This window comes from Heterodontus francisci, chromosome 10 (genome assembly GCF_036365525.1).
Source record: "Heterodontus francisci isolate sHetFra1 chromosome 10, sHetFra1.hap1, whole genome shotgun sequence".
NCBI lineage: Eukaryota > Metazoa > Chordata > Chondrichthyes > Heterodontiformes > Heterodontidae > Heterodontus > Heterodontus francisci.
The window spans coordinates 39910983-40023264 of NC_090380.1; the positions used below are offsets into that span (position 1 = coordinate 39910983).

General features: G+C 42.4%; 1 protein-coding gene across 4 annotated transcripts; it reads right to left on the minus strand.

Moving 5' to 3' along the window:
- Positions 1 to 27964: 27964 nt before the first annotated feature.
- Positions 27965 to 88468, minus strand: LOC137374410 (MSL complex subunit 3-like). Of its 4 annotated transcripts, none has more exons than XM_068040475.1 (13): positions 88261 to 88468; positions 78856 to 78938; positions 70530 to 70625; positions 69357 to 69454; positions 66314 to 66441; positions 62669 to 62788; positions 59073 to 59233; positions 57935 to 58090; positions 45893 to 46158; positions 43907 to 44007; positions 36768 to 36867; positions 35587 to 35671; positions 27965 to 28574 (listed from the first exon to the last, which is right to left on the minus strand). In XM_068040475.1, exons 1-13 carry the CDS (start codon positions 88357 to 88359, stop codon positions 28475 to 28477), a joined length of 1593 nt encoding a protein of 530 aa, XP_067896576.1. In that variant the 5' UTR covers positions 88360 to 88468; the 3' UTR covers positions 27965 to 28474. The 4 variants fall into 4 exon arrangements, with proteins under 4 accessions (XP_067896576.1, XP_067896575.1, XP_067896578.1 ...); XM_068040474.1 differs by having other exon boundaries at positions 62669 to 62791; XM_068040476.1 differs by lacking the exons at positions 27965 to 28574; positions 36768 to 36867 and adding an exon at positions 36631 to 36739 and having other exon boundaries at positions 35585 to 35671; positions 62669 to 62791.
- Positions 88469 to 112282: the final 23814 nt, after the last annotated feature.

Genomic DNA, 112282 nt, shown 5'->3' on the forward strand with positions numbered 1-112282 from the left:
TAAGGTTCTTCTTCTTTTGGGCCTCCTTATCTCGAGAGACAATGGATACGCGCCTGGAGGTGGTCAGTGGTTTGTGAAGCAGCGCCTGGAGTGGCTATAAAGGCCAATTCTGGAGTGACAGGCTCTTCCACAGGTGCTGCAGAGAAATTTGTTTGTTGGGGCTGTTGCACAGTTGGCTCTCCCCTTGCGCCTCTGTCTTTTTTCCTGCCAACTACTAAGTCTCTTCGACTCGCCACAATTTAGCCCTGTCTTTATGGCTGCCCGCCAGCTCTGGCGAATGCTGGCAACTGACTCCCACGACTTGTGATCAATGTCACACGATTTCATGTCGCGTTTGCAGACGTCTTTATAACGGAGACATGGACGGCCGGTGGGTCTGATACCAGTGGCGAGCTCGCTGTACAATGTGTCTTTGGGGATCCTGCCATCTTCCATGCGGCTCACATGGCCAAGCCATCTCAAGCGCCGCTGACTCAGTAGTGTGTATAAGCTGGGGGTGTTGGCCGCTTCAAGGACTTCTGTGTTGGAGATATAGTCCTGCCACCTGATGCCAAGTATTCTCCGAAGGCAGCGAAGATGGAATGAATTGAGACGTCACTCTTGGCTGGCATACGTTGTCCAGGCCTCGCTGCCGTAGAGCAAGGTACTGAGGACACAGGCCTGATACACTCGGACTTTTGTGTTCCGTGTCAGTGCGCCATTTTCCCACACTCTCTTGGCCAGTCTGGACATAGCAGTGGAAGCCTTACCCATGCGCTTGTTGATTTCTGCATCTAGAGACAGGTTACTGGTGATAGTTGAGCCTAGGTAGGTGAACTCTTGAACCACTTCCAGAGCGTGGTCGCCAATATTGATGGATGGAGCAATTCTGACATCCTGCCCCATGATGTTCGTTTTCTTGAGGCTGATGGTTAGGCCAAATTCATTGCAGGCAGACGCAAACCTGTCGATGAGACTCTGCAGGCATTCTTCAGTGTGAGATGTTAAAGCAGCATCGTCAGCAAAGAGGAGTTCTCTGATGAGGACTTTCCGTACTTTGGACTTCGCTCTTAGACGGGCAAGGTTGAACAACCTGCCCCCTGATCTTGTGTGGAGGAAAATTCCTTTTTCAGAGGATTTGAACGCATGTGAAAGCAGCAGGGAGAAGAAAATCCCAAAAAGTGTGGGTGCGAGAACACAGCCCTGTTTCACACCATTCAGGATAGGAAAGGGCTCTGATGAGGAGCCACCATGTTGAATTGTGCCTTTCATATTGTCATGGAATGAGGTGATGATACTTAGTAGCTTTGGTGGACATCCGATCTTTTCTAGTAGTCTGAAGAGACCACGTCTGCTGACGAGGTCAAAGGCTTTGGTGAGATCAATGAAAGCAATGTAGAGGGGCATCTGTTGTTCACGGCATTTCTCCTGTATCTGACGAATACTTCATAAGGTACTATATGAAGAACAGGAGAAATTTTATTTCTATTCATCAAAGACATCATGAAGTTAGATTGGAGAAGTTGGGACTTTTCTGTTATATGTTTGGTTAATCTAACTAGGAGAGATTACTGAGTTTTTGGTAAGTTTTAACAATAACTAGTTCATTACATATTAAAGAACTATATACAGCTTTAAAGAAGTATGTCTAACTCCACTGATGTGCTGCTGCTGCTCCTTCAAGTCTCTCTCTCGTGATCTCTCATGTCATCATAGTAGAAGGTATTACTTGCACTATCCCAAACATTAACCCTTTCAAACCCTTATACTACATCTCAACCCAAGTCTTTCTCCATATTTTTTTACATCATTTTGACTTTTACATACTACCCATCTCCCCTCAAGTCTCTGACATCACAGATTCAATTTGTCAGGAGGCTTCACAACTCTCTCTGATCGTGTTGTTGTCAGACTCGGAAGATCAGTAGTCTTTCTGGATGAACCAGATGTGGAAGCTGAAATTCAGAAAGCACCGGATACAACAAACCTCAATGAGGACCATCCAGTCAAGAAACAAGAGTTCAGAGAAAGACTACTGATCTTCCGAGTCTGACAACAACACGATCAGAGAGAGTTGTGAAGCCTCCTGACAAATTGAATCTGTGATGTCAGAGACTTGAGGGGAGATGGGTAGTATGTAAAAGTCAAAATGATGTAAAAAAATATGGAGAAAGACTTGGGTTGAGATGTAGTATAAGGGTTTGAAAGGGTTAATGTTTGGGATAGTGCAAGTAATACCTTCTACTATGATGACATGAGAGATCACGAGAGAGAGACTTGAAGGAGCAGCAGCAGCACATCAGTGGAGTTAGACATACTTCTTTAAAGCTGTATATAGTTCTTTAATATGTAATAAACTAGTTATTGTTAAAACTTACCAAAAATTCAGTAATCTCTCCTAGTTAGATTCACCAAACATATAACAGAAAAGTCCCAACTTCTCCAATCTAACTTCATAACTGAAGTTCCTCATCGCTGGAACCATTCTTGTGAATCTTTTCTGCACTCTTTCCAATGCCTTCACATCTTTCCTAAAATGTGACACCCAGAAGTGGATGCAATGCTCCAGCTGAGACCGAACTAGTGTCTTATACAAGTTCAACATAACCTCCTTGCTCTTGTACTCTCCGCCCCTATTAATAAGCCCAGGATACTGTATGTTTTATTAACTGCTCTCTCAACCCGTCCTGCCAATAGGGGCCGGCAACGTGTCTGCAGTATATATTTTGCAGTCCATGACTGGTAATTTCAGTGATGAGAAATTTCCCATTGGCTTCTTCTTTCAACCAGTCAGTTTTTTAAAAAACTCTCAGCTCTCATTCTCACAGCTGATATGGGACCAGCACTTCCAGTTCGGACACATTTGGGGTTTTCTGGTGGGTTCTGATTTTTTAAAAAAGTTTTATCAACTTTATGTATAGATGGCCTAACTAACATCTCCTCCTTTTCAACTTTAAATCTTTCTAGTGTATTAATTGCCTCCTCTTTCACTGTTGCTTGGTACCATGCTCATCCTTGGTAAAGACAGATGCAAAGTATTCATTTAGTATCAGCTATTCCCCCTGCCTCTATGCATAAATCCCATTTTTTGTCCCCAATTGGCCCTATTCCACCTTTTATCACACTTTTACTATTTATATGCCCATAGAGGACTCTGGGATTCCCTTTTATGGTAGCTGCCGGTCTCTTTTCATACTCTCTCTTTGGGATAGAGAAATGTAGGACTGTAATTTATTTCTACTTGATTCAAGTGCTAAACATGTTGAGCCACTGAAGATATGAGAATTATTATTTTTGTGAACAGTTGCACTAGCACTATTGCACACTAAATATGCCTGGGAATGGTGCCTGGAGGGGAGCACGAGAATGCATTGTACATGCTAAGATTGAACTGGGACAATCTCTAGCGGTGGAGTTACACAGTGAGTTAGACAATGAACCAGGTTTCAAATTCAGCTCAAAGTGTTGAAAGTCAAGACCCATCTCTATCTGTTGTCTGTTATGGCTTCACAAAATAAATTGGATATTTTCAATCCAGTTCCAGGCGGGCATCGATTCCCGCACAAAATTTATCCTAATTTGGCAAGCTCACTTAGTTTCTGAGGGAAATGCGGGAAAAAATACACTGGTGCAACAGGCTTGTCTGAGGTTCGGTCTGAAGTACATGGTTTGGATAGAGCTGACAGCTGTAGAGGCGTACATACAAACATACGAATTCGGAGCAGGAGTAGGCCACTCGGCCCCTTGAGCTACTCTGTCATTCAATAAGTTCATGGCTGAACTGATTACTCCATATTCCAGCCTACCCCCAATAACCTTTCACTCCCTTGCTCATCAAGAATCTATCAACCTCTGCCTTAAAAATATTCAAAGTCTCTGCTTCCACTGCCTTTTGAGGAAGAGAATTCCAAAGACTCACGACCCTCTGAGAACAAATTTCTCCTCATCTCTGTCTTAAATGGGCGACCCCTTATTTTTAAATAGTGACCCCTGGTTCTAGATTCTCCCACACGGGGAAACATCCTTTCCACATCCACCCTGTCAAGACCCCTCAGGATCTTATATGTTTCAATCAAGTCGCCTCTTACTCTTCTAAATTCCAACGGATACAAGCCTAGCCTGTCCAATCTTTCCTCATAAGATAGCCTGCCCATTCCAAGTATTAGTCTAGTAAATCTTTTCTGAACTGCTTCCAATGCATTTACATCCTTCCTTCAATAAGGAGACCAATACTGTACACAGTACTCCAGATGTAGTCTGACCATTGCCCTATATAACTGAAGCATAACCTCCCTACTTTTGTATTCAATTCCCCTCGCAATAAACAATAACATTCTATTAGCTTTCATAATTAGTTGCTAAACCTGCATACTAACCTTTTGCAATTCATACACTAAAACACCCAGATCCCTCTGCATCTCAGAGCTCTGCAATCTCTCACCATTTAGATACTAGGCTTTTTTATTCTTCCTGCCAAAATGGACAATTCACATTTTCCCACATTATACTCCATTTGCCAGATCTGTGCCCAGATCTTGTCTTTTCTATAACAGTACTAATATCCCTCACTTTGAAGAGTTAGAATTTTCCAAAAATAGTAAAGAAAAGAAAATGTTGAGTTCTGATGTGGTATGAACTATGACAGTGCTGCAAATGGAATCAGTGGTTACATCACACACCATTATAACCCTGCTGTCCTTCCTAGAAATTCATGTGCTTGAAAGTCCATATCATGATGCATACACTGTAGTGTAATTTCAAATATTACCCCAACCATTTGTATTTAATTCAAACACTGGTAAAATATGGCAAAGTAAGCAGTTTCAGTTTAACTGATTGCCCATAAAGAATGTGCTGTATTTTCATATTTGAACTTTCAAGATAATAATGGCACAGGAAGCAATTTTAGGAAATATCAGGGAGACATTCCTACCCATGCATATTTACATTCTGTCAGCAATAGTGACAATATTTTGTCATTTCCTCATATGCGTAGAACTATTGTCCTGAATATTTATTTTCAACATTCTGTGATATTATCTATAGTAATACCCTTTTATATTATAATTTTCTCATTTGTAGGGAATTCCAAAGCACTAAACCATTTCCTCTAACTTTAATTAATTGCATTCAATTTTATGTCACACTAGAACATTTTAGTCACAGATATAAAAATTAACTGTTCACCATTAAGTAAAGAAATTTTCTTTTTGGAAAATCCTATTTAAAAAAAACAGTAACACTTAAAGGAGAACAGCAGTTAGAAAACCAGCAATTCATATACCTAAACAATGGTGATTGTAGTCACAAGTATTATGAAAAACACGGGAGTGTGCAGCAATTTTTGCCAGCCCCATTTTATACAGTTTCAAAAGTGCAGTCCTGATGCAGAACCCTTTCTTCCAGCACATCTTTGAAACTAGTTAGAACATCTCTACATTGAAAACTGAAGTTTATGTGGCAAAGTTCACCAGTGTTTGCATTAAATACAACCCGTTGGAGTGATATTTCAAATTACACTGCAGTGTATGCATTATGATGTGGACTTGCAAGCACATGAATTTCTTGGAAGGACAGAGGGGTAATAATAGGGTGTGATGTAACTACTGGTTCCATTTGTAACACTGTCATAGCTCATAGCCCATCAGAACTTAATATTTTCTTTTCTTTACTATTTTTGAAGTGAGAGATATTAGTCCTGTTATAGAAAACACAGTATCAGCCTCTAGAGCAGTCAGCTGTACCCAAACCATGGATAAGCAGGCCAGGATCAGAGCAGTGTGAAGCATGCCAGGAGCAGAACAGACTGTGATCTGTGAGTCTGAACTGAACGGGAGGAAAAAATAAAATCGTGATGTCACAGAACAAGGAGTCACGTGGCATGAGTATACTGGTAAGGTTTTAAGTTAATCTAAACTAATCAACTATAATGTAAGACTTGAATGATTAATTAGCATTAAAAACTTAAACCAAATTTATAATTTAGCATATTTTCAATTAGTGCTCAATTAATTAATCAGATCTACAGGATAAAGTTAAAATTAAATAACAAGGGATAGTAAAACTAAAGAGTTCTGAGTTTTGCAGTAAATTAAAATCTAAGGTATATAGAAGGTAGGAGTTAAGTAAAAACATTTCAGTTAACCTCCCTACGAAATAAAGTTATGTCAGCACAAGAGAAGTAGCTGATTGGTGAGTAACTGGTGAGTCTTTATTTATTTAAGCCGTAAGCTCAATAGTCTAATAAATAGAGGCATGGAAGGGCACCTCAGTCCCATGGAGTGCACATCCTGTTCCATGTGGGAACTCCAGGACACTTCTGATGTCCTGGACAACCACATATGCAGGAAGTGTCTTCAGCTGCAGCAGCTTGAGCTCTGGGTTGTGGAGCAGGCATCACTGCAGTATATTCACAAGGCTGAGAGTTTCATGGATAACGTCTTTATAGATGTGGTCGCCCCACAGCTTACGGGCATGCAGGCAGAAAGGAAATGGGTGACCGCCAGGCAGTCAATGAGGACCAGGCAGGTAGTGCAGGAGTCTCCCAAGTCCATCTCACTCTCCAACCAGTATTCCATTCTGAATACTGATGACAGTAGTGGCGCATCTGGGGAATGCAGCCAGAGCCAAGTGCATGGCACCAAAGCTGGCTCAGCTGTACAGGGAGGAAGCAGGATGACTGGGAAAGCAATACTGATAGGGGTTTCAATAGTTAGGGGAATACACAGGCATCTCTGTGGCCACAGATTTGAATTCAGGATGGTATGTTGCCTCCATTGTGCTCGGGCCAAGAATGTCACTCAATAGTTGTAGAACACTCGAAGGGGGGAGGGTGAACAATCAGCAGTCGTGGTCCATATCAGTACCAACATCAGTAGAAAGAGGGATGAGGTGTAAAAGCAGATTTTAGAGAGCTAGTAAACAAGCTAGCAAGCAAGACCTCAAAGGTAGTAATCTCCAGATTACTCCTGGTACCATATGCTAGCGAGTATAGAAATAGGATAAAGCAGATGAATGTGTGGCTGGAGAGATGGTGCAGAAAAGAGGGCTTTAGATTCCTGGGACATTGGAACTGGTTCTGGGGGAGATGGCACTGTACAGGCCAGACGGGTTGCACCTTCACACAATGGGACCAATGTCCTTGCGCGGCAATTTGCTAGTCCTATTAGGGAGGGTTTAAACTAACTTGACAAGGGTGTGGTGGACTGAAGGTAATATTAGAGAGGAAAAACAAGGTGCACAAAGAATTGGGATAGACAGGTAGCACTAGAGTAAGAAATAGTAAGGTATTAGGTGGGATCAGAGTGAGAGGGAATGTAATAAGGTTTAGGTTTTACTGTGCATGTATGTGAACTCACGGAGTGTGGCAAATAAGGTTGGGGAGCTACAGGCGCAAATAGTCACGTGGGAGGGAACATGATGTTGGTGGCGATATTGGAAACCAGGCTCAAAAAAGGGCAGGACTGGGTACTAAATATTCCTGGATACAAGGTGTTCAGGAAAGATAGGGAAGAAAAGAAAGGAGGAGGGATAGCAGAATTGATTAAGGAGAACATTACAGTGCTGAAGACAGAGGATGTCCTAGAGGGGTCATGGAAAACATCTATTTTGTTGGAGCTAACAAAAAATAGAGGGACCATTATACTAATAGGTCTATTCTATAGATCACCAACTAGTGGGAAAGATATAGAGGAACAAATTTGCTAGGAAATTACAGAGAGTTGAAAGAATTATAGAGTAATGATAAAGGGGGACTTTAATTATCCTAATATAGACTGGGATAGTAAAAGTGCAGAGGGAGGGAAGAGTTTATGAAGAGTGTTCAGGAGTATTTTCTAGATCAGTATGTTTTTGTCTCAATGAGAAAGGAGGCATTGCTGGATCTGGTTCTGGGGAATTAGATGGAACAATTGGATCAAGTGGAAACATTTAGGTGGCAATGATCATAGTTTCATAAGGTTTAGGTTGGCTACGGAAAAGGACAAGGAGCAATCCAGAGTAAAAACAATTAATTGCGGGAGGGCCAACTTCAATGGAGTTAGAACGAATCTGGGCCAGGTGAACTGGAATCAAAGATTGGCAGGCAAAACTTAATGGAACAAAGGGCTGCTTTTAAAGAGGAGATAGTTTAGGTACAATTGAGGTATATTCCCACAAGGGGGAAAGGTAGGACAAACAAAACCTGAGCTCTCTGGCTGACAAGAGAGATAGAGAGCAAGATGAAAAAGAAAAAGAGTGCATATGACAAATGTTAGCTAGATAAAACAACTGTGAACCGAAAAGATAGTAGGCGAAGAGACTGGCAGCTAACATAAAAGGGAATCCAAAGGTCTTCTATAGTGTTATGAAAGTGCTTCCTTTTTTTAATATTTTATTTTTTGAGGATGTGTTAAAACTGTAAAGATTTCTTAGATGTGCTTTTTTTAAACCAAGTTTACCAAAGGGACACTTCAGATGTTGTTTGAAAAACCACCTTGCTGGAAGTCATGTGTTTTGGGCTCAGTAAACAATAGAACCCTTGGTGACCTGGGGGAAAATGGCTACGGAGAAGCCACATGTCAAGGTTTACGGAGGTCAGGAGGTCGATGCTCTGTTTGGGCTTTGGACATTGTTTTCAGTTTAGTTGGGTGTGAACTGCTTGAAGACAGTTGGTGTTTTCCTGCCAAGGAAAAAAGAAACAACTCGGCTCACCTCCTTCTCTACCTCTATGAAGAAATCCTGCAAAGATCCAGTGTGGGAGAGCTAAAATCCCTGGTGCTGCATTGCTCCTGAAAAGCTGGAAAAAAAAATCCTGCGATTCAAGTGTGTGCTGGCAGCAAACCCTGATGCCACATTTCTCCTAGAAAGGCAGACCAAAAAAGGGACAACTGACTTCTTTCCATATCTTCTCTTTTTTTTCATCAAGAATTAGCAAGTATCTGGCCAGTCTTTTTTGGTCTTTTTTTGTAACAGACCTCTGCAGAGGGAATTGCTGTATTTTTTCCAGTGTGTTTATGAGTGGAATTGGGGAATTTGAAAAAGGGAACTTTCATATTTCAATCTATGTGTTAATGCTTTGCTTCGTTACTGGTTAAGTCTTGTTTCATCATAAACCGATAATTTTGTTGCTTATTAAAGAAACCTGGTTGGTGTATTTTATTCTGATTGGCTGTACTGGTAACTGGATAAACATTTAAATATATGTTGTGACCTGTGGAGAAGTGGAACTAGAAAAGATGGTGCATTCCTCCCACCTCGATTGCGACAATAGGATGGTAAAAGGAGTGGGGCCAATTAGGGACAAAAAGGGGATTTAAGCATGGAGGCAGAGGGCATGGTTGAGGTACTAAATTAGTACTTGGTATCAGTCTTTACCAAGGAAGAAGATGCTGCCAAAGTCATTGTGAAAGAGGAGGTAGTTGAGACACTGGATGGACTAAAAATTGATGAAGAGGAGGTATTAGATAGGCTGGCTGTGCTTAAGGTTGATAACTCACCAGGACCGGATGTGATGCAACTGAGAACACTGAGGGAAGTAAGGGTGGAAATTGCGGAAGCACTGGCCATGAGCTTCCAATTCTCCTTAGATACAAGGTTTGTGCCAGAGGACTGGAGAATTGGAAATGTTACACCTTTGTTCAAAAAAGAATGTCAGGATAAACCCAGCAATTACAGACAAGTCAGTTTAACCTCGGTGGTGGGAAAACTTTTAGAAACAACAATTCAGAACAAAATTAACAGGCACTTGGAAAATGTGGATTAAGTAAGGAAAGCCTGCACAGATTTGTTAAAGGCAAATCATAATGGAGTTTGTTGGTGAGCAAACAGAAAGGGTTGATGAGGGTAATGCAGTTGATATGGTATACATGGACTTCCAAAAGGTGTTTGATAAAATGCCACTCAACAGGCTTGCCAGCAAAATTAAAGCCCATGGAATAAAAGGGACAGTGGCAGCATGGATATGAAGTTGGCTGAGTGATAGAAAACAGGCAATAGTGGTGAATGGTAGTTTTTCAGACTGGATGAAGGTACATAGTGGGGTTCCCCAGGAGTCAGAGTTAGGATCACTGCTTTTCTTGATCCATATTGATGACCTAGATGTGGTTGTGCAGGGCACATTTCAAAATTTGTGGATAACATAAAACTTGGAAGTATTGTGAACTGTGAGGTGCATAGTGAGAAACTTCAGGAGGACATAGTCTGGTGGAGTGGCGGACACATGGCAGATGAAATTTAATGCAGAGAAGTGTTAAATTATTCATTTTGGTAAGGAAGAACGAGAAGCATTATAAAATAAAGGCCTCAAATCTAAAGAGGGTGTAGGAGTAGAGGGACCTGGGGGAATATGTGCACAAATCATTGCAGGTTCAGAAAGTAGTTAATAGAGCATAGGGGGATCCTGGGCTTTATAAATAGAGGCATAGAGTACAAAAGCAAGGAAGTTATGATGAACCTTTATAAAACACTGGTTCAGTCTCAACTTGAGTATTGTGTCCAATTCAGGGAATCACACTTTCGGAAGGATGTGAAAGCATTCGAGGGGGCATAGAAAATATTTACGAGTAAGTTTCCAGGGATGAGGAACTTCAGTTACATGGATAGATTGGAGAAGCTGAGGCTGTTCTCCTTGGAAAAGATTACAAGATTTGATAGAAGTGTTCAAAATCGTGAGAGGTTTGGACAGAGTAGATAGGGATAAACTGTTTGCATTGGTAGAGGGATTGAGAACCAGAGGACACCGGATTAAGGTGACTGGCAAAAGAATCAAGGACAACATAAGGAAAAACATTTTTACGCGAGTGGTTGGGATCTGGAATGCACTGCCTGAAAGTGTGGTAGAGGCAGATTCAATCATGGTTATGAAAAGAGTATTCTATAAATTATCTGAAGAGAAAAAAATTGCCAGGCTACGTGGAAAAGGCAGGGTAGTGGGACTAGGTGAATTGCAGAGGGCTGGTATGGACACAATGGGCTGAACGGCCTCCTCTGTGCTGTAACCATTCTATGATTCTATACTTAATGCAGCTTTACTACAATATTGTCATTATTTTACTTTACTCACTATTGCAAGCTGGGTGTTCATGGGCATCCTAGGCTTGAGGAGATGTTGAATCTGGTTACCTGAAATGTGTTTATTCTAGCATTGTCTGTTAGGAAGAGGCTCAACATTTTTTCAGACAATATCTCGCTGTGTTTTCTATTGTTGAAAGCAGTGTGTTCATATTAAACAAATGGTAGTATTCCTGATAGTTGTTTCCAATGTCTTCATTTGGTCCACTATTTATATAATTTATGGAGGTTGTTGCTGCCATTGAGTTTTCATAAGAGTGAGTGAGTACTTTGCTGAATCTTGTGTTTGGATAGATGCGTTTGTCTTTCAATAGAGTAACACTTTATTTTCCATTGTCTATGATTTTCCTCCACACAAGATCAGGGGGCAGGTTGTTCAACTTGCCTGTCTAAGGGCGAAGTCCAAAGTACGGAAAGTCCTCATCAGGGAACTCCTCTTTGCTGACGATGCTGCTTTAACATCTCACACTGAAGAGTGCCTGCAGAGTCTCATCGACAGGTTTGCGGCTGCCTGCAATGAATTTGGCCTAACCATCAGCCTCAAGAAAACGAACATCATGGGGCAGGACGTCAGAAATGCTCCATCCATCAATATTAGCGACCACGCTCTGGAAGTGGTTCAAGGGTTCAACTACCTCGGCTCAATTATCACCAGTAACCTGTCTCTAGATGCAGAAATCAACAAGCGCATGGGAAAGGCTTCCACTGCTATGTCCAGACTGGCCAAGAGAGTGTGGGAAAATGGCGCACTGACATGGAACACAAAAGTCCGAGTTTCAAGCCTGTGTCCTCAGTACCTTGCTCTATGGCAGCGAGGCCTGGACAACATATGTCAGCCAAGAGCGACGTCTCAATTCATTCCATCTTCGCTGCCTCCGGAGAATACTTGGCATCAGGTGGCAGGACCGTATCTCCAACACAGAAGTCCTCGAGGCGGCCAACATCCCCAGCTTATACACACTACTGAGTCAGCGGCGCTCGAGATGGCTTGGCCATGTGAGCCGCATGGAAGATGGCAGGATCCCCAAGGACACATTGTACAGCGAGCTCGCCACTGGTATGAGACCCATCGGCCGTCCATGTCTCCGCTTTAAAGACGTCTGCAAACGCGACATGAAATCCTGTGACATTGATCACAAGTCGTGGGAGTCAGTTGCCAGCGTTCGCCAGAGCTGGCGGACAGCCATAAAGGCGGGGCTAAAGTGTGGCGAGTCGAAGAGACTTAGCAGTTGGCAGGAAAAAAGACAGAGGCACAAGGGAAGAGCCAACTGTGTAACAGCCCCGACAATCAAATTTTTCTGCAGCACCTGTGGAAGAGCCTGTCACTCTAGTATTGGCCTTTATAGCCACTCCAGGCGCTGCTCCACACACCACTAACCACCTCCAGGCGATTACCCATTGTCTCTCGAGCTAAGGAGGCCAAAGAAAAATGATTTGTGTCACTGCATTAATGTCCACTACAGCATTTATGCACACTGGTGGATCACTCCTGGTATTGTTCAATGGTAAGTTTGACACTGTTTTATAACTGTAGATTGTTATACCATGTAATGCACAATACATAATCAGAGCTACTGATTCAGGGTGATAAAATAAACTTGCATGTTTATTGCATGGGACTCGGATATTTTTAACCCGTATTTTGGAGAATTTAATTCCACATTTCTGTCCAACATCCTGGGACAATCACAAACGAGTGATCCTTCTTAATGTAATATCTATTTACCTTCATAATTAATTTTTATCCCTTTTTTAAGTTTTGGTTAGAAAGCAAAATGGTATGCAAGATATTCTGGTTGGACATAGGTACCTAGTATTTAGCAATACTGGGGAGATGGGCGAAGTTTAACAACACTGGCATGTGGAGGAGACATTTTACCTTTTTGATGTGCCAGAAGCAGGGAGGCCCAGGAGCACATGGGAAACCCAGACTGCGTGCTGTGCAGTTTTATCACCACAGTGTGTGTCATACATTACTGACAGGTCCCTTTTCCAGAGGTCTGACTGATTGACAGGCTTGGCTTCCAATGGGGTGGGGTCTTATCCCTGACCATAGTGGGGGTTGTAGGGTGGGGTATTTGTATGGGAGGTGTCTGGTGATGGGACAGCTTGGGGGGATTGGGTGGAAGCTCCTTCTGGCCCACAAGGAGGCTTCCCTCACCTCGCTGCAGTTACCCAGTTTCCTGAGGGCTAGGAAACCTGGCTGGCTACGGTTAAACCTGCAAAGCAGTTTAAATCCGAGGCTTCCAGCCTCATAAACATATTTAAAATGCCAACCCACCTCCTGGGAACGTGTTGGCTGCCCACCCCCATCCCACCTGACTAAAAGCCGACAGTCAGTTGTTTGGAGCCATGACCCTGACATGCTTCCATTTAAAAAAAAAATCAATTAATCCCCTCCCCACACCTACTCATGTTAAAACTGCACCGCACTCATCCACCTCCTCCCCCCGCCCCCCCCCCCCCCCCCCCACATCAGGGTTCTGACATAATAGCTCTTAGTTATCAGGACATACTTAGGGAACTGTTTTTCTAAACTCTGGAGAATCATAATATGATGAATGTCTTGTAAACAATGGAGGGATTAGGTTCTGTTTAAATGGACAGATTATTTGATCCAGACATGCTGATCTGGCATGAATACAAATTATAAAAGCATTGAGGCAAGTTAGTATTAGGAACTACTTTTTTTTTGAAGATAGGGCTCTCAACTTTTAGATTAGCTTCCCACTATCTGTGGTGTGTGGATTCACTGCAGGTCATCAAAAGACAGCTAGATGAGATCCTATGGGTGGAAAACATTTTATAAGATAGGTGAACTGGGATTAATACCAGCGACTCCAATCTCCTGGAGCTTGCTTGATTGCCTTTATGGTTGGAGAGCAATTTCCCCAGTTTCCAAAATTAAAAGTGTTATTTCCTTAGTCTTTGCTACTCCCAGAACATTGTGTGACTGGTGATGGGGTTGATCATAAGAAATAGGAGTAGCAGTAGACCATTCAGCCCCTCGATCTTGCTCCACCATTCAATAAGATCATGGCTGGTCTGATTGTGACCTTAACTCCACTTACCTGCCTGCCCCTGATAACCCGAGACTCCCTTATAGATCAAAAATCTGTCTAACTCAGCCTTTAATATATTCAATTACCCAACCTACACTGCTCTATGGGGAACAGAATTCCAAAGATTGATAACCCTATGAAAGAAGAAATTCCTCCTCATCTCCCTCTTAAATGGGAGAACCCTTATTTTGTGCCCCTAGTTCTACATTCCCATGAGGGAAAACATCCTCTCAGCATCTACTCTGTCAAGTCCCCTATTGTTATTGTCTTATTGTTTCAATAAGATCACCTGCCATTCTTCTAACGAGTATAGGCCCAACCTGTTCAACCTTTCCTCATAAGACAACCCCTTCATCCTCAGGAATCAAGCTAGTGAACCTTCTCTGAATGGCTTCCAATGCAAGTAGATCCCTCGTTAAATAAGGAGACCAAAAATGTGTGCAGTACTCTAGGTCTCACCAATGCCCTGTACAGTTGTAGCAAGACTTCCCTACTTTTATATTGCATCCCCCTTGCAATAAATGCCAACTTTCCATTTGCCTTCCTAATTACTTGCTGTACCAGCATGTTAACTTTTTGTGATTCATGTACAAGGACACCCATATCCCTCTGTGCCACAGCCTTCTGCAGTCTCTCTCAATTTAAATAATATGCAGCTTTTCTATTCCTCCTACCAAAGTGGACAACCTCAAATTTTCCCACATTATACTCCATCTGCCAAATTTTTGCCTACTCACTTAACCAATCTATATCCCTTTGCAGACTCTGTGTCCTCCTCACGACTTGCTTTCCCACCCATCTGTGTATTGTCCACAGATTTGGCTACAATACACTTCGGTCCTTTCATCCAAGTAATTAATATAGATTGTAAATAATTGAGGCCCCAACACGGATCTCTGTGGAACTCCACTAGTTACAGTTTGCCAACCTGCAAATGCCCCATTCATCCCAGCTTTGCTTCCTGTCAGTTAGCTATGCTAATAATATTACCCCAACACCATGAGCTCTTATCTTGTGTAGTAATCTTTTATGTAACACCTTATCTTTTGGAAATCCAAATACACTACATCTACTGGTTCCCCTTTATCCACTCTGCTTGTTACATCCTCAAAGAACTCTTAATACATTTGTCAAACATGATTTCCCTTTCATTAAACCATGTTGGCTCTGCCTGATTGCATTATGACTTTCTAAAGACCTGCTACTAGTTCCTTAATAATGGATTCTAGCATTTTCCCAATGACAGACGTTAAGCTAACTGGTCTATAGTTTCCTACTTTCTGCCTGCCTCCTTTCTTGAATGGAGGTGTTATATTTGCAGTTCTCCGATCCGCTGGGACCTTTCCAGAATCTAGGGAACTTTGGAAGATTACAACCAATGCATCCACTATCGTTGCAGCCACTTCTTTTAAAACCCTAGGATGCAGGCTATCAGGTCCAGGGGACTTGACAGCTTTTAGTCCCATTAATTTTCGTAGTACTTTCCCTCCCGTGACAGTGATTGTTTTAAATTCCCCCCTGCCTTTGCCTCTTAATTTTCTACGATTCTTGGAATGTTTTTTGTTTCTTCTACTGTGAAGACAGATATAAAATACTTGGTCAACGTCGCTGCCATTTCCTTTTTTTCCCAACTATTAATTCCCCAGTCTCGTCCTCTAAGGGATCAACACTTACTTTAGCTACTCTCTTCCTTTTTATATATTTGTAGATGCTTTTACTTATATTTCTTGCTGGTTTATGCTCATACTCTAATTTCTCCCTTTTTTTTTTTAAGTCATCTTCTGCTGGTTTCTATAATTTTCCCATTCGTCTGGCCAAATCTTTGCAACATTGTATGCCTTTTCTTTCAATTTGATACCATCCTTAACTTCCTTAGTTAGCCACAGATATGCATCCTTCTTATTGAGTCTTTCTTTCTCAAATCGAATGTCTTTGTTGAGAATTATGAAATATCTCCTTAAACGTCTATGACTGCTTCTCTACTGTTTTAACTTTTAACTTATTTTCCCAGTCCACTTGAACTAAAGCTGTCTTTGTACCGTTGTAATTGCCTTTATTTAAGTTTAAGAGACTAATTTCAAACCCAAATTTCTCACCCCCAAACTGAATGTGAAATTACATCATGCTATGATCACTCTTGCCTAGAGGATCCTTTATTATGAGGTCATTTACTAATCCTGTCTCATTACCGATTACCCAGTCTAAAACAGCCTGCTTCCAGATGGTTCCGGAATGTATTCATAGAGAGATACAGCACTGAAACAGGCCCTTCAGCCCACCAAGTCTGTGCTGACCAAACACGCATATACTAATCCTACATTAACCCCATATTCCCTACCACATACCCACCATTCTCCTACCACCTACCTACATTAGCAGCAATTTACAATGGCCAATTTACCTATCAACCTGCAAGTCTTTGGTGGTGGGAGGAAACCCACGCGGTCACAGGGAGAACTTGCAAACTCCACACAGGCAGTACCCAGAACCGAACCCTGGATGCTAGAGCTGTGAGGCTGCAGTGCTAACCACTGCGCCACTGTGCCACCCATATTGTTCTAAGAAACTGTTCTTAATACACACTATGAACTTATCCTCCTGGCTACCTTTGCTAATTTGATTAGTTCAATCTATATGATGATTAAAATCACCCATTATTATTGCCATACCTTTCCTACAAGGCCCCATTATTTCTTGATTTATACTCTGGCCTACAGTGAAGGTACTGTTAGGGGGCCAATAAACTACTCCTACCAGTGACTTCTTTCCTTTGCTATTTCTCATCTCCACCCAAACTGATTCTACATCTTAATCTTTTGACCCAAGATCATTTCTCACTACAGTACTGATCTCATCCTTTATTAACAGAGCTACCCCACCTCCTTTTCTTTTCTTCCTATCCTTCTGAAATGTCAAATACTCTTGAATATTATCACATACACCGTATGTGTGATGATACAACAATCATGGACTAACTATGAACGGTTATGAAAAACAAACTTTGTCTTTAAAAAGTGACCAATGGTCCAAAATGGCCACTGAAAAAAATGGATTGGCCTTTTGTGTATTCAAACTGTCTGACAAAGACAAAGGATGAATATTCAAAGCTAAGAGGTGTCAATTATCCTACACCTATGGTAAATCATTCAAAAATTGAATGTCTTTCTCTGAAACAAAGGTGTGAAGTAGCCACGTCCTGGGCAATTGTGCAATCATCATGGGGAAAAGATCACAGTGGCTCCTAACAGGAGGTGAGAGATAGCAGCTTTACCTAAAAAAAAGCCAGCGAGAGAGAGAAAGCAACATCCTAACAGGTTGTGTTCCAGCCAAGTCAGAAAACACACCATTATTAATTCCCCAGCATTACTGCAGAATCTGACATCTACATTATACAGCAATGACAGCTAGAAGTAACCCACCGTCTTCGATTGACCTTTCAATCAAGAGAGAAATCTACACTCATCTTAGGCCTGCATCCATCGAGAACTTGATTTCCAAGATAATTCAACAGGTTTGTCATAATTTTCTCCCCCACTAAAAGTCATCTTCCTTTTTCCCTTCTCTCTCTGTCTCTTCTTGTGTGTGTGCGCGCGTGCGAACGAATGCGTGAGTGGATGTGGTTGCGACCATTATGTGAAAGGGTGTATTGATCAATAAACAATAGACTTTGTTTTTTTCAATACCTACAAGAAAACCTGTCACTGTTTTATTTAAAAACGAAAACACCAAGGGGCTAAACTCTAAAACAAATACACATATGGTCAGGTGGAGCGTTGAACAGCGGGAACCACCCACGTCACACCACGTGGTCGTAACAATATTTAGATCCCAGCCTTGGCCACTTTGAAACCATGTCTCTGTAATGACTATCATATCATACTCACTTATTTCTATTTGTGCCATCAATTCATCCATCTTGTTATGAATGCTGCATGCATTCAGATAAAGAGCCTTTAATTCTGCCTTTTTACTATTTTTCCCTACTCTGACCTTATTTGCTGGTGCACTCTTATGTTTGTATGCTCTGTCCATTCCTGTCACACTCTGGTTATCATGACCCGTATTGCTATCTACACTATTGCCTTTCCTTTTGCGTTAATTTTCTAAATTACTCCTCACCTGAACCCCACCCCGCCAACTATTATGTTTAAAGCCCTCACTATAGCCCGAAGCATATATTTCGCCAGGATACTGGTCTCAGCACCGTTCGGGGAAGGACGTCCCAATGGTACAGCTCCCTTTTTCCCCTGTTCTGGTGCCAGTGCCCCATGAATTGAAACCCATTTCTCCCACACCAATCTTTGAACTATGCATTCAATTCTCTAATCTTATTTATCCTGTGCTAATTTGTTTGTAGCTTAGATCGTCAAATCCAGAGATAGGAACATAGGAGCAAGAGTAGGCCATTCAGCCCATCGAGCCTGCTCCGCCATTCAATATGATCATGGCTGATCATCCATTTGAATGCCTTTTTCCCACACTATTCTCATATCCCTTTATGTCATTTGTATTTAGAAATCTGTCAATCACTGCTTTAAACATTCTCAATGACTGAGCTTCCACAGCCCTCTGGGGTAGAGAATTCCAAAGATTCACAACCCTCTGAGTAAAGAAATATCTCATCTCTGTCCTAAGTGGCTTCCCCCTTATTTTGAAATTGTATCCCCTGGTTCTAGACTCCCCACCAGCGGAAACATCTTACATGCATCTACCCGGTCTATCCCTGTAAGTATTTTATAGGTTTTCAATGAGATCACCTCTCATTCTTTGAAACTCAGAGAATACAGGCCCAGTTTCCCCAATCTATCTTCCTCGGACAGTCCTGTCATCCCAGGAACAAGTCTGGTGAACCTGTATTGCACTCCCTCTATGGCAGTGATATCCTTCCAAAGGTAAGGGGACCAAAACTGCACACAGTACTCCAGGTGCGGTCTAACCAAGGTTCTATACAATTGAAGCAAGACTTCATTATTCCTGTATTCAAATCATCTAGCGATAAATGCTAACATACCATTAGCCTTCTTAATTGCTTGCTGCACCTGCATATTAGCTTTCAGTGACTTATTGATAAGGACACCCAAGTCCCTTTGTACATCTACACTTTTTAATCTCTTACCATTTCAGAAATACTCTGCACATCTATTCCTCCTACCAAGGAGGATAACCTCACATTTTTCCACATTATATTCCATCTGCCACGTTTTTGCCCACTCCCTAAGTCTTTCCAAATCTTCTTGGAGCCATTTTGCATCTTCCTCACAACATACATTCCCACCTGGTTTTGTATCATCCGTGAACTTGGATATACTACATTTGGTCCCCACATCCAAATAATTGATATATATTGTGAACAGCTGGGGCCCAAGCACTGATCCCTGCCAGACCCCACTAATCACAGCCTGCCAACGCTAGAATGGCCCATTTATTCCAACTCTCTGTTTTCTGCCTGTTAACCAATCCTTAATCCACAACCAACTTCCTGTGGGTGACTTTATTACCTTTGTGGTTCTACTTTTTATTTACTCCCTAGCTGCTCATACTCCCTTTGCAGAACCTCCTTCTTAGTCCTACCTATCTCGTTGTACCCACATGGACCATGATAACTGGATCCTTCCCCTCTCATTCCACTTTCCTCTCAAGTCCTTAATCCTGGCACAGCTTTCAGGACTCTCACTCTCAGCTGCAGGGAACAGTATCTATCCTGCTGACCATACTGTTCCCTACTACTACTACATTCCTCTTTACTCCTTCCACTTGAATGGCCCCCTGCACCACAGTGCTGTGGTCAGTTTGCTCATCCTCCCTGCAGTTCCTCTTATCCACACAAGCTACAAGAACATTGAACCATTTGCACAAGTGCAAGAGCTGAGGCTCCTGCATTGCTATCCTCTGGATCCCCACACCTGCCTCACTCGTAGTCACACCCTCTGTCCCTGAGAACAGACTAAATATGAAGTATCTTGTCTAAGGGGTGAGACTGCCTCCTGGAACAATGTGTCCAGGTAACTTTCCCTCTCCCTGATGCATCGCAGTGTCCAAATCTTGGACTCCAGCTCATCAACTCGATGTTCCTCGTGCATCAGACACTTACTGCAGATGTTGTTGCTGTGAATCGCACTAGTGTCCACCAGCTCCTACATGCTACAGCTGCAACACATCACCTGTTCTACCATCTTTATTGTGTTTTATTTAACTAATTAGGTTTCAAGTTTAGAAATATCACTGAATGATAATCTGTAGTTATATTAAGTAGTCATAGAGTCATAGAGAGATACAGCACTGAAACAGGCCCTTCAGCCCACCAAGTCTGTGCCAACCATCAACCACCCATTTATACTAATCCTACATTAATCCCATATTCCCGACCATATCCCCACCTTCCCTCATTTCTCCTACCACCTACCTACACTAGGGGCAATTTACAATGGCCAATTTACCTATCAACCTGCAAGTCTTTGGCTGTGGGAGGAAACCAGAGCACCCGGCGGAAACCCACGCGGTCATAGGGAGAACTTGCAAACTGCACACAGACAGTATCCAGAACAAAACCCAGGTCACTGGAGCTGAGAGGTTGTGGTGCTAACCACTGTGCCGCCCTAACTAGTTAAGCTACAAATTTAATACAATACTTGTATCTCTCCAACACCTGTTTAAACTACTGCCCCAGTTTAGAAAGGAAACAAAAACCTTAAAACTCTTCAACTAATCACCTACCTGCTCACCTAATTAATGCCTTTGGGCTTCAGCTCTCACTGTCTCCAGCTCCCTCTCAGATCACTCCTTGCTTTGTAAAAGACCAGAATAGCACCTGTTCCCTCACTGCACTGAATTCCCACACTTACCAAATTCCCAGGTTAAGCACAGTCTCGCAGGCCTCAGTTGAGCTGAACTTTGTGGAGGGTGGGCGGCGTTGAAAGAGGGTGTTGAGGTAGTAGTGAACGAATGATATGTGCTGGTTGTCTCTTGTAGAAATGGGACATGATGGATGAATCAAATGTTCTATTAGTGCCTTTTTTGTACGATTCATATTTATCTTTATCTCAACTCCAATTAGGTTAAAAGACACCAACAGGCTTTCTAACCTTGTCCTGCCACTTTTCCTACAGATCTGGCATGTAGAGTCAAAAATGTGTTCAGAGACATGCTTCCCTGAGTTTCCATGCCCCTCCCTCATTTTACAGAGGGAATGGCTTGTGACCTGAAACTCATCAGCACTAACATGCTTTCTGAAATTTAATGGGCAATAGTCACCAATCTGGACAAAAATATCAAGTCCAAGCTCAGGCTGTTGAATGAGGCTGAGGTCTTCAAGTAAAAATTATTAAATCTTAGAAGAAACAAAAATTCTATATACATTTAATTGGTATTTTGAATTTTTTTTCTGCGGTGAATTATTAATTTATTGGAAATTATACCATGGTTGCGAGGGGATCAGTCTTCTAATCTAACCCGAAAATATATTACACCAAAAATAATTTAATGGAACTCTAGCTGACCTACTCACAGCTGTGTACACTACCTGCACAGTGCAATAAGGAGCCAGGAGAGACAATGTGCTGTGGAGAGAGAAGCAGAATTAATGGTGATGAATGGTCACAGACCTGAAACATTAACTCTGCTTCACTCTCCACAGATGCTGCCTGACCTGCTGAGTATTTCCAGCACTTTGTTTGTATTTCGGATTTCCAGTATCTTCAGAATTTTGCTTTTATTTTACTATTTGCTGTGTTAACTATGATGATCTGTGCATATGTGCAGAGCTCCATTCACTGGCCAGTTAGTGGAGATGGACTACCTGGACACTTTTTAAGCTTGGCTTTGCACCAGGCCAGAACAAAGCTACAAGCCAGCACAAAGCCCATTGGGTGACAGGCTATTGATAGAGATGGTCATGCCTCTTGTGGCTCAAATGCCTCGAGTATCAAATTTGCCTTCCAACTTATACTGCTGTGTTTATGCAAGAAGTTAAACATAATGACACATAACAGCAAATTTTCTGAATGGCATTGTAGCTCACTTATATTGGTTTATTTACTCTTTCTTGACTATATGAGCAACCGAACAAATCTGTAAACACAACGTACAAACTAGTCACTTAGAAGGAAAATCAAATCACAGATCTTTTAACTAATACAATGACAGTTCCCATCTGTAAGCAAAGATGCAGAACATATAAACTCAGTCTGAGCTTTCTAAGCATGCCTAAACACAATTTACCAAAGTACAAAAGTTACACCAGTTAGAATCACTACAATATGTCTCTTTTCCAAATAATACTGTGGAAGAAGAAAGTCACTTATTTGCAATTGTTTTTACAGTATATACAAAGAACACTACAATATGAGCAGAAAAGATCATGCAATAAACAAATCAATTATCTTTTAGTGGATCTCTGATAATTATGCTCTGATAACAGGTAGTCCAGGGCCTGAAGTGGGATTCCTGATGCTCACCATGACAGCTCACCCATTGCTGAAACAATGCATCACATTGTCATCATAAAGTAAACTATTTCACATCTCAATGCGAAGCGATACACATGTATTTGTAGCACTATTTATGATCGCTTCACAAAACACTGTTTAAACATGCGACCAACTTTGTTGTCCCCAACACCTCATACTCTCAGACCTATAACAATTTTTTTGGTCTGGTTGATTTAGAGTTTTTTTCCTTTAATTGGAAGTCTATTTTACTCTCCCTTCTTTGCGTCCCTACAAAAGTAAACCTTTGTTCTCAGTTAATTACATGAGTATAAATGATATTTCCCCCTTTTTAAAAAACTTGTTCTACTAATTCTTGCTGAAGTAGTCATTCCTTCCCCACCCCTCCCCCCCCATGACTGTAACAAAAAGCATCTTTTCCCTATTGCCAAGTCTCCAATGGTCAGGACCATGAACAAGTGGTCATACGCCATGGTTTTAGTTGAACTGCCTCCAGCTGCAACGCCTGGGTTTAATAGCCCCAGAAAAACTCATCCCAAAAATACCTTAAGCTCAAAAATTTTATTGAACAGCTTAAGTCGTATAAAATACTGAAAAACTGTAAACGTTTTCGCTATTCATGCCTCAAGATGTTATTTTCCATCGATTGGTCATGACCAATCACTGCGAATTCTGGGTAGTGTAATTTTTACACAAGTGTGAATACTACTGCTCTTTTGTTACATCCCTCTCACATGCAGAACTTTTCAACTTGAGCTGGAATTCTACCCCCATGTTTAAACAATGCTTTTCTGCCTGTTTTTCACAGTGCACTTTGAGCATTATAATTCCTCAGGAAGGGGTGAAAATTACAATTATAGCTCTGAATCAGAGCAGATTTCAAGTCTGGACTCAAAGACATTTACAGAAGAAACTTTTTGAAAGCATTTACAACATACAGTGGCTAACTTTATGGCTGTTTTTTTCTCCTCAGGATTATGTCATTCTTAATTCAATCTGGGGCATAGCAGTGTTTTGTGGATGGGGCCAGCTTTCAGCGCAATGTTTTTTCAACCAGTGCAAAAGATCATGGAAACTTGGTTTGCACTAGACATAACATGCTCTTGAAATTCCTTGATCTTTTGAACCGGTTTGGCCGATTTATGGCAAATTGGGCTGGAAAAACCAGAACTAAGTAGAAACGCTAGGCCAATGTATTTATTATAGTAGTTTAATTTTTTTTGTGTGTGTGAAGAAACAATATGGCTGCTGAAAGGACTTGAAGATTGAGCGATTTGCTGGGATTGGTTTTGAAGTACTTGCGGGTTGCTTTTGTGGTGGAAGCCAAGAACTGATTTCTAACTTTTCCTATCTGGTCTACTTAAGATGCTCATTACCAACGATTAGGGATCCAAAAGGGATGTCCTGGAGATCTTATTCATCCAGAAAGGTTATTCCTTTGTGTCAAGTTTTTCATAAGGATGATGTCAAGGGTAGCACTGGCAGATGAATAACAATCGCTATATCCATCCCTTGCCCCCACCTTTCCAGGGTTTGAGTACATAATCACTGCTAACACAGCAGCACTACTAGGGAAGTCTATCACCAGATACCATCGATTGGATGGGATATAACATAGGCCTGTTCTGGTACATGTTAAAGATCACACTATTGAAAGACAAGCAAGCTCTACAAATATCCTAAGACAACATTCCTCACTCGAATTAGCATCAACACTGAATACAAAATGCTGACCAAATCTACCAACAGTTACAAGCACATTAAAAGTAAGTATTTATTCGGCAGAAAATTCATCAGAACTTAAAGAAACTCACGAGTTAAAAGTGAATAACAATGTTTCCAGCTAGGTTTGCTCATGGTCTTGCAGTAGCAGCAGCAGCACAGATAATGGACGCTGCTGAGAGAAAAAATGTTTGTATTTTTTCATTTTTTGTAATTGGATGGGTTCAGGTTCTTTCCTGTGCATAAAGGTTCAGTATTTATCAACAATCACAATTATTTACTACAATTTAATTAGTTGTTTTGACAAGGGAACATCTTCACCAACTTTAGGATAAATACAGTTCTGCAAATGTATATCCATGTGCTACAAAATGACCATGGGCTACAAATGCCTCTAAGATTAACTATTTGTCAAACTCCTTTCCGAACAGTGCCTAAATTGAATATTAAACACTTGAATATTAAAATATATTCAAAATAACATGGCCAGAGATCAATTCTACATTGATCACAGGGAAATCCAAAATTCTGACCAAGTCACAAGTTATGAGATATTGGGCTGAATTTTAATAGCTCGCTGACGGGAGCAGGTAGGTCATTAATTTACATTCATTTAAACATTTAGATCCTGCTCCCATTACAGAGTGCCGGGGGGGCCGCCAGAAGGCCTTGCTGCCGTCAGTAATATGGGCAGGTCTACCTGACGTTGAGATTCATGGCGGGCCTCTCCTGGAGGCATTTTCCGGGACTCCCCGGAACGACCCCCGACGTCGGGGAGCCGGTAAAATTCAGCCCATTATTATTCATTAAGACACAAATGTTTTTTTATGATTAAGTGAAGTGCAACAACATTTTCAATTTTCATCTGTTTCCTTGTCAAAAAAGAACACGCTCTTGACTGATAGGCTCGCCAAGGTAAATTGGGCGGCACAGTGGTGCAGTGGTCAGCACCGCAGCCTCACAGCTCCAGGGACCCGGGTTCGATTCTGGGTACTGCCTGTGCGGAGTTTGCAAGTTCTCCCTGTGACCGCGTGGGCTTTCGCCGGGTGCTCCGGTTTCCTCCCACAGCAAAGACTTGCAGGTGATAGGTAAATTGGCCATTATAAATTGCCCCTAGTGTAGGGAGGTGATAGGGAATATGAGATTACTACAGGGTTAGTATAAATGGGTGGTTGTTGGCACAGCCAAAGGGCCTGTTTCAGTGCTGTATCTCTAAATAAATAAATAAAAGCATCAAGACCACTCCAATGACTCAAATGTAAATTCATATTCTGCTGGTAATAACCTTACAATTAGGGAACGACCTTACTGTCAAACAGTTCATTTTAAATTTCATATCAAGCTACATTGTCTCAATTTATATAGTAAGTGCCTAAGGAAAATCTGAGATACACTATGACTATTAATAAAACATTTTACACTTACAAAATTCGGGTAAAGAAGCAAATGTCTTATTTGGAATTCTCAGGGAAGTACTCAGTGCTACCAAAGACAGAAGTTCATGGTCCAATAATGGCAAGCAGATTACAAGGAACTTTGTTTTATATATGCAGGTTTTTTTCTACAACTAATTAAGCAGCTATGTAAATGCTATTTTGAGAAGATATGCATGGTTCTGAATTCTTCATAATTTCAACTAGAAATTCTAGGCCAACTTGATTATTACAATGCACCTTCAACCCATAAGGCCTGGCTTTAGACAACTCCAGACTGACATTTAGCAGAAGAGAGACTCAATCTAAGGATTGTAAGTGAAACACGAGTACAGTAAATCTCAGCCAAGTTTCCAATGGCTGAAGCTCAACAGCATAATACTCCCACATAGTACTCTCGCTTAGCTCACAAGGTTGGCACTGGTATTAAAAACAGAAAATGCAGACAGTGGCACAGTTATAAACAGATTATTAATTGATCAAAAATGATTTGAAATGTTAGCATTTGAATTATACAACACAAAATGGTAATGACTTTCCAGAGGTATCATTTTCCTCATTCTCTCTGAAGGTCAACCTTCACATACAAAATTAAATCCAATTAATGGTGGGTGGGGTGGCAAGAATCACCAGAAACAGAATAACTTCTGGGCTCATGCTTAAGATACAACAGTGTGTATGAAGCTATTGTTGATGAAAACAGAAGAGGGATGAGAAGAGAAATTCATATAGATGATAACCAGACAACAACACACTTAAAAAGAGCATCTTACTTGCAATTCTTGCAGTACATGTTTTCCATGAGCTGGGAGCCTATTACATTAGGGAGTGAAGCCATGCAGTGTAATTAATATCTGACTGATAAGGTTGAATAAGTAGAAGAATGTCGTCAAATTCAACTGGCACCACTTAGCCCCACACCTCTGTTTTATTGTGCCAAATGACAGAAAATAACAAAAAAATTGCTGTTTTCAATGTAGTGCTTCAAATTAACAACCTAAGTTCTGGACTTCCCTCTGTAAACCTCATTTAAAGGTGCTCCCTATAACTTATCCCTTTGACCAAGCTGTTGGTCGCCTCTCCTAATATCACTTTATATGGTTTGCTATCACATTTCGTCTAATAATGCTGCCTTGGCACATTTTCATTATGTTAAAGGTTCTGTATAAATATAAGTTGCTCTTATTACCCGGCAAATATTTTACTGGTTATGTATTAGTTTTAAAAAAAAATAACACTTGTGTCCGCACCAATATTTTCAACTGCAGGGAGAGGGGGACAGGAGCTATAGGATTAAAGCTCAAATGAAGATGGATGAGAGCAATTTTAGGAAAAACAGATGGTCGGGAGCAATTAGTGGTTTCTACCTCTGATATGGTAAATTAAAAAAGCTGTACTCTTGGTATGTACACTTCAAATTAACCTACGTTCATGAGACAGTGCATGATGTTTTATCCAGATTTAACTCCTACAGTACGGCTATGTTAAATAGGTAGCCAATAGATTTTTTTCCCTCTATTATGATGGCTTTGAGCATCGAGGATGGCAGACCCATTTATTACAATTCAAAAACATTTTCTATGTTCCAGTGCATTTGTAATGGTCATTCTTTTTTCTTTCTTTTGTTTTCCAGCAGCTCAATAAGTCTAAAATTCAAACTAAAAGGCCTTTACCTGGGTTAATATAATTCTATTGACCGAAAGTTCAATCAGTATTTTCCAGCTAAAATTAGATAAATTGAGGCTATAGGTAACTGCTGAACTTGGTCCAGGATTCTTTAACCACCTATTGATACCATTATAAATTTTGTAATATCAACTAAACACTACTCCCTAAAAGAAAATACCCATATTTTAGGAACAATTACAAATATTAAAGTGAGTAAAATTAGAGATCAGATTTTGTGCCAAATATCAAATATTAGCCTGAAATAACAGTCTGCATTAGTGAAGCGTCACATTGCTGGATGAGATAGTAGATGAAGGACTGTATCACCAGAGTGTTGCACCTTGAGAAGAAAAAGACAAGAATACTTATCACCCTGCAAAAGCAGCATCCCTTCAGTAATCATGCAGGCACACTAAAGCAACCTAGGCTCTACTCATTCTCCTGCTAAAAGAAAAGTGTGGTTCCAAAGAGCAAAGAAAAGCTTGTAGGACACATAACAGTCCTAAAAGGATACAATACTGGTGCACTGCATAAAATAACACTCACAAATCATAGTACCAATGGATTTTGAACAGGCACATAAACTATCAACATTAAAGCAAAATAATACCATACAACAGAAAATTTATTTTCTAATAGATAAGCAAGCACTACTGCAAATTATACAATGCCTTTTTCTTCAGCGTGTAACTTTTCAGACCATTTCAAAAACAATGTTTCCCATTACTTTAAGATGGAAACCCATAACAATTTTGTACAGAATTGAATTAAGTCTTGTTCAATAAATGCAGTCTGTGTTTCAGAATGCATTTAGTCTGTTTGCAGAAGAAATTATTGGTTGCAGTCATTTCTTTCATAATCAACACGACACAACCATAGAAGAACAGAACGTGTGCACACAGCATCAAGCAGAGTTGAGGGTGGCAAAGCAGAGTTCAAACAAAAAGTGGTCCATCTCCACAATGTAACATCAACAGATTTCCAGCAGGCAGCACTACTTAAGAGGTCATAAGCCCTCTTTTGTTCTCAGCTGCTGAAGATTATTTACATTCCTTTGCCCAATAACCACCAGGGTAAAAGTAACAATGAGGGCTAAATTCACAGCTCTGCTAATGCTTCAGTAGATAGCCTGAGGACGTTTGGTACAATAGTAAGCTTCAGATGCAGCTACATAAGCGGATTCTGGAAAAAAGTCCTCTTGGTATTCAGCCAAAAACCTGTAGATTTAAAGATACAAGATAAGCTAGAGTTCATTAAAATGCTGATATTGAACATAGTTGGAATGTATATCAAATATTGAAAGATGTCCAACATGCTTATAAACATACAATTTTCCTCCAATACTGCTTTGTAACTAGCTGCGGGAACATCCAGTGGACGACCATAAGATCAACATTAGGAACAATGCACCATGCATGCCTGCCCAGGCTAAGATTGGGAATTCACTATATATGAGACACATTAACACACTAATAACTACAAATCAGATGCAGTCAGTTTTATAGGATGTAAAACATAGGTAGGAGTAATTTTTTTTTAAATTGCATCAGAATTATTTTAAAACTTAAAAGATGTGGTTTAGTAAAAGGGGCATTACAAACACAGTAAGACAGCAGTAACCATCATGAATGAAAAATAGAAAATGCTGAAAATACAGGTCAGTCATCATCTGTAATGAAAAAAAGATAAAGTTTAAAATTTCAGGTATATCTCCTTCATTGGAACTGAAAACGAAAAAGTAAAATACATTTCTATAAGGTGAGGAAAAATGGGGAGCTCAGTAAACAATAAATATTCCAAGAATGGAGAGTGAGTTAATAGGCAAAATGGCCTGAAATCTAGGTCATTGAGGTGAGGGTATGACATGAAAAGAACAAAAGAATGTGCAAATAATGAAGGTGGTGAAAAACATGGGCAACAACAATGGCAAAAAAAAATTAGATAGGTTTTTCCGCCGCTAAGTGCAGGAGGTCTGAAATGAAGACAGAAAATGCTGACAAAACCGTGGGTTTTGCTCTCTCATCACCCCCAGCCCTGGCTTGCAATGAAGACTCTACACCAGACAAGTCATTCCCTGCCCAACACACCATGAATAAACAGACCCATCCACCATCACCAGCCACGACTGCCCTGAGGAAAATGGAGGACAGAGCCGAGGTATAAACTTACTGAAGTTAATGATCAGATTAGAGAGCTGTAGACTGCCCAGAAGAAAGATGGAGATACTGCCCCTGAAACTTACCTTGAGGTTAGATGGAATGCTGTATATTAAATACATATGTCGGAGTGGAAATGGGAGGGGAGTTAAAATGGCAAGCCACAGAGTAGTTGAGGCTACACTTGCAGACAAATGGAGTTGTTTGACAAAATGGTCATCTAATCTGTTTGGCCTTTCTCCCAATGTAGAAAAAGATACACTGTGAGTGTTGAATACAGCATACCAAATTGGAGCAATGACAATGAATTGACCTCTCACATGAAAGTAGTCATGGAGATCCCAAACAGTGGTTTGGGAGAAGGTAAATGAACATGTTCTGCATCTCTTGCAGTTACATGGGAAGGTAACAGGGTGAACGTGGAAGCAAGGTTGCTGGAAAGGTGAACAAGGAGATGCTGGAGTGAATGGTCCCTCCACAAAGCTGAGAAAGGAGAGAAGGGGAAGATGTTTGGTGAGGTAGAAAGATGATCTGCTGAATGTAGATGCTAGAGAATAAAGGGTAAGGTCAACAGGGCACTTCTTGTGATAAGAGAGGGTGTGGGTGAGAGTAGAGGAAATTGGGCGGATACAGTCAAGGGTCCTGTTGACTCTGTGAATGGGAAACCTCAGCTTAGGAAAAAGTAGGATATTTGAGATGCTTTGGTGAGGAAAATTTTATAGCAATATCTGAACAGTGCTTTAAGTCCATCGTCCTTGAACACAAGCGTCAAAGGCAAGTTGCAGCCAATCTTCTACTTATACTAAGCTCTTAATTTTCCACACAATTCTGGTTTAGAAGTCCAAAATGATTTTGTTAAAGCCTCTTGCATATCTGTTTTCCTGAATGGATATCATGACGACCGCTTAGCCTTCAGTCTTTTACCATTAATTTTGCTTACATGATCACCATTTTCCTGTGTGCTGGTTAGACTACAGTGACAGTCCACCAGTGTGTTGTGTTATAACAGAAAAAGGCAGCCACATAAAGTAGGCAGATTAAATGTCCTGCTGGAAGAGGTCAACACTTATTATGAATACCAGTATGTCCCACATTTCAGAAACTTGCATCACAAAGCAATTTGATGGCCAGAGCCTGTAACTACATGATGACAGTTGACCCAGCAAAACTGAATTGGCAAAGATATCACAAATAAACTGTATTCTTTGATTGACCTATTAATAAGTGTTTAGTTGCCCATAAAGGCTCAAGTCATATGTCTGCGAGTGCATTGTTTCACACTTTCAATGTTAATTGCTAATGGGAAATCACCAGCAAAAATCATGACAACAAAAGTAAACATTTGGATAGAAAGTGCTCGTCTTACACAAGATTTTCAATCAGATAAACGTGAATATTGTCAAAATGAATGAACTGGGAGCCAGACCGTCATCTATTTTCATTTATTGTCACCACTAAACTCAAAAGAGCATAACAGAAATGCTTTATCCTTATGACAAAGTTGTTATATTAGTAAGTGAGTATTAAGTTCTTCTCTTCAACTGGTGAACCAGTTATGCATTTCTAGCATTTTGCACTTTATTTTACATGAGCGATTAATTCTTCATGTTGTAGTGTACCTTACAGTTAAGTACAGCTAAATACACATCTGGTCCAAACACTTCGATTTAATACTCATTATTGTTCCAGTTAAAGAGATCCAAGACCAAGGGTAATTTCTTGGCAAAGTGGCGAGCTATTTTTTTCTGCGGGATTCATTTGCATTGGCAGCAATAAAATCTGTCCTGCCATTAAATGGTATAAATAGGCAAGGACCAAGCAATGTGATTCCAAATCAAGTTCAATTATTGTAAATAAATAAATGCAACAATGAACAGTAAGAAATGTTTTCTGACTGTTTCGGTCATATGCAAAATATTAAGTATTACTAAAACGTTACAAGTTCCTTAGAGATGGTTCTTTGTTCTTCCCTCCATACAGAACTGTGGATAAGTTTACTGATTACCAAGATATTCACTATGAGGAACCATTGACATGATTCCCCAAGGCTGAAGCAGGGACAGGCACCAACATGTTACACCATGGATATTTGATAAAATTATTGACTCAGCCGCAAACATGTGGGCAATTAATCTGTACGTAAAATGTATAGCCAATCTAATGTCATCAAAACACTACGATTTAAAACACTTTCCTCCCTATTCAGTGAGACACCTGGCATTGTTTCTGTTTGCACAAGTATTCAATGTCTGCCCACACACTTGACGTAGCAATGCGGAGAATCCAGATAGATATCTATCTGTCCGGAGTGTCCTTGATCTCTTTCTCTCCCCTCTCACTCACACTCTCCCTCTGCGTCAATCCCCATCACCCTGTGTCCATCTCACTCCCGTCCCTCTCTTCCCCCCCCCCCACACACACTGCCTCCCTCCCTCTCTCCCCCTCCCTCTCTCACACCTGTCTTCCTCCATCTCTCTCAGCCCCTCCCCCTCCATCTCTCTCAGCCCCTCCCCCTCCATCTCTCTCAGCCCCTCCCCCTCCATCTCTCTCTCTCTGCCCCATCCTCTCTCCCTTCCTCTCCTCTGTCCCCTCCTCTCTCCCTCTCCCCCACCTCCTCCCTCTTCCCTGTAGGGTGTGAGTGTTCCCTGTGGAGTCCCATTTAAGAAGGCAGAAGTAAAATGCATAAGCTTGCAAAAAGTAGTGGCTGCAGGCCTCAGGCCTACACCTCCCTCCCTCCTTCCTCTCTCCTCCACCAGTCTCTCTCCCTCCCCCTCCTTCCTCCCCCTCCCTCTCCCCATTCTCTCTCCCCATTCCTCCTCTTTCTCCCCTTTCCCTCCTTTCTCCCCATTCCCTCTCCCCCCGCCCCCCCCCACTCTCTCTTCCTCTTCTCTCTCTCCCCTTCTTCATCCCCACCCCACCCCAACCCCACCTATTGCTGGGAACGGGAAAAGCAGTTTCTGAACTTCAGACACATTCGTGGTTTTCTTGCGGGCTATAAAAAAAAAAAAATCGCAGCCCGCCTGAAGACCCCAAATCTGTCCGAAGTTCAGAAGCACTGATCCCGCTCCAGCACCTGTCAACTGTGAAACTGACAGACGCAATTTTTTTTTCAAGTCTGTCTGAAGACGTCAATGGAAAATTTATCATCCCTGAAATTACCAGTCACGGACCCCAAAATTGTTTAACTATGACACTGGCGTCTGTGTACGGACACGTTGCCGATCCCTGGGCTGGAGTGGGTGACAATTAACAAACTGGAATGGTGCATGAAAGTTACAATTCATCTTTTTATAAAGGCCGCGTTTGCTGACAACGCAACCACGAGGTGGTGCAGTACTTGCACATGTGCAAATGCAGCATCATGCACTGAAACGCCACTGTCTGCAAAGTTTTGGCAGCTGCCAGTAGCAAAGATGACACTGCTCAATTTATCACAAAAACAAATGAAACCAAAATGGCCACTTCTGGTCCCTGCTGCTGCTCCGTGCAATGGGTTGTTTAATGAATTTTATTGACGATTATTTCAGGACACAAACCCGAATTTTAAACCAGTGAGAATTTTAAAAAGAGATTTCTAACATTTTGGAATTTGGAACAGATAAATCCTGGGAGCTTGTGTTCAGCATTCAGTCTTCTGTGTTGCAATAAGAGCCAAGTCAACAACTTGATCCAGCATCACTTCAGTGAGTTTTATGTTTAGACCTGAGCTCCATGATAGCTGCATGTGCGGGATTGAGTGTGCATTTCAACAGAATCTGTGGCCTCGCCCCTTGCTCCCCCCTGCTTGCAATCTCCTGCGCATCTTGTCACTCTCTCTTTTCCACGCTTCCCCCGTGCGGGGAAAAAAGGCTCCCATCATGGGAGGGAGCGGGTACCAGAAGCGGGAGGGAGACAAGTGGGGCGAAATGGTGAAGCTGGGAGTGACAAGCGACGAATGACGTTTTCGTGCAAATTAGTCGTGGCAAGCCGAGTGCTGACTTAGGCTGTGCATGCGCAGCACAATACTGGCAGCAAGCATCTGTTCTGTGCATTTGTGAATCTGGGAGCGCTCTGATGACGTCGGCCGGGTTGGGGTGGGGTGGGGGTGGTAGGGGCTGTGTTGTTAGGATTCACTTTGTTTTATAAAATCCTTTCCAAATCCACTTTATTCCCTCTATAACCTGGATGCCTTGGTCTAGTTTAAGAAGTTTAAGATTAAGGAAGTTCCTGCTCTCAATTTGATTTGAGCTGATGAAGCCACTAGAATTACTCTATACACAGGTAAATAGTGGATACAACACTACATGGTAAACAAGGTGCAGGCTGAGACATGTGCAGCAAGGTAGATGGGAGCACAAAATTAACCTTAAGAAGTTGTGCAGGGAGATGAACGGGGAGGTCACAGATTTCCCACAGTCCAGTGCATGAATCACCAAACCTGGCTCAGGAAAGGATAGTTAATTCTATATTTAAATTCCAATATAGAAGTAAATTTCTAGTAAATAATGTTGCCTTGAAAGCAGCTCCACAGACAGAAGTAGTAGGTTAAGCTTCACTACCCATATTTTTGATGTACCTTTTTGCTTACTATGCAATGTTAAGGTGTAGCTGCTGAGCTCTTGTATATCTGGCATAATCATGCAACAGCTGATGCTCCCATCATAATATTCTGGAGCATCAACTGCCCAGACAAATTTCTTTAATGGTGTAGTGCAGATAGTCAGGAAGCTACCATCCTCTTCAAGTTTGCTTGGCTTTTAAACAAAAATCGAGGAATTTCTACACAACTCATTAAGAGCTATAATATTCCATTACTGGCCAGACATAAGGAGCTCAAGATAACACTCAGATAATAGGGAGGAACGAAGATTTGTTTGAAGTTGCTTCCTTTGCTAATTTAGTGGAGTTAAGCAAATGGGGTAACGGTTCTGCTAAAACAGCAGAGAAAGCAATTTCAGATGAACACACCCATAGAGTCATAGAGTTATACAGCACAGAAATAGGCCCTTCGGCCCATCGTGTCCATGCCGGCCATCAAGCACCTATCTATTCAAATCCCATTTTCCAGCACTTGGCCGGTAGCCTTGTATGCTATGGTGTTTCAAGTGCTCACCTAGATACTTCTTAAATGTTGTGAGGGTTCCTGCCTCTACCAGCCCTTCAGGCAGTGTGTTACAGATTCCAACCACCCTCTGGGTGAAGTTTTTTTTCCTCAAATCCCCTCTAAACCTCCTGCCCCTTACCTTAAATCTGGATCTTCAGTGAATCATGTGCAACACTTAACATTTTCCAATGAAACAAGAGAGAAGAGTAATCACCAAAAATAAGCAACAGGCAAACAAATAAATGAAGATATGAAAGGTTCACACAGGAAAAGACCCACGTTCCATCTGGCATGTCCCAATTAATTGTAATACCTAGTGCAACACAATGCAGACACTCCCCATCTGCTCGGAACTAGATAATCTCCTGGGAGAAGCGAAAAACCAGAAAAAACACAGGTCAGTTAAGGGAAAAATTCCTCTCTGACCCCTTTAGGTGATCAAAACCAGTTTTGTATAATTTGACCTCCGCCCCAGACAAAAGCAGGTCCAACTCTCTGTTGAAGGAATAAATGTTCACTGCACGAGTCAGCACCCCGTTCACAGGTTTAATATTTTATGGGGGAAAAAAAATCAATATAAAACTTATAAGCATAACCCCATGATCCTCCCAACACTATCCAGTTGAAATAACTGGTCCGCATAAACACAATCAACTCCCTTAATTATTTTAGAAACCTTGATCAAATTGCCCGCGTCTATGCTTTGCTGAAGTATGCAGAACCAGTTCCTTGAGCCTACCTGGATAACTGAGGTGTTTTAAACTGGGATTTATTATCTGCATGTGAAGAGATTAAAACTAAACACAATATTCTAATTGAGGCATGGTCAAAGTGTACAAGAACAAGATGGTATGCTTTAATCTATAGCGAACTGCCCTGTGAATACAACCTCAGATCCTGTTTTAGCTATAGCTTTAGCCAATTCTCAGCCCACTGCAGCTGATTACCACTAATTCCACAAAGTTCTAAGAGCACATTTTAACATCTTACCTCAGGAACAGCTCTAGGTGCTTTACCAAGACCTTCAGATTCCGGTCAGTAATTTGCATCTTTCCCAACAGCTCTGGTAGCTTCACTGGAACAAAATAGATAAAAGAAATGCACTTCAGTTTAAAAAAATACTTTACTGGATGCTTTTGAAGCATCCTTCAAGATCCATTGTGTACCTTAGTAACTAAAAAAGAGTATGACCACATTTATTATACTATTTGGTGTATTTCCTGGAACTTGAACAGCAAGTAAGAAAACCTCTTATACTCAGTTATTTACTGTACTTTTCCCCCTCCACATTCCAATACGCCTTTGCATCATTTAATGAAGATGCAAAAATGTATTTATTCTGCATTCCTCCCTGCTCAAAACCCTGTATTCTGTTTCAGCCTTTTTCCTTATGCCTTGCATCCCATGGTGGATTTACAGTGTTGGCTGAAGCTACCATTGGCGTATCCTGCCAAGGGACTCACGACCCAGCATACTGTGTGTTCAATAACTGCACTTGAACAGATAATTATTTCCTGACTGGTTGACTGGCACTCAGAATTTTTATATAAATGGTTAAATCTGCAACAAAATTCCATCTCAATATTTTACCTGCCACTTGAGCCTAGTTACGCGTAAATTTTCAACATTGGTCACACTACACATTTGAGGTCACACATCTACAATAACAAATTCAAAACTGTATACGGTTCTTTCACTCGCTGCAGTATTTTGGGGATTTCTGCCCACATGGAAAGGATTCTGTTGCATGCTACAACATTTCTATAAAGGATAGATTCAGCTTACAATGGTTAACTCCTAAAGTTACATTTTGGCTTAACATTCAAAACCAGTTAAATTAATTAAACTATTTTCCAGGTAAATCATAGAATCATACTGCAAAGGCGGCGGCCATTCGACCCATCGAGCCTGTGCTGGCTCTTTGAAAGAGCTATTTAATTAATTCCACTCCCTTGCTGTGTCCTCATTACACTTCGAAATATATGACTAGGTTTTATCAGGGAGGTTTAACTGCCATTTTCAAAAATTCCTTACACTAAGATTGGAATGTCTTTTGGTGTTCAGATTTTGACGAGTTTTCCCTTTAACAAAAACGATATGACATCTGTTTAATTCCTATTACTTCCTCTTCCAGTTTCTTCCACTGAAATTAAAAAAGCGCAAAGATTTACCAAACAGTCGCAAAAGATGTTGAGCTCCATAGATATACGAGGGTGCAGGAGGCTGTTCAGTCAATGGATAATTATCTGGCATCATTTTCCAAGATAAAACCTGTGAAACCAACAAAAACTCAGTTTCCGCTCACAGACATTTGCTATTAAAATACAGTCAATGCAACTAAATTTCAACAGATTAAAGTCAATTCCAATTCACTCCTGCATTCCTGATCCAATCAACAGCATATCGTCATCTTTTATAACTTAAATGCTTCTCAATCTAAGTAGTCATGTTCAAGGTTCAGTTTGAGAAATCCACCCACTGCCAAATCTAACAGCGAATTTTAGGTGTCCATAAACTATCAAGGATTTCAGTTGCTTTAACATAACAAGATCAAATAGTTTACACTAATACCAAGAAAGGCCCTCAATTCTGTACATTTCTCAAATCCTACTTTTTTCAAAAAAGGACACTTTTACTTGAATTACATGAAAATTACAACACGAAAAAGGGCGCCTTTCAATTTCCTTTGGCCCTCTGAATTTCTTACTTAACCTTCTATTTTAGCGTAATCTGCAAACCTGGACACCATTCTCTCGAGCCCTACATCCAAATCATTGAGCAGCACAGTGAACAGAAGTAGTCTCAAGATAAAACCCTGTGGACCACCACAATCCACTCCTACCTACTCCAAGAAACTGCCTTTAAACTTTGTTTCCTCCCTTCCAACCAGTATTTAATTTAATTTGCTAATATCCTCCTAATTCCATTTCCTTAATCCTATTAGTCTGCTGTGTGGTACCTCGTCAAAGGCTTTCTCATAGTGCCCAGTACATGACATGCACTGTATTTCCCCCCTCATTATATCTGCCACTCCTCACATAACTCTCATCAGGTATGCCAAGCATGATCTTGTTTGTTGCTAATTATTTTCTTTTACTCTTTATATTTAGTAATTTTACCTTTAATTAAAAATGCCAACATCTTCCCATCACATAATTAATTGGACAGTGAATATCTAGGTTTGCTCTGCTTCTCTTTTTGAAAATAATCATCAAATTGGCCACTCTCCAGTCCTCTGGAATACATCAATTTTCAATAGTCAGCAACAAAATTTCTAGGACTTCCACTATTATATCCCATCAGTTCCCAGCACTTTGTTCCTCTTTAGCTTAATTAATTTCTCACTTTCCTCTTTCTTATTATCTCATCTCACTTCTAATCAATTTGAGGACTTACCTCCTTCCGAATATCCTTCTCTTCAGTAAACCCTGAAGCAAAGTACTTGTTAAATATCCCCACCAATGTCTACTTAACCTCTGCTACCTTCCATGACAGTGCTTCTGATATGACCTCCTTTTTCCTCAACCGAGGATTTCCCCCCACTGTGGTTGACAGGGCCCTCAACCGTGTCCGACCCATTCCCCGCACCTCTACCTTCACCCCTTCCCCTCCCTCCCAGAACCGTGACAGGGTTCCCCTTGTCCTCACTTTCCACCCCACCAGCCTCCATATCCAAAGGATCATCCTCCGCCATTTCCGCCACCTCCAGCGTGATGCCACTACCAGTCGCATCTTCCCCTCCCTTCCTCTGTCAGCATTCCGAAGGGATCGTTCCCTCCACGACACCCTGGTCCACTCCTCCATTACCCCCACCACCTCGCCCCCGTCCCAGGGCACCTTCCCCTGCAATCGCAGGAGGTGTAATACCTGCCCATTTACCTCCTCTCTCCTCACTATCCCAGGCCCCAAACACTCCTTTCAGGTGAAGCAGCGATTTACTTGTACTTCTTTCAATGCAGTATACTGTATTCGCTGCTCACAGTGTGGTCTCCTCTACATTGGGGAGACTAAGCACAGACTGGGTGACCGCTTTGTGGAACATCTCCGCTCAGTCCACAAGCAGGACCCTGAGCTTCCAGTTGCTTGCCATTTCAACACTCCCCCCTGCTCTCATGCTCACATCTCTGTCCTGGGATTGCTGCAGTGTTCCAGTGAACATCAACGCAAGCTCGAGGAACAGCATCTCATCTACCGATTAGGCACACTACAGCCTGCCGGACTGAACATTGAGTTCAATAATTTCAGAGCATGACAGCTGTAGAAATACTTCATTGGCTGTAAAGCTTTGGGACATCCTGAGGTCGTGAAAGATGCTTTGGAAATGCACGTTCCTTCTTTCTTCTTTGGTGCGTATATTAGGGTCCTTGGAATTTTAACTTTGGAGTACAGATTGTCCACTGATCCATAACGCAGCATCCTTGTCCCAACATAACCGTAATTCTGTCTTGGTAGTACTTTGTTTTTACTTTCATTTTTAGTTATTTTTTCTTCCTTTTTTTAAACATTCTTTTTTACATTTTTTACAATTTTTTTTTTTGCATTTATTTCATTTCATCTTGGTTTGTTCAGTTTGCTTACCCACTGTTTTTTTTCAGGCTTGCACTTGCTGCTGTTCAATATTCAGTGTATTTACACCTAATCTGTACTAATGCTTTGTCTTTCAACACACCATTAACATATTGTTTGCCTTTGCTCCGTGACCTTTTGGTCAGCTATGTGGCCTGGTCCAATCTGCACCTTCTCCTTTGTTATCTCTTGCCCCACCCCCATCTCACTTGTTTATAATCTGTGACTTTTCTAATATTTGTCAGTTCCGATGAAGGGTCACTGACCCGAAATGTCAACTCTGCTTCTCTTTCCACAGATGCTGCCAGACCTGCTGAGTGGTTCCAGCATTTCTTGTTATTTCTACTTAACCTCTATTCATTATCCATTCCTCTGAGGCCACACCTCACATTTACCAATCTCTATGACTCTTTTTGCTGATATATTTGTAGAATAATGCAGATTCTCTCATCATACTCCATCCTTGCTTTCCTATCCCTTTTAACAACAATTTGCATTTATATAGCACCTTTAACATAGTAAAACATCATGAGTTGCCATATAACATCACAGGGACATTATCAAAAAAAATCTGACACCAAACCACATTAGAAGATATTAGGGCAGAGGACCAAAAGCTTGGTCAAAGAGGTAGGTTTTAAGGAGCGTCTTAAAGGTGGAGAGAGGGGTAGCGAGGTGGGGGGGGGGGGGGGGGGGGGGTTTAGGAAGGAAATTCCAGAGCTTAGGACCTTGGCAGCTAAAGGGACAGCTACCAATAGTGGAGTGCTTAAAATCGAGGATGCTCAAGAGATCAGAATTGGAGGAATGCAGATATCTTGGAGGGTTGTGGGGCTGAAAGAGATTATAGAGATTGGGAGGGGTGAAGCCATGGAAAGATTTTAAAATAAGGATGAGAATTTTTACAATCAAGACGTTGCTTAACCGGAAGCCAATGTAGGTTAGCAAGCACAATGATGATGGGTGAATGAGTGCGAGTTAGGATAGCAGAGTTTTGGATGATGTTGAGTTTCCTCTGAAGAACCCCCCCCACGCCCTGAACTCACATCTTCCTTTAGTTTCTCTGTCTCCCCATATCTTGTCTGAAAGACCCATCCCCTGCTCCCGCAACACTATTCCCACTAAACTGCTGACCACCCAACTTCTCTTCCTGATCCCATGTTCATTTGCTCGCTGGTGTCATCATCTTCCCACATGGTTGACTGCCACAGATCTCCACCTGTCCTGGCCTTACATATTTTGCATTGGTCAACTGCATCCAGTCCATTATATGTCATCCATTTTCTTCTCTGCTTCCCTTGCCTACGTTTCCGTCTCTGTCTACTTTCTGCTCTAATGATGTGACCGAAGTATTGTATCTTTCCCTCTTTGATGTTATGCACTAATTTCCTCTTCTCCAGCCATTTCTATCACTTCCTTATTAGTCTTTCTGACTGTGTAGGATATGCATCCACATCTCGAATACATTCAGCTTATCAATAGTCTCTTTGTTTGTTGTCCATGTCTCCGAAGGATATAACATAGATGACAAAATGTAGCACCTCAGCATTTTTTTTTCCTGAGATTCAGTTTCAGTTTCTTGATGTTAACTTGTCCTTCATTCTGACAAAGCCAGTCTTGACTATCTCAATTCTCCTTCGGATCTCACAATCACATCTCCCATCAGCTGTGATAATGTGCCCAATGTGAACCTTTTCACTTGTTCCAGGACTTATCTATTTACTTCAATTTTCACTTCCAGGGTTAGGTCTCTCAATGGCCACGCCCCTCTCTAACTCTATAATCTCCTCTAGCCCCACATCCCTTCGAGAAATCTGCACTCATACATTTCTGGCTGCTTGAGCATCCCTGATTTTAATTGCACCACCACTGGTGGCTGTACCTTCAGCTGCCTAGGCCTTAAGTTCTGGAATTCCTTCCATTAACCTCTCCGGCTCTCCATCTCTCTTTTCTCCTTTAAGAGATTCCTTAAAACCTACCTCTTTGACCAAGCTTTTGGCTATCTGCCCAAATATCACCTTACGTGGCTTAGTGTCAAATCTTGCTTTATAATGTTCATGCGCAATGCCTTGGGATGTTTTATTATGCTAAAGGCACTATATAAATACAAGCTGCTGTGTTTCTTTGGTTCTGAAGTAGTCTTATCTGACTCGAAATGTCAACACTGTTTCTCTCTCCACAGATGCTGTCAGACCTGCTGAGTATTTCCAGCATTGTTGTAATTGCAGATTTCCAGCATCCGCAGTATTTTTCTTTTACAGATGGTTAATTTAATTGTTCTGTTGATAGACTAAACATATGTTTAAAAATTCACTTTAAAAATTACAATGCAGATACACATTTATTGACACACACTTTCTGGAAAATGTGTTCATATTTCAGGGAAGTGAAGTCCTGGTATACAGTATACACTGGTCCTGTGATTAACCACAAAGATTTATGGATTTGATTCTCTCTGTACTCAAGCAGCAGCTGATGGACCAATTTCTATTGCACTTTTAATCAAGCAAACTATTGGATCTTCTTGGAGGCAAGAGACAGTGAGTAGATACATTTCTTCTTCAAAAAAATTTCATTTCAGTAACAAATCTTTAAGGTAAGGAGCAGGAGGTTTAGAGGGGAGTTGAGGAAAAAAATTTTCACCCAAAGGGTGGCTGGAATCTGGAATACACTGCCTGAAGGGGTAGTAGAGGCAGGAACCCTCACAACATTTAAGAAGCATTTAGATGAGCACTTGAAACGCCATAGCATGCAAAGCTACAGGCCAAGTGCGGGAAAATGGGATTAGACTGGATGGGTGCTTGATGGTCGGTGTAGACGCGTTGGGCCGAAGGGCCTGTTTCTATGCTGTACAACTCTATGACTCTATAAATTCACAGTATGTTTTACACAAAATTTTTCAAAGTGCTCCTGCCACTAAAGCACTCTGTCTCTTTTACAAAATAACTGAACCATGGTTTCAGAGCTTTTTAGACTACCTTTCATTTTGTTACTTGATATTCATTCCACAAAATTTTGAAAAAGATTAATTTGGAAATTGTAATTTGATCCGAAGTTAATGTAACAACTCCAATACAAAAACTGATCACAGTTGTCATCTTAAAAATTATGCCGTTGATACATCAAGTAATCTACAGCACATCTTAAAGATACCTGAAAATAATTAAAAATATTAAAGCAAATTTAATGCAAATGGTTTGCTACAATACTATCATATTCCTAACAATAAAATCCAATTTCAGAATTATTACAGCTCAAACTCTGCAGCACACATTTTATCCCATATTTAGCTGATAAGTGGTTTCCTAACTGCCTTTGAATCCATTTCAAAATCCTTATTCCCATCTATAAATCACTCCATGTCCTTGCTCCTCCTTACCTCTGCAACCCCATTCAGCCCTGTTCTTCTTTGCACCCTCTGCTCTTCTGACTCTAACCTCTTAAGAGATTCCATCCTTCTGTCCACTCCACTTTTGGCTGCAGTGCCGCAGACCATTTCAGCCCAAACTCTGGAATGATCTGCTTGAACGCCTCCACTTTCCAAGCTCCCTCCCCTCGAGAATGGATCCCTATGCCCAGTTCATGCGTTAGGCCTGCGCGATTCAACTGCACTCCCAAGCAGTTTTTGAAAGGCAAGCCTTCTTCCGTGTTGGAATGAGTGTTCTTCTGAAGTGGCTTATCACGACGGACAAAGTATTTGACAAACTAGTGGGACTAAAGGCAGACAAGTCACCAGGACCTGATGGCCTACATCCAAGGGTTTTACAGGAAGTGGCTGCAGAGATAGTGGAGGCATTGGTAGAAATATTCGAGAACGCACTGGATTCCGGGAGGGTCCCAGCGGATTAGAAAACCGCTAATGTGACGCCCCTGTTCAAGAAGGGAGGGAGACAAAAAGCAGGAAACTATAGGCCAGTCAGCCTAACATCAGTCGTTGGGAAAATGAATAAATAGTAAGACATTTAGAAAAGCTTAACGCAATCAAACAGAGACAACATGGTTTTGTGAAAGGAAAATCATGTTTGACAAATTTGCTAGAGTTCTTTGAGGATATAACAAGCAGAGTTGATAAAGGGGAACTGATAGCTGTAGTGCATTTGGATTTCCAGAAGGCATTCCAGAGTTTGGGCCAAAGGGCCTGTTTCTGTGCTGTACAACTCTGTGACTCTACGGGACATAGTTACAGAATAAGGGGACACTCATTTAAAACTGAGATGTGAAGGAATTTCTTCTCAGAGGGTAGTGAATGTCTGGAATTCTCTACCCCAGAGAGTTGTGGAAACTAGATCACTGAAAGTATTTAAAGAGGAGGTAGATAGATTTTTGAAATATCGGGGAGTTGAGGCTACGAGGAGCTGGCACGAAAGAAGAGTTGAGGTCTGGGGAAGATCAGCCATGATCTTATTGAATGGCGGGGCAGGCCTGAAGGGCCGAATGGCCTACTCCTGCTCCTACTTCTTATGTTCTTATATTACCATTATGTAGCAAGTTCGAGTTTGTAGGAATTCCAAATGAATTTAGACTGAACATAAAATACCAGAATTTGAAAGTTTCCCATAGTCTATGCATCTCAGCATAAATGCACAAAATTGTTGGCTTTCAACGATGGCATTTTATTAAAGGATAGATTGCTTTTCTGGAAGACACAGTCCACACTAAGAACATGTCAAGTTAGAAACAAATTCTATAAATGTTTCTAAATAATATACAAACATGCTGAACCCAGAAAGAAGTTAGGGACTCCTACCTCATTCAATTCATTGCTCCTTCTGCGATCAAACACTCCAACCCCTTCTTTACTCGGTGTGAGCGTGACAGGAGAGGAAGAGCCACTATGGACAGGCGTTTCTTTAAAATAAATTTACATGAAACAAATGTTAACTTTCATTTTACAAAGTTACCATTAAAAGGAGAAAGTAAGAGAGACTACTTTCAAACACAATCCTCCAGTACCTTAACATCTTAAACAGCCTAAACATGTCATTTATTTCCATTGCCACTGGTTTTCAAATAAGAAAACTGACAGAATCAGAATGCAATCTCCATAACATTGAATAAAATCGTCAAAACTTCATGTAATGAAAACAGAATTTGGCATATACAGTCGCCACATAAAAGAAATATTGGTTATTTCCTTCAGGCATTATTTTCCATTTAAGCATTTCCCAAGTTTCTGGCTGAGGTCCTATTGTACCTAATCTATATGCGGCCGATACAGTTCAATCTGGTCAAGTTCACAGAGAGGACTATTCAATTATATAAAGCAATCAGAGACCTACAAAAGGAGTTAGGTAAAATCTGCAATTGGACAATTTAATAGCAGATGCAATTCAATACAGATAAGCTTAACGTGCTACACATTGAGCTGAATTCTATTGTGAGGCGGGCGAAAAAAATGGCATGCTGCTGCGATCTACCAGACAGCAGCTCAAGATAATGCGCCGGTTAGGCCATCACTGCCCACCCCCCCCACAATCACGTGGTGGGGATGGGCTCCGCGATGCCGGCATTGGCGTCAGCTGCCTGTGTGCAGGCGCTGGCACCATGTTTTAAAAGGCAGCCAGACCTGCTGCTAAATGTAAATATTTAAAACTGTAACCCCCTCCCACCAAGTAGACAGTAACAAAAAAAATCTCCCCTCCCCCCCATAACACAAATAATCGTTGCTGTCTCTCCCCCCCCAAACGACGCATGCAAGACTTGACCTTGCCCCCCTCCCCCTACAACTATTCAAAGTGCAGAGGTCACCCCTTTACCCCCTCCCCTACACTATTAATGCACATTTGGCCCTGAATACCCCGCCCCCACCCACGACACTGAAAATCCTAAGTACCCACCGTCCCCACCTCGGTGGCACCAGCTTTCCCTGGACAGGGAAGTGAAGGTGTGTGAGTGCCAGTTGCTGCTCGGGAGATCCCGGGCAGCAGGTAAGATCGCTGACAATTTTATCTAAATGCATCCATTTTCTTAATTTACATATTCAAAGTCGTGTCCTGTCGCCCAGCGGTGGTTGGGAGGGGTGCACCACTGAGCTTCGCCGGATGATCGGGCCCGGCATCCAGGCGTCGGACTCCGTGGCGGGCCACTGCCAGTACAATCTTCCGGTCTCCCACGCCCTACCGCAACAGATCCCAACGTTGGGACCTCAACAAAATCTAGCTCATTGTTGGGGAATTAAGACTCCTTAAGTAGATGGTGTGGCAATAGCTAAAAGGATCTTGGGATCACTGTGGAGCAGCAACTGAATTCTACTGCTAGCCTGAAGACATCATGATCAGGTAATACAGTGCTCTGATCAGACATTTCCCACACGGGATATCTTGAGTGAAATTGGCAGTTGAGTGCTTTGGGACCATGACTAGTTGGAACTAAACAACCAGCCCAAATTTATAACACCACTACAAACAGACAGGGAAGACTTTCATCCTATCAATCTGGACTGGATTTGTCCAGGTCCTAGAGATGGCAGGACATTAGCCTATTAAAGCCACCCAATCTCGTACTTGGCCCAACCTAAAATGTTAATCCACTACATAGCTGCCCATTTTAAACCAGCGTCAATTAAATAGCAATTTTCCATTATTAACTGTGGCAATCTCAATACTTATCTCCAATTATAAATATTACACAATTAAAAGGTGATCTGTGGTCAACACAAGAATGTGCAACCTGGAAAAGGATTCTTTTTAATTAAGATCACTAATTTACTGAAGCTCAAGTGTTAAACACCTACTTTTCTCCAAATGTAAAAGTAACCTGGGCATTTGGGCAGCAGATTCATAAAACCGGCGCTTTGACTGGGGGGAAGCACTGCTTTCAGACAGCCTGTCACAGCCTGATGCATGCCGTGTAGATCGCCTCAATGACTGAACAGATTCAGGATCAATCTTTCGTCGCTTTGGTGTTGCAGGATCTCCTGACAATGGCAGGCTGTCTGTGGATTGGGGCGTCGATGGGTTCAGAAGAGGAGGAGGACTTGGTGAATGTTCCTTTTGAGGTCTATTTAAAAAACACATAACTTAGTAAACAGAATAAACACTTACTTAAGTGCAATTCTTCAGTAAATGTCAAGGCGAATAGACTTAGTGACACACTCACAGACATATTAAAAATGGACACACATAAGCAAACACAAACTAAAGTGCTCAAAATCGACAATGACTCTTGTTAGGATTACCAAAGTAGTCTGGACAGGTGTCTATTTGCTAACAATGGCATGTACATGTGTCTGAGTCACAATTTTCCAAAGGTTTCCCAGTCAGCCTTTGTTTCCACTGACCAACACTTAAATTTTCATGACAAACAGTTTTTAAAGTACTGTTGCTCTCCATCCACCCGACTGTGAAGGAATTTATCAGGTGGCACAGTAACTGCTGATGCCAGTTAATCTGAATCGGAATTAAAGTGCCAGTGAGCAAAGTGGAGCATGTAGTGAATGCAAAGTCAGGTGGTTACTGCTCATCATTTGAGCTGTTAACTTCCATCATGGTCACGCAGGCTGAAAAAGGCAGTGTACTGATCTTCAAATCACACCCTTGATTAAATTTGAACAATCTGACAATAATGATAAATTCCACTACCTTGCCATCAATTCCATCTACAACCCTGGCCATTCACTCATGCTGTTCCAGATCATGCAATACTTCAGTGTCCCATTCAGTACAGCAAATAGGCTTTGAACTTCACTTCCCATCTATGATTGCTTTGTTTTACCTCTTCAACATTGCCTACCTCTACCACTACCAGTTCCACTGCTGCCAAAACTCTCAAACTTGTGTCATCTCTAGACTCCAATTCTCCACTCTACAGCTTCCCCAAAACTCAGCAGCCCATGTCTACACTATATGCCTATTACCCCAGTCCTCACTGACCATTTACTCCCAGTTCCCCACTGCATTGCATCTAAAATCCTCATCGTTTTCCTCAAATCCCTCTATTGCCCTCTCACCTTATCACTCTTGTCTGATGTCTCCTCCAATTCTGGCCACTTATGCATTCACCTTCCCCCCCCACCCCCTCCCCCCCACAACTTCACACCATTATTGGGGTAGATACTTTAATCCCTTTATCCCTGATCTCTGAAACTCCCTCCCTAATCTCCTTGGCCTCTCCTCCTCCACTCATTTTTACAAACCTTCTCAATACCTACTATTTCAAAAAAAAATTCAGTTAACGCTTCCACCATGGCACAGCACGTTTTGAGTGGTAAAAATAAATTAGTATAAACTTCAAAATAATATGTAGCTCTAAACGTTTTGAAGTGTTTACCATAATATAAATATATATATACAAATGGAACCTCAGACAACAAATCTTATTTGTACCAGCTCTTGTGAAAAAAAATTCAAAACTAATACCACCGCTGCTCTGCTCTCTCCCCTCAGACCTGCATGGATCTGAAACACTTATCCAATTTTCCTTTAAAAGATGCAATGATCTCTGCCTCAACCATCCAGTGGCAAAGCTTTCCATACTCCAATAAACATGAGCTAAGCACATTTTCTTAAGCTCTATCATCACTCTCTGAAAATGCTAAATTGATGATTTCTTGTCAACAGCACTAATCAGAGGAAATAGTCTTTCCTTATTCATCTTTTCAAAACCCTCCAAAATTGTCAAAGGCAGTATTAAATCTCCACAGCCTCTGCTCATGTTTCCCTTCATAACCAGATTCCCATCCCTGGCATTGTTCTGGTGAACTTACACTATGCTTTAATGCCTTTTTTGTAATGTGGCTTCCAAAGCTAGACACTGGGCTGAATTTTTACAGCTCGCCGTCAAGATTGGCGGCGAGCTTCAAAAACGGCACAGTGCACATGCAAGATGTGCACCGCTGAGCCGGCACGGTATTTAGTGCGGTGCCTCATTTACATGGAGGGGGCAAAACGACTGCCCCTGATGACATAGAGGGGGTGGGTGCTCCGTCCATAGCAACGGCATCCGGCACCACCACGCAGATGCGGCGCCATTTCTAAAGGGCTTCAGGCATTTAAATGTTTTAAAGGGACAGTTTTTAAAAAATTAAAAACAAAATTTTATTCAAAGTTCCAATCGCCTCTCCCACCCCTCCAATGACTAATCACTTTATTAATTGCCCTCTTCCCCCCCCCACAAAAGAAACTTTTCTTCCAATCCCGAACTTCCCCCCCAACATTAGTTAGTTTGACCTTCAATCCCTTCCCACCATCCCCTCAACCAATAGCAAGTTTTCCCCGCTCCACCCCACACGCCCCCCCCCCCCCCCCCCCAGCCTGAAAACTTCACTTCTCCCCCTTCCCCACCAGTGTGCCGCCTCGGAGATCCAAACGCACGGGAGTTCCAGGAACCGGTTGAAATATCATCTTCGGACAGCCCTCGCGTCGAGGTAAGTAATTATGCATTCATTACAATTTATTTAAAATTAGGTTGCCATTGCCAAGTGGTGGGGGGGGGCCGCCACGAGGCCTTGCTGCCCCTGGTAATACGGGGAGGGACTTCCTGGCATTGAGGCCCATGGCGGGCCTCTCCTACAGGTATTTTCTGGTCCCCCCCGCCACGACCCTCGATGTTGGGGGGCTGGTAAAATCCAACTGACTGTGTTCTAACTGTGGCCTTACCAATTCTTTTATTAATCCTTTCTTTCTTAACTGTGGCACTTGTTTTCTTGTATGAAACTGAAAACAGCTGGTCTTTCATATGGATTTATCTACCAGCACTTGAACTTTCAGTGAATTACGTACTTCAATCGCAGGTTTCTCAGTTTATCCATACCCTTCATTGAATGCTCTTTGTTCTTTTCCTAAAATGTGTTACTGCACACATCCCCACAATTAATTGCATATCACCTGCTTGCCAATTCTGCTAACCTATGTCCTCCTGAAATCTTTTACAGTCCTCCTTAATGTTTTCTATGAAGTCTATAATTGTATTTGCAGCAAATTTCCAATACCCAAATCTAAATCAATTACATAAAGCAAGGCCGGAATTTTTTCGGCTCCTGCAGAATCCGGGGCGGCCGGGTCGAAAGTGGCCAAAAAATCCGAATCCACTCTGCGCTGCCCGCACACCGGCATCACACGCGGGGCTGCCAGTTAGCAGCCCCTTAGCCTATTAGGCACACAACAGGGCGCACGCGGCCAGCTGATTCAGCGGATTTGGGGCGGGGCCAATGACAGCACTTTAAAAAGGCAGACAGCAGTACAATGGAGCAGATGCTCAGGGGAATACAGCGGAGGAGAAGTTGTCAGTGTAACTGCCGAAGTGACCAGCTGACTAGAATGTGAAGAACAGTGACAGTGCCCAGGGACAGGAAAGGGGCCAACATTTGCTGACAAAATCCAGAGCGATGGAAAGAAGAAGGTTGACCACAGTCCCCAGATTCTCAGAGGAATCTCTACAGGTCCTCCTCCAGGTGGTGGAGGTGAGGCGGGACATATTATTCAATGCCGATGGCTGAAGAAGGCCCACAGAAGAGACCAAGAGGGCCTGGCTGGAGGTCGCCGTGGAGGTCAGCAGCCGCTGTGTGGTACGGAGGACATGGCTCCAGTGCCGCAAGTGACCTGCTTCGCTCTGCCCGGTTAAGGGGTACTCCTCATTAATCCCATTGTCAATGTGTCAGAGAAGGGTCAGTCTGTCCCAACTGTACAAGTTGGAAACCAGCAATGAGCAGTCCTTGCCTGCTGCATTGTATTGGGACACAGGATGGGCAGGTCTGGGACGCATGGTGATCCAATAGTGTTCAAATTGGGCACTGCATTGCAGTCAAGCTGAAATGCAACAACAAACCCAGTGGGTGAGGGTGTGAGAAAGAAATCATGTGTCTAAACTAGGTGTGCTTGTTTAAATAGGAGAAGAGGGCTCACAATGCCCGAGAGAGGTCCCGGATTGGTGGTGGCCAGGGCAATCAGGCATACTTGACATATGGAAGTGGATGCCTTGATGCTGGCAGGGCAGGATGGGCCGTGGCAGATGGCGAGGTTGGTGGCCCTGGTCATCAGAGTGATTGACCCATAATGTGGTGGGAGGGTGTAAGGGGGAGGGGGTTGAGGGGGCAATTGAAGCGGTGATTGTCTCAAGCCCTTAAGTGTGCTAATAAAAGTTGATTCACACAAATGTGTGCAAACTGCAGTAAAGGACATGTGCTGCAATCTGTGGTGCTGATCAATCTGATTTTCCCTCCAGGTGAAACACATCAGCGGCCAGGAGGGATCCTGGGGGCTCAACAGTCCCCCTCTGAGGATGAGAAGATCACTTCAGAGGGTGCACCGTCATTGCACCTCATCAAGCACCAGCGCAGAGACTTCCACCACGGTTGGGATTAGCGTCTCTGCGGAAACGGTGTCACTTCCGGGTGTGAGCACAACACAGTCGCCGGACCAGCCACCAGAGGCAGAACCGGCCAATGCCTCACACACTCAGAGGAGTGTGGGAGACCAGGCCAGTGCAGAGCTGCAAACTGGTGACGCACCTCTTGAGAACATCCAGTCAGCGGGAGATGTTGCAGGTTCAACATGCGGCGCATGAACATCTGGCGGAGTTGACAGATGCTACGAGACACAGCACATACCCTGGAAACTTCCATCCAGGGCATGTCTGCTGCAAACCCTCAGGCAGTTGTCCATCTGGCATCCTCCATTGACAGAGTGGCGGCTGCAGTGGAGGGGCCAGTGCTGGAAGCCATCCGTGATATCAGGGGGAGTGTAGCCTGCCTGGACCAGGCCATCAGGGCACAAACTGCGGCAGGTCGAGGCTGCTCATCCCTCTGAGGTCAGCTTTGAGGATCAGTCAAGCCTCAGGAGGGCACAGGGGCAGCAGCCGATAGCACATGGGAGCTCCTCTCAGGGCCTTCCTGTTGAATCATGCAGCTCCTTGCTCCCTCCGCTAGTGATATGTCAACCGCAAACTCACAGGGTGTTAGAGGGTGCACCTGATATTTCTCACGAGCACCCTGATATGCCATGGCCTGCATGGCCGCGAGCAGGCAGAGGACGTCTGCCAAAGTCATCAAGAGCAGGGTGGCAGCCCGATCAGTCACCTGCCTCTGGTGGCGAGGGATCGTCCACACCACAAACATTTTAAGAAATCACAGTAACATCACTCCTGGTTCACTGTGTTACCTTCCGGTTATTTATTTCAGTTGTACATTACATCACTGTAAATAAATTTGTGGTTTGAACATGTAACTTTACATATGTCATCCATGAGGTTGCATCAGACATGGTTGTGCTGCTGAGGCGGTTATATATGCAATGTCACACACTTGGGTTGGGTTCATCGTGACGTGACGTTGCTTTCAGTCTGATTATCTCTCCCCTTGGATGTCTGTGTCTTTCCCCTCTCGCAATCCCACAATGGCTCATCGCATGCCACAATGTGAAATCTTTGCAAGGAGTGATCCTCTCAAGAGAAATGCCTGCCTATTAGGACATCCAGGGTCTTTCTTGTTCTTAATTCCAGAGGACATTCTGCTTGCTCTCCCCTGCCATCCTGTGGGTGCTGCCCATCGTCCTCATCAGAAGCTCCAGCTTCATCTGATGACGCCTCACGATTATCTTGAACCTCCTCAATGGCGGCTCCCCTTTCCATCGCCAGGTTATGCAAGGCGCAGCAAACAACAATAATCCTGGATACCCGCGCTGGCGCATACTGCAGCGCTTCTCCAGAGCAGTCCAGACATCTGAACGTCATCTTGAGTAAGCCAATCGTTTGTTCAATTGTCACTCTGGTGGCCGCATGGCTCTCATTGAAGCGTTCCTCAGCATGATCCCTTGGGATTCTCACGCATATCATCAACCATGTCTTCAAAGCATAACCCCTGTCGTCAAGTATCCAACCTGCCAGTCTGTCTGGGGGACTGAAAAGTGCAGGCACTTGAGAGTTTCTGAGAATGTATGTATCGTGGAAACTCCCTGGGTACCGTGCACAAACCTGCATGAATTTCTTGCGATGATTGCATACAAGCTGAACGTTCAATGAATGGAAGCCTTTTCAGTTAATGAATGCCCCTGAATGACCTGCTGGTGATCTAATTGCCACATGTGTACAGTCTATCACGCGCTGATAGACTGGGAACCCAGCTATTGCGCTGAATCCTCTTGCTCTTTCAGCCTGGCTGGTGTTGTCCATTTCGAAACTAATGAAATTGTTAGCACATCTGAACAGTGCATCAGTCACAACCTTTATGCAGTGGTGCGCAGGTGCTTGGGAGACTCTGCACAGGTCTGCCGTCGATGCTTGGAAAGAGCCACACACAAAAGTTAAGGGCAATGATCACCTTTAGAGCTACCGGAATTGGATGGTCACCGAGGCAGTTTGAGGCGACATCCACAGCGACCATCTTGCACAGAAATGTCATGGTCTCATGTGACAGACGCAGCCTTCTTCTGCACAGGCGTTCCGACAGCTGCAGGTAGCTCAGACACGGTCGGTATACCCTGCCTGTTGGGTAAGCGTATCTCCTGACATGTGTTCGCTCTCGCCCGACTCTGCCACCTGCTCTCCCTCCCACATAACAAGACACTGGACCAGCCAATTGCGCATGCCCATGCCCAACTGTCCTTCTGCCCCTGATTGGGGCATGGTCCTCCTCCTCTGAAGAGCTGCTTCCAGAATGCACAATCCCCATCGTTGGACTGGTTACCAGATTCAATGACAAAATCTCTTAAGTTCCAGCTGTCAGAGCAGGCACACACAACCCCCTTCCTTCCAATCACTTCTAACTGAGAACCTGAGCTGCACGGAGTCAGACTCACTTGGAGCCCTGTACACAAGATACAAATGTGTACAAATTATATAAAACACAGAAACTGTCACAGCTAAGCAACACCAAAAGCTTTACTGCAACACCCACACTGATTGCCTGCCTTCCGCCCTTTTAAAGCTGCCGGGTCCCCGGCACGAACACTGACCCGATTTACGGCCGTAAAATCAAACGGTCACGTAAATTTCCAGCCAATTGGCTTCGCAATTGCTTTAAGTACCTTCAAATTACTTGTGGTCGGGCGTGCGAGCGTTGACTCGATCACGCCAGACTTCCTGGATCATAAAATGGCGTCTGTACGTGATGACACCGGGGACCCGCCACGATGCCATCGGACGCCATTTTACCACCCGGACGCCTCTGAACAGACCCGATTCAGGTAGGTAAAATTCCGGCCCAAGAATGAAGGTGGAGTCAGTACTGGTCCCAAATTACACCACTTCCAAATCTTGCTGTGCACAAATTGGCTGCATTTCTTAGATTACAACAGTGACTACACTTCAAAAATACTTCATTTGCTGTAAAGTACTTTGGGATGTCCTGAGGTTGTGAAATGCACTATATGCAAGTCTTTTTTTTATATCTACCAAACAGTGGAAGTAAGTAAGTGGGGGGATATCTACAGACCGTTCAGAATAATGCAGGAAAATGTAAGTACTGGCTATTCTCATTTCACTGTACAATTTGAATATCTAAGGAGAACTGAAAAGAAAATCAGTCAAAGCCTCTGCTACCCCTTCTCTGACTTAGCTTAGAAAGAATGCTGTCACGGTCCACTGACTTAGCCACATTGAATTCTGCTAATTTTCTTGAGAACAAATTGTTTTTCTACAGTTATCTCTGAAAAACCATTCCATATTCCCCTCTAGTGAACCTACACCATCACTTTAACCATTTGTAAAAGCCGTTGCACATTATTTAAAATATCTGTGACCCCTTCATCCTCCAGTTACTCTGACCTCATCCTTCAGCAATCCTATCTTCTCTGACTACTCCTACTTTTTAGATATTTATCAAAGCCCTTGCTATTCCTTTTTACATATCTAACAATTTTTTCCATATCCCTTTTAACCCTTCACCTTGCCAACATTATTTTATATTCTTTATATTCTGTCATATTGTTCTCCCTAATTTTTCCTATATACCTCATTTATGTTTTAATAGTTTTAATCTCTTTATCTATGGAACTCTATTTGTTGATGCAACCTTTTTTTTTACCTTACAGGAACATATCTAATTTGTATTTTGCCCATCTCATATTTCAAGATTTCCCATTTTTGAACCATTAACCAATTGGCAAGCCTATTAATTTGGGCCAGATTCTTTATCCTACTGTGTATTTTTTTCTTCTGTTCCAGAATCCTTATCCAAACACTTCATTATCCTTTTCTATTTTTATATTGAACCTAACAACATTGGGGTCACTATGTTCCAATTGTGCCACTGACATCAGTTATTTGATCCACTTCATTTTCTAGAACTAAATCAAGCAATGCTTCTTTCCTGGTTAGATTAGAAACTTACTGATCTGGAAAGTGGTCTTGGGTGCATTCTAAAAAGCATTCCCCACTTTGACCACATTATTACTTTAATTCCAGTCGATCCTGAAATAGTTAAAATCATCCAGACTGACACCCTGGGCTAAATTTTACTAGCCCTCCAGCATTGGGGGTCGTGGTGGGAGGGGCCTGAAAATTCTTCCGGGAGAGGCCCGCCATGACCCCCGACGCTGAGACGGGCCCGTCGCATTTTACCAGCGGCGGCGAGGCCCCGGTGCGGTCCCCCCACTGCACGGCAGCGAAGTCATCATTTGCATAATAAAATTAATTCAAAATCATGTTATTGAACTTACCTGGACCGGGCAGCCGTCCAACACCAATATTCTGGTCGGTGGCCAGAAGTCCCGTGCCTTTGGATCCCCGTTTGGGGAACCGAGGCGAGACACTGGTGCGGAGGGGGGAGCAGTGTAATTTTCAGGTCAGGAGAGGTGGGGGGGGGGGGGGGGGAAGAGCCAAGAAAACTGATTCCATTGGCTGAGGGGATGGTGGGAAGGCGTTGAAGGGTAAAAACTTTGGACCAGCAAAGCACTGTTTTCAGGGAGGAGAGAGGGAAAATTAAATCTTTCTATAGCATTGGGGGAGGGGGGAGGGGGGGGGTCTGGTGGAAGAGGGGCCTTGCTTGTTTTTTTGTGACCTTTCACATTTTCCCTTTAAAAATGGAAATTTCGTCTCAGGGCTTGAAGCCCTTTAAAAATGGCACCGGACGCCATTGCTGGCGACGGAGCAGTCACCCTCTTTACGTCATTACAAGAGCTCAGCAGCAGCCGCTCTGTGCGGGTGGACTGCCAACTTCAAAACCAGCCGCCGCTACTAAAATTCAGGCTCCTGTTATTCTTATATTTTTCTGAGCTGTCTGCAGATCTCCCCCACTAACTCATTTCCACTGTTTGACTGGAGCGCATGCCAACTGTTGTATAATTTCCTGTCTATGTTTAAGCTCTATCCTTATAGATTCTGTCTTCACACCTTATGCATATATTTTCATTGAAGTATCCCTGAAGTTACCTCAGAGATGCAAAAAGAATTTCAATTCAGAAGTGCAAATCATAACTTCACCAAATATGATTTTAGTAACCAGTTTGAATATTTGGAAAACAAGCGTTACACTATTTCACCAAGATAGTAAAAGCCATTAAAAATTTCTATCTTTGGAAGTTACTCACTCCAGCAAAATACTATTTGATTAGGCAGAAAATTTATCACTGGTTCTATTTATCCAGTGCATCGATTTCTGTCAAAAATTATTTAATAATCCCTTATTCACATACATGAGCACATTAATACAGTTTGTGTATGAGTCTGCAACTAAAAGATTTTTTTAAGGTGGGGCATTTAATAGAAATGAAAAATAACTGCTAATTCTGAAGCTGACCATGGAATTTTGCGAATCAGTGGGATTGTTTTTAAGGGCAATAATAAATACTGTATTGGTCTGCATGCATGCATTAATCTTCATTTACAAGCTGACAAAGCTAATATGCAACATTTTGATCCAGACAAAGAATAAACTGCTGCACGTTCTCGAATTAGAGATGATTTCGCCAAACATGGCCAAGTGTAGTGCATACATCAGGGCCACTTATTTTAACAAATAGTGAAAACTCCCATGCAAACATTAACTATGGGCTGGATTTTACAGCCCCTCTGACGTCAAGGGTCATGGTGGGATGGGCTGGAAAATGTCTCCACGAGAAGCCTGCCATGGACCTCGACGCCAGGAAGACCCGGCCCGATATTGCCAGCGGCGGTGAGGTCTCGTGGCGGCGCCCCCCCTCCGCTCGACGCCGGAAGGCCAATCTAAATATTTAAATTTATTAAAATAAATTAATTAAATACTTACCGGCTCCTGCCGTCCATCCAGCTCTGATATTGTAGCTGGTGGCCGGTACTCCCACGCCTTCGGATCTCCATTTGGACACTGGTGGGGAGGGGGGAGCAGGTAACTATTTCAGTGCGAGGGCTGGGAGGGGAGCAGGGTCAAACTAAAACGGCTGGTGGCTGGAAGGGTTAAAGATAAAAGTTTGTGAATTTTGGGTGGGGAGGGGGAAGGTCAGGTACACAAGGTAAGTATTTTTGGGGGTGGGGTGGGGGAAGAGGGCACAGAATGAAGTGTATGTTTATTGGGGGAGTGGGAGAGGGGCTAGAAACATTCATTTTTTTTTTTAAATAAAGTTTAATCTGATTTTTCTTTCAATATTTAAATTGTCATCTAGGGCTCGAAGCCCTTTAACAACGGCATCGGCACCTGTGCAATGGCGCAGACGCCATTGTCAGAATGCCTGCTCCCTCATGTCATCAGGGGGGATGGTCTGCCCCAGCCATTTAAATGAGCCGCTGAGTTTAACATTGTGGTGGCTCCACGAGTGGGCCACACGTTTACAGCTGCTGCCGATGTAAAATTCAGTCCTATGTTGCAGCAGCGAGGCAACACTGATGAAAGCACACTTTAGCTTCAAAAAAAAAATCCTCAGTTATGAACAACAGCTTCTGAACACAAGAATATGTACAACCTTACAGGAAAAGTAACAAATACATCACAAAAAAAAGGTGCTCAAGGTCGTATTTTCCTGCGTCATTAAAACTTTGCTGGCGGAATTAACAATGATATTTGGGAAGCAATATTGTGAAGCATAAGCAATGTGAAAATAGTTCAAAGAAATAAAACTGAGATCAAAATAATTGCCTCATCAATAGCATATAATGGCATTTCTCAGCATCTATTTGGGGAGCATGGCAAATGTAAATATATACTTCCTAATAATGTGTCCCCTTCCAGCTAAATAATGTAATGCTGAAGTCAAGTAGGAGGAGGTAAAAGTCTAGGTGCATAAGTCTAGGTGCACAAGACCAGAGGAAGAGGAGTAGGCCATTTAGCCCCTCAAACCTGTTGTACTATTCAATGAGTACATGCAATTCGTTTCTAAAAATACTTGTAAAAAGGGTCATCTTGGCTCATCCAAGTCAGATGATTCTGGTTCAAGCACATAATCTAGGCTAGTGAAGTGCTGTGTTGTCGGAGGTACCATCTTTCAGATGAAATGTTGAACTGTTCAGGCGGACTAAAAGATCCAGTAGCACTATTTCAAGAGCAGTGAGATGTGTGTGTTCTGGCAAACATTCATTCAATCCATACCAGCTAATCAGTTTAACTGGCCATTTATCTCATCGGCTGCCTGTAGGACCTCATTGTGTAAACTATCTGCTGCAGTTGTCGACAATTGTGATTATTCCTCAAAAGTAATTTATTAGCTGTCAAATGCTCTGGGACATTTAAGGATGAGAAAGACACAACAGAAATCTAATTCTTTTTCTTCATGAAGCCTTGGAATATAGCTCAACCATAAGTGTTGCATTTTGATATAGGTATAAAGAGGTAATTTATTTAAAACAGCCTTGAAAAGAGCATAAACTTCATATTTCCTCAATGAACTTCCACAACTTTTGATAATCTCATATCCTGAGGCAAGAGCCAACTCACCTAGTATGTGACAATGTTTCCTTGATGGGAACAAAGAATTTAGATGAAGTAACCTTCTTGAACTGAGCATGCTCATACTGGTAGAGCAAAATCATGGGTAGTGTAAAATCAAATGTAATTCTTAAACCATCCACCATTTCTTTACAAAGTTCAACACTGCAGAAAAAAAACAAAGTAGTTAATTACTCGAGAAGTGCCTGGTTTGTATAATTGGCTGGATTTTGCAGTAAAAATTATAGTAAGGCTATCAGCCTCAAAGTTACCAAGAAATAAATTAAGACAGCAACCTCTAGCCATGCGCCTCCAGAAGCTTCACTATAACAGTATCTTGAGAGGGACTTGGCATTGAAATAAGTGGCAGGGTGTGAATTCAGAATTACACCACAGAAGGAGGCCATTCGGCCCAATGTATCTGCACCAGCTCTCCAAATGAGCAATTCACCTACCTAGTGCCATTCCCCAGCCTTCTCCTCATAACCCTGCACATCCTTTTTAGACAACAGTTTAATTCCCTTTTAAATACATCAATGAACCTGCCTGCACCACACTCTCAGACGGTGCATTCCAGACTGGGGTACTTAGATGATAGATACCCACTAAACAGGCCAGAAAGTTAGGCTCGTCCATTCAAGTGTAATTGAATTTTTAACAGTCATCAGGCTTAATTACTGCCGAACAACTTCTTTGGCACTGAAAATTAATTTTTCAGATGCAGAGTTTCATTCCTTCAGATTTTATTTATCGTTGGAGATCTTTAAAAAAAAACTTTTTAAAACGTTCGTGTGACTTTTACCTTTCTCTCATTTCCATCTTTCTTTCCATCTCTTTATTTTGACTTCTGTACATGATTTGGCATTGAATTAACTATTCTAACTTGCACTTCCTGGTTCAGATTCTGTGCATCTCAGGAAGCATCTCAATCTGATTGGTTTCTTGCCCTGTTCACACACGCCCCAGATCCCCTGTAGACGGCACTGCACAGCTTTGGACTTCTAATCATTGTAAGCTCCAGTGCAAAAGCCCATAGAAAGTCTCTGGGCAAGCGCAAGTGTAATGTTTTGTTTGCCGCTGACCACAAGATCCTGCTCATTGTGAACAGCAACATTTCCTATTTTCAAAAGCCATTACGCAGACTTACTTTTTCTCAGGTGGAATGTAATGAGGATTCATTGGAATCTGTGAGTTACTTTGATGATGTCGAGATCTTTCATTAGCTGAAAAAGCTGCATTAATTGCAAAATGTTTCACATACGATTCCAAAATGTTAATAATATTTGTCTGGCATGGAAGCTTCACCAACTGTGAAAATAAGATCATCCACATTTTTGTACTTTATTATACGTTTTTAAAATTATAAGCATTTGAAAATGCAGATAAAGGCTAATTCAAAAGGTTTACAATTTGAAAGTGTCATAATCGTACCAAAGTAATGACTAAACAAACAGTAATAAGAGTATTACCAAAATATTCAGATGTCTACATACTATGAATATAAGAATTTGCATTCAGCAGTTAAGCACAGAATCATAGAAATTTACAACACAGGAGGTCGTCATTTGGCTCGTCGTGTCTGCGCTGGCGGTCAAGGAGCCATCCAGCCTCATCTCACTGTCTAGATCTTGGTCCATAACCTTACAGGTTATAGCATTTCAAGTGCATATCCTAGTACTTACTAAATGTTAGGAGGGTTTCTGCCGCTACCACCCTTTCAGGCAGAGAGTTCCACATCCCCACCACATTCTGGGTGAAAAAAAATTCTCCTTGAATCCCCTCTAAACCTCCTATCTCTTACCCTAAATCTATGCCCCAGGTTATGGCCCCATTAACCAGGGGGAATGGGCCTTGCTATTCACTCTATCTAGACCCCTCATAATTTTATACACTTCAATTAGTTCTTCCCTCAGCCTCCTCTGCTCCAAAGAAAACAACCCTTGCCTATCCAATCTTTCGTCATAACTAAAATTTTCCAGTCAAGGCAACATCCTCGTAAATCTCCTCTGTACCCTCTCTAGTGCAATCACATATTTCCTATAATGCAGTGGTCAGAACTGCATCCAGCTGTGGCCTAACTAGTGTTTCATATAGTTCCACGATAACCTCTCAGCTCTTATATTCTTTGCCTTGGCTAATAAAGGCAAGTATCCCGTATGCCCTTATCTACCGATCCAGCCCCCTTCAGGGATCGGTGGGCATGCACTCTAAGATTCCCCTGTTCCTGCACACTTCTCGGTATCCTGCCATTTATTATGTATTCCCGTGCCTTGTTAGTCTTCCCCAAATGCATTACCTCACACTTCTCCAGGCTGAACTCCATTTGCCACTGTTCTGCCCATCTGACTAGTCCATTGATATCTTCCTGCAGTATACAGCTTTCTTCGTCATCATCAACCACACAGCCAATTTCTGTATCACCTGCAAACTTCTTAATCATACCCATACAACAAGTCCAAATTATTGATATATACCACAAAAAGCAAGGGAGCTAGTACAGAGTCCTGCAGAACCCCACTGAAAACAGCCTTCAAGTTACAAAAAAACCCATCGACCATTACCCTTTGCTTCCTGCCTGAGCCAATTTTGGATCCAACTTGCTACTTTGCCTTGGATCCCAAATGCTTTTACGTTTGTGATTAGTCTGTCATGTGGGACCTTATCAAAAGCCCTGCTAAAATCTATATAGACAACATCAAATGCATTACCCTCATCAACCCTTCTTGTTACTTCTTCTAAAAATTCCATCATGTTAGTCAGATTTGACCTTGCCTTAATAAATCCATGCTAACTGTCTTTGATTAATCTGTGTCTTTCTGAATAATTTTTCCACCATCGAGGTTTGGCTGATTGGCCTGTAATTACTTGGTCTATCCCTTTCTCCCTTTTTAAACAATGGTACGTTAGCTGTCCTCCAGTCCTCCAGCACTACACCTGTAGCCAGAGAGGATTGAAAAAATGATGGTCAGAGCCTCTGCTATTTTTTCTCTTGCTTCCCTTAACAGCTTAGGATACATTTTGTCCAGGCCTGGGGATTTATCCACTTTCAAAAGATGTTAAACTCCTTAAAACTTCCTCTCTCATTATGAAGTCAATGAAAATCGAGAGATGTATAACAGGGGACCGATCAAAATCACCCACATTACACCATCACTCAAAGTCAAAATTACCCCACATTGTTTAAGGTTGTCATTGTTACAATTCTCATTGCTGTCACAAATGTCAAAGCTTACATAAAACTCAATTTTTCTTTCACCAGATAGCTTACAACATTTTGTCTCATATAATGTTGGCATTAATGGCTATGCATGTTGTATCAGACAAAATAAATAACCTTATTTCTTCATCAACCAAAAAAGCATTAACTGGTGATTAATTTCTTTACTGTTTGAGGGACAATGTTGCCACAGAATAGGTACTGCGTTTGTCTACACTTCGGCTCAACTCAATCAAAAGGTAATGGATTGTGAGGCATTTTGAGATGCTCCTCAGTATGATAAAAAGTACTTCTTAGTCACAAATATTTATTCTATATGACCTATGGAAACATGGATCACCTAACATGGCTGTCAAACATGGTACCCTATACAAGATTTGCATGCTTTGGGCCCATACCCAATTCACACAATAAGAAATCAACACTGGCTGGAATTTTACACCCCACAAAGAGCAGGATGGTGGTTTGGGGGGAGGGGGGGGGTGGGGGGTGTGTGTGCATAAAATGGAGTGGGAGGCTCGGGGCGGGCCTTTTTGACCCATTCCCGCCTCCGCCACCATTTTATGTGGGGCGTTGGTGGCCAAAACAGGCCTGTCCGCCCCAGGCCAATCAAGGCCCTTAAGTAGCCAGTTAACGGCCTGACAAGAGCAGGCGGCTTCCTGATGGCCTTGGGGGGGGTGCTGGCACACCTGATCGGGCACTCTGTGCCTGAGGAGGGCCGCCCCCGACGCCTCAACTACCCTCAACGCCCAGCACGCCCCCAACCCCCCAAACGACCCCCTTGCCTCGCTGGGGCCTAACCATTCACCCCCAGCGAGGCCCCAAAAATTCACCTTCTATTCGGGGCCATCCTTCCTCTTCTTGTAGAAGCTGGGTTGCAATCCCAGCAGTGGCTACCGCTGCCGGTGGCGCTGCTGGGACTAGAAGCTGCCGGCCCGCTGATTGGCCAGCAGCTCCATCAGGCAGAACATCCTGCCTCAATGAGGTGGCAGTCCTGCCTAAGCCCAATTAACAGCCTGGAGACCGTAAAATCAGGACTGGATCCCCAGGCCCGGCGAGGCGGGATTGCCACCGACTTTTCGGTCAGTGGACAGCTCCTGTCCGTCACGTGAAAAATTCTGGCCTACTGTCTTTACTTAAACATAGTAAGGCAAGCTGAGTAAATTATAGTACACTTTCCTCCAATTATATGTTACATAGATATGATTTGTAGAAATGTCGATGTTTTGACTTTCTTTTACGATTTATTTTTAAAAGGACTTGGGACATGAGCTATGTTAAAATGTGTCTGTTAGTCAAAAACTTGCTGCCACACTAGTCGACCTCGGGTATTGGGAGTCAACTTCCGTAAAAAGTCAGCACTCTGATCTCTTAAGGGAGCTACAAATATAACTTTAGCAGAGAAGGTGCCTATGGCAGACCTACATTTATAGCATTATGAAATTTATTTACATTTTGGATTATTTACATTTATTACATTATAAAAAACTTATTAAAAATGGCACTTTGTACAACAGAAATTATACCTTTTTTCTTTTATTGACATAATAGCAATCATCCTCAAGTTTCTTCTTCAGAATTTCTGGAATTTCTATGTTTATGGTTTTCTCTTCCATTTCCTTTTTACAGCAAGTCTCTTGATCGTCCTTCTAGATTATAAAGAAAACAGATTATCCAGGAACAGCTAAACACACAATGCCAACTATAGCTGTTAGTTCTTTTTTTGTTTCTTCTCTGGTAATAATACGGCTGCAAGGATGGGAAGTGTTTAGTAATGTTGCTCCAGCAATCATGAGGTTGGGGGAAGGGAGGTGCAGATCTGATGGGTCAGATGGTCTTTTCCCACCTGACAATTCTGTTTGTTTGGAACATTTTACAATAAGCTTATAAACACAAAATCTGAATGTAAGGATGACAGATTCAATATGGTTAAATGTAAAATAATTTGTATGGCAACAAGGAACCAAAAGAGGGGCTATATGTTTTTTTTTATTCATTCATGGGATGTAGGTGTCACTGGCTATGCCAACATTTATTGCCCATCCCTAATTGCCCTTGAGAAGGTGGTGGTGAGCTGCCTTCTTGAACCACTGCAGTCCATGTGAGGTAGGTACACCCACAGTGCTGTTAGGAAGGGAGTTCCAGGATTTTGACCCAGCGACAGTGAAGGAACGGCGATATAGTTCCAAGTCAGGATGGTGTGTGACCTGGAGGAGAACTTGCAGATGGTGGTGTTCCCATGCATCTGCTGCTCTTGTCCTTCGAGATGGTAGAGGTCGCAGGTTTGGAAGGTGCTGTCTAAGGAGCCTTGGTGCGTTGCTGCAATGCATCTTGTAGATGGTACACACTGCTGCCAATGTGCATCAGTGGTGGAGGGAGTAAATGTTTGTGGATGGTGTGCCAATCAAGTGGGCTGCTTTGTCCTGGATGGTGTTGAGCTTCTTGAGTGTTGTTGGAGCTGCACCCATCCAGGCAAGTGGAGAGTATTCCATCACAATCCTGACTTGTGCCTTGTAGATGGTGGATAGGCTTTGGGGAGTCAGAAGGTGAGTTACTCGCCGCAGGATTCCTAGCCTCTGACCTGCTCTTGTAGCCACGGTATTTATATGGCTAATCCAGTTCAGTTTCTGGTCAATGGTGACCCCTAGGATGTTGATAGTGGGGAAATCAGCAATGGTAATGCCATTGAATGTCAAGGGGAGATGGTTAGATTCTCTCTTGTTGGAGATGGTCATTGCCTGGCACTTGTGTGGCGCAAATGTTACTTGCCACTTATCAGCCCAAGCCTGGATATGGTCCACGTCTTGCTGCATTTCTACACGGACTGCTTCAGTATTTGAGTCGTCGCGAATGTTGCTGAACATTGTGCAATCATCAGCGAACATCCCCACTTCTGACGTTATGATTGAAGGAAGGTCACTGATGAAGCAGCTGAAGATGGTTGGGCCTGGGACACTACCCTAAGGAACTCCTGCAGTGATGTCCTGGAGCTCAGATGATTGACCTCCAACAACCACAACTATCTTCCTTTGCGCTAGGTATGACTCTAACCAGCAGAGAGTTTTCCCCCTGATTTCCATTGACTCCAGTTTTGCTGGGGCTCCTTGATGCCATACCCGGTCAAATGCTGCCTTGATGTCAAGGCCAGTCACTCTCACCTCACCTCTTGAGTTCAGCTCTTTTGTCCATGTTTGAACCAAGGCTGTAATGAGGTCAGGTTCTGAGTGGCCCTGTCGGAACCCAAACTGAGCCTCTGCGAGCAGGTTATTGCTAAGCAAGTGCTGCTTGATGGCACTGTTGATGACACCTTCCATCACTTTGCTGATGATAGAGAGTAGACTGATGAGGCGGTAATTGGCCGGGTTGGACTTGTCCTGCTTTTTGTGTACAGGACAGACCTGGGCAATTTTCCACATTGTAGTGTTAAATGGAACAGTACTAGAGTGCGGACTAGGAGAAAGACCTGGGTGTTTTAATAGTTAAGTCTGAAACATTTAGTACTGTGCTTAACTGCAGATGCCTCAGCAACTAGTTAAATTACAAATCTAGAGTCTGCATGGTGTTAAATACTATGTTTGTCAGACCTTCAATGCAGCACTATGTAGTTCTAGGCACCTAACATAGCTAGAATATTTTTGGCCTTAAGCAGGTACAGAAGTGAGTCGACATGATTCTGGGGATCTGGAATTTAAATGGTGAGGAAACATTAAGGAAGTTGAGCTCATTCTCTTTGGAAAAGAGTGTGAAATTTTAATTTAGATCACCTTGAAGATTAATGAAGGTCGTATAGGGAATTTACAAATGGTAGGAAATGGAAGTTAAACATTGATAATTTGAAGAAAAGAATTTGACATTTCTCCAGCCAATGGACAATAGAGTTGTGGAATAATTTACTACAGAAATACCTTTGAAACAGGTAATATAAATGTTAGCAGGAAACAAATTGATGTGCTCCTGGAAAAAGGAGGGATTGAGAGAAATGTGTTTTAAAAAAATGGTAGGTAGTTGTCCTTTTCCTGTTTATATGAAATGTTATGTTCTAACGTGCATTCGTTCTCTGTGTTATGCTTTCAAGATTGTTGGTACTGCGGTTCAGATCAGCTTTGCATCCATATTAAGAATCATCTATTTCCAAGAAATTTGAAAGAATATTGCTCCGATTACATCACGCATAGCAGGAAAGTTTGGTAAAGCATGCAGTTACCAGACTCTCTAGATATAAATGACATCTTTTTAATCAATTACATTTCAATTTTGATTTATAACAGTTTTGTTTTATTTTTATTTGTTCTTCGGATGTGCATGTCACTGACAAGACTGGATTTAATGCCATCCCAGTTGCCCTGAGAAGGTGAAGGTGGGATGTCTCTCCAAGTAATTGATTTTACAACCTACTGCCTTGGCAGTACACTTTAGTGGACATTAGGAATAAACCATGTAATGTGGGACTTTAGTCATATGCACCTCCTGGAAGAGTATTGACGAAACAGCTAGGCATGAAGACAACAGAGAATTTTCAAATGACCAGCTCCATTGAATGCAATTTCACAATTTATCATGACTGGATTTCCATAACTTCTGGGTTGTTAATCTCATTGTGTAGTCACTACACTGTACCTGTCCTGTACCTTCCTGATAACAACCTCTTTGACCAACCTTTTGGTCATCTAACCTAATGGGCTGAATTTTCATTCCTGGGTCCTGATCCTGTGGTCAGGATGAAATGCAGATTGGAACCCATAAATGCTTGCAGTGGGACCCAGAGGGCAAATCTGAAGGAGGCGGCCAATTAAGTGGCTGCCCCTGGGAGCCCCATCCAATTAAGGATGGTGCACAGGCTCTTGAATCAGAAATGAGATATACCAAACACCTGTGCAACTAAGTATAAACATTTTTGTACCTTTAATAAAATTCACAGAAAATGTTTATTGCAGCAGATGATCGTCAGGGACTTATGCACACAGCACTTCATTGGCACCAATATCACTTGAGGATAACGTTCAAAGATTTTCAAGTATGATTTTTGAGCCAAAAGAAAATTTACCATTTCTATTCTGATTCTAATTTCTACTTAACTGTAAACTTCTTTCAGTTCTGATGAAAAATCATTGACCTGAAATGTTAACTATTTTTCTCTCCACAGATGCTGCCTGACCTGCTTGCTGCCTTACCATTTCTATTATCTCTTCTGGTTCACTATCATCTTCACACTCTAATGATTCTTCATCTGTACCATCTACATCATTGTCATCATCATCATCGTCGTCATCAACCTCATCGTTAGAAGCAGCACTTAAAGCTTCAAAAGGGAAAAAAGGAAAAGGTTTTTAATATAGCTGTTGAAAATGTTATTAGTTTACTTTTGTTTTGTTTACTTCTGAGGTTGTGTTTTAATTCTGAAATCCAAGAAAGAAACTCTGCATATTAGGAATTTTCAACATTGCTTTTTAAGAGCTTTCCCTTTATTAGTTGTTGCAGTCAATCTAATGTGAGAAAAACAATTATTCATTAGTCATAGAGGCATCACACCAGTTTCCCTTTGTTTTTCAAGGATGCTCCAGATCTTCACGCGATTTGACTCAAACTTCAGTCCTAGGAGGACCTTTAGGTCGCATAAAGCAACTCAAGTTTCTGCTCATGACCTTAGTCCACTCAAGACAATTCTGGGTCATTATATTCACTGGTTTACTAAAGAAATAAACAGAGATAGTGCAACTGCTCAGAACGATACTCTATAATTCAGTTTGTATAAAACAAAATATTCTGGAGTAAACACTGTTGAAATTAAGTCATACTTTAAATCATGAGCAAAATCAGGGACTGAATGAATGCTGTCAAAATAAAAATAACCTCATTAATATTTTAGAAGAAGTCTGACTGTTAGTATTACAACATCAACGCAGGCAATTAAAAAAAATACAAAGCCATGTACATTTTGCTTTAGTTACAAATGCTTTTTTTTCCCATTTTTGTTAATAGAATGGCACCACAGTAACTAAATGTTAGGCAGTAACTCTTTCCATCTGCCAAAAAAAATTAAAAAATGATGGCAATGTAATATATTTAATGTAATATATTAAAATAAAAACTCAGCACAGATTGCAATAACCTAATGCAAAGAGCAGCAGACCAAACTATGAATTGCAAGATTATAATATATAGAAGCATTAGGAAACTTAAGTGCTCAGAGGTGTAATAAGAGCCCTGTTCTGTTGTAGTCTCACTGCACAAGCAAGTGATGTATCAAAAGAACAACATGTAACATTTGGATAACAAATGGCGGCACAGTGGCGCAGTGGTTAGCACCGCAGCCTCACAGCTCCAGCGACCCGGGTTCAATTCTGGGTACTGCCTGTGTGGAGTTTGCAAGTTCTCCCTGTGTCTGCGTGGGTTTTCTCCGGGTGCTCCGGTTTCCTCCCACAAGCCTAAAGACTTGCAGGTTGGTAGGTAAATTGGCCATTATAAATTGCCCCTAGTATAGGTAGGTGGTAGGGAAATATATAGGGACAGGTGGGGATGTGGTAGGAATATGGGATTAGTGTAGGATTAGTATAAATGGGTGGTTGATGGCCGGCACAGACTCGGTGGGCCGAAGGGCCTGTTTCAGTGCTGTATCTCTAAGAAAATGGGCGGCACAGTGGCGCAGTGGTTAGCACCGCAGCCTCACAGCTCCAGGGACCCGGGTTCGATTCTGGGTACTGCCTGTGCGGAGTTTGCAAGTTCTCCCTGTGTCTGCGTGGGTTTTCGCCGGGTGCTCCGGTTTCCTCCCACATCCAAAAGACTTGCAGGTGATAGGTAAATTGGCCGTTGTAAATTGCCCCTAGTGTAGGGAGGTGATAGGGAATATGGGATTACTGTAGGGTTAGTATAAATGGGTGGTTGTTGGTCGGCACAGACTCGGTGGGCCGAAGGGCCTGTTTCAGTGCTGTATCTCTAAATAAAAAAATAATAAAATAAATGCTTTCATTAATTTGCGTCATTGTATTTGTAATTCTTGAAAATGTATATTTAAGCACCATAGCGAAAGTAAAAAAATAATTCCAGCATTTTCAAATCTTAAAACAAAGGATTTTAAAAAAATAAACAGTTTACTAGACTTTTTCACTGACATTTCCTGATAAATAATACATTTCTGGGGTTGGTGGGGGAGGGGAAGAGTGTGTCATTCTTCATGCAATGTTAAATCAATTTTTGAAATAAAACACCAGTAACATTTTGTACCAGATTATTTCATCTGTGTTTTGTTGACATTTTTTAAAAAAGGTCAATGTTAATGGCTCATAATTGAGACACAGAGATTCTAATTTCTAACGTTCATGACATGAAATTTCAGGACTTCTACACCAGTGCTTCAAAATCCCCAGACCATCCCATAGGTATTAAAATGTTACTCATTTGTGATTTTCATTGAATAGAGTTGTGGATTTCTGTCCCCGATGTACCAGTAGAAATCCACAACTTATTTGGTCTATGACTTTATAACGTGCATGACATCAACACCGCTACTGCTACTGAAATATTCAAGAATCTGAATCATTTTTAGTATCTATCAAAACCTAAATCAGAATATCTCAAAAACTCCCTGAGAAAGAGGATGGGAATTTTGTTTTGTTATGTCACTCACAAAGCCTGGGCTAATCTGAATATAGATAGATTATGGTTGTCAAAAAGAAACATAATTTAAACTGCACTAGTGGCTAATGCAAAACCAATCTCCCAAATAGGTTTGACAGTTTTAGAAGCTTTGATTTTCTGTATGATTATCAAGGTGTCACAAAACTTTTCATGATTAATTGACATTCATCTCCACCAAACTACAAGATTGTCTTAAACAATTCTATTATTGTAAAGAAAAGTTATCACATGATTGTATGTCATAATACAATTACAAAAAGCTCGAATTAGCTCTGTAATGGGTTCAGGACTGTATCTGATTCTGATACCCTTCTCCAAACTAACAGTTCAGAGACCAGGAAAGAATGCAAGCAGCAGAAAAAGTAAAAAACACAATATTACTAGTCTGGGATTTGACTGCAAACATCAAGCACCAGAGTTATTTAGTGAGTTAATCACTTGCACTCCTAGTGGCAAAAAACTCACAGTACAACAGTTCAGTTTACTTCACATGACCTATGACTTCCACAGACATGTTGTTTAGATGCTGACCTATAAATTCAAACAGAAAATGAAGACCTTTTAAAAATACATACTCACAGTTTTCATCATTCTCTTCCTTTTCATCTACAGGAAGACTTTTTAGCACTGAATCAACACCGGGTAGCCGACGACGCTTCTTTTTCCCTTTGTTTTTCCTAATCACATGAAAGTTAGTATTAAAACAGTCAATCCTTATCTGAATTTATTCCACTAGGTATGATCTTGAAAAATTTCCACAAAGCTTGTGTTTACTACAACACTTTCCCAAGACAAAGAAAAACACACAAAAGATACAACTTTAAAAATGTTTTAAAAATTTAGTCTATTACAAATAGTCACCTCAAAAGTTTTTTTTTAAAAACATGGTAATATATTTACATCAGCATATACAGGAAAAATGCAGTATCTTTAAACACTCAAACTGCATTTGTTACACAAACCGTTTTGTATTCATATTTGTTTACCGAGATGGCAGTTAAGATTATTCAATACTTTTCAGCAATTTAAGTCTCAATAGCCCTATTTATTTTTAACCCAGCTAGGTACAGTTCAACACCAGCACAAAGAAAGCTACTGGTACATAAATGAAGTTTTTTGGTGTGAACACCTGAAAATGTAATGCTGGATATGGTCTTGAGTAGGGTAAGCTGCAAGTACTCTTTTCACATAAGTCCATGGTACTCTTTTCACAGCACTGTAGATAGGAATCTCTGATGCAACTTCAATCAATGGACCTTTGCATACATGATGTACCGGAGCTTCTGCCTGGCATTGTACTAGTTGTAATTTCTGTACAATTTTATTCTTGCTTGGGACATAAACGGTAGCTCATTTTCAATCACAGCACTCTTTGCATGAAGGCTAACAGGCAGGATCATGTAAAGCAACTCACAATGAATATTTTGGAAGACTCCTGTTGTGACTTTGCACTTGGACCCAAGACATTACAAGAGCATATTAACTCACCGTTAAAACCTGTTCGTATTGGGAACCCATACCAATGTGCTTTAGCTATGCCCTGGCAGCATACTGTATTGAGAAAATGCATGATAGAATTCATTTGTTTCTCAAACTTCAGGTTGAACTTCTGGAGACCTTCTTTCTTGCCAGATTTCAGGTAAACGATTTATGCATTTATCTGACCATGCTGCCAAGTATTTTTATATATTTATTATTTTGTAAATACTTTTGGGTATGCAATGATGCTTACATCACGTAAATTATTCTTACATGCGAGCCACAGCTTTCTTGGCCAATTTACGCTGTAATCTGCGATTTTCATCCGTGTCACGAAGTACATGATCTTCTGCTGCCCATCTATCCCAGCTAGAGACAGGAGGATAAAGACAGGTAAAAATAAAAGGTAACAAAAAAAAAAAGAAACTTAAATCAAAAACAAAGCTTACAAAACCGAAATAAAGTCATAAACCCATTCAACAGCACAAATCCACTTTTCAAATATGAAATTCTAATTAATTTGTCAGTGAAAGGGTTAAAAGTATATTTAGGAAAAGGACTGATCTGCTAGAATCAAAATCTTAAAAACACAACATACAGCAATTTTTTGAAGAAATAAAAATTCTCGCAATACAATATAAAAATATGTATTTAACACATGTAATAAGTGCATGGAATCCAAAAGGCAGACGAGTATTAGATTTAAAGTGAATCAGATATTGAACTTTTATTGTTAAAAGCAGCATGGAATCAATTCCAAATAGCAGGTGTGATACCCAAACATAATAATCTCAAATTAAATCTTGGCCTTTACTTCAGAGTATGCTATTCACAAAAAGAGTCTTGTGTCCCTAGTTCTTCCCAGTTGTGCAACATAATGATCAGACTTCAAAGCAACTAATGTAATGCAGTCCCAGATCCTATTCACTTTATAGCATTTTGGTTATAAATTCTTAAAATTAGCTGTTCGGTACGTTCAGATGTACAAGACCAACGCAATAGTGCTACAATATAAAAGCCATTGCTAAAAAAAAAGGCAACAAATTATATTGAGGTGGTTTACAAGCACAATACACCAGAACCAATTCATTCCTACCATACTAAATTACTGACACAAATACAAAACATTTCCATCGCACAAAGTCCATTAATCACCGAAGTTCACCTAGGAGGCAACATTTTAAAAGCTTAATCAATAAAATGAATGAATGAGTGAACTTTGGTAGAATTAATTGAAAATCTGCTATTTCCATAAATTCTTTGAAAAACTAATATGTGACTTTGGAATTGTATATTGTTGAATCAAGACTCCTCTCTCTAGTTCGACTGGAAAATTCAACTGGAGCTAATTAAAATTTGGAGACTGCTACTTCATTAACCTTCTAAAAGCCATAAAGACTGGAAAAATTCTACATTGTTATAAGTCATGGCAGCAATTAACCAAATCTCAAAAAAAAAAACACCAAATGTAAAACAAACCTGACCAGAATTAGTCAAAAAGTTTCCCAAGAAACTTAAACAGAATTTTTACATATCAAAATGGAGATTTTGCAAACAATGTATTAAATTATCAGAAATCATGGAAATGCCTCTTCCTTTATTTACAACTCCGGTCCAATGCAGAATTTAAAGGACATAACAATCAATATGTACAGCCATAGAGTTATTTACAGCATAGAAAGCTGCCATTCGGTCCATCAAGTCCATGCCAGCTCTCCACGGAGCATTCCAGTCAGTCCCACTCCCCCACTTAATTCCCCTCACCCTGCAAGTTTCTTTCCTTCAATTGCTCATTAAATTTCTTTTTGAAATCATTGATTGTCTCCACTTCCACCACCCTTATGGGCAGCGAGTTCCAGGTCATTACCACCCAGAGCGTTAAGAATGTTCTTCCACATATTCCCCCTGCATCTCTTGCTCAAAATCTTCAATCTGTGTCTCCTAGTCCTTGACCATTAGGTAACGAGAACAGTTTTTCCTTGTCTAACTTATCTATGCCTATCATAATCTTGTACACTGCTATTAAATCTCCCCTCAATCTCCTTTGCTCCAAGGAGAAGAACCTAACCTTGGCCTGGAACACGGGCTCCCAGCACCGGGTTAAAAAGGCGGGGGAAAGCCCGCCTCTGCCTTTTCATGACCCACTGGAGCAATCCTCTGGTCTTTTTAAATCTCAGTTTCAGGAGCTGGGATCCGCGTCCCTTTAAAGACGTGGATCCCACCTCCATGAGCTGCCAGCCAATCAGAGAGCCGGCAGCGTAGCAGTATCGGCAGGGCTACCGGGAGTGGTGGCCACTGCCAGTACTGCAGAGGCCTCAGACCCAGGCCCAACAGTGGAACCCTGGAACAGAGGTAGGCGAGGCAGGGTCACTGGGTCCAATGCGGAAGGCCCCGGTAAGGGGGATACTGGGGAGTAAACTGGTTCCCAGTGGGGATCCACCGTGGGCCAAAGATTGCCCATGAAAGAGGGACCACACCACCCAACCCCCCACAAGAAGGGCACCTCGTGTTCCAAGGCATCCTCCCCACATTGCAAAGGACCCCAGTTAGATCCCAGCAGCAGCAGGAAGAGGCCCTTATTTGCCGTTAATAGGCCACTTCAGGGCCTCAGTTGGCCACTGAGTGGGAAGGCCGTCGCTGGCCTATCCCACCCCCGGGAAGATCGCTTGGCAACAGGCCGTCCGCACCCCCCCACCCGTCATGATACTCCGTGTCCCCCACCTCAGGGGGCCACATAAAATCCCGGCCCTTGTAACTAAAATCTCCCATCCTTGGAACCACTCTCGGGAATCTCCTCTGCCCCCTCTGAAGGACCCTCACAACCTTCCTAAAATGTGACGACCAGAACTGGACGCAACACTCCAGCTGGGGCCGAACCAGAGCTGTACAAAGGTTCAGCATAACTTCCTTGCTTTTGTACTTAATGCCTCTATTTATGAAGCCCAAGAACCCATATGCTTTGCTAACCGCTCTCAATATATCCTGCCACGTTCAAAGATCGATACACATGCATCTCCAGGTCCCTCTGTTCCTGCATACTCTTGAGAACTGTGCCATTAAGTCTATTTTGTCTCTCCCTATTCCTTCTGCCAAAATGCATCACCTCACACTTGTCAGTAGTAAATTCCATCTGCCACCTGTCTGCCCATTCTGCTCACCTGTCTGTATCCTGCTGCAGGTGGTTCATATCACCTCACTGTCTGCCACACCTCAAAGTTTGGTGTCATTGGCAAATTTTGAAACTCTTACTTTGTATTTCAATATCCAAGTCATTTACTTATAGCAAAAAGCAGTGATCCCAGCACTGACCCTTGGGGAACACCACTGTCTATCATCTTCCAGTCTCAAAAGACAACCATTTACTATGACTCACTGTTTTCTGTCCTTAAGCCAATTTTTTATCCAGTTGGACACTGACCCGTCCTATTCCAGGAGCCTCAAGTTTATTAACCAGCCTTTTATACAGTACCTTATCAAACGCTTTCTTAAAATCCATATAGGCAACATCCACCACATCCCTTTCTTCAACCTTCTTTGTTACTTCATTAAAAAATTCAATTAGATTCAAGCATGATCTCCTTTTTATAAATCTGTGCTGGTTCTCCTTCACTAACTCAAACCGCTCCAACTGTCTGTTAATTTTTTTCCCCTTGATTATTGTTTCCAAAACCTTACCCACCACTGATGTTAAATTAACTGGCCTGTAGTCGCTCGGACTGTCCTTAGACCCTTTCTCGAATGAGGGTGTCACATTTGCCATTCTCCAATCCTCTGGCATCTCCCACACATAGCTAGGATAGATTGGACGATTATGGCAAGCAAGCCTTTCTGCTATCTCCACCTCCACTTCCTTTAGCAACCTGGGATGCAAGCCATCTGGACCAGGTGACTTATTCACTCTAAGCATAGCCAGCCTTTTCAGTACCTTCCCCCTCTCAATTTTTACCCTGTGCATTGCCTCTATTCTCTTTGCTTCTACAGATATCGTCAGATTCCTCTTCCCGAGTAAACATTGATACAAAGTACTCATCAAATTTTTTAGCCTTGCCCTGCGCCTCTAAGCGTACATTACCCTCTTTGCCCCTAATAGGCCCCACTCCACCTCTTACTGCTCACTATTAACATGCTGGTAAAAGATTTTTGGGTTCGCTTTTATGTTGACTGTCATTCTGTTCTCATGTTCTCTCTTTGCCAGTCTGATTTTCCTCTTCTCCTACCCTCTCAGCTCTGAGTGGATTCCAGAAAGGCTTGATTCTTGATTATCAACCATCTGTTAGTTAACCACCTTTCACTACCTATTTTTGATTAAAGTTCACATTTACCTAAAAAGATGGCTAGAATTGCCTCAAGCTAAGAATGGGAATGAGTTTCTAATTAAGAACTGAATATGATGCTGGTTATACATCACATCTGGAAGCTCAGACGTCAAACATGCAAAGCACACGTCTTTTCCCCAATGCAGGCGATATACAATTCTTAAAAATTTATTTGCACAAACAAAACTCACATGAAAGCAATGCAGTTCAAAGAGTTAAGTAATTAAATATCAACCAGAACTTCACAACAATCAGGTTTATTTCTGATAATTTCCCTTGGATGGTATTATAACAAAGTTGTACATAAGACTTATATGTTTAAACCCGATCCTGATAATTTAAACGGCAAAAGCAAAAACCCATAAATTTGCACTTTATAAACTTAGAAGAAAAACAGCATAAAGTTAAGTAATAAAAACAGTGCATGTCCAAAGATTTACAAGCACATGAGAATTCAATAATTGAGATGATATACTGAACAATGTGACGATCAAGACTGCAAATAGTCCCGTTATATTCAATATACAATGACAATACGGACAGAATTCATTATTACAATTAGATCAGAGTTTCTGCCTCTGTTCGAATTAATGTTTTGACCTCTCAAAGATTTTTTGAGGCTTTCAATAAAGTGAAACAGAAGATAATAAATGAAAAATAGGGAAAATAAAAATTACCGGACTCAAACAGTAGCTGTGAACTCGCCACTTCAAATGGTATACTAAGGCAGGTGATCAGCTGGCAGATATTAGAAGTACCTTAAAGCACTCCTTAGTTGAGTTTGAAAATACAGTGCTCAGATCAGCTACACATTTAGTCAAAATCCATCTGTATGCATCCTTTCAATGATGTGTCCTTCCATAATTCAGAGAATGAATGGCATCTGCCATCCATAGCATTGGTAAAAACTTACCAGAGTTTGTGTAGCCCTTGGCTGTTTTATTATCTTCAAATTCTTAACTCCCCATGATCAGAGTAGACAGGGGAAAATGAAAAATATTTGCATCTGTATGATGCACACTCCAATTTTTATTTTGAGTGATCTAGATGCAACATATGTGATGTATGAAATATGGTATGATTCAGGTTACATCCATCTCTGATTACATTATTCCAAAGACACAGAGACACAAGAGTGCAAAGGCAACAAGGATATTTCCACATTGTTGAGTTACGAGCAGAAAATTAAAAGAACTGTTTATTCTCAATAGGAAAGATGACAAGGCAAGAATCACAAGGCAAGAATCACAAAGCAAGGTAGAAACCTTTGACGAAACAGAAGCAAAGATCCAGCAGAAATAATACAAGTTAAATGGGAAACAAGATAAAATTTCTTCACAAGAAGTTAGAACTTGCTGAATAAATAGTTAAATACACTGAATGAAGATTCTGTTGAATCACTCCAACACAGGAAGCTGAATGGATCTGTAGATAGTGAAGGAGTGGAGGAATACAGGCTTAGATTAAGAAAGAGATGAAGCTAGAACTCTGTCAAATACTAATCCAGAGTACAGACTCACAACAAAATTATCCAGATTAGTTAAACAGTCTAATCATTTGCCTAGTTTTATGCATAGTATACGGATACCTTCCTTCCTCAGAAGACAATCTGTCTTGACCAACACAAAAGCATAAGTGTTCAGGGAAATAATCTTAGCAATATGTGTCAGGATGTAACCTTTACCATGCATCACTATATAAAGCATTAGACTGGAGGTAATGGGGATTCCCTGCGAGTAAGAGTGTGCATTGCTTTTCCACACAGCACAGAAGACCACCAATCTTAGAATTGGCAAATACCAGACAAATATAACCAGAAATGAACACAGAACCTGGTGAAACCTTGATAAATTCAACACACTGTAACTGATCTGGTTGAGTTTGCATGATGGTGCATAAGGTATTCTTGCCTATTATCTAGAACTTAAAAAAAAGACAAATGCAAGACTAGAAATCGACTAGCCACACTCTACGAGAAATTTTACATCTTCCAGTATTGATACAGGAATCAAATTATATTTATGAGTTACGATCAGAATTAGTATCGTTAGAAAACTGATTCAATTACTTTAGTATCATTTGAATGGTACTGATTTTTCCTGTTGCTCCTGTGATAATTTTCTTATTTCTCTCTTCTTTGCTATTCTGTTTGCCTACATCTTCTGTCTTTCCCTAGTTAAGTCGTTTTATGTTCCCTTTTGCATTTTAGAATGTTACAGCACAGCAACAGACAATTCAGCACATCAAATCTGCACTATTTTTCTCTGTTAGCCTTCTAGTCTAACCCTACTCTCTGTTCGCTCCCTATACGCTATTATTTTATCAAGCAACTAATTCCTTTTTAAAGTAATTTATGGACTCTACATCAGCAATGGTTTGTTTCACATTCTAACTATCCTCTAAGTGGAATCTCTGGTCCAGTTTCATCACTTTTGCTTCTTTCAATTAATACACTTTAAAAAAATGAGATTAAATTTCTTAAATCTAATTGTGTTTACTAAGCTGTTGGATTTCAAAGGACTCCAAGTTTGTCCGAGATATCCTCCCTCAGCCACCGTACGAAGCCATTCCTCATTTTTAGTGTTCTCAATCTCTAGCTCAACTCAGCTTACCCTCTTGTCTTCCCTAAAGCTCCTCCTCCATATAAACTCTCCCAACCACAATTCATGGCTATCCACTCAACCTTGCCATCTCCCTTAACCACTCTTGTCCCATGGGTTCTATCACTGACAAGTGCATTTCCAACCACTTCACCTGCAGTCCCCTATCCCATTCCAACCCCACTTCCTACTGTGTCTGCCCCTGAAAAAAATCCAAATTACTTAGAATTGCACTTTCAAACTTCCAATGATCTAGCATTTGGCCTTCCATTCACCACAATACTTCTACAGCTATTGATCTGTTCAATCACTCCCTCATTCCCAGCTTTGATGTCTTTATTCCCAATAAAAGCTTTACTTTCTCCCATCTAAAAAGTCATTCTCCTTGGTATACCCTCACATTCGTGCGCTCACGTCCAAGGGGCAAACATTGTGTTAGACATCAGTGTATTTGCACACAACTGGTTTAGATAACCATCACTAGATCTGGCTAGATCACATCACATACTATCTGGCCTCAATCCACTGCCAAAACATCCCACCGCTCCAGAATCATCAGGAAAGCAAAGATTATCTCCATCTTATTTTCTCCACTGCCAACCATCTCTTTAAATTCCTCGTCCTACCTGCTCCATCTTCACCTTCAACAAATGCAAGCTGCTGGTGCACTTCTTAATCAGTGAGATTGAGACTATCTGTTCAGCAACCTATACTACTTCCCCACCTTTCCATTTCCCAACAAGCCAAACCTGCCATCGCTCCAATCCTGTGTCCTTCTCTAGTTTCTCTCCCATCTCCCCTCATGCCCTCTCCAAGCTCAGTTTGTCCATGCTCCTTTTACTGCATTCCCACAGAACTTTTAAGCACCCAAATTACCTTCCTGGTCCTCCGCGCTAATTGACATTGTAAATCCCTTGCCTCCTTTAAGACCCTCCTTAAAACATTTTTTTCACATCAAAGACAATTTATAAAGCTAGTCACTGTTGTGGTCCTAACCGAATAAAGGCATCCGCCAGTAAGTTTTCCCGATCTCCCATTGTAACTTTGGTAAAAGATTAGTAGAGATCTCAGAGTACTAGCATAAATAGACATTTATGCCATGTCTCTGGAATTTCTAAAATTTCTGTGGGCGGCACAGTGGCGCAGTGGTTAGCACCGCAGCCTCCGCTCCAACGACCGAGGTTCGTTTCTGGGTACTGCCTGTGTGGAGTTTGCAAGTTCTCCCTGTGACCACGTGGGTTTCTGCTGGGTGCTCCGGTTTCCTCCCACAGCCAAAGACTTGCAGGTTGATAGGTAAATTGGCCATTCTAAATTGCCCCTAGTGTGGGTAGGTGGTAGGAGAATTGAGGGAAGGTGGGGATGTGGTAGGAAATATGGGATTACTGTAGGATTAGTATAAATGGGTGGTAGATGGTCAGCACAGACTTGGTGGGCCGAAGGGCCTGTTTCAGTGCTGTATCTCTCTATGATTCTATAGAGAGAGATTGGTGAACCCCCTGTAGAAATTCCAGTGGAATTTTTGACCATTTCAGGCCCTTGGTTGAAGTACTCTGTTCTCTGATTTTACCATGTTTGTTATGGTTTGATCTTTTCATTTAACATGAACCTGCCAAAGCTAATTATGCACCCACACAGATGTATGGTAAAGGATTAGGTTCTGAGAAATGCAAATAATTTTCTTACCTTCTGTTCCAACCATTAAAATGAATCAGATATTCTGGGATCTTTCGGCCTTTTTCATCTCTACCGACCTCTACATCAACAATCTATAAAAGAAAATCAAATATTCTAACAGTGCAATCAAAAAATAATTCCATTCAGTGTACTACTCATAAATGGAAAAATTGCTTTTTACATATATAACTTATAAAAATTCTATTAGGACTAACATCTTGTAATATCATGGCTACATCCACAACCCCCTTCAATTTCTCTTAAAGTAAATGACAATGAAATGATAGGATGCAAATTTGATCTTGTGATACTCCACTTTGAGTTTTTGATCTCAGAATGTGCAGAGCAGCTTAGTGGATACCCAGATATTATAAGGGAAGTTCCAAGAGAGGAAGAAAGACAGTTTTTTTTTAAGAATTCAAAGAACCTACTAACGGAACCACAGAACTGAGAAACCTAAGTCACACTGCACAGTATTTCTTTAATGAACTGTCAAATAGTGGACAATTAGAATTCAGAACACCTTTGCTTTAAAAACAATTCAATTTCTGGCTGCAAATCTTTGAGAAGATTAAAACAATTCACTGAAAAATACTCAACATCTTAACGAATATTTACAACATTTAGCTGATTTACAGCTCATTTACAGAGAAAAAGTGTCAAAAAAATTACAGCACAATTTTCTTCTCTGCAAGTTTAATTTCTCATAAATCAAACAAATTAACCATATTTCGCTTGGAATAGACAGAATTTTACAGCAAAAAATGTAGCAATTTAGCTCATCATGTCTATGTTGGTTCTCAAAAAGTTATTCAACTAAGTCTCATTTACTGACTTTTCCCTGAAGCGTTGAAAAAAATTCAAGTATTTATCCACTTCAATTTTAAGAGAGAGGACTTACTGAATTTTGTAGTGTTTCATTGGTGTAAATGCTGTTAACCATCATTTTGAGTTGAGTCATTAAGGAAATGTCAAAATATCACCAGTCATTTTGGCTGGGGCATCAAACTAAAGGACAAAAATACTATTGTGGATTTTTATTTTGTTGCAGAACATTTTCTTTGGAGACCCATTTACCAGAGAGGAATATGCTGGATTTTATCACATTGGGTAATTTATAGCTCCATACAAAACCACAGAACATAAGACTCTATGGAAATTTCTTTATAGTTTTCATCAATTTTAATAAGATTTTTAACCTAGTACCACATCTGGCCTCCATGATGCAGGCCCAAATCATTTTATGCAAAACCAACATATGTGTAAAGATAGATGATACGTTCATTAGGATTAACTTTTCAACATTTGAGTGAAACGCAGATGTCTGCTGTCATTTAACTTAATAGTTACAATGTCATCTGATTCATCATTAAGGAGAGCATCTATTCCGACATTTTAGAAAGAACGTAATGGCTCCTTGTCACACCTGTTATTGTGCTGTTGGCAGACTGTCCAGGAATCTAATGAGCTCCCTTCACCATCCTGAACAAAGAGTTCATCAGTAGGATACAGCAGTGGGTGCCCCAAAGTCCAACATTCTGGTTTGGAATATCTCAAGATCTCAAAGTATTGATCAGAAAATACAATGAGCATTTTCATTTTATTTGATTTAGAATGTAGGCTGGCAAGGCCATTCCGACCTGGCCCCTAAAAGGAGGTGCTGGGTTGCTTCAATGAACTGCTGCTGTTTCTACAGTGCACATGTACAAGTTAGGATGGTATGTGACTTAAGAGGGGAACCCACAGGTGATGTTCCTATGATACTGCTCTTGTCCTTCACCATGGTAGCAGTCACAGGGCAAGGAGGTGTTCATCAAACTAAGCTCCACGAGTTGCTGCAGTGCGTAATGCCACACAGTGCACTGATGGTTAATATGGAGGTCAGCAGCAGAGGAGCAAATTGTTTCATCCTGGCTGGTATTGAGCTTGAGCATGATTATGGCTTCACCGCGAGCTGGAATTCCTCACACTCGGTACCAGATAACTCTGCAAGTCATGCCCTAAAGGTAGGTTGGCCTGAGTAGATAAGCAGCTGCTCCCTCACCAGTGTTCTGTGGCATTAGCTAATAGAACTCCTGCAGAAAAGGTTTGAAAAGAATTAGTTTTAAGCAAGTGAAGGGGAGGGGAGTGGGGGAGAGAACAAAGGGGAAGGTGCTTGATAGGGCCAGAGAGATTAAATAACAAAGCTATCCTGGGACAAAGACAAAGCATGTGTTAATGCTTGTGGTGAAAGACAAAGCATTAGTCCAGAGAGAGTGTTAACAGTGGAATAAAGGGCAGCTCTGACTACATGAAAAGCAGGCACATGGTTAAAAAATATTTAAAAAGGCCAGTCATGCTCTGAAAGTATTGAACTCAATGTTCAGTCCGCAAAGCTGGAGAGTGCCTAACTGAAAGATCAGGTGCTGCTCCTCGAGCTTGCGTTGATGTTCACTGGAACACTGCAGCAGCCCAAAGACAGAAATGTTGGCATGAGAGCAGTGGGTAGTGTTGAAATGGCAAGCAACTGAAAGCTCGGGGTCATGCTTTCGGACTGAGCAGAGGTGTTCAGCAAAGCGATTACCCAAAGCGGCACAGTGGTTAGCACCACAGCCTCACAGCTCCAGGGACCTGGGTTCAATTCTGGGTACTGCACTGTGTGGAGTTTGCAAGTTCTCCCTGTGTCTGCGTGGGTTTTCTCCGGGTGCTCCGGTTTCCTCCCACAGCCAAAAGACTTGCAGGTTAATAGGTGAATTGGCCATTATAAATTGCCACTAGTATAGGTAGGTGGTAGGGAAATATAGGGACAGGTGAGGATGTGGTAAGAATATGGGATTAGTGGTCGGCACCGACTCGGTGGGCCGAAGGGCCTGTTTCAGTGCTGTATCTCTAAATCTAAAAAAATCGGCATTTGGTCTCCCCAACGTAGAGGAGACTGCATTGTGAGCAGGGAATACAGTATACTAAATTGAAAGAAGTACAAGCTACTTCACCTGAAAGGAGTTTTTGGGGCTTTGGACAGTGAGGAGAGAGGAGGTAAAAGGGCAGGTATTACATCTCCTGCAATTGCATGGGAAGGCGCCACGCGAAGGGAATGAGGTTTTGAGGGTAATGGAGGAGTGGACCAGGGTGTCGCGGAGGGAATGACCCCTTTGGAATGCTGACAGGGGAGTGGAAGGGAAGGTGCATTTGGTGGTGGCGGAAATGGCGGAGAATGATCCTCTGGGTGTCAGAGTTATACAGCACAGAAACAGGCCCTTCGGCCCATCACGTCTGTGCTGGCCATCAAGTACCTATCTATTCTAATCCCATTTTCCAGCACTTGGCCCGTAGCCTTGTATGCTATGGCGTTTCAAGTGCTCATCTAAATACTACTTAAATGTTGTGAGGGTTCCTATCTCTACCCCCCCTTCAGGCAGTGTGTTCCAGATTCCAACCACCCTCTGGGTGAACATTTTATCCCTCAAAACCTCCCGCCCCTTACCTTAAATCTATGCCACCTGGTTATTGACATCTCCGTTAAGGGGAAAAGTTTCTTCCTATCTATCCTATCAATGCCCCTCATAATTTTGTATACCTCAATCAGGTCCTCCTCAGCCTTCTCTGCTCTAATGAAAACAACCCTAGCCTATCCAGTCTCTCTTCATAGCTGAAATGCTCCAGCCCAGGCAACATCCTGGTGAATCTCCTCTGCACCCTCTCCAGTGCAATCACATCCTTTCTATAGAGTGGTGGATCAGAACTGTACACAGTACTCCAGCCATGGCCAAACTAGCGTTTTATACAGCTCCATCGTAACATCCTTGCTCTTATATTCTCTGCCTCGGATAATAAAGTCAAGTATCCCATATATCCCTTCCTAACAACCTTACCTACCCGTGCTGCTGCCTTCAGTGATCTATGGACAAGCATAACAAGGTCCCTTTGACCCTCTGTACTTCCTAGGGTCCCATCATCTATTGTATATTCCTTTGTCTTGTTAGTCCTTCCAAAATGCATCACCTCATACTTTGCAGGATTAAATTCCATTTGCCACTGCTTCGTCCATCTATATCGTCCTGTAATCTAAGGTTTTCCTCCTCACTATTCACGCCATCACCAATTTTCGTGTCATCTGCGAACTTACTGATCATACCTCCCACATTCACGTCTAAATCATTGATGTACACTACAAAGAGTAAGGGTCCCAGCAGTACACCACTGGTCACAGGCTTCCACTCACAAAAACAACCCTCGACCATTACCCTCTGTTTCCTGCCACTAAACCAATTTTGGATCCAATTTGCCAAATTACCCTGTATCCCATGGGCTCTTACCTTCTTAACCAATCTCCCATGCAGGACCTTCTCAAAAGCCTTACTGAAGTCCATGTAGACTACATCAACTGCTTTACCCTCAGCTGCACATTTTGTCAATGCCTCACAAAATTCAGTCAAATTAGTCAGACACGATCTCCCCCTGACAAAGCCATGCTGGCTATCCCTGATTAATCCCTGCCTCTCCAAGTGGAGATTAATCCTGACTCTCAAAATTTTTTCCAATAGTTTCCCTATCGCTGAAGTTAGACTCACTGGCCTGTAATTACCTGTTTTATCCCTGCTACCCTTCTTGAATAATGGTACCACATTCGCTGTCCTCCAATCCTCTGGCATCCTTCTCCTGTGACCAGAGAGGAGTTGAAAACTTGTGTCAGAGCCCCTGCTATCTCCTCCCTTGCCTCACATAACAGCCTGGGATACATCTCATCTGGTCCTGGGGATTTATCCACTTTTAAGCCCACTAAAACAGCTAACATTTCGTCCCTTTCAATGCTAATTTGTTCAAGTATATCACAATCCCCCTCTCTGATCTCTACACCTACATCGTCCTTCTCCACAGTGAACACAGATGAAAAGTAATCATTTAAAACCTCACCTATGTCCTCCGGCTCCACACACAGATTGCCACTTTGGTCCCGAATGGGCCCTACCCTTTCCCTGGTTATCCTCTTGCCCTTATTATACTTATAAAACGCCTTAGGATTTTCCTTTATCTTGCCCGCCAGCGTTTTTTCATATCTCCTCTTTGCTCTCCTAATTACTTTTTTAAGTACCCCACTACACTTTCTATACTCCTCTAGGGCCTCCGCTGTTTTCAGCACTTTGAATCTGCCATAAGCCTCCTTTTTTTTATTATCCAATCCTCTATATCCCTTGGCATCCAGGGTTCCCTGGACTTGTTGGTCCTACCATTCACCTTTACGGGATCATGTTGGCCCTGAACTCTCACTATTTCCTTTTTGAATGAGACCCACTGGTCTGATGCAGACTTTCCTACAAGCAGCTGCTCCTAGTCCACTTTGGCCAGACCCTGTTTTATCATATTGAGATCGGCCTTCCCCCAATTCAGTACTTTTATTTCCAGTCCATCTTTGTCCTTTTCCATAACTACCTTAAATCTTACAGAGTAATGGTCACTATCCCCGAAAAGCTCCCCCACTGACACTTCTACCACTTGAGTGGCTTCATTCCCGAGGATTAGGTCTAGTACCACCCCTTCTCTTGTAGGACTTTCTACGTACTGGCTCAAAAAACTCTCCTGGATGCACTTTAAGAATTCCACCTCCTTTAAACCTTTTGCACTAAGACTATCCCAGTTGATATTGGGGAAGTTGAAAATATTATTACCCTATTATTTTTATACGTCTCTGAGATTTGCCTACATATCTGCTCCTCTATCTCTTCCTGACTGTTTGAAGGCCTGTAGTACACTCCCAGCCGAGTGATTGCCCCCTTTCTGTTTTTACGTTCTACCCAGATGGCCTCATTTGAGAAACTTTCTAAGCTATCATCCCTCCTTACTGCGGTAATTGATTCCTTGATCAACAGTACAATGCCACCTCCTCTTTTACACCCTCCCCTGTCACGCCTGAAGATTCTATACCCAGGAATATTGAGCTGCCAGTCCTGCCCTTCCCTCAACCATGTCTCTGTGATAGCAATATCATAATCCCATGTGTTAATCAACGCCCTCAATTCATCTGCCTGACTAGTGAGACTCCTTGTGTTAAAATAGATGCAATCCAGCCTTGCATTATTCACTTGTGTCTTAACAGGTCTATATTTGCTCTTCCTTCCAGACTGACTCAATTTCTCTTCTATATTTGACTGTGCATCACCCCCTACCTCCACTCTGTATCCCATCACCCTGCCAAATTAGTTTAAACCACCCCCCAACAGCACTAGCAAATCTCCCAGCAAGGTCCTGTTCCGGTTCATTCAACCCATCTGATGTGGAGGCTCGTGGGGCGGAAAGCGAGGACAAGGGGAACCCTGTCACGGTTCTGGGAGGGAGGGGAAGGTGGGAGGGCAGAAGTGCGGGAAATGGGCTGGACACGGTTGAAGGCCCCGTCAACCACATTGGCGGGGAATCCTCGGTTGAGGAAAAAGGAAGACATTTCAGAGGCGCAGTTGTGGAAGGTTGCATCATCACAGCAGATGCATTGGAGACGGAGAAACTGGGAGAATGGAATGGAGTCCTTACAAGAGGCAGGGTGTGAAGAAGTGTAGTTGAGGTAGCTGTGGGAGTCAGTGGGCTTATAACGAATATTAGTGGACAGCTCTACATCCACCCTGTCAAACCCTTTCATAACCTTGAAGATCACTTTCAGGTCATCCCCTCAATCCCTTTTCTACAAGAAAGAGAGCCAGCTTATTCAATCTTTCCTGATAAGTACAACCTCTCAACTCTGGTATCATTCTGGTAAACAGATGGCATATTCTGCACTGATGTATTTTGTAGCTAACCTTCAGCCTACTAAATGCTTTTTGAGAATATAAAGAAGCAATCTAAGCATTACTACAACAGAGTATATTTAAAATCAACTGTCCAGTATCCTCTTGTGAAACAGGATCATGTTACAATAGTAGGCAATTTCAGTCAGCAGCACAATACTGCAGATAATGGCAATAAAAAAATGCATAAAAGGCTGTTTTTGAAGGCCTCACCCGAAACATCTATGGCCCAGAATATAAATGACATACATCATTACTAAAATGCAAATGGCCAGTAAATTGCGGGCTGATTTGTGCCACTTCACTGTTAACTTCACGGAAACAGCATCGCACCCTTAACCTCCCTGTGAGTTTCATGAAGTTGGTGCATTTACACATTAATTGCTCATTAAACTCACCACAGAAAATTAAGTCTAGTAATTAATCTCCAAAGTGATTCTAATGACATTATAATTGTTAATGACTGACAATCAACCAGCCTTGCCCAGAAAGTGAACAATTAAAAGCATGAATCTCATTCCTTCAGGTTCAGGTTGTGGTTTTTTTTTTAAAGGAGAATCTAAAATTAAAATTTTTTTAAAAAAATCTTACTTTCTGCCTTCTTTTTAAACTGTCTCTTAATTTAACCTTTCTTTCCTCTCTCTATTTCTCTTTCTGTACCTGATTTGACATTGAATTCACCCTCCTCAGTCCTCCCTGTTTATTTCTCAATCCTTCAACTTCATCAGTGAATAATAAAACCATGTTTGTTGCCCCATTCACTCAGGTCGAAAATGCCTTATTTCCATTGTGTCGTTATCAACTCATACTTCCAGCAACTTTGTGGGCAGAATTTTGCTAAATTGAGCTGCAGGGTACAGGAATAAGTCGAACTGGACACACTGTGAGACACCTTGCTGCAGCAAATTCTGGCTGATCGAACTTAGCAATTCCCTCTACGGATGCTGACTGACTAGCTGTTGATTTCCAACAATTTCCAATTTTTGCTCCGAGTCAGTTTGGTGGGGGTGGGCTCAATTTGAAAGAAAATCAGCCCAGGAATTAAATTATCAAAATTCTTAAACAAATTTTTGTGTGTGCATTGTTATGCATTTTGTGATGTGACAAGAGTAGCAGGAGAGAAAAAACAAGGATCTCAGGAATGGTAATCGCTGACAGCACAGCCAAGCACAGAGAAATTACAGTGGGACCAAGGGAATAACTGGAAAAACTGAATGCCAATTAGAGGGATACCTTTATTACAGCCATTAAAATTTGGAATATTGTTACATGTAAGTGCAAAATCCACCCATCCTATTCACTGAGTGAGAGACAAAACAAAACTACTAATTAAAAACCCTGCAAACTAGGCCTAATGACAGAAGCCATTTCAAACGACTGAAAAAACTCTGATCACTGATCTAACTGATTCACCCAATCTCCACAATCCTCATCCCCGTATCACATCCCCAATCTCTCCTGCCAATATCTTTTCTCCTCTCCCCAAAACCACAGCCCCAATATATGCCGATATCCCCAATGCCCTCCCAATATCTCCCCGACAGTTCCCTCCCCCACGATCTCCCCCTCCCAATATCTCACTGCCCAATCCCCCCTCCCCATATCCGCCCGATATCTCCCCTTCCCAATATTTACCCCCAAATCTCCCCCATCCCTCCTGATATTTCCCCCAATCTTCCCTTCCCAATATCTCCATCACCCCCTCCCCCGATATCTCTAAACCAATCTCCCCCTCCCAATATCTCCCCCTCCCGATTTCTTGCCACCATCCTGATATCTCCCCCCTCCCCCCCATATCTCCCTCCTTCAGAAATCCCTCTCCCCCCCCCCCATAACTCCCTCCTTCAGAAATCCCTCTCCCCCCCCCCCATAACTCCCTCCTTCAGAAATCCCTCTCCCCCCCCCCCATAACTCCCTCCTTCAGAAATCCCTCTCCCCCCCCCCCCCATAACTCCCTCCTTCAGAAATCCCTCTCCCCCCCCCCCATAACTCCCTCCTTCAGAAATCCCTCTCCCCCCCCCCCCCATAACTCCCTCCTTCAGAAATCCCTCTCCCCCCCCCCCCATAACTCCCTCCTTCAGAAATCCCTCTCCCCCCCCCCCCATAACTCCCTCCTTCAGAAATCCCTCTCCCCCCCCCCCCCCATAACTCCCTCCTTCAGAAATCCCTCTTCCCCCCCCCCCATAACTCCCTCCTTCAGAAATCCCTCTCCCCCCCCCCCCCATAACTCCCTCCTTCAGAAATCCCTCTCCCCCCCCCCCCATAACTCCCTCCTTCAGAAATCCCTCTCCCCCCCCCCCATAACTCCCTCCTTCAGAAATCCCTCTCCCCCCCCCCCATAACTCCCTCCTTCCAGATATCTCTACCCAACTCCCCCTTCCCGCACCAATATTTCTCCCCCAGATATCTGTGCTGAGCTCCCCCCCCCCCCCCCCCATATCCCACACCCTCCCTTCCAAATATCTCTGCGGGCTACCCCCCTTTCGATAACTACTCCTTGTATCTCACCCCCCCGATTTCCCCCCATTGTCTCCCGATATCTTCCCCCCTATATCTTCCCTGCCCCAATATCCCCGCCCCCCGATCTCTCGCCGTCCCCCCGTTTCCCCCAGCCCTGCTCTGTTGAGTTACGCCCATCTAAACAATCGCGAGCCACCACTACCTTGGCATCGTATAAAACCTTGGCCTTTGTCGGGTCTGGCTCGAAGCAGAGAACTCGTTCTCCTTTTCGAAATTTAAATTTCATTCCCCGAGTGTTCATTTGGTCATGATGAAGCAGGAGGAGGGGAGGGAAGGAGGGGAGATGGTTAACCCTTTCACCGCCGCTACTCCACTGCAGTCAGCGCTTCTGCTCGGCACTCGGAAACCGGCACCTACCGGGACACCTATTCACACACAGGCACAGGCATGGGCAGCCCGGCTCGGGGGCCTCACGCGGCCGTGGGTAGAGAGGACATTGAGATCGCGGCCGTTTCTCATCTGATGCAGAAATGCGCTGGTAAAACAGGGTTTTTTTTGTGAGGAGAAGCAGCTCGCCTCCTTCAGAGATAATGTTTACTTTTCAATTACTATTTAAAGTGTTCGCAGTGTGTTCTGGGAGTTGTAGTTGGGAGTCTCCTGAAGCTCGAAGCTGATTGGCTACAACTCGCTGAACTACAATTCCCAGAAAACCGTGCGTATAGTTTCCGGTTCCTCAGGCTGAGCTGGAGCAAATTGCTTCAAAATAACCTGTGAACAGTGGGATGTTCAGTACTACTGTGGTGGCCTAACCAGTGTCTTGCACAAATCAGTATCATGCTTTGCTTTTACGTTCATTCTGAGGAGGGGGGAGGGCGAGCAGCCCGTTGTCGTGGTACATATCGGTACCAGCATAGGTTAAGAAAAATGAGGTCCTAAAAACTGAATATAGGGTGTTAGGACGAAAATTAAAAAGTAGGACCTCAAAGGTAGCAATCTCAGGATTACTACCATTGCCACGTGCTAGTGAGAGCAGAAATAGCAGGATATATCCGATGAGTATGTGGCTCCAGAAATGGTGTTGGGGGAGGGATTCAGATTCCTGGGACATTGGGACCGGTTCTGGGGAAGGTGGGACCAGTTCAAGCTGGGACCAGTATAAGCTGGACGGGTTGGATCTGGGCAGGACCGGGACCAGCTTCTTCAGGAGGGTGTTTGCTAGTGCTGTCGGGGAGGGTTTAAACTAGAATGGCTGTGGGATGGGAATCTGAGCAGGGAGACAGAGGAGAGGGAAACAAGGATAGAAATTAAAGACAGAAAGGTAAGAAGCAAAAGTGGAAGGCAGAGAAAACAAGGGCGAGAAACAAATGGGGCCGTAGTGCAAAATAAAGCTAAGATGACTAGAATTAGAATTAGAACATTACAGCGCAGTACAGGCCCTTCGGCCCTCGATGTTACGCCGACCTGTGAAACCATCTGACCTACACTATTCCATTTTCATCCATATGTCTATCCAATGACCACTTAAATGCCCTTAAAGTTGGCGAGTCTACTACTGTTGCAGGCAGGGCGTTCCACGCCCCTACTACTCTCTGAGTAAAGAAACTACCTCTGACATCTGTCCTATATCTATCACCCCTCAACTTAAAGCTATGTCCCCTCGTGTTTGCCATCACCATCCGAGGAAAAAGACTCTCACTATCCACCCTATCCAACCCTCTGATTATCTTATATGTCTCTATTAAGTCACCTCTCCTCCTCCTTCTCTCCAACGAAAACAACCTCAAGTCCCTCAGCCTTTCCTCGTAAGACCTTCCCTCCATACCAGGCAACATCCTAGTAAATCTCCTCTGCACCCTTTCCATAGCTTCCACATCCTTCCTATAATGCAGTGACCAGAACTGCACGCAATACTCCAGGTGCGGTCTCACCAGAGTTTTGTACAGCTGCAGCATAACCTCGTGGCTCCGAAACTCGATCCCCCTACTAATAAAAGCTAACACACCATATGCCTTCTTAACAGCCCTATTAACCTGGGTAGCAACCTTCAGGGATTTATGCACCTGGACACCAAGATCTCTCTGTTCATCTACACTACCAAGAATCTTCCCATTAGCCCAGTACTCTGCATTCCTGTTACTCCTTCCAAAGTGAATCACCTCGCACTTTTCCACATTAAACTCCATTTGCCATCTCTCAGCCCAGCTCTGCAGCCTATCTATGTCCCTCTGTACCCTACAACATCCTTCGGCACTATCCACAACTCCACCGACCTTAGTGTCATCCGCAAATTTACTAACCCACCCTTCTACACCCTCTTCCAGGTCGTTTATAAAAATGACAAACAGCAGTGGCCCCAAATCAGATCCTTGCGGTACACCACTAGTAACTAAACTCCAGGATGAACATTTGCCATCAACCACCACCCTCTGTCTTCTTTCAGCTAGCCAATTTCTGATCCAAAGCTCTAAATCACCTTCAACCCCATACTTCCGTATTTTCTGCAATAGCCTACCATGGGGAACCTTATCAAACGCCTTACTGAAATCCATATACACCACATCCACTGCTTTACCCTCATCCACCTGTTTGGTCACCTTCTCGAAAAACTCAATAAGGTTTGTGAGGCACGACCTACCCGTCACAAAACCGTGCTGACTATCGCTAATGAACTTATTCTTTTCTAGATGATTATAAATCCTGTCTCTTATAACCTTTTCCAACATTTTACCCACAACCGAAGTAAGGCTCACAGGTCTATAATTACCAGGGCTGTCTCTACTCCCCTTCTTGAACAAGGGGACAACATTTGCTATCCTCCAGTCTTCCAGCACTATTCCTGTCGACAATGACAACATAAAGATCAAGGACAAAGGCTCTGCAATCTCCTCCCTAGCTTCCCAGAGAATCCTAGGATAAATCCCATCTGGCCCAGGGGACTTATCTATTTTCACACTTTCCAAAATTGATAACACCTCCTCCTTGTGAACCTCAATCCCATCTAGCCTAGTAGCCTGAATCTCAGTATTCTCCTCGACAACATTTTCTTTCTCTACTGTAAATACTGATGCAAAATATTCATTTAACACTTCCCCTACCTCCTCTGATTCCACACACAACTTCCCACTACTATCCTTGATTGGCCCTAATCTAACTCTAGTCGTTCTTTTATTCCTGATATACCTATAGAAAGCCTTAGGGTTTTCCCTGATCCTATCCGCCAATGACTTCTCGTGTCCTCTCCTTGCTCTTCTTAGCTCTCCCTTTAGATCCTTCCTGGCTAGCTTGTAACTCTCAAGCGCCCTAACTGAGCCTTCACGTCTCATCCTAACATAAGCCTTCTTCTTCCTCTTGACAAGCGCTTCAACTTCTTTAGTAAACCACGGCTCCCTCGCTCGACAACTTCCTCCCTGCCTCACAGGTACATACTTATCAAGGACACGAAGTAGCTGCTCCTTGAATAAGCTCCACATTTCGATTGTTCCCATCCCCTGCAGTTTCCTTCCCCATCCTACGCATCCTAAATCTTGCCTAATCGCATCATAATTTCCTTTCCCCCAGCTATAATTTTTGCCCTGCGGTATATACCTGTCCCTGCCCATCGCTAAGGTAAACCTAACCGAATTGTGGTCACTATCACCAAAGTGCTCACCTACATCTAAATCTAACACCTGGCCGGGTTCATTACCCAGTACCAAATCCAATGTGGCATCGCCCCTGGTTGGCCTGTCTACATACTGTGTCAGAAAACCCTCCTGCACACACTGGACAAAAACTGACCCATCTAAAGTACTCGAACTATAGTATTTCCAGTCGATATTTGGAAAGTTAAAGTCCCTCATAACAACTACCCTGTTACTCTCGCCCCTGTCGAGAATCATCTTCGCTATCCTTTCCTCTACATCTCTGGAACTATTTGGAGGTCTATAAAAGACTCCCAACAGGGTGACCTCACCTCTCCTGTTTCTAACCTCGGCCCATACTACCTCAGTAGACGAGTCCTCAAATGTCCTTTCTGTCGCTGTAATACTCTCCTTGATTAACAATACCACACCCCACCCTCTTTTACCATCTTCTCTGTTCTTACTGAAACATCTAAATCCCGGAACCTGCAACATCCATTCCTGCCCCTGCTCTACCCATGTCTCCGAAATGGCCACTACATCGAGATCCCAGGTACCAACCCATGCTGCAAGCTCACCCACCTTATAATGTTAAAAAGACAAGTCTAAAGGCATTGTGTCTTAATGCATGGAGCATTCACATTAAGGTAGATGAATTAACAGCGCAAATAGATATTTTTGGTTATGATATAGTTACGATTACAGAGACATGGCTGCAAGGTGACCAAGGATGGGAATTAAACATCCAGGGGTATTCAATATTTAGGAAGGACAGGCAAAAAGGGAATGGAGGTGGGGTAGCGTTGTCAGTAAAGGAGAAAATCATTGCAATAGTGAGGAAGGATATTGGCTGAGAAAATCATGATGTGGAATCTGTATGGGTGGAGCTAAGAAACACCAAGGGGCAGAAAACGTTGGTGGGGGTTGTCTATAGGCCCCCAAACAGTAATAGAGATGTCAGGGATGGCATTAAACAGGAAATTAGAGAGACATGCAATAAGGGTACAACTGTAATCATGGGTGAATTTAATCTACATATAGATTGGTCAAACCAAATTAGCAATAATAATGTGGAGGAGGATCTCCTGGAGTGTGTACGGGACAGTTTTTTAAACCAATACGGTGAGGATCCAACCAGAGAACAAGCTATCCTAGAGTGGGTATTGTGCAATGAGAAAGGATTAATTAACAATCTTGTTGTGTGGGATCCCTTGGGGAGGAGCAGCTATAACATGATAGAATTCTTCATTAAGATGGAGAGGGAAGTAGTTGAATCCAAAACTAGGGTCCTGAATCTAAATAACGGAAACTACGAAGATATGAGGCACAAGTTGGCTATGGTAGATTGGGGAACTTTACTAAAAGGGTTGGCGGTGGATAAGCAATGGATAATATTTAAAGAACGTGTGCATGAATTACAACAATTATTCATTCCTGTCTGGCACAAAAATAAAACTGGAAAGGTGGCTCAACCGTGGCTTACAAAAGGAATTAGGGCTAGTATTGGATCCAAAGAGGAGGCATATAAAATTGCCAGAAAAAGCGGCAAGTCTGAGGATTGGGAGCAGTTTAGAATTCAGCAAAGGAGGACAAAGAGGTTGATTAAGCTGGGGGAAAATAGAGTATGAGAGTAAACTTGCGGGCAACATAAAAACTGACTGTAAAAGCTTCTATAAATATGTGAAGAGAAAAAGATTAGTGAAGACAAATGTAGGTCGCTTACAGTCAGAAACGGGGAAAATTATAATGGGGAACAAAGAAATGGCAGAACAATTAAACACATATTTTGGTCATGTCTTCATAAAGGAGGACACAAATAACCTCCCTGAAATGTTAGGGAACCAAAGGACAAAGGAGGACACAAATAACCTCCCTGAAATGTTAGGGAACCAAAGGTCTAATGAGAGAGAGGAACTGAAGGAAATCAGTATCAGTTAAAAAAAATAGGGCCAGGGAAATTAATGGGGTTAAAGGCTGACTAATCCTTTAGGAGGAGTGAGCTGTGAGGAAGATGCAAAGAGGCTCCAATGTGATTTGAACAAGTTGGGTGAGTGGGCAAATGCATGCCAGATGCAGTACAACAGTGGACAAATATGATGTTATCCACTTTGGTTGTGAAAACAGGAAGGCAGATTATTATCTGAATGGTGATAGATTGGGAAAGGGGGAGGTGCAATGAGACCTCGGTGTCCTTGTACACCAGTCACTGAAAACAAGCATTCAGGTGCAGCAAACAGTTAGGAAGGCGAATGGTATGTTGGCCTTCATTGCAAGAGGATTTGAGTACAGGAGCAAGGATGTCTTACTGCAGTTATACAGGGCCTTGGTGAGACCCACATCTGGAGTATTGTGTGCAGTTCTGGTCTCCTTACCTGAGGAAGTATGTTCTTGCATTGGAGGGAGTGCAAAGAAGATTTACTAGGCTGATTCCTGGGATGGCAGGATTGACATTTGAGGAGAGATTGGGGCGACTAGACCTATATTCACTAGAGTTTAGAAGAATGAGAGGGGATTGCATAGAAACCTATAAAATTCTAACAGGAATTGACAGGTTAGATGCAGGGAGGATGTTCCTGATGGCTGAGGAGTCCAGAACCAGGGGTCACAGTCTCAGGATACGGGGTATGCCATTTAGAACCGAGATGAGGAGAAATTTCTTCACTCAGAAGGTGGTGAACCTGTGGAATTCTCTACCACAGAAGGCAGTGGAGGCCAAGTCATTAAATATATTCAAGAGGGAGATAGATATATTTCTTAATGCCAAAGGGATCAAGGGATATGGGGAGAAAGCGGGAACAGTGTACTAAATTAGATGATCAGCCATGATCTTTTTTGAATGGCGGAGCAGGCCCGAATGGCCTACTCCTGCTCCTATTTTCAATGTTTCTATGTTTAATAAAAACTCTGTGTAAACCAAGGAGCCTTTTTTATGAAAGCAAAATACTGCGGATGCTGGAAATCTGAAATAAAAACAGAAAGTGCTGGAAATACTCAGCAGATCTGGCAGCATCTGTGGAGAGAGAAGCAGAGTGAACGTTTCAAGACTGTGACCTTTCATCAGAACTGGCAAAAGTTAGAAATATAATAGGTTTTAAACTAGTAAAGCGGGGGTGGGAGGGGAAGAGAACAAAAGGGAAGGTCAGGACAGAGGGCCAGAGAGATATACTGACAAGGAGGTCATGGTGCAAAGGCAAAGAGAGTGTGTGAATGGCATGGTGAAAGACAAAGCATTAGTGCAGAGACAGCGTTAATGACAATAATGAACAGCCCTAGCCAAAAGCACAAAAATGAAAAACCCAGTTTACGGCAGGCACATGGTTAAAAAAAAAACGATAAAATGAAATTTTAAAAAAGGGGCCAGTCCGGCTCTGAAATTACTGAACTCAATGTTCATTCCAGAAGGCTGTAGAGTGCCTAATCGGAAAATGAGGTGCTGTTCCTCGAGCTTGCATTGATATTCACTGGAAACTGCAGCTGGCCAAAGACAGAAATGTGGGTCATTGGGGTCGTGTTTTCGAACTGAGCAAAGGTGTTCCGCAAAGCGGTCACCCAACTGCGTTTGCTCTCCCCAATGTAGAGGAGACCACATTGTGAGCAGCGAATACAGTATACTAAGTTGAAAGACGTACAAGTACATTGCTGCTTCACCTGAAAGGAGTATTTAGGGCCTTGGATGTTCAGGAAAGAGGAGGTAAAAGGGTGGGTATTACACCTCCTGCAATTGCCTGGGAAGTTGCCATCGGAAGGGGTGAGGTGTCGGGGGTAATGGAGGAGTGGACCAGGGTGTCGCGGAGGGAATGATCCTTTCGGAATGCTGATGGCAGGGGAGGGAAAGATGCATTTGGTGGTGGCATCACGCTGGAGGTGGCAGAAATGGCGGAGGATGATCCTCTGGATATGTAGGCTGGTGGGGTGGAAAGTGAGGACAAGGGAAACCCTGTCCCGGTTTTGGGATGGAGGGAAAGGGGTAAGGGCAGAAATGCGGGAAATGAGTCGGACACGGTTGAGGTCCCTGTCATCCACGGGGGGGGGGGGGGGGGGTGCGGGGATTCCTTGGTTGAGGAAAAAGGAAGAAATATTAGAAGCGCTGTTGTACAAGGTTGCGTCATCAGAACAGGTGCATCGTTGATGGAGAAATTGGGAGAATGGAATGGACTCCTTACAGGAAGCAGGGTATGAGGAAGTATATTCGAGGTAGCTGGGGGAGTCAGTGGGCTTGTAATGAATATTAGTGGTAAGTTGATCCCCAGAGATGGAGACAGAAGTCGAGGAAGGGAATGTCGGAAATGGACCATGTAAAAGTGAGAGAAGGGTGGAAATTGGAAGCAAAGTTGATGAAGTTTTCCAGTTCGGGGTGACAGCAGGAAATGGCACCGATACAGTCATTAATGTACCAGAAAAAGAGTTAAGGAGGGGGCCTGAGTAGGACTGGAACAAGGAATGTTTGATATACCCCACAAAAAGACAGGCATAACTAGGACCTATGCAGGTACCCATAGCAACATTTGAAGGAAATGAGTGGAGTTGGATGAGAAGTTGTTCAATGTGAAAACAAGTTCAACCAGGCAGAGGAGGGTGGTGGTGGGGACTGGTTGGGCCTCTGTTCATGGAAGAAGTGGAGAGCCCTGAGACCGTCCTGGTGGGGGATGGAGGTGTAGATAGATTGGACGTCCGTAGTGAAGAGGAGGCGGTTAGGGCCAGGAAACTGGAAATTGTCAAAATGACGTAGGGTGTCAGAACAGTCACGGATGCAGGTGGGAAGAGACTGGACTGGGGAGAAAAGATAGAGTCAAGATATGAAGAAATAAATTTGGGGGCGGCACAGTGGCGCAGTGGTTAGCACCGCAGCCTCACAGCTCCAGCGACCCGTGTTCAATTCTGGGTACTGCCTGTGTGGAGTTTGCAAGTTCTCCCTGTGTCTGCGTGGGTTTCCTCCGGGTGCTCCGGTTTCCTCCCACATGCCAAAGACTTGCAGGTTGATAGGTAAATTGGCCACTATAAATTGCCCCTAGTATAGGTAGGTGGTAGGGAAATATAGGGACAGGTGGGAATGTGATAGGAATATGGGATTAGTGTAGGATTAGTATAAATGGGTGGTTGATGGTCGGCACAGACTCGGTGGGCCGAAGGGCCTGTTTCAGTGCTGTATCTCTAAAAAAAAAAGTTCAATGGGGCAGGAACATTCTGAAACATTGGGTCTCCCAGGACAGTCCTGTTTGTGGATTTTGGGAAGGAGGTCAAACGGGCTGTCCGGGGTTGCGGGACTATGAGGTTGGAAGCTGTAGAGGGAAAATCTCTGGAGCAGATGAGGCCAATGACAGTCCTGTAGACAGTAGCTTGATGTTTCGTGGTGGGGTCCTGGTCAAGGGAGAGGGAGGAAGAAGTGAGAGTTGGCGCTCAGCCTCTGCAAGGTAGAGGTCGGTATGCCAGACAACAACAACACCACCCTTGTCAGCAGGTTTGATCACAATGTCAGGTTTAGACCTGACAGAATGAGGTGCAGCCAGTTTAGAGGGAGACGGATTAGAGTGAGTAAGGGGAGCAGAAAAATTGAGACAGCCGATGTCTCACCGACAGTTCTCAATGAAAAGATCAAGAGCGGGTAAAACACCAGAGGGAAGGGTCCAGGTGGAGGGAGAATGCTGGAGATGGGTGAAAGGGCCACAGCCTTCTCTAAGGAAAACAGTCTCAACTTCTCCAATCTGTCTTCATATTTGAAGTTTCTCATCCCTGGACCCATTGTCGTGAATCGTTTCTGCACTCTCTCCAATGCTTTCACATCTTTCCTAAAGTGCGGCTCCCAGAACTGGATGCAATACTCCAGCTGAGGCTGAACTAGTGTCTTATACAAGTTCAACATAATCTCCTTGCTCTTGTACTCTCTGCCCCTATTAATAAAACCGAGGATACTGTATGCTTTATTAATTGCTCTCTCAACCTGTCCTGCCATCTTCAATGACTTAGGCACATATACACCCAGGAAACCGGCTCCTGCACCCCTTTTAGAGCTGTAATCTTTATCTTATGTTGTTCCTCCATGTTCTTCTACCAAAATGAATCACTTCACATTTCTCCATATCGAACTTCATCTGCCACTTGTCCACCCACTAACTTGTCTATGCCATTTTAAAGTTGTACACTTGTTACGACCAAGGCAGATATTTTTCTAGTTCCATGGGTCACAACATATTCTATTTTCATTTCAGAATAAAATCCACCAGCCAGCTTTCTTTAATGAACAACAAAATTGTCAATTTATTATAAAACAAGACTTATAGTAAAGATACAAAGCATTAACACACAGATTGAAATATGACAGTTCCCTTCTGACTTAACTCAACACTCACACACACCAGTTAAAGTAAAAATAAGGAAGATTTTTTCTGCAGAGATCTCATTAAAAAAAGACAAAAAAATATATACTTTGGCCAAATTCATGTTAATTCTTGAAGGAAAAGGAGAAGACTCATTCAACATTCAGTGGCATTACGAAAGCTGAAGTCCCCACTATCAACATCATGGGTTACCCTTGACCAGAAACCGAACTGGAGTAGTCATATAAATACTGTGGCTACAAAAGCAGGTCAGAGGCTAGGAATCCTGCGGCGAGTAACTCATCTCCTGACTCCCCAAAGCCTGTCCACTACCTACAAGGCACAAGTCAGGAATGTGATAGAATACTCTCCACTTGCCTGGATGGGTGCAGCTCCAACAACACTCAAGAAGCTCAACACCATCCAGGACAACGCAGCCCACTTGATTGGCACCCTATCCACAACATTCACTCCCTACCTCACATGGACAGCTGTGGTTCAAGAAGTCAGCTCACCATCACCTTCTCAATGGCAATTAGGGATGGGCAATAAATGTTGACCTAGCCAACGACACCCACATCACATGAATGAATAAAAAAAATGGAATGATAGTCATATCAGTTGTCCCTATATTTTGGCATTCCAAATACGCATAGACCGTTGTCACAGGGATCTTTTTGAGCAGTTCTCTTCAGGCGACGTTGAGGATTAGTCTGGCAGGCTTTCCAGGAGAAATGCGGCATCAGGAGTTTCAGTCCACACACTCGATTCTCAGTGTTTCTCAGAGAGGTGGAGAAAGGATGAGCTGATGTTTTCTCTCTTAGCAGGCTGACCCCCCCCCAACTGACTCAAAACAATATCCAGAACAAAACCAACTCTTGACCATAAATCTTGACATGTCATTTCTCCGTAAACAACTCCTGCTAATTGCCAAGGCTCTTGCTGTTTACTTAGCTGAAGCCATGTTACTTCCAGTAAGTGTTTTTTAAACCAATTCCCAAAGACTTTCCAGTGACCTTTGTTTAGAAAAATACAAAGACAAACAGCTCCTCAGATTTCCACAGACATTTACACAGAAGTCCAAATAAAATTAAAACGTGGAAACACCTTCATAACAGCTCCATCCTTGGAGGAATGAAATGCCATTTTTAAATGCATTTCATTATAAAGTGTGGATAAAAAAAATGGAAAAAAATACTAAAACACGTTTACACACTCATTCTCGATCATTCTTTACCTGTAAATAATAGTTTTATGCCCTGTACCATCTTTGTACTCAGATAACGCAAAGCAAAATTAAATTCTAGTCAAAGCATCAGCAATTACATTGCTTTTCCCCGCAATGTGGATAATCTTTAAGTGATAGGGCTGCAATAGTCAACTCCATCGAAATAGTCTGGTATTCTGGTTTTTGAATTTTTCCACAAAGGCTAGGGTATATGATCAATATATACCAGTGTCTCGCTGTTTTCATGGCAGACATATATTTTAAGAGCTAATAGTAAGCACAGAGTTTCTTTTTCCTCTATTGAGTATCTCTTTTGATGTCGATTTAGATTTTTTGGAAAAGTATCACACTGGCCTTTCTATGCCCGATTCATTGTCCTGTAACAGGACTGTACCAACCACCAGGTCACTAGCATTAATTTCTACCTTGAAGGGCTTGGGGCAGCCAACACTGGTTCATTGATCAAAATGGCTTTCAGCTTCTCAAAAGATGCTTGGCATTCTCCTGACCACACTACCTTGGCTTTTATTTTTGTAGCAAATCTGTCAGTGGAGCAGCTATAGTGCTAAAATTTGGTACAAACTTGTGGTAGAAACCACACATCCCCAAAAACCCTTTAGTCTTAGAGACAGGGAACTCCATCAAAGCTTATACTTTTGCTGTCTTGGCAACACTTGTCCTTGCCCTACTATATGCCTTAGGTAGGTTACCCGCACTTTTGCAAATTCACTTTTGGCAAGGTTTATCACCAAAGCAACTGACTGTAATTTTCTAAATAGAGCTCCTAGTTGTTCCAAGTGGTCCTTCCAAGTGTTACTGTATACTAGCACATCATCAAAGTAAACCACACAGTTAGGTACACCGGCTACCATTTGGTTCATTCATCTCTGGAAAGTTGCTGGGGCATTTTTTATCCCGAATGGCAACACTTGGCATTGGAAAAGCCATCTGGTGTGACAAAGGCTGATATTTCTTTAGCTTGGGGTGTTAAAGGAGCTTGCCAGTATCCCTTTAACAAATCTATTTTGGTAAGAAATGTGGCACTGCCAACTCTGTCAATATAGTCTTCCAAGCAAGGAATTGGCATTGCCTTTGTTACTGCATTAACCTTTCTGCAGTTTATGCAAAATATCGTTGAACCATCAGACTTAGGCTAAAACACGACTATGAAACGCCAGCTGCTTTGACTGGGTTCAATTAGGTGGTTTTCCAACATGTTTTGGATTTTTGCTTTCACCTGGGCCTGTTTCTCTGGACTTAAGCGATAAGGATGCTGTTTTTCCTACATGGAATGCTATCCTTTATTACGAGAGGAATTGAAAATAAAAGTAAGGATGTTATGCTTCAGTTATACAGGGCATTGGTGAGACCACATCTCGAATACTGTGTGCAGTTTTAGTTTCCTTATTTAAGGAAGATGTAAATGCGTTGGAGGCAGTTCAGAGGAGGTTTACTAGATTGATACCTGGAATGAGCAGGTTGTCTTATGAGGAAAGGTTGGGCAGACTGGAATTTAGAAGAGTGAGGGGAGACTTGATTGAAGTTTATAGGATCCTGAAAGGCCTTGACAAAGTGATGTGGAGAGGATGTTTCCTCTTGTCGGTGAGTCCAGAACTAGGAGCCACTGTTTTAAAATTAGGGGTTGCCCTTTTAGGACAGAGATGAGGAGAAATTTTTTCTCTCAGAGGGTTGTGCGTCTTTGGAACTCTCTGCATCAGAAGGTGGTGGAGGCAGGGTCATTGAATATTTTTAAGGCAGAGGTAGATAGATTCTTGTTGGGAAAGGGAATAAAAGGTTATCGGGGTAGATGGGAGTGTGGAATTCGAAACAGAAACAGATCAACCATGATCTTATTGAATGGCGGAGCAGGCTCGAGGGGCCGAATGGCCTACTTCTGTTCCTAATTCGTATGTTCATATGTTCGTACATTCACATCATGTATGGCTAAGGTTGTACATCCTGGTTTGTCCCTACAGACTCCTTCAAATGCTGTGAATAGACTTGTTAGGTCTTCTCATTGTTCTGCATCTAAATGTGAAGGTATAGTGTCTAATCTCTCGAACAATTCCGTATTATCCAACCGGATAGTAGGAGGTTCAATTTGAGAATTGTCTTCTGCCTCATCCTCACAATCCCTTTCAACCTTCATTGTCCCTACTACCTGAAATACCTGTTCTTGCTTATCCTCCTCTTGGCGGCGATATTGTTTCAGCACATTGATGTGACACAGATGATTATTTTTCCGGTGATCTGCGGTGTCAATTTACTTTGCTAATCCTTTGGACCATTCCATATGGTCCACTGAACCGTGCTTTCAGCGGTTCACCCTGTAAAAGCAGTAATATTAACACCTCATTCCCTGGTTGAAATGTTCGGGTCTTGGCATACTTGTCTGCCATTTCTTCATGGTCGTTTGAGAAGCTTTGAAGTGTTCTTGATCCACTTTGCAGGCTCTTGTGAGCCGCTCCCGGAACACAGATACATGATCTAACACAGGAGATTCGTCCCTCTGTTCTAAAAACTTTTCTTTGATTAGTTTTAGAGGACCTCTTTCCTCATGCCCATAAACTAATTCAAAAGGACTAAAACCGGTAGACTCATTAGGTGAAACCCTAGTGGCAAATAAAAGAAATTCCAGCCCTTTATCCCAACCATGGGGATATTCATGACAATATGCCATGATCATCATTTTGAGGGTCTGATGGTACTGTTCTCGAGCCCCTTGTGTCTGTGGGTTGTGGGACATTAACTGTGTTATACCCAGATTACTCATAACTTTCTGGAAAATTTTAGACATAAAATTGGAACCTTGATCTGACTGGTTTTCAATCGGCAATCCATATTGAGTGAAGAACTGAGTTAACTTTTCTACCACTATCTTGCAGAAATTGTTCTCAAGGGAATGGCCTCTGGGACCCAAGTAGCCATATCCATAAAAGTGAGTATATATTGATGTCCTGATTTTGTTTGCGGTAAAGGTCCTACACAGTCTACCAACACCCTACTAAATGGTTCCCCAAAAACTGGTATGGGAATTAGAGGTGCTGGTTTTATGGCAGGTTGCAGTTTTTCCACAATCTGGCACGTCTGGCACATTTTACAAAACTGCACTACATCCTTGTAAAGACCTGGCCAGTAAAAATGTTGACTTATACATGATTGGGTCTTCCAGATCCTCACATGTCCTGCCATAGGAATTTCATGGGCTATCTTTAATATTTCCCTGCGATACTTGGGCGGTACCACTATCTGATGAACTACCGCAGGTCTTCGTCTGCAGGTCTGTGAGGAGGTCTCCACTTTCTCATCAGAATCCCATCTTTAATATAGTAGCTTTCCAGAACTCCCTTTACTTCAGCTTCAGTAAGAGCTGATTGTGCCACTTTACTTAACTCTGGATCAGCTTGCTGAGCCTTGATCAGAGAAGACTTACTGAACATTTCCTTTGGATTATCCAAATCCCCAAAGAAAGTTTCAGATATTTGGCTGTTTGTCTGTGGTGCCAATTTGACCTCCAGCCGTGGAACTTGTTTCGCCATTGGGTCACGACACATGAAGGAATAATTGCTGGAAACTTTTCCTGCAACTGTTCTGTCTCTTTGACTTCACTTGGCCTTTCCGTGACTACTGGAGAAGCTACTACCTTCACTCGAGCCAAATCATTCCCCAGGAGTAGGTCAACTCCATCTGCAGGCAAACTGTGGACAACTCCTAAGGTTACTATTCCAGACAATAGGTCACATTCCAGGTGCACCCGATACAAAGGTACAGGTATATACTCCCCACCCATACCATTCACAAAAGCCTTGGCATTCAGTACGCTCTCTGTTGGAAATGTTATGGCTTTCCCCAGCAAAAGAGTGTGGGTGGCTCCTGTAGCCCTAAGTATAACTATAGGTTTACCTGCCTCACTTGAGGGATAAGGAGTTATTTTTCCTTTTGACAAGAATTCCCTATAACTCTCAGGTGTCTTGTTCAGGTCCCCTGCACTCAGAGCAGTTTTTGTACTTGGCCTTACAGCTGCAATCAGAACTATAGCCTGATCCCTCTTACTCTGGGTCAGGGCCCCTTTCTCTGCATTTCTTTATTTATTTAGAGATACAGCACTGAAACAGGCCCTTCGGCCCACCGAGTCTGTGCCGACCATCAAGCACCCATTTATACTAATCCTACACTAATTCCATATTCCTACCACATCCCCACCTGTCCCTATATTTCCCTACCACCTACCTATACTAGGGGCAATTTATAATGGCCAATTTACCTATCAACCTGCAAGTCTTTGACATGTGGGAGGAAACTGGAGCACCCGGAGGAAACCCACGCAGACACAGGGAGAACTTGCAAACTCCACACAGGCAGTACCCAAAATTATCGCTGGAGCTGTGAGGCTGCGGTGCTAACCACTGCGCCACTGTGCCGCATTGGCCTTGTGTACCCCAGTAGTTCGCATGGGTTTACCTGGCAACTTCCAGCATTCTGCACGAGTGTGGCAATGGAAACACTTAGCCTTTGAGACCTTAAATCCGCCCTCAGCATCTTCCTTTCTGGTCTGAGGAGGAGATTCGGGGCGTTCCCAGCTATCCCTTCTTGTCCCTGGCTACTTTCCTTCCTTTCACCCTCCCACCTTCTATTCTTCTTAGGTTTTTGGGGGTGACAGACAAAGGGTTTGGTCTTGTAAATAAAGTTCGTAATCATCAGCGATCTCAGCTGCCTGTCCGTGTGTTGAAACCTTCTGGTTCTTTACATGCATTCTTACTAATGGAGAATTATTTCTCTAAGGGTCTCATACGTGGCCCATCTAGTGATCACAATTAATTTGCTTTACCCTCTCAAATTCTATATAAGCCTGCCCAAGCTGTTTCCAAAGGTTTTGAAATTTCTGCCTGTAAGCTTCAGGTACTAACTCATAAGCAGCGAATATAGCCCTTTTGTCATCTCATAATCTGCAGAAGCCTTCTCAGAAAGCATGGCATAAACCTCATGAGGTCTGCCCATCAACCTGCTTTGCATGAGCAGTGTCCAGTTTTCTTTCGGCCACCTCATCTGTTTAGATATCTTTTCAAAAGAAGTGAAAAATGCCTCTACGTGCCTTCCCTCAAACTTCGGGAGGGTTTGCACAAATTTAAACAGCTCTCCACTGGGTCCTTGAAGTCAGGTCTTTCCTCAACAGAATTTTCATTGAGGTCAAGGCCACTGTTTTTTAAAATTCCAGCTTTTTTATTTGGAATTCCCTTTCTCGCTCCCTTTCTCTCTCCTGCCTCTCTTTTTCCTTTTCTCTTTCCCTTTGCCATTCTAGTTCCAGCTTCTGAAATGCTCTTTTTCCTTTTCCTCTCTTTCTTCCTTTTTCCTTTCTTTTTCTCATTCCCTTTCTCTGTCCTGAAATTCTAGCTCTAACTTCTTCATGTCTAACTGAATTTGTGCCAGTGTTAACCATGTCTTCTTCTGATTCCACTAGTCCCTCTGGCTCTTTCATTTCAATCTTCAGCTGACTGGCAACTAGTCCCTAAATTTCAGGTCTCCTGGCTTTTGATCTAATATGTACCTTCAAGTGCTCCACCAAAATTAACAGCTCGCCAACGGACAATGCCTTTAAAGAACCATAATCTATAGCAGACTGCTGCACAAACACACTTGCATCAAAAGTAGCCATTCCGGTAGTGTAGGCTTTACTCTAATGCACAAGAAACCTGGTGTTTTCCTTTTGCCCTTTTCAGTTATTATTACAATTTACTTACAATTGCACATCGTCAGCTTTGGCTTATCTCACAGAGAGCCCCCAATTATATGTTACGACCGAGATGGGAGGAGTGCGCTGTCTTTTTCTAGTTCAAATTCTCCACAGGTCACAACATATATTTAAATGTTTACCCAGGTACCAATACAGCCAATTATAGACACTATTTTTATTTCACAATAAAATCCACCAACCAGGTTTCTTTATTAAACAACAAAATTATCAATTTATTACAAAACAAGACTTATTCAGTAAAGATGCAAAACATTAACACACAGATTGAAATATGACAGTTCCCTTCTGACTTAACACACACACTCACACCGGTTAAAGTAAAAATAAAGAAGTTTTCTCTGCAGAGATCTCTTTACAAAAAGGACAAAGAAATACTTTGGCCAAATACTTGTTAATTCTTGAAGGGAAAGGTGAAGATCTGGAATGATATCAGTTGTCCCTTTATTCTGGCCTCCCAAATACGTGAAGGCGGCTGTCACTGGGATCTTTTTGAAGCAATTCTCTTCAGGCGACATCAAGGATTAATCTGGCAGGCTTTCCAGGAGAAATGCGGCATTAGGGTTTCAATCCACACACTTGGTTCTCAAGGTTTCTCAGAGAGGTGGAGGAAGAATGAGTTGGTGTCTTCTCTCTTAGCAGGCTGACCCCCAACAGACTCAAAACAATATCCAAAATAAAACCAACTCTCGATCATCATAAATCTTGACATGCCACTTCTCTGTAAACAATTCCTCCTAGTCACCAAAGCTTTTGCTGTTTACTTAGCTGAAGACATGTGACTTCCAGTAAGTTTTTTTTAAAACCAAATCACAAAGTCTTTCCAGTGACCTTTGTTAAAAAAAAAACAAAGTCCAGCAGCTCCTCAGAATTCCACAGACGTTTACGCTCAAAGGGCTCAATTTTATTAGTGCGACGCACATTGCGGTGGCCGCTTTGAAGTCAGCGGCCTTCAGGCACGGATGTGGCATTGCTGAGCTCCCTCAGTATTTCGCACAGGGGCTCATTTAAATGGAGGGGCAGAGCTGTCGTCACCGTTGATGTAGAGGGAGTGGCCACTCCGTCCCCAGCAATGGCGTCTGGCTCCACCGCTCAGGCACCAGCACCATTTTTAAAGGGCTTCAAGCCCTTCGGAAAAATTGAATTTTTAAAGCAACAATACTATGGATTTTCTTTAAAAAAGAATTGAAATCTGGAGGCCCTTTTTCAATCCCCTCAATATTTTTTTTTTATTGGCCTATATCACATTAAGCTTATTCCCACCCCAATCTTTCCCCCCAGCCTCGTCACATTTGTCCTTCAACCCCTTTCCACCATCCCCACATCCAATGAAAATTGTTTTCCCCACTCCCCCTCCATCTTGATAATTTCACTCCTCCCCCCTCCCCACCAGTGTCTCGCCTCGTAACTCAGAACGGAGTTCCGAAGGCATGGGAGTTGCGGACGGCAGCCATAACATTGGCGCGGGATGGCCACCGGAACAAGGTAGGTTAATTTGAGTGATTTAACCTTAATTATAATATTAAAATGAAGGCCATGCTGCTTGGCGGCGGGGGGCCACACCGAGGCTTTGCCACCGCCGGTAAAATGTGACGGGGCCTTCTTGGCATTGGAGGTCGTGGCAGGCCACTCCCGGAAGAATTTTTCGAGCCCGCCCCCCACCCGCCACGATCCCTGGCGCCGGAGGCCTCATTAAATTCAGCCCAAGTCCTCAGAAAATATTAGAACATGGAAACACCTTCGTAAGACAGTATCCTCACAGTTCACAATGCTTCCAAATTTCGTATCATCCACAAATTTTGAAATTGTGCCCTGTACACCAAGGTCTAGGTCATGAATATGTATCAGGAAGGCAAGGGTCCTAACATTGACCCCAGGGGAACTCCACTGCAAACCTTCCTCCAGCCCAAAACCCATTAATCAAAATTCTCTGTTTCCTGTTTTTGGAAGTAAATGGGGGAACTGGAACTAATTATTTTGTAGGAAGATGTAGACTTAATAGCATTAATAAAAACCTGGCAGCAGGCTGAACAAAAATGGAAAATAAACATATTTAGGAGGGATAAAGAGAAAAAAAGAGGGCTGAGTGGCAATATTAATAAAAGAGGATTGATGTAAACAAAATAAGTGGCACAGCGAGTTGATTTGGTTGGTGTTCTAAGATTTAAAGAAGTTACTACGTTGTTGAAGTGTATTATAGATCTTAAAATCACAGGAAGGAAATGGAAGAGAAAGTATGCAATCAGATTAGAGATGGGCGGGAATAACAAAATCGTTGTTCTTGGAGATTTTAGTTATAGGACAGATTAGCAATAAATAGAGAAAAGGAAATGGAGTTCATAAAATGTGTACAGGACTCCTTCCAGCAGTGCATTACAATGCCTTACAAGGGCGGAGATGCTACTAGATCTGGTTACGAGTAATGAAGTAGATCCAAAAAAAAGACTTACATTTATATAGCACCTTTCATGACATTCTGAAACTGTTTATAGCCAATCAAGTACTTCTGAAGTGCAGTCATTGTTGTAGGAAACATGGCAGCCAATTTGCACACAGCAAGCTCCCACAAACAGCAATGTGCTGATGGCAATATCATTTTTTAAAATGGTATTGATTGACCAGGACACCGCAGACAACTCCCCTGCTCTTCTTCGAAATAGCACCATAGGATCTTTTACACCCACTTGAGACAGCAGAAGGGGCCTCAGTTTAACATCTCATCTGAAAGATGGCACCTCCAACAGTGTAGCATTCCCTCCATACTGCGTTGGAGTGTCAGCCTAGATGTTCGTGCGCCAGTTTCTGGTGTGGAACAAGAACCCACAAGCTTCTGATTTAGAGGCAAGGCTGCTACCAACTGAGCCACAGATGATTTGTCATGTCAGATAGTTAAATGTGGTTGAGCACTTGGGGAGCAGTCATGACAATATGATAAGGTTTATGATCCAGCTAGAAAGAGAAAAAGTCAGTACAAAAAATAATATTGGATTAAGCGATATTTTAGAATGATGAGGAATGAGCTCACTGAGACAAAGTTAGAATGAGAAATTGACACATAGGCCAATGATGAGATGGTTTTGAAAGGAGAATGCAAATGTTCAGAATAAGCATGTTCTGTTTTTTAAAAAAACTACCATTGCTTCAGCATGTTCAGCCCTGAAAAATTGGGGCTTTTTTCGTTAGAACAATGCAGATTACAGGGCAATATGATAGAAGTGTTTAAAATTATGAAATGTTAGGGAAGGATAAATAGAAGCAGTCTGTTTCCAATAGTTGAGAGGTCATGAATGAAGGACCATAGATACAAGTTTAATTAAGAGACTTAGAACAGAAAATCATGTAGGTCAGTAAAGATAGGGGTGATGGGTGAGCTGCATTTGGTTCAGGGTAGAGTTTTGGAAGAGCTGGAGAGTGGAGGCTGGGGGTGGGTGGGGGGCGTTGCTTGTAAAAGAGTCACTGCTGGATAAGGCACAGGCAGGCAATGCCAGAGGTGGAAATGGGTGGTCTTTGTAATGGATAGGATATGGATCAAATAGGACACCAAGATTGCAAACAATCTGGCTAAACCTGAGTCACTGGCTGAGGAGGGGGATGGAATAGGTGGCAAGGGTACAGGGTGGGTGGGTGGGTGGGTGGCAGGCGGGTGAAGACAGTGGTTTCACAAGTATGGTCCCAGTCTGTCCCTTCACAAGGAAATATTTCCTTTCCTTTCTCTTTTTGTTGAAATGCTCATTTGTTAGGATATAAATGCATTGAGTACAAACCTGACTCAACAGTAACTTGTCATTCTCTCAGACAAGCCAGCATTATGCTATTGACCTTTAAAGACAAAATGGAAGCACCTAAAGGGTAATCCAGCAATTTCTTTCTACTGTCTTGGAAAGGTGCTAATTATAACTGAGCCAAACAAGCTGATTTGACGTCTAATGGTAACCATGGTAATGGGCTTTGACTCAGTTAACAGCATGGGAAGGACTTCTCATTGGTTGTCTATCTAGTGAAGTTTGATGACGCAGAGAGTTGCAACCTCTAGTCTCTGGGCGAAATGTCAGTCATGGTTACTATTGGAGAAACTGTTTGAAATGGCCTTTTTGTTGCTGGGCAAATTCTAGTTTGTTCACTCCCTTTTTGTTTCTCGTTCTGTGGCTGATACCGTGTAATAAGACAACATAATGTTTTCAAGCCTGGGTGCAGTTTCAGAATTCGCGCATTCATAGGGGTGCTGCTTCTGCAACAAAGCTGCATTTCTGCTAATAACTTGTGATGAAGTTAAAGTAATGACATTACTTGCACAGCCTTGCATGACTGTAAATGAAGTGAGGCTCATTTAAACAGCCGTGGTTATGTTTACAGTCTACTAATAATTCGGTTGTTTTCTGCACTAAACATATTTGAATTATCCAAACACTTGAATTAAGCAACGTAAATAACAATAAAATGGGAATTTCGTGCTTAGAAGCTTGAACTACTGGATAATTTGAATTAAGTAACTTTGAATTAAGATTAGAATATTAATGAAATAGTGTTCAGCATGATCTGAGCTGCCATGTGGCCTGGCATGAACTGATAATTTGTTTTTCATGCAAACCAATACCCAAGCTTTGCTTATGTTAGCATTTTGGACTATGCTTCATCCAAACTTAGTAATGCAAAGATGAATGCCCTCCGCTGAACTGTGGAAGCAACTTGTTTCACCGTTGTTACACATAAGTCCTCCATTTATAATATATTAAAAAGCTTACCTCCTGCCTATGCCACTTGACCTTTTCAGAAGGCACAGACTTGGATCCAAGGGAATGTTTGCTATTAAGAACACATTTTATTTTTCTGACAGTGTTTGACACTGTATTTCGAGAATCGGTCAATACCATAATTGATGTGCTGGGTTGCTCACTGGTGCCTGGAGTCTAGGTTTCTGTTTAAACAGTGATGCCAGCAACATTTATGCCTTCAAAGGCCAGCCCTAAGCATTGCAGTTAAAGCATATTGAATTTGGTGTAGTGTTTTAAATTTCATCAGTCTGGCTGGAAGCTCTTTAATTCCTCAGACTTTTAATGCTTTTTTTTACTGGTGCAGCACTTACATTAGAAATAGTGTGCATGGTCAATAAACCTGGCTGCGATATGGAACAAGTCAGAGCTCTGTGCATGTGTACTCTGACACCCACATGGAATGCTGCTTTACCATCTCCAATTTCCATCACTAAAATAAAAGCAAAATACTGCAGATGCTGGAAATCTGAAATAAAAACAAAGTGCTGGAAATACTCAGCAGGTCTGGTAACATCTGTGCAGAGAGAAGCAAAGTTAACGTTTCAGGTCTGTGACCTTTCATCAGAACTGGCAAAGGTTAGAAATGTAATAGGTTTTAAGCAAGTGAAGCGGGAGTGTTGGGGGGTGGGGGAAGAGAACAAAAGGCACAGTGTATGATAGGGCAGAGGGCAGTAGAATTAACTGACAAGGAGGTCATAGAGCAAAGGCAAAGGGAGTGTGCTAATGGTGTGGTGAAAGACAAAGCATTAGTGCAGAGAGTGTTAATGACAGAATAATGAACAGCTCTGTCCAAAAGCACAAACATGAAAAAACAAGTTTAAGGCAGACACATGGTAAAAAAAAATGATAAAACAAAATAAAATAATATAATAATACAAAAGTGCCAGTCATGCTCTGAAATTGTTGAACTCAATGTTCCGTCTGGAAGGTTGTAGCGTGCCTAATCGGAAAATGAGGTGCTGTTTCTTGAACTTGTGTTGATGTTCACTGGAACACTGCAGCAGGCCCAGGACAGAGAAGTGGGCGTGAGAGCAGGGGGAGGGACGGGTGTTGAAATGGCAAGCAACCGGAATCTCGGGGTCATGCTTGTGGACTGAGTGGAGGTCTTCCGCAAAGTGGTCACCCAATCTGCATTTGGTTTCCCCAATGTAGAGGCAACCGCATTGTGAGCAGCGAATATAGTATTTAGCTTCTTTCTCCACAGATGCTACCGGGCCTGCTGAGTATTTCTAGTACTTCCTGTTTTTATTTCCAATTTAGATAAATTATGTCTAATTGAGTTGATTAATACCAGCTTTAGAAGGCAGTTCACTGTATCACAAGAGTTTGAACAACATGTTAAAGATAAATCATAAATACATTGAATCTGCTTTCACCACACTCTTAGTCAGTGCATTCTAGATCCTAACCACCTGCTGCATAAAAAAGTTTTTCCTCATGTCTCCTTTGGTCCTTTTGCCAGGCGGTGGGCCCTTCATATACATATGCAAATCATACCAAATGAGATGCAAATAAACTTACCTGCAGGAGGCGGCCGTCCCATGCCGATATTACGGCCACCGTTCGTGCTCCGCGCGCCTTCAGAACTCCGCATGGAGTTCCAGGTGAGAACCTGGTGGGGAGGGGGGAGCAGCAGAATTTTCAAGGCGGGACGGGTGGAAAAGGAGGGGAATCAATTTTAATTGGATGTGGGGATGGTGGGAAGGGGTTGAAGGGCAAAATATTGAAGGTTGGGAGGGAAAGTTCGGGTCTTTGTGAAATCAACGAATGGTAATTTCAGGCAATGAAATGACTGTTGGGGGCTTGGGGAAGGGCCTCCATCACTTTATTTTATTTTGCCTTTAAACATTGAAATTATTTGTAAGGGTTTAAAACCCTTTAAAAATGGCGCTGGCACATGCGTGCTGGTGCCGGACGCCATTGCCGGGGACGCGGCGGCTGACCCCACACATCATCGAGGGCGGGCCCTCCGCCCCCACTATTTAAATGAGCCCCCACTCAAAATGTCGCGGGGGCTCCACAGCGGCCGTTGAATGCAGGCACCCCGCTGAGTTTAAAGGCGCCGTCGCGGATCGCGGCACCCCAATAAAATTCAGCTCTCAATGTCTGGTGATCAAAATCCCTTTGGGTTAATTGGAGCAGGGAATAGTCCTTTGTCTCCACAAGCAGCATTTCTTAGTATGCAAATATCCTTCCATCCCAGTGTCTGGTGATCTTCAAACAAGTTATTTCTTCACTCCAGCAACAGTTTAAAATCAATGTTCATATGACAAAACTAATAAGCCTCATTCTTGGCAGGTGGGGTCTGCATGACAACATCCTTCCTAATATGTGGTGCCCAGAACTGGACACAATACTCTAGTTGAGGCCAAACCAGTGTTTTATACAGGTTTATCATAACTTGCTTTCTTTTTTACCTCTATGCTCCTATTTATAAAGCCAGAATCAAATATGCCTTATTAATCACTTTCTCAACCTGCCCTGCAGAGTTCAATAATTTGTGCATATGTATCACCAGGGCCTTCTGTTCCGGTTCTGAAG

Bases quoted from the DNA above. Each gene is read 5' to 3' on its own strand.
- LOC137374410 (XM_068040474.1), bottom strand. From the start codon at position 88,359: ATGAACACTCGGGGAATGAAATTTAAATTTCGAAAAGGAGAACGAGTT. The intron at 44,008-45,892 runs GTAGGTGTTTAA...TTTATTTTAAAG, and splicing joins ACTTTTACATTTGGAGAAAA to AAACGCCTGTCCATAGTGGC. The intron at 36,868-43,906 runs GTAGGAGTCCCT...TTGGTTTCACAG, and splicing joins GGAGCAATGAATTGAATGAG to GTTTTATCTTGGAAAATGAT.